At 42.3% G+C, this 144,179-nt stretch overlaps 8 protein-coding genes and 1 long non-coding RNA gene across 11 annotated transcripts in view; 3 read left to right on the forward strand and 6 right to left on the reverse strand.

The window, feature by feature from the left end:
* The first annotated feature begins 1,281 nt into the window (after window positions 1–1,281).
* On the forward strand, window positions 1,282–15,129 carry LOC311123242 (uncharacterized protein). 2 transcript variants are annotated; one of them, XM_084158156.1, is made up of 8 exons: window positions 1,291–1,780; window positions 7,370–7,572; window positions 8,250–8,354; window positions 8,436–8,528; window positions 11,406–11,516; window positions 11,661–11,784; window positions 12,345–13,319; window positions 13,466–15,129. In XM_084158156.1, exons 1-8 carry the CDS (start codon window positions 1,441–1,443, stop codon window positions 14,872–14,874), a joined length of 3,360 nt encoding a protein of 1,119 aa, XP_084014282.1. In that variant the 5' UTR covers window positions 1,291–1,440; the 3' UTR covers window positions 14,875–15,129. The 2 variants fall into 2 exon arrangements, with proteins under 2 accessions (XP_084014283.1, XP_084014282.1); XM_084158157.1 differs by lacking the exons at window positions 11,661–11,784; window positions 12,345–13,319; window positions 13,466–15,129 and having other exon boundaries at window positions 1,282–1,780; window positions 10,758–11,498.
* A 2,631-nt stretch (window positions 15,130–17,760) lies between these two features.
* Window positions 17,761–22,789, forward strand: LOC311106932 (uncharacterized protein; the record flags this gene model as incomplete). Its single annotated transcript, XM_084149328.1, has 4 exons — window positions 17,761–17,809; window positions 21,597–21,736; window positions 22,457–22,561; window positions 22,643–22,789. The coding sequence occupies 4 exons, from the start codon at window positions 17,761–17,763 to the stop codon at window positions 22,787–22,789; spliced, it is 441 nt and encodes a 146-aa protein (XP_084005454.1).
* A 3,927-nt stretch (window positions 22,790–26,716) lies between these two features.
* On the reverse strand, window positions 26,717–42,301 carry LOC311106937 (vesicle-associated membrane protein 2-like; the record flags this gene model as incomplete). The annotated part of the gene is made up of 6 exons (XM_084149338.1): window positions 26,717–26,791; window positions 26,881–26,939; window positions 34,173–34,224; window positions 36,841–36,999; window positions 38,642–38,759; window positions 42,276–42,301. The coding sequence occupies 6 exons, from the start codon at window positions 42,299–42,301 to the stop codon at window positions 26,717–26,719; spliced, it is 489 nt and encodes a 162-aa protein (XP_084005464.1).
* A 3,092-nt stretch (window positions 42,302–45,393) lies between these two features.
* Window positions 45,394–55,723, reverse strand: LOC311108821 (non-homologous end joining factor IFFO1-like; the record flags this gene model as incomplete). Its single annotated transcript, XM_084151582.1, has 9 exons — window positions 45,394–45,556; window positions 46,378–46,508; window positions 47,089–47,184; window positions 48,068–48,188; window positions 48,495–48,670; window positions 48,996–49,136; window positions 49,389–49,484; window positions 52,222–52,282; window positions 54,708–55,723. 9 exons carry the CDS (start codon window positions 55,721–55,723, stop codon window positions 45,394–45,396), a joined length of 2,001 nt encoding a protein of 666 aa, XP_084007708.1.
* A 6,244-nt stretch (window positions 55,724–61,967) lies between these two features.
* On the reverse strand, window positions 61,968–70,380 carry LOC311123259 (glyceraldehyde-3-phosphate dehydrogenase-like). The gene is made up of 11 exons (XM_084158158.1): window positions 70,355–70,380; window positions 68,984–69,083; window positions 68,654–68,763; window positions 65,182–65,272; window positions 64,736–64,851; window positions 63,726–63,807; window positions 63,271–63,422; window positions 62,956–63,034; window positions 62,617–62,700; window positions 62,175–62,272; window positions 61,968–62,068 (listed from the first exon to the last, which is right to left on the reverse strand). The coding sequence occupies exons 1-11, from the start codon at window positions 70,375–70,377 to the stop codon at window positions 61,999–62,001; spliced, it is 1,005 nt and encodes a 334-aa protein (XP_084014284.1). The 5' UTR covers window positions 70,378–70,380; the 3' UTR covers window positions 61,968–61,998.
* A 5,596-nt stretch (window positions 70,381–75,976) lies between these two features.
* LOC311125405 lies at window positions 75,977–82,325 on the reverse strand. Its single transcript, XR_014612875.1, has 2 exons — window positions 81,380–82,325; window positions 75,977–81,197 (listed from the first exon to the last, which is right to left on the reverse strand). It is a non-coding gene; the product is annotated as an uncharacterized lncRNA (long non-coding RNA).
* A 528-nt stretch (window positions 82,326–82,853) lies between these two features.
* Window positions 82,854–89,166, reverse strand: LOC311125393 (glyceraldehyde-3-phosphate dehydrogenase-like). Its single transcript, XM_084158401.1, has 12 exons — window positions 89,106–89,166; window positions 88,491–88,536; window positions 86,578–86,677; window positions 86,347–86,456; window positions 85,994–86,084; window positions 85,626–85,741; window positions 85,302–85,383; window positions 85,058–85,209; window positions 84,792–84,870; window positions 84,583–84,666; window positions 83,904–84,001; window positions 82,854–83,160 (listed from the first exon to the last, which is right to left on the reverse strand). The coding sequence occupies exons 2-12, from the start codon at window positions 88,511–88,513 to the stop codon at window positions 83,091–83,093; spliced, it is 1,005 nt and encodes a 334-aa protein (XP_084014527.1). The 5' UTR covers window positions 88,514–88,536; window positions 89,106–89,166; the 3' UTR covers window positions 82,854–83,090.
* Window positions 89,167–97,046: 7,880 nt separating this feature from the next.
* On the reverse strand, window positions 97,047–104,738 carry LOC311117551 (inhibitor of growth protein 4-like). Of its 2 annotated transcripts, none has more exons than XR_014611668.1 (8): window positions 104,657–104,713; window positions 104,106–104,177; window positions 103,779–103,945; window positions 103,287–103,401; window positions 99,396–99,507; window positions 99,041–99,185; window positions 98,508–98,914; window positions 97,047–98,348 (listed from the first exon to the last, which is right to left on the reverse strand). XR_014611668.1 is itself a non-coding variant. In XM_084157535.1 (8 exons), the coding sequence occupies exons 1-8, from the start codon at window positions 104,691–104,693 to the stop codon at window positions 98,309–98,311; spliced, it is 750 nt and encodes a 249-aa protein (XP_084013661.1). In that variant the 5' UTR covers window positions 104,694–104,738; the 3' UTR covers window positions 97,058–98,308. The 2 variants fall into 2 exon arrangements, 1 of the variants encoding a protein (XP_084013661.1); XM_084157535.1 differs by having other exon boundaries at window positions 97,058–98,348; window positions 98,508–98,569; window positions 104,657–104,738.
* A 27,914-nt stretch (window positions 104,739–132,652) lies between these two features.
* The window catches only part of LOC311106945 (uncharacterized protein), a gene marked incomplete at its 3' end in the record, with an annotated part of 15,376 nt that continues 3,849 nt past the window's right edge, over window positions 132,653–144,179 (forward strand). Inside the window, exons 1-5 of the mRNA XM_084149350.1 lie at window positions 132,653–132,743; window positions 133,925–134,149; window positions 134,264–134,404; window positions 137,169–137,494; window positions 143,119–143,367. Of these exons, the coding sequence (XP_084005476.1) occupies window positions 132,656–132,743; window positions 133,925–134,149; window positions 134,264–134,404; window positions 137,169–137,494; window positions 143,119–143,367 (1,029 nt within the window). The 5' untranslated portion in view covers window positions 132,653–132,655. The remainder of the gene's footprint in view (window positions 132,744–133,924; window positions 134,150–134,263; window positions 134,405–137,168; window positions 137,495–143,118; window positions 143,368–144,179) is intronic.

The following is a 144,179-nucleotide window of genomic DNA, read 5'->3' on the forward strand; positions in this document are numbered from 1 at the left end:
CCCTTTTAGTGTAAGAGCTTTTTAAAAAGGCCGCCTGAAATTTCTGGTTGTTTTGCAAGGCAGGGGGTTTGGACCACCTGGCGACATCACCAGATGGTATAAGTTAATAGACCAATAACAAAGAGAGTTTGCCCTGCCAATAATAGCTATATATCAGGTTACATGTCCCTCCCATTAGGCTCCTCCAATTCTACACAAGAATGGAGCTATAAACAGGGAGCACCAGTTCCAGATCGATGTGCAGTGAGGTACGAGGTAGATATGTACATGAAGGCAGGGTAAAGTGACTAGGCATCAGGATAGATGATAATACGAGTAAAATAAAGAACAGAGTAGCAGCAGCAAATTAGTGTAATGTGTGTTTGTGTGTGCATATGTAGTGTGTGAATGTGTGTGGGAGTGTCAATGTAGTGTGTATATATAGTCTAGTGAGTGTCCATAGGGTCAGTGCAAGATAGGCAGTGCAGATAGTATGGGTACCATTAATTGACTATATAGCAGTATGGCTATTTAGCAGTATTATTTACATTTACATCATTTATCAGACCCTCTTATCCAGAGCGACTTACAAATTGGAGTTATGGCTTGGGATTAGAAGTCATCTTGGATAGAAGTTGTCTTGGAGCCTGTTGGCGCCAAGAGCCGATGCTCCGGGACCATAGCCGCAGGAAGTAGTTTGGTGGTGCTGCAATTTTTTGTTGTTGCCTACACTACAGATTACTATATAGGTCTGCTAATACAGGACTAGTAAAGGCCCAGTGCACTACTGCAGCACCCTCAGCACCCCTACTTCCTGCGGCTATGTGCCGGAAGGTAGCAGAGTGAACAGTCTTTGGCATGGGTGGAGTCTGGCAATTTTTCGGGCCTCCCTCTGACACCGCCTGATATAGAGGTCCTGGATGGCAGGGAGCTCGGCCCCAGTGACGCACCTCTGTGTCAAGGTTTTCGAAAGGCACTCCTTCAGATAAGTTTTCAAAGCTTTTTTCAAAGTACATAATAAACAAAATGTAGAGCAGAAGTGTTTCTCTGTAATGTGGAATACGGAATTATGTCAGACATCACCTGTTCTATAGAATACATTTACTATGATTGATGTGCTTTTAATTTGATTGTATTGATAACATCTACTGGGCTGTTTTACAGAGAAACGGTCATCAAATGCTGTCCTTCGGCAAGTTAGTTTGAATTCCTTTCGTTCTATTTCCTAACATCTTTCGATATAGCAATATTCAGTTACGCAGGACGACTTCAAAGAAGACCACCTGGAACTCGACCATAGTTCCTTGTAGATGACGTCATGCTTGGAACTAGCCCACCACTTTGTTTGGTCGACCAAAGGTATTGAATTTAGCTCTTACCACTCATATATTAACCATGTACTATCTAACTTACTAGCTGCTGTAGGCTACTATCAACAAAACTAGATCAACATTATCGACAATGGCATTGGCAGACGATGTCGGATGGCTATGGTCCCCGGAGGAGACAAAGGCGCTGATCTCGGTATGGTCAGACGAACAGATTCTTCTGAAAATGGAGCAAACGTGTAGAAACAAACATGTTTACAGGGAAATTTCGGAGCGGCTAAATGACCTTGGTGTCAAACGGACGTGGAACCAGTGCCAAAATAAAATGAAGGCCTTGAAGTATAGATACGGACAAACACGCAGAGACCCATGCAATAGTGACCGAACGACCTGTCCATTCTTTTCTGAACTGGACGAATTTCTCGCTGCCATGCCTGATATGACGGAGTCCAAGGAAACTGGCGATGCGGAAGGTAAGCAAAGGTTAAATGTGTAGTTTTCAGTGGCACACCATCATAGCTAATTATTTTCTTGAACTATGGATAGCAATGACAAAAAAAAAATAGATACGGCTAAAATAAGGAGTAATATTATTTTATATTTCTCAAGATCTTCAAGAGTTGTATTATCGCTGTGTACGTGTCTGAATTAAAGTGTGTGAGCAATGTCACAATTTAGGCCAGTATTTCTGGCGTAATGATGATGGAACATAGCTAGTTGGTTTTTGATCGTTTTATAGCATAGAAAATACATGTCCATTGGTTAGAATGGAAATTCGTCCGCAGCCTTTCCCAACACCCCAGACGCACACGTTAAGGGTCCAACGCAGCCGTTTAAAAAAATCTAAATATCAAATCATTTCTGGGTAACCATTAAGTACCTTACCACAGATGGAACAACGAGACAGATATTTGACCAGATATGTAAATGTTGAGCATCTGCTTGGCGTTTCCACTCACTACCAAATATACTTTCTGAATGCACAGTTTTTTCCCTCAAAGTAGCTATCAGCAAGTTCAGAGCTAGTAAGGGGGGAAATATATCAAACTAAGGTGGGAGAGGGTGCTGTGGGATTATTTAAAATAACATTTGAAACCCTACCTCTTCAAAGAGTTTCGGAAGATGGGCAGGGACTCTGCTGTCCTAGCTTCAGGGGGAAGCTGGTTCCATCATTGGGGTGCCAGGACTAGGGTTTCCATTAGCCGGTAATAGCCGGCTTTTGCCCCCCATTGCAAAATAATGCATTTTAGCCAATTATTTGATTGAAATTTCATAGAATTCTACTACACTTTATGTGACTGGTGAAATTAGCAGAATCTTTTTTAATACAACAAATACTACAGGGTAGCCTACTCTGCTGACACTGACAAACAGATCAATAAAAACGACTGTCTGATCCATATTAGGCCTGTGAAAAGGCGAGAAACAAATACAATATGAGGTACATCTAACCTGGAGGTGGAAATGTATTGTCGAAAAGCAAACAAAAGTGGCACTGACCCAATGAAAAAGACGGTGAATATGCACACTCACTGAGGATATAGCCGATGTTCTCCGCTGGTACCAATAAGATAAGGCTACTTTTCAGCTCAATTAAGTTGAGGATTTTCATAACTAAAAGACAGATTGGAGTCTTTTCATTGTCATCTCTTTACAGCAATAAAAGCCATTTGTTTTCCAAAGAGTTTTTCCGCGATTGTATTTTTAAATAATGCAATATGCCTGGCTGGGTCTCTGCTTTTCACTGACAGTCACAACTCTACAATCAATTTCTGTCATTCTGAGAACAGTGGGTCGACGCCCTAATCATTTAACGCAACCAATGCATATAGGTGTGGCACATTTCTTAAATGTCCGGTAAATTAAAATGCTGCCAGTCAAATGTCCGGCGCCACATTTTCCTAACAGAAACCCTGGCCAGGACACAGCGGGAGCTGCACTCCAGTAGGGGTGGGAGGGCCAAGAGACCAGAGGTGGCTGAACGGAGTGCTCGGGTTGGGGTGTAAAGTTTGAGCATACCCTGAAGTTAGGGAGGGGCAGTTCCTCTTGCTGCTCCGTAGGCAAGTATCATGGTGTTGTAGTGGATGCGAGCGTCGTCTGGAAGCCAGTGGAGTGTGCGGAGGAGCGGGGTGACATGGGAGAACTTGGGAAGGTTAAACACCAGGCGGGCTGCAGCGTTCTGGATAAGTTGCAGGGGTTTGATGGCACAAGCGGGGAGCCCAGCCAACAGCGAGTTGCAGTAGTCCAGATGGGAGATAACAAGTGCCTGGATTAGGACCTGCATCGCTTCCTGTGTGAGGTAGGGTAGTACTCTACGGATGTTGTAGAGCATGAACCTGCAGGAGCAAGTTACTGCTTTGATGTTTGCAGAGAATGACAGGGTGTTGTCCAAGTTCTTTGCACTCTGGGAGGGGGACACTGTGGAGTTGTCAACCGTGATGGAGTGGTCTTGAAGAGGCCTTCCCCAGGAGGAAGAGCAGCTCCGTCTTGTTGAGATTGAGGTCGGTGGCCGACATCCAAGCTGAGATATCTGCCAGGCACGCAGAGATGCGTGTCGCCACCTGGGTGTCAGAAGGGGGGAAAGAAAAAAGTAGTGTCATCCGCATAGCAATGATAGGAGAGACCATGTGAGGATATGATGGAGCCGAGTGACTTGGTGTATAGAGAGAAGAGGAGAGGGCCTAGAACCAAGCCCTGGTCACCTGGTAGAAGCGGTCTGCCATATAGGATGCAATCGGAGAGTGTGCAGAGCCTGAGACGCTCAGCCCTGAGAGGGTGGAGAGGAGGATCTGGTGGTTCACAGTGTCGAAGTCAGCGGATAGATCTAGGAGGATGAGAACAGAGGAGAGAGAGTCAGCTTTGGCAGTGCGGAGAGCCTCCGTGACACAGAGCAGAGCAGTCTTGGTTGAGTGACCCGTCGCAGTATTATTCCAACCTCATAGTGTGGAAATTAAACATTAAGAACACCTGCTCTTTCCATGACATAGACTGACCAGGTGAATGCTTAATGATGTCACTTGTTTAATGCACTTTTTTTGTTTAAGCTTTGAGACAATTGAGACATGGATTGTGTATGTGGGCCATTCAGAGGGTGAATGGGCAAGACAAAAGATTTAAGTGCCATTGAACGGGGTATGCTAGTAGGTGCCAGGCACACCGGTTTGTGTCAAGAACTGCAACGCTGCTGGGTTTTTCACACTTAACCTTTTTCCTTGTGTATCAAGAATGGTCCACCAATATTAGGAAGGTGTTCCTAATGTTTGGTTTATTCAGTGTATATATACTGAACAAAAATATAAATGCAACATGCAACAATTTTACTGAGTTAGAGTTCATATAAGGAAATCAGTCGAAAAAAAAGAAATAGGCCCTAATCTATGTATTTCACATGACTGGGGATCCAGGCCCAGCCAATCAGAATGAGTTTTTCCCCACAAAAGGGCTTTATTACAGACAAAAGTACTCCTCAGTTTCATCAGCTGTCTGGGTGGCTGGTCTCAGACGATCCCGCAGGTGAAGAAGACACGGATGTGGAGGTCCTGGGCTGGCGTGGTTACACGTGGTCTGCGGTTGTGAGGCCGGTTGGAAGTACTGCCAAATTCTCTAAAATGAAGTTGGAGGTGGCTTATGGTAACATTCAATTCTCTTGCAACAGCTCTGGTGGACATTCCTGCAGTCAGCATGCCAATTGCATGCTCCCTCAAAACTTGAGACATCTGTGGCATTGTGTTTCTTTCAGCTCATGAAACATGGGACCCACACTTTACATGTTGCGTTTTATATTTTTCTTCAGTATATAAAACATAGGAAAATCAATTTTTTTGACTGCACTGGGCCTTGGCACAGGGTGCAGCGCCTCTGGATTGAGAGCAGTTGCTCAAGAACACAACAGCAGGGCCCGCTTTTTCAAAACTTCAGTTTCAGAAATCAGATTGAATTAAATGTTGGGTATTTCAAAACAGAAAATGTTGAATCTGATCCTCGGAATAGGGATTCGTATTTGATAATCCAATCTGACCTTTTATTCAGGGTTAAATGTTGTTTTTGCGTTTTGAAAAACGCAAAGGCTATGATTAGGATTGTTTTGATGCCGATAAACTTGATCCCACTGGAAGGGTGGATTCAGGATGGATTTAGAAAGTTGAAAGGCACCACAAGCATGATATTTTCAATGAAACTAAGGTGGGGAGGTTTAAAAAACTTTCTTACATCTTAAAACCAAAGCTTCATTATGTTAAATTGACTGCAGTATACAGTGCCGTTGGAAAGTATTCAGACCCTTGACTTTTTCCACATTTTGTTACGTTACAACCTTATTCTAAAATTGATTAAAAAAATTCCCTCATCAATCTACACACAATACCCCATAATGACAAAGCAAAAACAGGTTTTTAGAAAATGTTGCTAATTTATTCAAAATAAAAAACTGATATCACATTTACATAAGTATTCAGACCCTTTACTCAGTACTTTGTTGAAGCACCTTTGGCAGCGATTACAGACTAAAGTCTTCTTGGTATGACGCTACAAGCTTGGCACGCCTGTATTTGGGGAGTTTCTCCCATTCTTCTCTGCAGAGCCTCTCAAGCTCTGTCAGGTTGGATGGGGAATGTCGCTGCACAGCTATTTTCAGCTCTCTCCAGAGATGTTCGATCGGGTTCAAGTCTGGGCTCTGGTTGGGCCACTCAAGGACATTCATAGACTCATAGATTCATAGAATCCACTCCTGCGTTGTCTTGGCAGTATGCTTAGGGTCGTTGTCCTGTTGGAAGGTGAACCTTCACCCCAGTCGGAGGTCCTCAGTGCTCTGGAGCAGGTTTTCATCAAAGATCTCTCTGTACTTTGCTCCGTTCATCTTTCCCTCGATCCTGACCAAAGACTTCAATCTTGGATTCATCATACCAGAGAATCTTGTTTCTCATGGTCTGAGAGTCTTTAGGTGCCTTTTGGCAAACTCCAAGCAGGCTGTCATGTGCCTTTTACTGAGGAGTGGCTTCCGTCTGGTCACTCTACCATAAAGGCCTGATTGGTGGAGTGCTGCAGAGATGGTTGTCCTTCTGGAAGGTTCTCCCATCTCCACAGAGGAACTCTGGAGCTCTGTCAGAGTGACCATCGGTTCTTGGTCACCTCCCTGACCAAGGCCCTTCTCCCCCGATTGCTCAGTTTGGCCAGGCGGCCAGCTCTAGGAAGAGTCTTGGTGGTTCCAAACTTCTTCCATTTAAGAATAATGGAGGCCGCTGTGTTCTTGGGGACCTTCAATGTTGCAGACATTTTTTGGTACCCTTCCCCAGATATGTGCCTCGACACAATCCTGTCTCGGAGCTCTACGGACAATTCCTTCGCCTCATGGCTTGGTTTTTGCTCTGACATGCACTGTCAACTGTGGTACTTTATATAGACAGGTGTATGCCTTTCCAAATCATGTCCAATCAATATAATATACCACAGGTGGACTCCAATCAAGTTGTAGAAACATCTCAAGGGTGATCAATGGAAACAGGATGCACTTGAGCTCAATTTCGAGTCTCATAGCAAAGGGTCTGATTACTAATGTAAATCAGTTTTTTATTTGTAATAAATTTGCTAACATTTCTAAACTGTTTTCTCTTTGTTTATATTGGGTATTATGTGTAGATTGTGGAGGAGTTTTGATTTAAAAAAAATTAATCAATTTTAGAATAAGGCTGTAACGTAACAACATTTGGAAAAAGTCAAGGGGTTGGAATACTTTCCGAAGGCACTGTAGGTACAGTATGTGGTCAGTTGTTATATTGAGAAGTGTCAAATAAAGGCATGTGCTTACTTGTGAAATGCAGGCTCTAGTTTAAAAAAATCTTAGTTACCTATATTCATGTAGGCTCAAGTCTGTTTCACTATGAAAGTGTAGAAGTAGTTAGGCTACATAACATGTCCAGTAGATGGTCAATCTCTAGGCTACTGCCACCCACATTTAGCTACCCAGTAACAAAACATCACCATTACGTGTGAGATCTGATCATCTGTATACTGCAATTTCAAAAAGTGTGACCTGGAACAGAACCAAAGATTTTCTTTCCTACTAGGTCGTCCTCTTCCTCTGTCGTCTCTGCGTCTTTTGGTTCCTCCACTGCGGCTGGTGTCTGCAGCTCTGTGGCAAGTTGTTCAGCGGAGAGACACAATGGACTACGGGTTGGTGGAGGAGTTTGTAACCACTGTGTTGGAGATAATCCCTGATCTGATGAGTTACAGAGAGAAAGTCCAACTCATCATGGGGCTGCGAGCACAGGTGAGAAATTAAGAGGGGTATGATTGAGGTAGAAAGTTGGGTGACATTGTGTTGTCAAAATTCCCTACAGACTGAAATTGATGTTTGATGTTATATTTCACACACCATGATCATTGTTTCAGCCTCTACAGTAAGGGCCCCTACAACTATACCATGTTTTTGGTACTAAGTGGAGCTATGCCATATAACTGATTTACAATGGGTTTTGCAGGAGGTGGGGCAGGTTGCGCTAGTCCCACATGGCCAATCATATTAGCTGCACACTCTGATCACGCCCTCTGTTGTCAAGGTCTGGATGGATAGGTGCAGGAGAAGGACTAGTCAGATAAAGTGCATTATTTAGCCAAAAGTGAAACGTTTTATTATCAAATGACAACATTAATTGTTGCAAGACACTAAACAGAAGTTTTCTATGCCGTATTGTTTTGACGTCGAATTAGTTTATATTTAGCTCTCACGTTAGATGCCCATGATATCCAAACAGCTATGGTCTTCTCAATGCAAATAAGCGCCCTTTGGGCGTAGCCAATATGGCGAGGGAGTGACATGGCTTCCCTTAATACAGGCTTTGGCTGTACTTTATAGTAAATACCTCCTACTATAACGTTCCTATACCATACTCACTGCCAGATTGGTTTGTATCCAAAATGTTTGTGTTACCTGTTTGTTGTTGACAGCTGGTTCTGGAGTTGTGTCGCTCTGATCATTCAGCTGACCTGGAGACCATCCAGCCACACCTGAGCAAGATGAGGACCTGCATCATCACTCATAGAGAACGGGAGGTGAGTGCCACTCGGTGATCAAGACTTGTAACTCTGCTGGCTAGGTTCATTTACTAACTGTGTTATGTATACTTGCTGTAGATAGATACAGAGGTCGAGGCATCAGAGTCAAACTTCTTGGAACTTGTCCAAACTCTTCTAGATGACCCAATTGAGAGGGAACACTTCTTCCAGGTTGGTGTGAGAACAATATTTCTGCTAAACTGACATTTAAATCAAGGAGGTAAACTGAACAGCAGTGTGTGTGTGCACAATCTGGTCCTCATTCTGAATGGTGTGGCTGTTGAACAAGTTGAGGAGACTAAATAACTTGGTGGTACCTTAGATTGTAAACTGTCATGGTCAAAACATATAGATTCAATGGTTGTAAAGATGGGGAGAGGTATGTCCATAATAAAGAGATGCTCTGCTTTTTTGACACCACACTCCAAAAAGCAAGTCCTGCAGGTTCTAGTTTTGTCTTATCTTGATTACTGTCCAGTCATATGGTCAAGTGCTACAAATACATACCTAGTTAAGCTGCAGCTGGCCCAGAACAGTGGCATGTCTTGCTCTTCATTGTAATCAGAGGGCTAATATTAATAGTATGCATGCCAGTCTCTCTTGGCTAAGAGTTGAGGAGAGACTGACTGCATCACTTCTTCTTTTTATAAGAAGCATTAATGTGTTGAAAATTCCAAATAGTTTGCATAGTCATCTTACACACAGCTCTGACACAAACACAGTTACCCCACCAGACATGCCACCAGTGGTCTTTTCAAAGTCCCCAAATACAGAACAAATTCAAGAAAGCGTACAGTATTATATAGAGCCATTATTGCATGGAACTCCCTTCCATCTCATATTGCTTAAATGAACAGCAAACCTGGTTTAAAAAAAACAGATAAAGCAACACCTCACGGCACAACGCCTCTCCCCTATTTGACCTAGATATTTTGTGTGTGTACTGATATGTAGGCTATGTGTGCCATTTTTAAATATATGTAGTTCTGTCCTTGAGCTGTTCTTGTCTATTAATGTTCTGTATTATGTCATGTTTTGTGTGGACCCCAGGAAGAGTAGCTGCTGCTTTCGCAACAGCTAATGGGGATCCTAATAAAATACCAAAAATGATATTCCTTTGAAATCCTCATAACTGACACATCAGTACTACTGGACCTCAACTTGTATGCATTAGCTAATATTGAGTTGATGTATAGCTACAGTGCATTCGGAAAGTATTCAGACCCCTTGACAAAGCAAAAACAGGTTTTTAGAAAATGTTGCATATGTATAAATTACATCTGAAATATTACATTTACATAAGTATTCAGACCCTTTACTCAGTACTTTGTTGAAGCACCTTTGGCAGCGATTACAGCCTTGAGTCTTCTTGGGTATGATGCTACAAGCTTGGCACACCTGTATTTGGGAACTTTCTCCCATTCTTCTCTGCAGATCCTCTCAATCTCTTTCAGGTCTCTCCAGAGATGTTCGATCGGGTTCAACTCTGGGCTGTGGCTGGGCCACACAAGGACATTCAGAGACTTAATAATAATAATATGCCATTTAGCAGACATTTTTATCCAAAGCAACTTACAGTCACGTGTGCATACATTTTTACGTATGGGTGGTCCCGGGGATCGAACCCACTACACTGGCGTTACAATCGCTATGCTCTACCAATTGAGCTACAGAGGACTTGTCCCGAAGCCACTCCTGCGTTGTCTTTGCTGTGTGCTTAGGGTTGTTGTCCTGTTGGAAGGTGAACCTTCGCCCCAGTCTGAGGTCCTGAGCGCTCTGGAGCAGGTTTTGCCACCACCATGCTTCACCGTAGGGATGGTGCCAGGTTTCCTCCAGACATGACGCTTGACATTCAGGCCAAAGAGTTCAATCTTGGTTTCATCAGACCAGAGAATCTTGTTTCTCATGGTCTGAGGGTCCTTTAGGTGCTTTTTGGCAAACTCCAAGCGGGCCGTCTGGCCACTCTACCATAAAGGACTGATTGGTGGAGTGCTGCAGAGATGGTTGTCCTTCTGGAAGGTCCCCCATCTCCACAGAGGAACTCTGGAGCTCTGTCAGAGTGACCATCGGGTTCTTGGTCACCTCCCTGACCAAGGCCCTTCTCCCTCGATTGCTCAGTTTGGCCCGGGCGGCCAGCTCTAGGAAGAGTCTTGGTGGTTCCAGACTTCTTCCATTTATGAATGATGGAGGCCACTGTGTTCTTGGGGACCTTCAATGCAGCATCAATTTGTTGGTACCCTTCCCCAGATCTGTGTCTCGACATAGTCCTGTCTTGAAGCTCTACGGACAATTCCTTTGACCTCATGGCTTTGTTTTTTCTGACATGCACTGTCAACTGTGGGACCTTATATAGACCGGTGTGTGCCTTTCCAAATGTCCAATCAATTGAATTTACCACAGGTGGACTACAATCAAGTTGTAGAAACAGCTCAAGGATGATCAATGGAAACAGGATGCACCTGAACTCAATTTCGAGTCTCATAGCAAAGGGTCTGAATACTTCTGTAAATAAGGTATTTCTGTTTTTCCAAATTTTCCAAAAACCTGTTTTCGTTTTGTCATAATGTGGTATTGTGTGTAGATTGATGAGGAAAATGTTTTATTTAATCAATTTTAGAATAAGGCTGTAACGTAACAAAATGTGGGGAAGGGGTCTGAATACTTTCAGAATGCACTGTACTAATAAAAAAATAAAAAACATTTTTAGTAATTTAGCAGACGCTCTTATCCAGAGCGACTTACAGTTAGTGAGTGCATACATTATTTATTTTGATTTTGATTTTACTTTTTTTCATACTGGCCCCCCGTGGGAATCAAACCCACAACCCTGGCGTTGCAAACGCCATGCTCTACCAACTGAGCTACATCCCTGCCGGCCATTCCCTCCCCTACCCTGGACGACGCTGGGCCAATTGTGCGCCGCCCCATGGGTCTCCCGATCGCGGCCGGCTACGACAAAGCCACTCGGTGTCAATAGGATGCCTCACTCAATTAAGAATGCATTCATTTAATCTGTTGTACACCACTCAAATGCAATGTGTCTTCTAGGAAGTTTTTCCAGAAGAATTCGGCCCCATGTATGACACAGCACTGCAGACTCTGATGTGGGAGTTCCTCTCCAGGCTGGAGAAGCTGCTTCCAACACCAACATTTCAACAGGTAGGTGCAATTTGGGAAGAGACAATAGTGGCAGCCTTGGCCTATTTGAATTGATGTTGTCATATTGCTGAGTCTACCATAGCTTACTGTTGCGATTTGGTCAATTGGATTTGTTGCATATTTAAAAACACCTCCCCTTCTCAGACTGCATCATGGCTCAGACCTGCCCCCTCTATGCTGAAGGAGTGTGCACAGTCTGTGACTCAACCTCAGCCTTTGAAGACCCTTCTCCAGCACCACAGATGCCATGACCATTTGTTCACTAATGGTAGGCTTTTTTACAGCTCTGTTTTCATCCAGTGGAAAATAAAAGTTGTATTACATTTAAACCATGTTTGTAACCACCTGCAAGAGACTAAACAGGCCTGCTACACTGGACGTGTAACTTTTGCAGAGATTCTCCCATTGTTTGAAAGGAAACCTGGGCATAAGCAGCGAGGGCTATGGGTGAATTTACGCTCTGTTTCTATTTTCAAGATATCGATTTGGTAAAGACCTGAGGGATAGTGCTGGAAAGATTTAATCGCTCATATTTCTGAACAGAGTTATGGATGCAAGGACTGACCATCCATGATACCAACATTATAGTTTTAACCATGTTTTGAGGCTATACAGTGTTTTACAATTATGTTGTTTACAAACAATGGAGTAAAACAAGCTTATATTTAGTTCTGATGGGGTACGACAGTTGAACTAAGCTCATGGGACATTTCTGAGTTATATTCTTCAAGAATCAATGGGTATAATAAGGAATTTAAAGGTTTAAAAAAATATGTAGCATTTACGAGAAGAAAACATTTTATTGTTCTCTCTTTTCCACTGTTTCAGCTCATTCTTCTTGTGCCGATGATCGCATCCTCTCTTCACTGTCTCAAACGCTCTCAGAGAGGGTGGAAATGGACATTGATGAAGCACGCTCACATAGCCAGTCTATAGCCACATGTGCACCCAGAAATGAAAGGGACACTTTGATAGAGCAAGATAATGCAGAGAAGGAGCGGGGGATGAGTTTGGACACGGTTAAGATGGCAGTGGAAATGATAGATAGAAGGACAGAGGAATGGGGAGAGAACAACTATGAGGAGAGACTGCAACATCAGTTGGCTTATGATGTTTTACAGGTAGAGATTGTAGATGGAGAAGACATGTCCTCAACGTCATTGACAACAGCCGACAATGTCGGAGGGACCTGGTCCCCAAAGGAAACAGAAGCGCTAATCTCTGTATGGTCAAACAAACAGATTCTTCAGGAGATGGAACGAAGTTATAGAAAAAAACATGTGTATAGCGAAATTTCAAAGCAGATGAAGGACCTTGGCGTCAAAAGGACTTGGAAGCAGTGTCAAACAAAGATAAAGGACATGAAGTTCAGCTACAGACAAACACTGAGGAACCCAAGCAGTAGTGGCCGAGTGACCTGTCCATTCTTTTCTGAACTGCACACATTTCTTGCCGCCACACCTGATACAACTGATATCCAGTTTCCTGAGTCTAAGGAAACTGGCAAGGTTTCAGTTGCAGAAGTCAAGTCCTCAGATCAGGATGAAGGGCCTTCTGTGGATGTCAAGTTAGAGAATCTACATGAGGAAATGGCTTCCAGAAAAGAGACACACAAGACACTCACCGGAGAGCAAACAGAAGGGAGGAAATTGGATGAGGCTTTTCACAGCCCTCAATGTCACAGCAGAATGAAAATCAGAAGAATATCCCACCGTTGCGAACAGATGGTTGAAGACAAGTCAGATTTGGACCTTCAGCCCGTAGTGCTGTTGACACCACTTGATGAAACCCTTCTGATGACAGGTGAGTAAAACATTTGATATATTACTTAAAACAATATATTAATTTATGGATCTGTGTAGAAAATGTATTCCGAGTCTCAAGTTAGGGGTGAGTGACTGTATCCTCTGTATCCTTTAACAATGGTACTTCTCTCCTCTCAACACCAGGTGGTGCTCCTCGTCCTGTTTCCCATACCACAGGGCAGTCTTCTAAAAGAAGCAAACGTGCCAAAATATGCTCCTTATGTGGGAAGAGTTTTGTTGAAGCAAAAGATTTGACAACACACATGAGAACTCACACTGAGCAGAGCCCTCACCAGTGCACCCAGTGTGGGGAAGGCTTTGAACATCAGGACGACTTACAAAAACATCAGCAGAATGAGTGTGATGAGATGATGAACCAACAGGAGGCCAATGAACACCAGCATGGAAAGGACAGGATCTCAGGACAGTCCAGTAATGCAAGTAGTGATCCCAAAACATGCCATCTATGCCATAAGACTTTTGAATTTCAATATGTGTTGAAAGATCGTCGTATTGTATTTCACAAAGGAAAAAGCCTTTATAAGTGTCCTCTGTGTATGAAGGGTTTTGGGAAAGACAGGAGTAAAAAAAGAGGTTGTCCTTCAAGTGAAGTCTTCAAAAAAAGGAGGGAGCTAGGGTCAAATGAAAACGTTGTCAGACTGAACTCGACCCGCAACAAGTGCCCTGACATCTTCAAGTGCTCCTTTTGTGAAGAGATATTTTCTCGGTGCATGGACCTGAAGAGCCACTACAGTCGTACTCATCAATTTACGGGACCATTCCCCTGCCCTTCTTGTCAGAAGACTTTTGTTTCATTAACTGAGCTGCGCTTACATCAAAGAAATGAGTCCACGCCTTACCAATGCTCTGTGTGCCAGCGATCATTCTTATCACTCGATAAGCTGACTGTTCATGAGAGAATTCACACAGGGGAAAAACCGTACCTCTGTGTTGAGTGTGGAAAAGGTTTCCGGGATGCAAAAACCCTGGAAGAACACTCTAAGATTCATGTTGAGGGAGAACTCCACACCTGCTCCCATTGTGGGAAAAGTTTCAAGAGAAAAGAGCTATTGAAACAACACATGTTAAATCACAAAGATGCTGCTTTCGTCTGCCCAGACTGTGGTAAGAAGTTTTTTCGGTTGGTATGGTTAAGAAGGCATATGTTAATGCACACTGGCGAAAGACCATTCCTCTGTGATCTCTGCGGGAAGGGTTTCAAATCTACAGTTGAATTGAGGTTACACACCCGGACACACACTGGAGAACGGCCATTCAAGTGCCCAGAATGTGAAAGAAGTTTTAAGCAGAAGTGTCATCTGCAGATGCATCGGCGGACGCACACAGGGGAGCGGCCGTATCCATGCACCGTGTGTGATAAACGCTTTTATGTCAGCAAAGATAGAAAACGACATATGCTCATCCATACTGGAGAGAAGCCGTTCAAATGTCAAGTATGTGGCATGGCTTTCAACCGTAAAGGGCATTTGAGGGTACACCAACAAACCAAGAGGTGTTCATATAGGCACACAAGTCCCCTACATAACACATAATTATAATAATAAGTGGTTTCCTGACTGTGACAGAACTGGGCCTGTTCCTTTGATCCACACTCTTAACATGTGCATACCATCAAATAATAATATGAAGCTAAGAAAAAGCATTTGTTTACAAAGTGACAACAATATAAACAATGGAGTAGTAGCCTATGTTATTTTTTGTTACAGTTATGAATTTTGTAAAAAGAAATTAACCTAAACAAGGACTTATTATGTATGTGACTGTTATTAAATTGTATTTTAAAGTTATGGGCATAGAATCTGTTTATTTGAGTTGTTAGTTAGGTCATTCCTTTATATCTTTAGGGAAAAAATGGTTTTATTCTATCAGAAAAAGGACATGTTTGACTTTCAGAAAAACATATTGGTCAAGCTCAGGCACTTAAATGTTTAGGTGCATTTTCCAACCTGTTAGGTACATAATCCTAATAGGGTCGAACATAAAGGTGGAAATGTGGAACCTAAATTAGCCATAGCTCTGTAAGGGAGCACGATAGAGGTAGCATAATGGTGAACACTTGAACAGGATTTTAACTTCTCTATCAAACTTTTTAACATTTTGAGGAATGTGAGTGGGACATATAGAATAACAACATGGGAAAAATAGATAAAACAGTGTTATATTTATTTAGGTTTGTTCCGTTGTTTTCCCACCAAAGAAATGATGACACTTCCTGAATAGAGATAAATAGTATTGGCGTCTTTTTGTAGGCACTAACTCCGCCATGGTTCGTTGGACAAAGCCTATGGGGATATGAATGGCATCTTTGTAGAGTTTTTGGATAAACGCCGAAAATAAGGTCTGTGGTAAACACATGCTTAGGAGCTCTTATACGTTTTGTTCTATGAGATAATCTTCATCAGCTAACGTCACTTTTTGTGAATTTTGAAGCGTTTATATAATTTAAAAAAGCACAAAGGCTTTATAATTCATAAAGGTCATGTTAACTGACTGATTTTATCTCATAGAACAAAACGTGTATAAGATCTCCTGAGCCTGTGTTAACCTCAGACCTTATTATCGGCATTTATCCCAAAACTGAACAAACTAGACTCATTTCCGCTTTTTAGGACTAGAAGCTGGCGAGCCGTATTACAATAAACTAACAGGATGGAAAGTGATATTAGGGACACACAGAAAACCTTAAATAAAATAATAATCATGAATACAATAATCATGAAATAACCTTTATTGATGAGAGAGAATTTAACTAGGACTATAAAATAATGAAGACACATTTAAAATATTTTATTTTATGGGTTCTATTTCTCATGGAATGTTTTATATATTTTTTTATTTAGCAGACTCTCTTATCCAGAACGACTTACAATAGTGAGTGCATTCATTTTCAGACTTTATTATTATTGATTTCTTCTCGAAGTTGATGAATAACACTCGGGGACATGGCAAAAACGCTTACATCCACTGAAAAAAAGTGTTCAAAATGCATAACATTCCCTTTCAAGATCCATATTTTTGTGTTTTTAAGGTAGGACACATGACCTTTATATATAAAGCATTTTGGAATCGACATTTTACACTAAATAAGAAGTTATATTTCTCGGGAACAGAAAAAGCACCACATTGTAGGAATGACCCTGTTGGTTTTGGCTGCATTTCAGGGCAGCTGCATTTCAGTCATATTGCACAGATGATCAGACTTAAGTCATATTGGTTGGGTTCTTGTATTGTTCAACACCACCTCAACATACATATTTGGGGGGACCTAAATCAAATTGTAACCCCTGGAAGTGCCCTGTCGGTAATTCAGCCCTGATTACTACAAGGTTTAGATAGCTGGCAAGACTAATTTACCTAGGAATCTATAAAATGTTAGCTGACATGGGCTAATTGAGTGGCTGACAGTGACTGGCATAACAAGAGGAAAACTACTGATGCAATACAAAATTTGAAAATTGCCACCTTGTGTATTCTACTATTCTAACTACCAACAGTAAGTTGAGACTGAGTTCGTACATTTAAAAAAAATAATAACCACAAGGCCCCCTTCCCTGATGGTAAGTCTGCCACTGATAACTAAACCATAGGACAAATGGTAAGCCATATTGCGTAAACATTTTAATTAATAGGTATATTATGGAACATGAAGGCACTCTTTCAGAGAACTTTTCAAAGTACTTCAGAAATATAAAATGTAGAACAGACACATTTTATTGGTCACATACATATTTAGCAGATGTTATTGCGGGTGTAGCGAAATGCTTCTATAGAATAGATTTATTATGATGAAATTGAACTCCGTATGCAGACATTGATACCATCTTCTGGACTGTTTTACAGAGAAATTGAAATCAAACGTACTTCGTCAAATTAGTTCGTATTCCTTTCCATTTCTAACATCTTTGGCAATATTCAGATACGCAGCACGACTGCAAAGAAGACCACATGGAACTCGACCATGGTTCCTTGTAGATGACGTCACGTCTGGAAGTAGCCAGCCAAAGAGGTAGTCGTCAACTGTTTAGGCGACCAAAGCTTTTTAACTTAGCTAGGTACTACCACTAATATGAACCTTGTACTATCTAACTTACTAGCTGCTGCAAGCTATTATCAACTAAACTAGATCAACAATGTCATTGGCAGACGATGTCGGATGGACATGGTCCCCGGAGGAGACAAAGGCGCTGATCTCCGTATGGTCAGACGAGCAGATTCTTCTGAAGATGGAGCAAACGTACAGAAACAAACATGTTTACAGGGAAATTTCTGAGCGGCTAAAGGACCTTGGTGTCAAACGAACGTGGAAGCAGTGTCAAAATAAGATGAAGGCCTTGAAGTGGAGATACAGAGAAACACTGAGGAACCCAAGTAGCCGACCGTGCCCATTCTTTTCTGAACTGCACGAATTTCTCGCCGCCATGCCTGATATGCCTGAGTCCAAGGAAACTGACGATGAGGAAGATAATGGTAAGCAAATAAGGTTAAATGAATAGTGTTCAGTGTCACACTATTAATGTGAAAAGATCTGATGTGATTGGTGGAAAAAATATATATAAAAATTGTGTAAACCCAGTCACACAGATCATCATCTTCAAGTGTTTAAGGATGCGTTTAGATGGGCAGCCCAATTCTGATATTTTTTTTCACTAATTGGTCTTTTGACCAATCACATCAACTCTTCTCACAACAGATCTTTTTCAGAGCTTATCTGATTGGTTAAAAGACCAATTAGTGAAAAAAAGATCAGAATTGGGCTGCCTGTCTAAAGAATGTAACCTTGTCCCCAGGCTTAATTGCTACCACATATAGGTTCAAGAGAGAGAGAGCTGACTGGTGGACAAGATTAGTTCAAATGGAAATTCGTCCTCTGCTTTTCCCAATACCCCAGACACACACGTTGAGAGGCACAGTGTGCAGCACCCCTGGATGGAGAACTGTTGTGGGGGGGGTTAAGTGCCTTGCTCAAGAATACAACAGTGCCCAGTTTTTCAAAACAATCGGCAATCAGATTGCATTTAGGGCTGGCCAATTAGTCATCCAAAATTCCATGACTGTCACAGCCCTGATTTGATTAAATTTTAGAATTGGGTATTTCAAAACTGAAAAATAAGATTCTGATTCTCCAAATAGGGATTTCGTAATCCAGGCTGAACTTTTTAATAGGGATGAAATGTTGTTTTTGCGTTTTTCAGAACTCAAAGTAGTGAGTTGGATTGTTTTGATGCAGAAAATCTGGATAATCTTAATCCCACTGGAAGGGTGGATTCAGGATGGATTTAGAAAGTTGAAAGGCACTACAACTGAGATATTGCAATGCAACTAAGGTGGGGAGGTTTAAAAATCTTTCTTACATCTGAAAACCAAATGTTAAATTGACTGCGGTATAGGTCAGGTATTATATTGAGACGTGTCAAATGCATGTAGGCTATAATTTTTTCTCTTAGTTACCTTAATTCATGTAGTTTACTAATTTCTGTTTCACTATGACAGTGTAGAAGTAGTAAGAAACTGTCCAGTAGAAGGCAAGCTTCTAGGCTACTGTATGGAGTGAGATAGCTGCCAAAAGGTTGAACATACGTATCGTAGGACCGTACAAAAATCCATACATAAATTGTTAGGATCGTAAGAAAAGCCATGCGTGAAACATGAAACGTAAACGTTAAACTAGATCTGTAACTGTACAAACCCTATGTTACGACTATAAATGAACATTTACACGTTCAATTCTGACTTTATGGCTCCCTTTACTCGGTTACAGATCTTTTTAATACGTACAAACTTTTGTCAGTAACGTGGCATCTGCAAATTACATGAACCGAACATAGCTAGTCGAAGTTAGCTAGTCAATCAAGCAACTCTAGCCCAGACGTTAGAGCTGCTTTGCAACTTCCGGTTTCATTTCCAAAGTAAAAGTCTCTAGAGCTTGTTTTAAAACTGCATTCAATAACGACTTTATACCAGTAGATGGCTTGGGCTTTCAGCAAATGACGTGTGAGAATGATAGACACAGAAGAGCCTTGTCTAGAATAACTGCCTGAGCTGCAAAATAGAAAGTAAATATAATTTATGCTAGGCCTATTCTGCTATCTAAATATGCCATGCTGTTGTGTGTTATTTAATGGCCATATAATTGCATAATTTATTTTTATAGCCGCGTGGGGCTACTGTGGTGATCATGTAACCTAATTAATCACACTTTTTCCAGTATTTGGGAGCACGGACTATAGGCCTTATATTAGGCATTTTGACTGTTGTATTAGTGAATTCCACTCTGTATGTAGGGTTGTTATAGCCATTTGCGTTGCACAACCCCATCGCGTAGAAGCTATATTCATATCAATAAATGAGACAAAACAAAATGTTGATTAAGTCTTGGCTATAACCTGTCCTGACCTAAATAGCCAAGGGGTCCCAAATGGTCAAGACCATCTATAGCCTATTCTTATTGCCAGATCTGTTTTCCCTATCAGCCACTGCATGTTCTTCAACTATTTTGTGTAAAATGTATTTAGAGGCTATATTTAGAGGCCTGTGAGCTAGGGTCTCTTTTTAAGCGGTGCCCTATTATAAAAACAGTTATAAAACACAAATAGTTCTAAAATATTCTGCAAGACACCGCAATGCCTACAAGTTAAAGGCCTATGTTTTATTTGGATAGGCCTAAATTAAACATTTACTTATTAAAGTGATAGGCTAAAGAACTTAGATAATTTTGAATACACACATGGATTTCAATAAACAAATGGATAAGACTTCTATTCACTTCGATTTAGTTCCTATTGAAACTCACAAAATTACTGAATGGATGACATACTGACTGAACTGAATGAAGGATGAATTAAATGTTAAAATATGTTGGAATGACGAGTTGCATGCACTTAATTTGGCTAGTAGGCAAATAGGCCTACATTAGGGTATAATGACTCCAGAATGCCTCCAGAAGGGCATCTTCTGAGGCTGAGGGGTGCTTTTCCCAAGGCGCATGGTGCTGTGGTGCTGCATGGAGATCACAAGCTCTTCAACTGGGCAGCAGTGTCACGATGGAGGGAATAGCCTATAGGGAGACTACCTAAGACCACTGCAACAGAGTTATTGTAAAGTGTGGGAATAAGCTTATGCCAGATTTAGCCTACGTTTAACCTCTCCCTTATTCATTTCAAAGTCCATATGTTTATGACCCGATTCATATAAATCATGTCAAATTATTTAAAATTATTTAAAAGTCAGAAATAACATACAGAATATGCTTTGGCAAGATTGAGTGATAAAATATATATTGAAATATTCTATAAATATATATATATATTTTGAGTGGCAAAGACTCCAGTGGTCATACATACTTCATAGATTCACCAAACATATTTTATTATTCTATGTTTCATTATTCCTGGTAGATAGATACTACTGGTTACTACTGGTTATTATTCCTGGTAGATACTACTGGTTATGATTGCAGACAGAGCCCAGAGAATGGGATGGTGCAATATTAAATTAGTCAAATTTTGATAAGGTGCATGCATGGGGATGTCCACGTCACCCAGCTATATGCCCATGCTGTAGAGATACACCTAGCGGACTGAAACTTCACTGTTGTAGGCATAATACAGCTAGTGCTATCTAGACTTGCGCTGGCAAACAAATCCATTACATTAGCTACCTAAATGTGAAGTAAACTCAACTGAGGAGTAATAGAGAATGAAGACTTTTAACTTGAAAACATGCAGGATACCTCTTTCCGGTTTCCCTGACTTCTGTTTATTTTTTTATACTGTGTCATACTTCTTCGCGTAGCACTCCTCACAGGCCGTTTGGTGAGACAAAACTGCCCAAACTCTGAAAGGTATTATTGTACGTCAGAATTGCAACACAAGATTTGTTAAAGCCTAAAATGTTAGTCCGTAATCGTAACATGGTGTTTGTGTCTTCACAGATAAAATTTCACGTTTACGTTTCACGCATGGCTTTTCTTACGATCCTAACAATTTACGTATGGATTTTCTTACGATCCTAACGATACATACGTTCAACCTTTTGGCAGGTATTTCGCTCCATATTACTGCCACCGACATTTAGCTACCCAGCAACAAAACCACTTCATGACAAAACATCACCATTACGTGTAAAATCGGATAATCTGTAAATCACAATGAAGATGGCTTGAACTGTCACTAAATGTTTACTTTCCTACCAGGTCGTCCTCTTCCTCTGTCTTCTCTGCGTCTTTTGGTTCCTCCACTGCGGCTGGTGTCTACAGCTCTGTGGCAAGTTGTTCAGCGGAGAGACACAATGGACTACGGGTTGGTGGAGGAGTTTGTAACCACTGTGTTGGAGATAATCCCTGATCTGATGAGTTACAGAGAGAAAGTCCAACTCATCATGGGGCTGCGAGCACAGGTGAGAAATTAAGAGGGGTATGATTGAGGTAGAAAGTTGGGTGACATTTGTGTGCATGTAGGGCTCCCTTGTGAAAGAGACCTTGGTCTCAATGGGACTCACTGTTAAAAGAAATGTACAAATAGAAAAAATCCGACAGATTGAAAGAAAAAAAATCACGTCAAAGTCTATTGGTCGCGTATACAGTTTAGCAGATGTTATAGTGGTTGCAACGAAATGCTTATGTTACTAGCTCCTAACAATGCAGTAAAATGTCAAACAAATACACAAATAATACAAATGTAATCATGTTTAATCAGGCAATGTTTAATGTTATATTTCCCACACCATGGCACGATCATTGTTTAGTCCTCTACAGTAAGGTCCCCTAAAACTATACCATATTTTTTGTACTAAGTGGAGGTATGTCATATAGCTGATTTACAATGGGTTTTGCAGGATGTGGGGCAGGTTGCGCTAGTCCCACATAGCCAATCATTTTAGCTGCACGCTTTGATCATGCCCTCTGTCACGGTCTCTGTTTCCATGTTAGCCTAACAGCTATGGTCTTTTCATGAAAATAAGCGCCCTGTGGGCGTAGCCAATATGGCGATGGAGTGACATGGCTTACCTTGATACAGGCTTTGGCTGTACGTTATAGTAAATACCTCCTACTATTACATTCCTATACCATATTGGTTTGTATCCAAAATGTTTGTGTTACCTGTTTGTTGTTGACAGCTGGTTCTGGAGTTGTGTCGCTCTGATCATTCAGCCGACCCAGAGACCATCCAGCCACACCTGAGCAGGATGAGGACCTGCATCATCACTCATAGAGAACGGGAGGTGAGTGCCACTCGGTGATCAAGACTTGTAACTCTGCTGGCTAGGTTCATTTACTAACTGTGTTATGTATACTTGCTGTAGATAGATACAGAGGTCGAGGCATCAGAGTCAAACTTCTTGGAACTTGTCCAAACTCTTCTAGATGACCCAATTGAGAGGGAACACTTCTTCCAGGTTGGTGTGAGAACAATATTTCTGCTAAACAGACATTTAAATCTAGGAGGTTAACTGAACAGCAGTGCATGCACAATCTATTCTATTGAAATCCTTGTTACTGGCTTACTTCGTACTGCTGAACCTCAACTTGAATGCATTAGCTAATATTGAGTTGACTTGTATAGTTACTAATTATGTCAATAGGATGCCTCACACTCAATTAAGAATGCATTAATTTAATCTATACACCACTCAGATGCACTTTAATGTGTCTTCTAGGACATTTTTCCAGAAGAATTCGGCCCCATGTATGACACAGCACTGCAGACTCTGATGTGGGAGTTCCTCTCCAGGCTGGAGAAGCTGCTTCCAACACCAACATTTCAACAGGTAGGTGCAATTTGGGAAGAGACAATAGTGGCAGCCTTGGCCGATTTGAATTGATGTTCTCATATTGCTGAGTCTACCATAGCTTACTGTTGCCATTTGGTCAGTTTAATTTGTTGCATATTTAAAACCACCACTCGTTCTCAGACTGCATCATGGCTTAGACCTGCCCCCTCTATGCTGAAGGAGTGTGCACAGTATGTGACTCAACCTCAGCCTTTGAAGACCCTTCTCCAGCACCACAGATGCCATGACCATTTGTTCACTAATGGTAGGCATTTATAAGTTATACAGTGGCTTGCGAAAGTATTCACCCCCCTTGGCATTTTTCCTATTTTGTTGCTTACAACCTGGAATTAAATTAGATTTTTTGGGGGTTTGTATCATTTGTTTTACACAACATGCCTACCACTTTGAAGATGCAAAATATTTTTTATTGTGAAACAAACAAGAAATAAGACAAAGAAACAGAGAACTTGAGCATGCCTAACTATTCACCTCCCCAAAGTCAATACTTTGTAGAGCCACCTTTTGCAGCAATTACAGCTCCAAGTCTCTTGGGGTATGTCTCTATAAGCTTGGCACATCTAGCCACTGGGATTTTTGCCCATTCTTCAAGGCAAAACTGCTCCTTCAAGTTGGATGGGTTCCGCTGGTGTACAGCAATCTTTAAGTCATACCACAGATTCTTAATTGGATTGAGGTCTGTGCTTTGACTAGGCCATTCCAAGACATTTAAATGTTTCCCCTTAAACCACTCAAGTGTTGCTTTAGCAGTATGCTTAGGGTCATTGTCCTGCTGGAAGGTGAACCTCCGTCCCAGTCTCAAATCTCTGGAAGACTGAAACAGGTTTCCCTCAAGAATTTCCCTGTATTTAGCGCCATCCATCATTCCTTCAATTCTGACCAGTTTCCCAGTCCCTGCCGATGGAAAAACATCCCCTCAGCATGATGCTGCCACCACCATGCTTCACTGTGGGGATGGTGTTCTCGGGGTGATGAGAGGTGTTGGGTTTGCTCCAGACATAGCGTTTTCCTTGATGGCTAAAAAGCTCAATTCTAGTCTCAGCTGACCAGAGTACCTTCTTCCATATGTTTGGGGAGTCTCCCACATGCCTTTTGGCGAACACCAAACGTGTTTGCTTATTTTTGTCTTTAAGCAATGGCTTTTTTCTGGCCACTCTTCCGTAAAGCCCAGCTCTGTGGAGTGTACGGCTTAGTGGTCCTATGGACAGATACTCCAATCTCCGCTGTGGAGCGTTGCAGCTCCTTCAGGGTTATCTTTGGTCTCTTTGTTGCCTCTCTGATTAATGCCCTTCTTGCCTGGTCCGTGAGTTTTGGTGGGTTGCCCTCTCTTGGCAGGTTTGTTGTGGTGCCATATTCTTTCCATTTTTTAATAATGGATTTAATGGTGCTCCGTGGGATGTTAAAAGTTTCTGATATTTTTTTATAACCCAACCCTGATCTGTACTTCTCCACAACTTTGTCCCTGACCTGTTTGGAGAGCTCCTTGGTCTTCATGGTGCCGCTTGCTTGGTGGTGCCCCTTGCTTAGTGGTGTTGCAGACTCTGGGGCCTTTCAGAACAGGTGTATATATACTGAGATCATGTGACAGATCATGTGACCCTTAGATTGCACCCAGGTGGACTTTTTTTTCTTTTTCCGCAAGATCTTATTTAGGGGCTTCATAGCAAAGGGGGTGAATACATATGCACGCACCACTTTTCCATTATTTTATTTTTTTCACTTCACCAATTTGGACTATTACATGAAATCCAAATAAAAATCCATTTAAATTACAGGTTGTAATGCAACAAAATAGGAAAAAGGGGGATGAATACTTTTGCAAGGCACTGTATGCTTCAAGAATCAATGAGTATACAGTATATAATTAAAGTCCCAAAATTGATGTAGCAATCACAGGAAGACAAAATATTTGATTGTTTTCTATTTTTTCCCAATGTTTCAGCTCATTCTTCATTTGCCGATGATCGCATCCTCTCTTCACTGTCTCAAACGCTCTCAGAGAGGGTGGAAATTGACATTTATGAAGCACGCTCACATAGCCAGTCTATAGCCACATGTGCACCCAGAAATGAAAGGGACACTTTGATAGAGCAAGGTAATGCAGAGAAGGAGCGGGGGATGAGTTTGGACACGGTTAAGAAGGCAGTGGAAATGATGGATAGAAGGACAGAGGAATGGAGAGAGAACAACTATGAGGAGAGACTGCAACATCAGTTGGCTTATGATGTTTTACAGGTAGAGATTGTAGATGGAGAAGACATGTCCTCAACGTCATCGTTGACAGCAGACGAAGTCGGATGGACCTGCTGGACCCCCGAAGAGACAAAGGCGCTTATCTCTGTATGGTCAGATGAACAGATTCTTCATAAAATGGAGCAAAGTTATAGAAAAAAACATGTGTACAGAGAAATTTCTGAGTGTTTAAAGGAGCTTGGTGTCAAAAAGACGACAAAGCAGTGTCACAATAAGATGAAAGCCTTGAAGTGGAGATACAGAGAAACACTGAGGAACCCAAGTAGCCGACCGTGTCCATTCTTTTCTGAACTGCACACATTTCTTGCCGATATGCCTGAGTCCAAGGAAACTGGCAAGGTTTCAGATGGAGAAGTCATGTCTTCAGATCAGGATAAAGGGCCTTCTGTGGATGTCGAGTTAGTGCATCTAAATGAAGAAATGGTTTCTAGAAAAGTGAAAGACAAGACACTCACCGGAGATCGAACAGAAGTGAGAAAGAGGGATGAGGCTTTTTGCAGCCCTCAAAGTGACAGCAAGATGAAAATCCCCCCCAAAAAACGTTGTCGCAAACCGATGGTTGAAGACATGTCCTCAACAACATTGGCAGACGGTACACGGGCCTGGACCCTGGAGGGGACGAAAGCACTGATCTCCATATGGTCAAACAAACAGGTTCTTCAGATGATGGAGCAAAGTTACAGAAAAAAACATGCATACAGTGAAGTTTCAGAGCGGCTAAAGAACCTTGGCATCAAAAGGACGTGGAAGCAATGCCAATCAAAGATTAAGCACATGAAGCACAGCTACAGACAAGTACTGAGGAACCCAAGCAGTAGTGGCCGGGCAACCTGTCCATTCTTTTCTGAACTGCACAAATTTCTCGCCACCATGCCTGATATGCCTGAGTCCAATGAAACTGGCAAGGTTTCAGATGGAGAAGTCATGTCTTCAGATCAGGATGAAGGGCCTTCTGTGGATGTCGAGTTGGAGCATCTAAATGAGGAAATGGTTTCTAGAAAAGTGAAAGACAAGACACTCACCGGAGATCGAACAGAAGCGAGAAAGGGGGATGAAAGTATCAGCAGAAAGAAACAGGCGGTTGAAGATATGTCTGATTTGGAACTTCAGCCCGTAGTGCTGCTGACCCAACTTGACGACAACGGTTGTGTGACAGGTGAGGAAAACATTTTAATATATATATTTTTTAAACAATATATTTATGACATGTATGGAAGTTGTGTGTGTAGAATTAATTCCATGGTTTAAGTTAGGGGTATGGAAGTTCTATGTGTGTAGAAAACGTATTCTAAGGCTCAAGTTAGGGGTGAGTGACTGTATCCTCTGTATCCTTTAACAATGGTACTTCTCTCCTCTCAACACCAGGTGGTGCTCCTCGTCCTGTTTCCCATACCACAGGGCAGTCTTCTAAAATAAGCAAGCGAGCCAAAATATGCTCCTTATGTGGGAAGAGTTTTGTTGAAGCAAAAGATTTGACAACACACATGAGAACTCACACTGAGCAGAGCCCTCACCAGTGCACCCAGTGTGGGGAAGGCTTTGAACATCAGGACGACTTACAAAAACATCAGCAGAATGAGTGTGATGAGATGATGAACCAACAGGAGGCCAATGAACACCAGCATGGAAAGGACAGGATCTCAGGACAGTCCAGTAATGCAAGTAGTGATCCCAAAACATGCCATCTATGCCATAAGACTTTTGAATTTCAATATATGTTGAGAAGGCATCTTATTGTATTTCACAAAGGCAGAATACTTTTTAAGTGTCCTCTTTGTCTAAAGGGTTTTGCCTTCCTCAGTGCTTTGAAGAAACACCAGAGTAACAAAAGAGGTTGTCCTACAAGTGAAGCCGTCAAAAAAAGGAGGGAGCTATGGTCAAAAAACCCTTCTGCCCGCATACTTCCAGGACTTTCCTTAAATACAAATAATTCCAAAACATGCCCTGTATGCCATGCAACTTTTTCACAAACGTCTAGTTTGAAAAGCCACTATATTTACCATCATGACCCAGACAAAAGCCGCTTTAAGTGTCACCGATGTTTGAAGGCTTTTGTATCCCACAGTCAAATGAAGAGACACCAGCAGAGCAAAAGAGGTTGTCAGTTAGAGAGAGTTCACAAAAATAGGAGTAAGCCAGCATGGTCACTGGCTCCTCGGGAAAATAAAAATGAGATTCCTCAGCCTTCCAGTACAGCAACCCAGGAACCAACAACCTCTCAAGTTCCCACCACTACAGCACAGTCCTCTAATAAAAAGACTATTCCCAAAGCATGTCCTATATGCCATAAGACTTTTAAATTTGAAGCTACCATGGTAAGGCACATTGCTTCTCACCAAAAGGAAAGTCTCAACAAGTGCCCTGACATCTTGAAGTGCACCTTTTGTGAAGAGATCTTTTCTCAGGGCATGGACCTGAAGAGCCACTACAGTCGTACTCATCAATTTACGGGACCGTTCCCCTGCCCTTCTTGTCAGAAGACTTTTGTTTCATTAACTGAGCTGCGCTTACATCAGAGAAATGAGTCCACTCCTTACCAATGCTCTGTGTGCCAGCGATTATTCAGAACACAGTATACCCTGACTATTCACGAGCGAATTCACACAGGGGAGAAACCGTTCCTCTGCGCTGAGTGTGGGAAGGGTTTCCGGAGTGAAAAACTGCTGCAATCACACTCTAAGAGTCATGTTGAGGGAAAACCCCACTCTTGCTCCACTTGTGGGAAAAGGTTCCAGAGAAGAGAGCTATTGAAACAACACATGTTACATCACAAGGATGCTGCTTTCGTCTGCCCAGACTGTGGGAAGAAGTTTTTTCAGTTGGTATGGTTAAGAAGGCATATGTTAATGCACACTGGAGAGAGACCGTTCCTATGTGACCTCTGCGGGAAGGGTTTCAAATCTACAGCTGAATTGAGGATACACACTCGGACACACACTGGAGAACGGCCATTCAAGTGCCCAGAATGTGGCAAAGGTTGTAGGCAGAAGAGTGAGCTGCAGGAGCATCTGCGGAGGCACACAGGGGAGCGGCCGTATCCATGCACCGTGTGTGATAAATGCTTTTATGTCAGCAAAGATAGAAAACGACATATGCTCATCCATACTGGAGAGAAGCCATTCAAATGTCAAGTATGTGGCATGGCTTTCAACCGTAGAACACTTTTGAGGGTACACCAAAAAAACAAGTCATGTTTATATAGCCCCAGAAGTCCCCTACATTACACTCACCTACATTACACATCATTGTAATGTTGAGGATTTGGGATTCTTGATAAGTGTTGGGATTCGGAAAAGTACATATTACTCGTTATATTTGAGAAAAGTAATCTTGTTACGTTACATATTACTCGTTATAACTTTTTACGCCAGCCATTCAGCACCATGGAGCTCCACTAAAGGCCTACCTGTATCAAATGAGCGAAGCCCCACCGAGGCGCTATCCTAGGTGCTGAATCCTTCATTCACAATTGCCAATTGATAGCCTAATATTGTCACCCATCAGACTATTGTGATTTCAATCTGCTCTTTAGGCTACATCTATTATATGTGTGAAATTAGTTTCGATCGGCCATTAGTCAACTGTCAGGTGAAGGAAGGGCAGTGGGGGGAAAATACATCCTCCTAAAACTGCTTAGAACACAAACTCTTGTGATATCGAAATTCTAACAACGTCAGTGTGTTAAATAGACTTATTTAGGAAAAGTCACGGACTGAGGTGGTATGACTTTATTACAATGCATTTTGTGTTTTGGATTTGACATAGTTTGCATTCACGATCAGCAGTTTAATGCGCCGGTTATTTAAATTTTGATGTTGGCATTGAAGTCCTACTTGTTGTGACTTGATAGCCTGTATTTAGTGACACGTTTCGTAAAGCTGTTTGTTTATGGACAATAGGCCTAGGCGTATCGAAATATAATTTCGTTTTGATGAGACATTTATCAGACATTGCATTTATCATTTTGATTGTTTGTATGGACATTTCGTAATCACACTTTAAAATATTGTTTAGGCATATGCATCTTTGTTTATTATAAATGTGTAGGCCTATAGATTTCTCATTTTTCAAGCTTTTCTGGAACTTTGGCTACCAGCTTTGTGCCTTTTGTGCACGACTTCCAGATGCTACAGTATTTCAGGATTGATGTGTTTCTGGACGAAGAGAGCAATGCTTGCTGCCTGTGCAGAGTTTGCGTTTGACTAAAATGTTGTTCTCTTTCTTTTCGATTAACTCAAAAATAACGGGAGCATTTCCACGAGGAAAAGGTTAAGCAGGGTAACAACACAGGTGCCATGTTTTAAATGTTCGGCTTTACGATAGCCTAGGAAACGAGTTAGCCTAGCTGCAACATTAACTCGGTTAGGCTTTAAAAAATATATATATATTTAACACGCAGAGAGAGATGATTCTGAAAGTAAGACTCGTTACTTGAAAAAGTAACAAACAATATTACAATATTTGAAGACCGTAACTCGTTATATTACGCTGTTACTCATAAGTTACCCCCAACACTGGCCTTAAAGAGCATTAGCTTGATCTTTTTATAGCATTAATGTTCCGTGTCTTTATTTAAGGCAGTATTATAATTTTCCCAAGATAAATCACTCTGTGCCAGGTGTTGAAAGGGTTTCCTGACTGTGACAAAACTGGACCTGTTCCTTTATGCCACCCTCTGTAAGATGTACATACCATCAAAGAATAATAAGAAGCTAAGAAAAATAATTTGGTTATTGTAACAAAATAAAAAAAATGAATGGGTGATGTGTGTGACTCTGTGGCATCACAGTTAATTTTAAATTGGTTTTGGCTGTGTTCCAGGACACCTGCATTGTACAGATTCAGATTTAACTCATTGATTGGGTTCATGTAAAGTAACACAACTTATTGGATAATGTTAAACCACCTCTGCATTCCTTTTTTGGGTACCTAAATAAAAATGTAATAAAGGATTATGCTTCTTGTTATTGGGAGGTGGGGGAATATGATTAAATGGTTTATAAGCATAGCCTATATAAGCATAGAGCAAACAGCTATTATAAGCAAGGCTAAGGAGAAATTCAAACTACAGTAGGGTCTGAAATTACTGACACCCTTGATAAAGATGAGCAAAAATGACTATAAAATATATAATTGAAATACTGAGCTATAGTGTATGTAAAAATAATAATAATAAAAAGTCAAGGGAAATTCTATTTTATACTAATACAATTGCTCAGATGAAGAGATTTAGTTGAACAAGTATTATTTATTTTGTCAAAAAGGTAGGGGTCTAAATGATTGACACCCCTGTTTTCAATACCTTTCAATGCCTTACCTTCAACCAGATCCTTGATATCCCTCTTCTCTGCGTTTATGGACCGCCCTCTTCAATTCAAACCATAGGTTTTTAATGGGTTTCAAGTCCGATGACTGAGATGGCCATTGCAAAATGGCATTATACTTGGAAAGATGGTGTAACCTGTGGACATTGGAGGATTGAAGAAGGAATGATGGATTGGCTGCTGTGGGTGAAAGAGAAAATTAGGAATATATAGTGCCTTCGGAAAGTATTCAGACCCTATCACTTTTTCCACATTTTGTTACGTTACAGCCTTATTCTAAAATGTAATCGATTATTTTTTTCCCCTCATCAATCTACACACAATACCCCATAATAACAAAGCAAAACCAGGTTTGTAGACTAATTTATTCAACAAAATAAGCTGAAAGAATACATTTCCATAAGTATTCAGACCCTTTACTAAGTACTTTGTTGAAGCACCTTTTGGCAGCGATTACAGCATCGAGTCTTCTTGCGTATGATGCTACAAGCTTGGCACGCCTGTATTTGTGGAGTTTCCCATTCTTCTCTGCAGATCCTCTCAAGCGCTGTCAGGTTAGCTGGGGGGCGTTGCTGCACAGATATTTCAGGTCTCTCCAGAGATGTTAGATCGGGTTCAAGTCCGGGCTCTGGCTGGGCCACTCAAGGACATTCAGAGACTTGTCCCGAAGCCACTCCTGCGTTGTCTTGGCTGTGTGTTTAGGGCCGTTGTCCTGTTGGAAGGTGAACCTTCACCCCAGTCTGAGGTCCTGAGCGCTCTGGAGCAGGTTTTCATCAAGGATCTCTCTGTACTTTGCTCCATTCATCTTTGCCTCGATCCTGACTACTCTCCCAGTCCCTGCCACTTAAAAACACCCCCACAGCATAATGCTGCCACCACCATGCTTCACCGTAGGGATGGTGCCAGGTTTCCTCCAGACTTGACGATTGGCATTCAGGCCAAAGAGTTCAATCTTGGTGTCATCAAACCAGAGAATCTTGTTTCTCATGGTCTGAGAGTCTTTCGGTGCCTTTTGGCAAACTCCAAGCGAGCTGTCATGTGCCTTTTACTGAGAAGTGGCTTCCATCTGGCCACTATCATAAAGACCTGATTGGTGGAGTGCTGCAGAGATGGTTGTCCTTCTGGAACGTTCTCCCATCTCGACAGAGGCACTCTGGAGCTCTGTCAGAGTGACCATTGGGTTCTTGGTCACCTCCCTGACCAAGGCCTTTCTCCCCCAATTGCTGAGTTTGGCCGGGCGGCCAGCTCTAGGAAGAGTCTTGGTGGTTCCAAACTTATTCCATTGAAGAATTATGGAGGCCACTGTGTTCTTGGGGACCTTCAATGCTGCAGAAATGTTTTGGTATCCTTCCCCAGATCTGTGCCTCGACACAATCCTGTCCCGGAGCTCTACGGACAATTCCTTCGACCTCATGGCTTGGTTCTTGCTCTGACATGCACTGTCAACGGTGGGACTTTATATAGACAGGTGTGTGCCTTCACAAATCATGTCCAATCAATTTAATTTGGGATGATCAATGGAAACAGGTTCCACCTGAGCTAAATTTTGAGTCTCATAGCAAAGGGTCTGAATACTTATGTAAATAAGGTATTTCTGTTTTGTATCTTTTATAAATTTGCAACAATTTATAAAAACCTGTTTTCGCTTTGTCGCTATGGGGTATTGTGTGTAGATTGAGGAACAAAATCAATTTAATCAATTTTAGAATAAGACTGTAACGTATCAAAATGCGGAAAAAGTCAAGGGGTGTGAATACTTTCTGGATGCACTGTAAGTAAAAGCAGGAAATACATCACCTATGCCTTTACTGCCATTCATTCCAATTAGACTGGTTTTGGATTTCTCCCTGACCAAGATGGCTGCCATTTTGGCCCCGTTATGGAACTTTGAGGATTCATGACATACCCCTTCTAGTAATATAATGGAATCTCTATGGATAGAACCCACAATCTTATCTGCTTATTTGTGGGATTAGATGTGTGCCCCCCTTCCCCCCTTAATATATTAGAGAAGTCCATACAGTCCTTAAATGTTATAAGCCCTGTGTGATATCACATAAATTGGCCCTTGAAGGGAAAACACACAAATGGGGGGTGAAGAGAGACAAAAAGAGTTGGTGAGAGCGCCTAGAGTAGATACTTTATTGTCCATTTTACAACAGAAGTTGAATGATTTGCTGTCACAATACCCAACCTTACACACACACACACACACCCACAAGGTCCGGAGCGGCACCGCGTCAGTCACAGAGCAGCGCCGCCAGAGCAATTGTAGGGGTTAAGTGCCTTGCTCAAGGACACAACGGCAGAGAACGACCGTGAGGAAAGAAGAGGGAGAGGCACTCCGCCAATGTCTACACATGCATGGTGGTTTTCAGATGGAAGGCATTGGTAAGAAGAGAGGTGAGTAAAGGGAAGGCAGGATTCACACTCGTGGATTTGGCTCCATTTCAGTATCTTGTCTTGCGCTTGTTGTCTGTCCCTGAAGAGACCAGGTCAGTAATAGAAATACACTGCAAGGGAGAAGATGAGAAAGAAACCATGTAAATATCACAGAGTAAACGGTTGTTTCCTACTTTGGACATCAGACTACTACAGTTTACAGCAATACAAAAATAAATGTGCATGTGTTTCACAATTTAACAAAACTCAAGTGAAGCAGACTTCGTCTGTAAGTGAAAATGTATACTGAACAAAAAAATCTAACGCAACTTGAAACAATTTTAACGATTTTACTGAGTTAGAGATCATATAAGAAAATCAGTCAATTGAAATAAATAAATTAGGCCCTAATCTATGGATTTTGCGTGACTGGGCAGGGGCCCACCCACTAGGGAGCCCAGCCAATCAGAATGAGTTTTTCCCCACAAAAGGGCTTTATTACAGACAGAAATATTCCTCAGTTTCATCAGCTGTCCAGGTGGCTGGTCTCAGACAATCCCACAGGTGAAGAAGCTGAATGTGGAGGTCCTGGGCTGGCGTGGTTACACATGGTCTGAGGTTGTGAGGCCGGTTGGACGTCCTGCCAAATTCTCTAAAATGACGGAGGCGGCTTATGGTAGAGACATGAACATTAAATTCTCTGGCATCAGCTCTGGTGGACATTCCTGCAGTCAGCATGGCAATGCACGCTCCCTCAACTTGAGACATCAGTAGCGTTGTGTTGTGTGACAAAACTGCACATTTGAGTGGCCTGTTACACAGATGCACCTGTGTAATGATCATGCTGTTTAATCAGCTTCTTGATATGCCACACATGTCAGGTGGATGGATTATCTTGGCAATGGAGAACTGCTCACTAACAGGGATGTGAACAAATTAGTGCACAAAATTTGAGAGAAATAAGCTTTTTGTGTGTATGGAACATTTCTGGGAGCTTTTATTTCAACTCGTGAAACATGGGACCATCACTTTACATGTTGCGTTTTATATTTTTGTTCAGTATAGATATATATGGTACTTACTGAAGACAACTCCAACACATATGACTCCTATGATTGCCATTATGATCATCATCTGAAAAAAACAAAAAACGATATAAAACCTTCAAATAAAACACTTCTATATTGTCTCTAACACATTTGATTATGTATTATTTTGAATCTAAAATCCATTCAATGTTACTCTCTCATCATGATAGCTGTAACCTTGCTCTTTGCATATACACTACATGACCAAAAGTATGTGGAAACCTGCTCGTCGAACACAAAACCATGGGCATTAATATGGAGTTGGTCCACCCTTTGCTGCTATAACAGCCTCCACTCTTCTGGGAAGGTTTTCCACTAGATGCTGGAACATTGCTGCGGGGACTTGCTTCCATTCAGCCACAAGAGCATTAGTGATGTTGGGCACTGATGTTGGGCGATTAGGCCTGGCTCGCAGTTGGCGTTCCAATTCATCCCAAAGGTGTTCACACCGATCTCGATAAACCATTTCTGTATTCATCTCGCGTTTCTGTATGGACCAAACTGTAGCCACAAAGTTGGAAGCACAGAATTGTCTAGAATGTAATTGTATGCCGTAGCGTTAAGATTTCCCTTCACTGGAACTAAGGGGCCAAGCCCGAACCATGAAAAACAGCCCCAGACCATTATTCTTTACAGTTGGTACTATGCATTGGGGCAGGTAGCGTTCTCCTGGCATCTGCCAAACCCAGATTCGTCCGTCGGACGATTTTTACGCTCTATGCGCTTCAGCAATCAGCGGTCCCGTTCTGTGAGCTTGTGTGGCCTACTACTTCACGGCTGAGCCGTTGTTGCTCCTAGACATTTCCACTTCACAATAACAGCACTTACAGTTAACCGGGCAGCTCTAGCAGGGCAGAAATTTGACAAACTGACTTGTTGGAAAGGTGCCATCCTATGATGGTGCCACATTGAAAGTCACTGAGCTCTTCAGTAAGGCCATTCTACTGCCAATGTTTGTCTATGGAGATTGCATGGCTGTGTGCTCAATTTTATACACTTGTCAGCAATGGGTGTGGCTAAAATAGCCAAATCCACTAATTTGAAGGGGTGTCCACATACTTTTGTATATATAGTGTATATTGCTTGCTGTTGCTTCTCTCTCATCGTTATTTACAATGTACAGTAGATCAGCTACTGATCATAAACAGAGGCCAGGATTCAATCCAAGAGCAGCGCACTGGAAAGCCGACAATGCGCCTTTTTAAAGGCAATTTCCCCAATACTCGCACCCGGAAATGCATGCACATGTTGGTTTAAGCATAAATTACCTTTAAAAGTCTGATCTATAATGGACCTTGGATTGAATCCCAGCCATAGTATAAATAAATAACACTATGATACTGCTGCAGCACGTCACGTGTGGATTATATGCCAAGAGGGCATAAGCATGACTATCACACTACTTGCAAGCCAATCATCAAATCACATTTATTTCTAAAGACCTTTTTACATCAGCAATGACCTAAAAAGGTACACCTGTGTGATGTGGTTTATGCCTGTATGGCAAATAATTATTTGATTTCAGAGAGAGGTTAGCCGTGATGAATATTATATTAGAGACGGTTATGTAGAGCATAAAAGAGGAAAAAAATACAAAATCAACCGGATGACTGAGATTAGGAGAGCAACAAGAGGATCGTGAGCGAGAGAGTATGAGTGAGGAAGGGAGGAATAGAGGAAGCATTAGAGGGAGAGAGATGAGCTGTAGGGGTTACATCACGAGTCGAGCCACAGCTGAGTTTAATCCTGCATCACACTGTAATCCAGATTGGGATTTCTAACCACTCCCCCTCCTCAACGGACACACGTGATTGGACGGGCGACGGGATAGCCATCTGTGCTCAAAAGCAGAGGAGGGAGGGGGAGGGGGGGTTGGTTGAGGGTTTATAAATTCATGCTGTGAGAAAGATGGATTGAAGGATAGATGATAGAAGGATCTACATTTTGTATATAGTAAGGGCTCTATTCAATCCGTATTGCAGAAGTTCAACGTTACAGCGTAATTAAAATTTAAAGGCAATGTTCCCGTGTTAGCGGCTACATTCACGATAAGAAACATTGCCTATGTCGCCTCAACTGGAAATTACCTTTACATTTATATTGTGCAATCTGCAACCTAAGTGAGGTCACAGGAGAAAGGAGCAAACAAAGGGCTAAGATGGTAGTTGTAGGGACAAAGAGTCACAAGGACTGGCAGGATTTGCACTTTTGGGAATATTCTGTTGGTTCCATATTCTGCTGGTTCCAGGTAAACTCAGTCAAGCACAGCTAAAGTGAAGGATTTCAAATACTATATGAACCCAGGTCTGATATGTTGGAGAGAGAGTTTTCTTCTCTGTATAGGGACATAATTTGTATAAAATGTCTGAGCACTGTGGAAATACCCCAATACCTTATCATGATATACAGTTAGTTTGTGACTGCAATGGTATGGTAGCCTGCACCTAAGCATAACACCGCAAACTCGCTTTATAATTAAAGAGTGACCTATGTGAAGGTTATATTAAAAATTATGTGTGAAGAGTTGCCTGAGACCTGAAGACTTGCAACCTACTGAACTAATGCCTAGGCTTTAACTCAAAGGGCTAACACAGACCTGTGGCATGTAGGAGAACCGGGTTTGAACCCAGTCGGTCACATACATACACACACAAACACGAACCTTGAGGTTTTTCCACCAGTACTTGTTCTTCAGCTTGGCAGCACTACTCTCAAACTGTGAGGCCCCGGCTTGCAGCGCATCGGCCCTGTCATCCAGCTCCGACAGTCTCTGATCCCTCTCTAACACCTTGTCCACGTTCACACGCATGATGTCCACTACCTATAGGGGACGGAAGTGGAAAGCAGAGGACAGTCAGCATCATGCTAATTTTGCCTTACCAGACCCCAACACTGTATTCTTGTTGATGAAGAAACTTCCAGGTAACTGCCAAAATAAAGGAAACACCAACATAAAGTGTCTTAATAAGGTGTTGGGCCACCACGAGCCAGAACAGCTTCAATGCACCTTGGCATAGATTCTACAAGTGTCTGGAACTCTATTGGAGGGATGTGACACCATTCTTCCACGAGAAACTCCATAGTTTGGTGTTTTGTTGATGGTGGTGGAAAACACTATCTCAGGCACCACTCCAGAATCTCCCATAAGTGTTCAATTGAGTTGAGATCTTGTCTGAGACGGCCATGGCATATGGTTTACATCGTTTTCATGCTCATCAAACCATTCAGTGACCACTCGTGCCCTATGGGGGCATAGCCATGGTAGCCAAAATAATAGCCTACCCAACATTTTTTATACATGAGCCTAAGCACGATGGGATGTTAATTGCTTAATTAACTCAGGAACCACACCTTTGTAGAAGCACCTTCTTTCAATATGCTTTGTATCCCTCATTTACTCATGTGTTTCCATTATTTTGTCAGTTACCTGTAGAACGTCTGCAGTGGAGGCTAGCATTGCCCCTAATGGTCGGGAAATCAATTCTGACTGAGTAGAAGTCATGTGAACTTTTAACTGCCAATGTCACTGATGTACGGTAGATGGTAAGAACAGGATATAGTTGGAATTACCCAATGATCAGGTAATCAATCATGTCTGATCAGAATGGATGTTTGGAATCTCCATTGTAAATATCAATGTCACTGAGAGTTGAGGACAGAGTCCGCATTAGTTACCCAATGGTCAAGGGATCAATTGACTGAGTAGAAGTGATGTGAGCCTCCACTACAACTGTTGAGGTGGTGAGGATAGTCAGCATTGCTCAAGGAGTGAGTTATTTCAAAAGTAGTGCACGAACATTCAAAAAAACGTCCACAGGTGCAGGGTCCAAATAATGCCATTGGAAAAAGAAGAATACCCGCACAGCACACAATGGTTGAATGCTACGGTATTTCAATAGCAACGTTTTTACCTCTATGGGACCTCTCCATCCTCATTATGAGTGATTAGAACAGATGTGTAAACCTCCACTTTAAATGTTGATATGACTCACACAGAGGCCAGAGAATACATCCGGTTGTCTCTCTCTGTGATCAATGTTTAGGCCCCTGTAACCTCTCACTGACTCATCTCTCTTTTCTTAAATCATTCCTCCTTTTATTGACCACTCATCCTTCAATCACTTCCTGCCTCCCATCACCTTGCTCATCATCTCCACTTAGGACCCCATCCTCCCATCATACTTTACTTAGATTTTCAACAATAAAGAGAGTATCCTTACCACTTCATTCTTTCATCGCTACTTTCCCCTGGCTTTATCCTTTCATCCTTCCCTCTATTCATACCCTTCATTATCGTTCTATCCCACCTTCCACCCAGGCTTTATAATAGTTTACTTCACATATAACCCTTCTGTACATTCCTGACAAATAAAGGTTGTTTACATGATCGCCCAAATAAATGAATCGCACTGACATATTAAAAGAACAACACTTTAAAAATTGTACTCTTCTCTGAATCTTACCTCATCCACCTGTGCCTGTGTCTGCTGTAGTCGTCGGTTACTGGTGAGGTTGGGTGCTGGGGCCGAAGGCCCCCCCTCTCCCTCAGGGGCTCCTGGGGTTCCTGCGTCTGGGGTCGACCTGCGGAGAAAGAGAGAGAGGCATTAAGTTACTGACAACAACAACAACTGACAAAAACCCACCAAAACTGATATGACTATGGCACATTGGAACAGCAAAAGGAATTATGTTTTTTTTTGTATGTATTATTTGTGTACCTGTTTGACATTTTACTGCATTGTTAGGAGCTAATAACATAAGCATTTTGCTGCACCTGCATATAATTTTATTTTGATTTGATCTGATCTTGCTAAGCCATATAGTAAGTGGGCTATACTAGCATTGGCTCTAAGTGAAGAATAACTGAAGTGGGCCTCTTCAAACACTAACTATTAATAAGCAGTTTTTGTCAGTTGTTGTTGTATATCGGCTATGGTATAAAATATGATATGATGTTTAAACTACAAAAGCAAATCATAGGCCTGTTCTCTCATCATGTCTGAGCAAACCCTGACCAAACAACCACTCTGGTTTGATTTGGTACAGAGCTTGTAATAGACAGGCTGGATTTCCACTTGCAAAATGGAGAGAGATTAGCGGGAAAAGCCATGGAGGCTGCTCTTAACAAAGATGGATGCATTTTGTTCCAGATAAACAAGCCAGGAAAAGTGCTGTAGGCTAGTGATTGAGTAGACAACAAGAAATAACGATCAAAATTATATATTTTTTAAACACTACAACACCTAGCTTCATAAAAGCCAATATGAAGATGAGCACAATGATGAATATTGACTGAGTCATTGTGAATGAGTCATTCTACTGTTTATATGGTGAGACTGACAATATATTGAGAGACATGTAGCCTAACATTCTTTTGTAATAGGCCTACTTTCTGTGATATATTTGACCTTTGGGCAGACTATTGTAATACTAAAATAAATATATACGAGCAACTATTTCAATAGAGTTTTAGCTTAGCAGGAACCCAACCCATAATTGCATTTAGTTGACATCACCAAAACAAAACACTTGCTCTAACATCCTAAAATCATTATTTAAAACGCTGTAGGCTATATCTCGATCAGACACTATTTTAGAAATACATCGTATACATTTAGCTGAATTAAAAAACAGAATACAATTCAGTTTACTCACATGTCGATGGTTGCTGCTTTATAATAAATAATCCGCTTTCAAAGGAGAGAGGTGAGAGAGGGCTCGCGCAGTGAGAGAGAGAGGGAGAGGGAGAGAGAGAGAGAGAGAGAGAGAGAGAGAGAGACTATAGCTATGTTTGTGAAAGTAGTACTATAAACAGACAAGGGAACGATTGGTTCAATACTCCGTAGGAATCCAGCCGTCTTTTGTCACGTTGCTCCAATTTATTCCAAACTCTCTACTGAAACAACTGCAAGCCGCCGCCTGTTGAAAATGTCGATGAGCCTTTGGCGCACGACTCGCAGTCGGCAGGCATGCAGAGAGATGGCAGCAGGTTACCTGTATGTGACCGTCCCAATCGATGGTTGTAAAAAAAAGTTTTGGAGCGATATAGTCGACTATTGAAAAATATAGCCAATGGAAATGGAAGTGATCACTTGCTTGTCGCCACGAGAAACGTGCGCTTTCTTAGAATTTATCATTCCATCAGAAAAACTACAGCTGCTCTGACTTGCTTTTGTGAACCTCTAGGTAGAGCCTACTGCTTTGTTTCGTTTTTCTCAGAACAATGACGCTTGAAAGTAAACCATGTTAGCTTCTAAGAGTAAATCCACTGCAAAACAGAAATGGAGCTAGCTCAATATAAAGTGTTTGTGTGTGTCTGTGTGTGCGTGTATGAACGTGAGTGCGTCTGTGTGCGTGTTCTGGCTGCTTCGGGATTATGCATAAACAAGAAATCCAGTTTAGGCAGCAGATCATGATGAAGTTGAGGTCAGCTGCAGTGGTCACGTAGCAGAAAGGCTCTCCAGCAATGCTTTCATCTGAGTCCTCAATGACTTCAAAGTTGAGTCATTCGTTTCTTGCTTGGCTTTTAGGAAAGTCTAAATGGAAAGCGAATTAAATAATAATTAGGGAGTATGCGCCTGTTGGGGAAACATGCTTTAATAGAAATTAATACAAACAAACAAACTCCAGGGACTACAGTCTCCTTCAAGATATTTTATTCTGTACACCACTTCCATTAATACATTGATAGATTGTTTCCCTTTCTTTCCAAAAACCTAGAGGTTGTTCAGTTACACAGATACAGTGTATATACAGTCGCAGATCAAATATATTGGTCTCAAAGTCTTTGTTTGCAACCCCTTACTCATTATATTGTTCCTTTACAATGCTGCTGTTTGACAAATTCATATTGGAAAATCACCTGCATTTCAATCATGTAGAGACTGGAAATGTAATGTTTAACTCTTTGACCACATATAATCGTATTATTTCACAGCTGTTACTAATATTCATATTTCAACAGATATATTTAATTTACATTTAGATTTTTTCAAAAGTTTACTTGCTGAGCTTACATTTACATTTACACTCCTTCTGTACACAGTTGCATGAAGAGGTATGGTAGTCAATTGATCGCTATGGTGATACAAGTCTTAAGACTGCTTTTGCTGTGATGTTTGCTTCTGTACATTCTTCTGTGTTTACTGTTTTGAGGTAAAGATAAGAGAAATTACTAGGCAGACATTCATGTTTTATAATATGAAAGATATGTTTTGAATCCCCAGAGAGGTGAACAAGTAAACTCTGAAACAATTCCAGCAATTGTTATAGACAGACATACACTACATGGCCAAAAGTGCAGTATGTGGACATCTTTGTTTATTATCATAATGTGTAGGCCTATAGATTTCTCATTTTTCACGCATTTCTGGAACTTTGGCTACGAGCTTTGTGCCTTTTGTGCATGACTTCCAGATGCTACACTACATGACCAAAAGTATGTGGACACCTGCTCGTCGAGCATCTCATTCCAAAATCATGGGCATTAATATGGAGTTGGTCCCCCCTTTGCTGCTATAACAGCCTCCACTCTTCTGGGAAGGCTTTCCACTAGATGTTGGAATATTGCTGCAGGGACATGCTTTCATTCAGCCACAAGAGCATTAGTGAGATCGGGCACTGATGTTGGGCAATTAGGCCTGGCTCGCAGTCGGCATTAAACTTCATCCCAAAGGTGTTTGATGGGGTTGAGGTCAGGGCTCTGTGCAGGCCAGTCAAGTTCTTCCACACCGATCTCGACAAACCATTTCTGTATAGACCTCGCTTTGTGCACGGGGGCATTGTCATGCTGAAACAGGAAAGGACCTTCCCCAAACTGCTGCCACAAAGTTGGAATGTCATTGTATGCTGTAGCGTTAAGATTTCCCTTCACTGGAACTAAGGGACCTAGCCCGAACCATGAAAAACAGCCCCAGACCATTATTCCTCCTCCACCAAACTTTACAGTTGGCACTGCATTCAGGCAGGTAGCGTTCTCCTGGCATCCGCCAGACCCAGATTCATCCGTCGGACTGCCAGATGGTGAAGCGTGATTCATCACTCCAGAGAATGCGTTTCCACTGCTCCTGAGTCCAATGGTGGCGCGCTTTACCCCACTTCAGCCGACGCTTGGCATTGCGCATGGTGATCTTAGGCTTGTGTGTGGCTGGTCGGCCATGGAAACCCATTTCATGAAGATCCCGACTAACAAATCTTGTGCAGAAGTTGTTTCCAGAGGCAGTTTGGAACTCGGTAGTGAGTGTTGCAACCGGGGACAGACGATTTTTACGGCTGAGCCGGTGTTGATCCTAGACGTTTCCACTTCACAATAACAGCACTTACAGTTGACCGGGGCAGCTCTAGCAGGGCAGAAATGTGACGAACTGACTTGTTGGAAAGGTGGCATCCTATGACGGTGCCATGTTGAAAGTCACTGAGCTCTTCAGTATGGGCCAGTCTACTGCCAATGTATGTCCCCCCAATTTTTTTTTTAAGGGGGTGGTTGTCCACTGGCTATCCTAAGTTGAATGCACCAATTTGTAAGTCGCTCTGGATAAGAGTGTCTGCTAAATGACTTAAATGTAAATGTAAAAATGGAGATTGCATGGCTGTGTGCTTGATTTTATACATCTGTCAGCAACGGGTGTGGCTGAAATAGCAGAATCCACTAATTTGAAGGGGTGTCCACATACGTTTGTATATATAGTGTATATATGGTCTAGCCCACTGCTAAGGCACTCCCAAGAGTCAATGTGGATGTTTGTGATACACAGACAAATCTTCATATTGCCAGAAAAAGTATATAACCCATTAATTTGATTCTGTGCAAAACCGTGTATCTCAGAAACACACAATGTGTCATTTCAAACCCTGGACAAAATAATATCTACAGACAGAGGTAGCCTACATACATGCACACCAACATGTATACTAGCTTTTTGTGTATCCATAAGAACACCCAAAGACACTCTCAATACAATGGACACCTTTTCAGTCGTACTGTCTGAAATCTCTCTCTGAAATCTCTTACATGCCTTCTTGGTTTCTCTTACATGGCTTCGTCTTCACAGTGTACATTTACATGTTATTTACATTCAGTAGGGTAACAGCTAGTAAATGTGTTATATTTTAGCATTTATACAGCGTTACAATTACTGTTGAATATAGATCATTTTGTGCAACTTTATATGTGGAGATTTACAAACGGCACAATGTTGGGGGAAACGTTTTTACAATACGCTTTCTGACATCAATAAACAAAGTAGCGGCTCGATTCAATCCATAGCGCAGAAGATCTGTGTTGTGGTGTGGTTGAAATGTAAAGGTAATTTCCAATTGAGCCGACATATGCAGTGTTTACCGTGAATGCAGTCTCCGCGAATGCAGAAACATTGCCTTTAAATGTTAATCGCGCTATAACGCTGATCTTCTGTGCTACTGATTGAATCGAGCCCTAGATATGATTGTTGTTTACATTTTCTCCAACTGTAAACATTGAGCATGTTCAAGTGCAATGAAACTGTGCTACAACCACAGAACCACAGACAAAACCACAGATCTCACAAAACAAATGATTAAACACACTAGGTGGTCTGCCCGTGTTTAGATAATGAAGGTCTCATGCTACATAAAACTTGTCACAGTTTGAGTGCCCTTGATCGAGCTCCTAAAGCAGTTATTCACCTGCTAGCAGTATGTTTTATTGTCCTGAACAGGACCAATATCTACTGTACTTGTCCCTTTGTCCAAGGCCTTTAAACTCATACCTCTTGGCTCTCCATTTTGAAAAAGTGCACCAAAACGGCAGTCTGATTCACCGTTGGTTAATCAGAGAGCTTTTTTTCATTGTATTTGAAGTCAAAATGAAGTCACTGCTAGCTGATGATGTATACACTAGCATTGAGTGTGTGCTTTTTTAGGACATGTTTATGTGGGTTGCGATATCAACACTATCCAGGGGTTTATATGCAGTATGCTCCTATGTTTGCTTATAGTTTGGGATTACAGCAATGTGCATGACAGTACAAAGCTAATGGTCCCAATGGTTTACTTTTAACTCTAAACTTTGGGGAATAATTATACCAATGGCTTTTGTGAATTGTCTTTTCAAAACAACATAATATTATCCTGGGCATTTCATATAAAAAACTATCAACTATCATAATTTCATTATTGCAATTGTAATAGAAAATAAATAAATAGCAATAAAAATAAGTTATTTATTCATTTCAAAATAAAATACTGTATCTATCTGAATTTCAATGACGAATGAAAAAGTGCTGAAATAAATAAAGTGCATGAATATGTAACCAAGCAAATAAAAAAATAATAAAAAATGTTGTGAACTTTTCTGTTAATAACATGTTGTGTACATACGAATGTTGTGAACCTCTCTGTTAATAACATGTTGTGTACATACGAATGTTGTGAACCTCTCTGTTAACAACATGTTGTGTACATACGAATGTTGTGAACCTCACTGTTAATAACATGTTGTGTACATACGAATATGAAAAAATATATATGTATGCACTCACTAACTGTAAGTCGCTCTGGATAAGAGCGTCTGCTAAATGACTAAAATGTAAAATGTAAATATGAATGTTCTGAACCTCTCTGTTAATAACATGTTGTGTACATATGAATGTTGTGAGATTGATTAAAAAGGCTTTACATCCTTCGATATGTTTCTCAGAAATTGTATCCATACTTTTAAAAATGGAAAATAGATGAGAAGGATATTAACTAAGAAGAAAATAAATTTTCATAGATGGCTATCAACAGCTAGGCCCTTTCCCTTTAACAAACTGTAAATGTTCATTTTGTTTGACTGCGACAGACTACTAGATAATTACATATCCTGTGCAAATAGTTTGCTAATTGTGCATTTTTTTTGTTTGCCTTCAAAAATTCAGCTGTGGTTTCAAATCTGTAACTGCACAAAGACTGAGTGCAAATTGTTTTCGGTTGGACCTTGATACAGTACATATAGCAAGATCAATTGGCAAACTTAACAAAAATATATTTATTTTGATCGTTCATATCATATAAATAGCACAATGTTAAGAAATCCAATTGATTTCCTTGTATAAGTGCCATTTAGTTCTATCCTCAGATTAGGTGTCGTAATAACCTGAACCACAAGAGGACAGTGGTGACAATTGGCCCTGGCAAAAAATGTAAACAACAGCACTATCCAGACTATAGTACATCTACAGAGCATCATCAGTAAGGGTTAGGACTTCCTCCATGGTAAGTGAGGGATGGTACCACTATTAACCTCTGTGTCACAGTAGGGTTCATCACTTTCAGAGTCTGCGGGTGGGGACGCCTTATTCCTCTCCTTCTCGCCGTCATCAGAGTCCTCCATTGCTGCAGTAATGAGAGGGGGAGATTTCCTGAAAGGGAGACGAATAGGTGGAGTCAATACAACAGGCAATGACCTTGAGACAAGATGACTCAACGGTCCGTACTCATAGCCTGGTCCCAGATCAGTTTGTGCCGTCCTGCCAGCTCCTATGGTCATTGGTGTAATAATGACCATAAGAGATGGCAAGACGACACAAACTGATCTGGGACCAGGCTACCATACTCACAGACAGGTCAATGTAATGATAGTACAGTGTGGTACAGTGTGGCTAATGACAGCACCTGTATTCTCCATTCTCCACTGTCTACAATCTTATATGTTTATCACTTTCATTGTATGAAATGTTGTACTTATCCTTCTGGCATCATGGAATATAATATTGTGCCTCTGTCACTAGCATCTCTGTCTGCCTAGTATTTCATAGACCTACGCCCACGTCTTTCTAATATATGAAATCTATCAGTATCAGTACAGTTGGGAGAATTAAAGAGTTAACCTGTACTGTAGTGAATAAAAAAATAAAAAACACGTTTAATAGATGCATCACCAGGTGCATATTTCATACATTAAGAATTGTATTTCGTTACATGGGTTATTGTTAGATGATTACAAATGAACGGTGCTTGGCGTCACCCTGCGAGAGTATTCACAGTTACAGCATAGATCTCATACAACTTGCTATCTTTCACCTCTTTCTGGTATCTAATACCAGCCGTATCTCTAGGTATCTCTAGGGTATCTCTTTGACTGTTTGGATATCTCATACAGGTATCTTATACTGATATCTCATACCTAGGGTATCTTTTTGAGCGTTTAGAGTGTTCAGCACCATGCAGAGGTGTCTGATACCTGTCTCCACTCTGGGTGATGAGTCTCCTGCACGTCTCCATCTGCACGTCCAGGCCTCGCTTCATGGAACACATCTCCATGTACTCGTGCAGGTGTCTGTTCATGTCACTCTTAGCCGTGGCCAACTCCAACTGTGGCGACACAACGTAAGACAATCCATACTGTAAGTTTGCGCTCAGGTTTAAAGTGTCACCACAACATTCTTTGAGTAATGAGGGCTCAGGATCTTTGCAAGTGCAAAACCAAAGGCCGCAGTCATTTGCATAAATCTTGTTTTCTTTTCTGTGTTTTCTTTTTGGTTGATTGTATTTGTCCTTATCGTTGCCACAGGTAACAGAGAATTTAGCAATTTAGCGAACAAGAGGAGGACATCTGGGAAAAAAGTTTTCTTCTAAAAAAAGACCTACCTTTAATTTGTTACTTCATTTTAACTTATCATCTACACAGGAACTCATTTCAACAGTGATTCATGTAAGCATATGGAACGGCTGACTTGTTTATTTCCATAATATTTCCATAATAATCCCAGAGAAACTTCTATGTATTTATGGCTCTGTTTACAGTAGTGCTTCATCGCTCTCTGCAGGCTTATAAATAGCCTCATGCAGCAAAGTCCTTATATTGTACAAACAGCCACTGGAAAACTGGTGCTTAGAAAAGGGCTTTGTTTACGCGTGCGTGTGTACATGTGTGTGTGTGTGTGTGTCTCACCTCGATCTGGTCGATGGTCTCCTGATACTCCTTCTCTCTGGTCTGGAAGAGGGACTCTGTGTCTTGTATCACCTTCTCTATGGACTCCTCCTGCTGCTGTGTGTGTGTGTGTGTGTGTGTGTGTGTGTGTGTGTGTGTGTGTGTGTGTGTGTGTGTGTGTGTGTGTGTGTGTGTGTGTGTGTGTGTGTGTGTGTGTGTGAAAGAGAGCGAGAGAGAAAACATTGGTTTGTGCTAATTTGCCTAATATACATGAGATGAATGTATATATTCTTAAATTCCATTATTTACTAGATTTGTGTGTATTGGGTATATGTTGTGAAATTGTTAGATATTACTTGTTAGATATTACTGCACTGTCGGAGCTAGAAGCACAAGCATTTCGCTACACCCGCAATAACATCTGCTAAACACGTGTATGTGACCAATAACAATTTGATTTGATTTGATTGGACGAAATAAACTTCAATCAGTTTATGGAAATGTAATACACTGCCCATCCATTGCATAAGCACAGCTCAATTCCAAAGTGTCTCTATGGCCGAGATTATTTTTCTTTTGAGACTGTCTACAGATTTTAAAACATTGTCACTATTTTTTCAATTGTCCACTCTTGACTAACCAGATTGTTATTGTGAATGAGAATGACTAACAGTACCAGGGTAAATCAAGATAAGCGTGTGTCTGTGTGTGTGTGTGCTACCAGCTTATCTGCATTACACTGTGATCCAGGGATCAGGACATGCCAATGTCACAGTTGTACATACAATGTGTTAAGTAGGACACAGACACACAGACACGGCAGCCCAACCATAAGAATGATTGACAAGCAGGAAGTACAGTGGCTTAGGTTAAAACATGCCTTTTAACACAGTTCTGGGATCAGCTTAACCTAGCCAGCTCCTAACATTAACCATTACATTGGTAAATACAAAACTGATCTTAGATCAGCCAGTGACTAGTGGCAAGTATAGTGGCTTACCTCTCCCTGGGTCTCCACTGCTCCCAGAGTGTATCCTGGGAAATCCTCCCACAGCAGCAGAGTCTCCTCAGTCTCCTCCCAGGCCAGGCTGTCACAGTCGTCCTCAAACTCACATTCCCTCCTGCAAGACCAACAATAGTATGGCTTACTAGTTGTACATCTATTTATAGTTCACTGGCCGACTCTGGTCCACTCATGGCTTACAAGTGACAGACTTTAGTCCTGGAGATCAGCAGTGTGCAGGATTTTTATCCAGCCCAACTCTAACAGTCTTGATTCAAATAATCATGGTCTGAAATTGAGACCACAAGCTTTTGAATTAAGTGTGTTCGTACAGAGTGGCTCTCCAGGTGTGATGTTTGAGACTTTAGCAGACCTCGATTGCTGACCATATCCTAATAGTTAAGGAGCAGCCCAGAAAACTCACAACTGGTTCAGCATCCTCTGCATTTCCTCATTGATCTGATTGGCTGACGTGCTACACGACTCCTCATCCTTGCCCGCCTCGCTCTCAGAGATGCTGGTTGGTTCGTCCCCGTTAACCGATTGGGCCGCCTGCTTCCGGGGCCGGCGGGTCAGAGTGGAAGGAGGTGTGGCCATCTGCTAGATAAAGGTGTAACAACTGTGTAATAGCAGTGTAATAAAGGTGTAATTAACATGTTATTAAGGTGTAATAACACAGGTATGGCAGACGCCATCTCTAATTCCCATCCACTTTTGGCCTAGAAGATATGAGTGGACATGCCTCCACAGATTCAGTCCTGTCGTAATTATACTAATCGATGATTGCTCCAACAGATCTAGAATCAGCTTACCCTGGAAAAATCCTACACTTAACCATTATGCTAAGCTGACCTTAAATCAGTGTCTAGGGGCTACTTAACAGATAGTATAGTTAGTAGTATAGTGGCCTATGAGCGGTTCTGACCTGAAAGATCTGGATCATGTCTTCACAGTTCCTCTGCTGGGCCACGTCACACAGGCGAGCTGTGATGTCGATACGTCTACAGATGTCCATGTCCACCTTCATGGCCTTTTCCTGGATCTTACTGTCCAGATCCGACAGGTTCTGATAGACGAGAGCGAAAGAGAGGAGAGTGAGTGACACTCGCAAAAGGAAATATGTGTTCCCAAATCTTATTTGTATTTTAAAAGACATTTTCGAAGTAAACTGTACCAATACCATAAAAGTATTTTCTTCGAGATTTTGTAACTCAAAAGTGAGTAGAGCTAAATTCCTATTCCACTACTTTTGAGGTATATAAATCTCAACAGCTTGAATTTGGGGTGAGCTATCCCAACAGTGCTATGAGGCACTCACGTTGCTCATAAGACCTTTGAAGAGGACCAGCTCAGCTTTCAGCTGTTTCACCCTTAGGGCCAGCTCATCCTGACAGACCTCGCTCTCCTGGAGGTCCTGTACGTACACACACACACACACACACACACACACACACACACACACACACACACACACACACACACACAAGCACACGCACACGCACACACACACAAGGAGCCTCATTTGCATTGCATTTATGACATAACATAACTGACTATGAGTATAAGTACGCATAATAAACAAAATGGGCAGTGTATTGAATAATTAATTTATAGTTCTTTATACAGTGGGGGGGGGGAAAGTATTTAGTCAGCCACCAATTGTGCAAGTTCTCCCACTTAAAAAGATGAGAGAGGCCTGTAATTTTTCATCATAGGTACACGTCAACTATGACAGACAAAATGAAAAAAAAATTCTCCAGAAAATCACATTGTAGGATTTGTAATGAATTTATTTGCAAATTATGGTGGAAAATAAGTATTTGGTCACCTACAAACAAGCAAGATTTCTGGCTCTCACAGACCTGTAACTTCTTCTTTAAGAGGCTCCTCTGTCCTCCACTCGTTACCTGTATTAATGGCACCTGTTTGAACTTGTTATCAGTATAAAAGACACCTGTCCACAACCTCAAACAGTCACACTCCAAACTCCACTATGGCCAAGACCAAAGAGCCGTCAAAGGACACCAGAAACAAAATTGTAGACCTGCACCAGGCTGGGAAGACTGAATCTGCAATAGGTAAGCAGCTTGGTTTGAAGAAATCAACTGTGGGAGCAATTATTAGGAAATGGAAGACATACAAGACCACTGATAATCTCCCTCGATCTGGGGCTCCACGCAAGATCTCACCCCGTGGGGTCAAAATGATCACAAGAACGGTAAGCAAAAATCCCAGAACCACACGGGGGGACCTAGTGAATGACCTGCAGAGAGCTGGGACCAAAGTAACAAAGCCTACCATCAGTAACAAACTACGCCGCCAGGGACTCAAATCCTGCAGTGCCAGACGTGTCCCCCTGCTTAAGCCAGTACATGTCCAGGCCCGTCTGAAGTTTGCTAGAGTGCATTTGGATGATCCAGAAGAGGATTGGGAGAATGTCATATGGTCAGATGAAACCAAAATATAACTTTTTGGTAAAAACTCAACTCGTCGGGTTTGGAGGACAAAGAATGCTGAGTTGCATCCAAAGAACACCATACCTACTGTGAAGCATGGGGGTGGAAACATCATGCTTTGGGGCTGTTTTTCTGCAAAGGGACCAGGACGACTGATCTGTGTAAAGGAAAGAATGAATGGGGCCATGTATCGTGAGATTTTGAGTGAAAACCTCCTTCCATCAGCAAGGGCATTGAAGATGAAACGTGGCTGGGTCTTTCAGCATGACAATGATCCCAAACACACCGCCCGGGCAACGAAGGAGTGGCTTCGTAAGAAGCATTTCAAGGTCCTGGAGTGGCCTAGCCAGTCTCCAGATCTCAACCCCATAGAAAATCTTTGGAGGGAGTTGAAAGTCCGTGTTGCCCAGCGACAGCCCCAAAACATCACTGCTCTAGAGGAGATCTGCATGGAGGAATGGGCCAAAATACCAGCAACAGTGTGTGAAAACCTTGTGAAAACTTACAGAAAACGTTTGACCTGTGTCATTGCCAACAAATGGTATATAACAAAGTATTGAGGAACTTTTGTTATTGACCAAATATTTTCCACCATCATTTTCAAATAAATTCATTAAAAATCCTACAATGTGATTTTCTGGAGAAAAAAATTCTCATTTTGTCTGTCATAGTTGACGTGTACCTATGATGAAAATTACAGGCCTCTCTCATCTTTTTAAGTGGGAGAACTTGCACAATTGGTGGCTGACTAAATACTTTTTTCCCCCACTGTAGCTCAAGTTACAAAATACGCTCTCTACTACTACTTTATAATCAACCCAGCTGATCTAAAGTGGAATCATAATGTTACTGGGATGTGAAATATTAAAGGGATAATCTGCAGTTCAAACAATAACAAAACATCCACCCTCCTCATTTTTAGGTAAACAGCTTAGGGATGGGGCTGGAGAAATGTAACCACTATCAAATTCATAGACAGTGCTATGGACACAAGGACTGACCATCCATGACCTGAAAATTAGTTTTACCATGTTTTAAAGCTATACAGTGTTTGTTTACAATTACATTGTTTACAAACAATGGAGTAAAACATGCTTATATACTGAACAAAAATATAAACGCAACATGCAACAATTTCAAAGATTTTGCTGAGTTACAGTATTGATTTCATATGACTGGGCAGGGGCGCAGCCATGGGTGGGCCTGGGAGGACATATGCCCCCCACTTGGGAGCCAGGCCGACCCACTGGGGAGCCAGGCCCAGCCAATCAGAATACGTTTTTCCCCACAAAAGGGCTTTATTACAGAAATAAATACTCCTCAATTTCATCAGCTGTCTGGGTGCCTGGTCTCAGACGATCCTGCAGGTGAAGAAGTCGGATGTGGAGGTCATGGGCTGGCATCGTTACACATTTGTTCTGCCAAATTCTCTAAAATGATGTTGGAGGCGGCTTATGGTAGAGAAATGAACATTCAATTCTCTGGCAAGAGCTCTGGTGGACATTCCTGCAGTCAGTTCCGTTTATATTTTTGTTCAATGTATTTTGGGTTCTGAGGGGGTTAGACAGTTGGACTAAGCTCATGAGGCATTTATATGTTTTATTATTCAAGAATCAATGGCTATATATCAATAATTAAAAAATGTATGTAGCAATCGCAGATTGCCCTTTATCATTGACACAGCTATGGGCTTACCTCCTCCAGCTCAGTCACTTTCTCCTGGAGGTCCACTCTGACTGTGTATTCTTCCTCCCATCTATTGAACCCCCCCCCCCCCCCCACACACACACACACACACACACACATACACACACGTACACACACACACACAGTGATCATATAGATGAGAATGGAGATTGATGAGGAAGTCATCATCACAGCATCACACACCATCATCACTGTCTCTTCTCTTTTGGGAACAGTAATGACGTCAACCCCCCCACTGTTATAACGACACTACTTCCAGACAGCCAGTATCAAAGATGCAAAGACACAACTTCCAATTAGACACCCAGCAGTTCAATCCCACAATAGCCATTATTGTCTATTTAGGCTATTCTAGAACCTCAATTATTACAACCATCTGTGACTGAGTAAGATAGCTTTGTCAAAGTTAGAGACAGAAACCAGAAACCAGGCAGAGAGCCTAATACCATCTACTATAGGCTACAGTGTTGTGTTCATGCGGTTCAATAAAGTTTGATGGTGTTTGTATCCATGTTGTGCGCCTAATCTCCCTTCCTCAGCTGCGTCACGCAACAGGACACTATGCAGTATGCCTGTAGAGCACGCTGCTGCAACACTTACAGAAGGTGAAGTGGCCTAACCCAGGAGGGTGCATGTGCCATATTGCATGTTACCTATACGCACTGTTATCAGTCTGCAGTGTATACAGTAGCCTGTTGTTAATGCTATACTTGTAAGTTGTACAAGCTATTAACGGTATACACTTTATTAGTTGAAAGGAAAATGAAGTTCTATTCTATTCTATTCTATCTTCCCACAGCCCCCTGGAGACTCATTACACAAAAACCAATTGTATGATATTGTATTATTATGAGACAGTTGTTTTTAATGAGATCTAAGGCAGATGATTGGAAATGTTCCCGTGTTAAGCCATTTGACCTTCTCAATAAAAGAGAATTACAGGAGGGTGTTTCGGCTGGCAGGTCATAGAGGCTTGTAAACTGAGAGAGATGATGTTGCCTTGTTCCCATTAACATTCAGACAGTGGACTATAGGCTGTAGGAAAGGTTACTGATGTCATTTAGTGATGTCAGCGTCTTCTCACGGATGCTGCAGAGGGCGAGTGCTCGTACGGGATGGGTAGAGGGGGTGAGAGAGAGAGAGAGCGAAAGAGAACGGAAAAGAGAGTTTGTGTGTGTGAGAGAGAAATAGTGGGAGAGGGGGTGAGTGAAAAAGAGATGGAGTGATAGAGAGAGAGAGGAAGAGAAAGAGGGAACATGAAAAAGAGAGAGAATAATGTGAACAGTCTCTGGTGGCACCACTAGCGGTCACAGCTTTCAGTACAGTGCTGCATTGCAGGTGCTGAGACAAAACGCAGAGGGGCGGAGGCGAGCGAGCGAGAGCGAGAGAGAGAGCGAGAGAGAGAGAGAGAGAGAGAGAGAGAGAGAGAGAGAGAGAGAGAGAGAGAGAGAGAGAGAGAGAGAGAGAGAGAGAGAGAGAGAGAGAGAGAGAGAGAGAGAGAGAGAGAGAGAGAAAAAAAAGAAGTGTACTGCTGACTTCTCCCCAGCCTATTCGGCCCTCTCTTGATAATCCTCCTATTGGATAAGAGATTGGCCAGTGCTGTTCTTTTAAATGCTGTGATTAACTGTTTAAACTATGATCCCCTACAAGCCTATAGTGAAGCCTTGTAATGGCATATCATTTGGGAAGTACAGGGGCAATTTGAAGACAAAAAGTAGAGCAGCTAAAACACTTCAAGATTTACACAGTAACCAGAAGCCATCTTATGGATGATGATGAGGATGATGATGATGATGATGATGATGACGATGACAAAAACAACAAAACAGATGTCTCTTCATTTCAACTCAGTTCTAAGCTACATAGTACATTTGCAGCATGATCATAAGCTGGACAACTGTAAAGCCTGTAATATACAGTAGCTCTGCCTTATATTACAAGATACGCATGCAACTCATGTAGACCTTGCATGATGATGTAATGTTATTTTCTTGGGTTCTGGGGTGTAATTTGGTATGAAGAAAGCAAAAACACACAATGGCTGAATAGGCTCAAAATAGGCTACTGTTAGTTGAGATACATTGCACTCCACATTTGTAATAGGAAAACCCACTGTAAATTGATACAAATCCTAATAGACAATATCTCCAACTCAATCATTGTTCTAGTTTTCTATGACAAAACCACTTTTATATTCCAAGACTTTGTCAGAAGGACACTGAGATTGTATGGTATCTGTAACTATAAACAGGATCACTGATTAGTAGAACCGGATGTGTGATTAGAGTAGGGCTGGCACAAAAGCCTGGACACCCCTTCGCTCTCCAGGAGGAGAGTTGGCCAATCCTGGACTAGGGGTGTTGCCCTAATAATAGTGGGCTAGAGAGACAATAAATGACATCACACATCAGGCCTACAGGTGACAATAACATAGGCCCCAGGCCTTTAATTATAAAAGTTAAACAGCTAAATACCTGTGTTTATACTCATCCCTTTCTCGTTTCACCTTGCCCAATACGTTGTACAGGGCCCGTATTTCAGGGGTGATGGTGTCGATTTGAACACCTACTCCGTCCGTTTGGGCACAAGGCACACCCGTGCCCGTTACACGCGACTCTCTCCACGCGCCAAACCTGCGGTCGTGGTTGTAGGACCAAACGGTGCCAGGAAGGAACTGGGGAGGCGGGTTAGTAGACATACCAGTCCCAGAACTGACATATTTCTCGTTAATGTTGGATATAGTCTTGGAAGGATCAGTAGGGGTTAATAAAGGACTGATGGATATATGTGGAGTGAGTTGGTTGGAATTGAGGTCGGAATTCGAGTCAGTAAGAGTCAAGTTCCTAAATACTGATTTGCTGTTGGACTCAAAGGAGGGAGTTGTAGGCCTGTTGAGTGATGGAGAGAGAAGACCCCCGGGCAGGTATGCAGAGTTATTGATGTTCTGGAGTGGGATATGTCCGGGCCTAACTGCAATGGGCCCTACGAAACCAGTCTGGACTCCCATTTCCTTAGTCAATGGCTTTTTCCCGTGTCGTTCTGAATTGTCCTCATTATTCTCCAAAGCCTGCTGAAGCTGCTTCTCCAAAACTTTATTCCGACGCTCTAGTTCATGAACTTTAGCCAAAAAGCAACGGAAGCGCAAATTCAAGGTCTTGAGAACACTGATGTTGGAGCCCAAGTCGTTACGCAGGGCCATCGCTGCGGGGGGTGGTGGCGCACGGTGCATGTTGTTCTGGTGCAGATACGCGAGTCCCGAAGGTGGCAGCGCATTAAAGTCCAGGCCAGATATCCCATCTTGTCCAAACACGGTGTGCTCGCCCAAGATGAAGCCTGAGTCAGATGCACCGTATGAGTCTAGGCCTGTCATGGAAGAATTAGAATGGCTCCCCATCTGGTTATGCTGCTGTTGCTGAACCAGGAACGCGTTCTCCCCCAATAATGGATTCATGCTTGAGTATGAAAATCTGAAATGCTCAAAATCCGGCATCAAAACAGACTTCTTAATTTAGCTTGAAAGCTAACTCCTGATGAAAATAATAGCCTACTTGCTCTAAAACTATCCCTAATAGCCTTACCTTATGAAGACTTAGTCTATGCGTCCTACCAAGACAGAATAAGATACCGGTAACAACAAAAATATATATATATATTATAGCCTATAGGTAAATAGGTGCTATTAAACAAAGCCTATTCCAGGTCTTAAAATTAGACGCGTCAGTGATTGAAAAAGCCGCAGCAATCAAGCGGTGAAGGCTACACAAGTTACCAAGCTGGCCGCAGTGCAACTACTAGCTTTGGCATAGGGGATAAGTCTGCTGAGGTAGGCGTGCAGTCAAGACCATCGCCAGGCAGAAATAAACAAGCTACTGCGGGTTTTAACTACCGTCATGACTGGAGTAAACGCGCAACCGACATCCTCACTTTGCATAGGCAAGGCCTACTACTTGGCTTGAGTGAATTTCTCGACACTTTTCATTGATATCATAATGTGTGTTTAACACCAATGGCATTATTAGCTGTTAGTCTACATTTGTAACCATTATTTCAATCGAACATCGCTCACATGTTAGGAGTTTTACGGCACCCTCAGCATCACTTGTGGACGTCGGAGCCCATAATAAGATCGTCTGTTAAGGTTATCTGCTCATATTGTCTAAAAGCTATGGGCTACTGGTTTATTGGAACTTTTGGACTGTATTTTGTGCAAAAGTAGGCCTACATATAGTTGAAACATATGCTACACATGTACGTATACCCCCCAGTTATTCAATGTTAAAGTAAATAACAATTGCTCACTCACTGAATATCTAGCAATACCCTTGAAACATTCTCAGATACCACTAGTTTGAAAATAAAATAATCCCCTCTTTCCAGCTTTGGATCCTTTAAACACACTCAAAAAATGATTTTTTGTCAAATCCCTTTCATTTGAATATTTCACAGAATAGAAGGAGTGGCTTCGTAAGAAGCATTTCAAGGTCCTTATTATGAACATACACTACCAGTCAAAAGTTTGGACACACCTACTCATTCAAGGGGTTTTCTTAATTTTTTACTATGTTTTACATTGTAGAATAATAGTGAAGACATCCAAACTATGAAATAACACATATGAAATCATGTAGTAAGCAAGAAAGTGTTTTATATTTGATATTCTTCAAATAGCCACCCTTTGCCTTGATGACAGCTTTGCATTGATGACTCTTGGCATTCTCTCAACCAGCTTCATGAAGTAGTCACCTGGAACGCATTTCAATTAACAGGTGTGCCTTCTTAAAAGTTAAAGTTAAAGTTAAGTCCATATTATGGCAAGAACAGCTCAAATAAGCAAAGAGAAATAACAGTCCATCATTAGTTTAATACATGAAGGTCAGACAATGCAGATAATTTCAAGAACTTTGAAAGTTTCTTCAAGTGCAGTCGCAAAAACCATCAAGCGCTATGATGAAACTGGCTCTCATGAGGACCGCCACAGGAATGGAAGACCCAGAGTTACCTCTGCTGCAGAGGATAAGTTCATTAGAGGTAGCAGCCTCAGAAATTGCAGCCCAAATAAATGCTTCACAGAGTTCAAGTCACAGACACATCTCAACATCAACTGTTCAGAGGGGACTGTGTGAATCAGGCCTTCATGGTCGAATTGTTGCAAAGAAACCACTACTGAAGGACACCAATAATAAGAAGAGACCTGCTTGGGCCAAGAAACACGAGCAATGGACATTAGACAGGTGGAAATTTGTCCTTTGGTCTGGAGTCCAAATTTGAGATTTTCGGTTCCAACCGCTGTGTCTTTGTGAGACGAGATGTGGGTGAACGGATGATCTCCGCATGTGTAGTTCCCACCGTAAAGCATGGAGGAGGAGGTGTTGTGGTGTGGGGGTGCTTTTCTGGTGACACTGTCTGTGATTTATTTAGAATTCAAGGCACACTTAACCAGCATGGCTACCACAGCATTCTGCAGCGATAACTCCATCCCATCATTTGTTTTTCAACAGGACAATGACCCAACACACCTCCAGGCTGTGTAAGGGCTATTTTACCAAGAAGGAGAGTGATGGAGTCCTGCATTAAATGACCTGGCCTCCACAATCCCCCGACCTCAACCCAATTGAGATGGTTTGGGATGAGTCGGACGGCAGAGTGAAGGAAAAGCAGCCAGCAAGTGCTCAACATACAGTGGGGAAAAAAAGTATTTAGTCAGCCACCAATTGTGCAAGTTCTCCAACTTAAAAAGGGATTTTAATCATAGGTACACGTCAACTATGACAGACAAATTGAGATTTTTTTTTCTCCTGAAAATCACATTGTAGGATTTTTTATGAATTTATTTGCAAATTATGGTGGAAAATAAGTATTTGGTCACCTACAAACAAGCAAGATTTCTGGCTCTCACAGACCTGTAACTTCTTCTTTAAGAGGCTCCTCTGTCCTCCACTCGTTACCTGTATTAATGGCACCTGTTTGAACTTGTTATCAGTATAAAAGACACCTGTCCACAACCTCAAACAGTCACACTCCAAACTTCACTATGGCCAAGACCAAAGAGCTGTCAAAGCACACCAGAAACAAAATTGTAGACCTGCACCAGGCTGGGAAGACTGAATCTGTAATAGGTAAGCAGCTTGGTTTGAAGAAATCAACTGTGGGAGCAATTATTAGGAAATGGAAGACATACAAGACCACTGATAATCTCCCTCGATCTGGGGCTCCACGCAAGAGCTCACCCCGTGGGGTCGAAATGATCACAAGACCACAAAATCCCAGAACCACACGGGGGGACCTAGTGAATGACCTGCAGGGAGCTGGGACCAAAGTAACAAAGCCTACCATCAGTAACACACTACGCCGCCAGGGACTCAAATCCTGCAGTGCCAGACGTGTCCCCCTGCTTAAGCCAGTACATGTCCAGGCCCGTCTGAAGTTTGCTAGAGTGCATTTGGATGATCCAGAAGAGGATTGGGAGAATGTCATATGGTCAGATGAAACCAAAATATAACTTTTTGGGAAAAACTCAACTCGTCGTGTTTGGAGGATAAAGAATGCTGAGTTGCATCCAAATAACACCATACCTACTGTGAAGCATGGGGGGCTGTTTTTCTGCAAAGGGACCAGGACGACTGATCCGTGTAAAGGAAAGAATGAATGGGGCCATGTATCGTGAGATTTTGAGTGAAAACCTCCTTCCATCAGCAAGGGCATTGAAGATGAAACGTGGCTGGGTCTTTCAGCATGACAATGATCCCAAACACACCGCCCGGGCAACGAAGGAGTGGCTTCGTAAGAAGCATTTCAAGGTCCTGGAGTGGCCTAGCCAGTCTCCAGATCTCAACCCCATAGAAAATCTTTGGAGGGAGTTGAAAGTCCGTATTGCCCAGCGACAGCCCCAAAACATCACTGCTCTAGAGGAGATCTGCATGGAGGAATGGGCCAAAATACCAGCAACAGTGTGTGAAAACCTTGTGAAGACTTACAGAAAACGTTTGACCTGTGTCATTGCCAACAAAGGGTATATAACAAAGTATTGAGAAACTTTTGTTATTGACCAAATACTTATTTTCCACCATAAATTGCAAATAAATTCATTAAAAATCCTACAATGTGATTTTCTGGATTTTATTTTCTCATTTTGTCTGTCATAGTTGACGTGTACCTATGATGAAAATCACAGGCCTCTCTCATCTTTTTAAGTGGGAGAACTTGCACAATTGGTGGCTGACTAAATACTTTTTTTCCCCACTGTATGTGGGAACTCCAAGACTGTTGGAAAAGCATTCCAGGTGAAGCTGGTTGAGAGAATGCCAAGAGTGTGCAAAGCTGTCATCAAGAAAAAGGGTGGCTACTTTGAAGAATATTTGTTTACTACATGATTCCATATGTGTTATTTCATAGTTTAATGTCTTCACTATTTTTCTACATTTTACATTTACATTTTAGCCATTTAGCAGACGCTCTTATCCAGAGCGACGTACAGTTAGTGAATGCATACATTTTTCATACTGGCCCCCCGTGGGAAACGAACCCACAACCCTGGCATTGCAAGCGCCATGCTCTACCAACTAAGCTGCAGGGGACCTCTTCTACAATGTGGAAACTAGTAAAAATAAAGGAAAACCCTTGAATGAGTAGGTCTGTCGAAACTTTTGACTGGTACTGTCTATTAATTAAAGGTGCACTCATTTTCCACAGTGACAATGTCAGTCTGACTTACCTGTGTTGCCTTACCTGACAGAGGCAGTACGAGCTTGAATGGAGGAAAGTGCTTTTACCTCAACATCTTTCTCCTCAACATGCAGGGTTATGGGGGCATGAGCCATGGTTTTGTCTTTGCTTTGACTTGTGGATGTGGCATTGGTAGGAGCAACTGTAGTCGGGCTGGAAGAGGTTTTCCCAACATTATCTTCCTCCTCTATGAGACAGAGAAAGAGAGAAAAGGAGAGAGAGAGAGAGAGATGTGGCAGGGAAACCCATTTAGCCGTCAAATTTAAAGGCACAGTCTGTAACTTTGGCAACAAGACGAAGACAAAGTATTTGTTCCCACTTTCAAAGCACTTGAACCCATTCATGTAATATTTATGATTTCCCCACCTGTTAAATATGAGTTTGCGAGGTCCATTCGAACAAACCATTGGACAGACAATTGATCTTACCCAGCTCCTGGACAAGAAGGGGTTGATCTTCTTGTAGAAGGCTGCTTTTACTTTTGCTCCTCCAGAGCGAAAACAGTCGTACAACCCTCTCATTTGATTCTGGGGGATCTTTTCTTAGTGGATTTTATTGTACGCCTCCTGTTGTATCATACCTTTTTCAAGCAGGTAATCCGCTATGGGCATTACCGTGGCGACCCTCTTAATGAGTGTGCACCTGTGCTTATCCACAAACGCAGCACCTTGGATTCAGATGAGAAAATTATCTGAAAAGTAATATATTGGATGGGATTTTCTTTTCTGCAGATGTGTGCACCGGTTTTCCCTGTCTTGGTAAAAAACAACGGTACAATTACAGTGACGGTTATAAATAACCCCTATAAAGTGAAATACTTACATGAACAATAATATTATCTTTGTCTTCTTTGTTATCAAAAGTAAATGTAATTGCTCAAATATACTTCTGTATTAAAAGTAAAAATCATTTCAAATTCCTTATAATTAAGCTAACCAGATGGCACTATTTTGTTTTTTTAATTTACAGATAGCCAGGGGCACACTCCAACACTCAGACATAATTTACAAACGAAGCATGTGTTTAGTGAGTTCGCCAGATCATAGACAGTAGGGATGACCAGGGATGTTCTCTTGATAAGTGCGTGAATGGACCATTTCTGTCCTGCTAAGCATTCAAAATGTAATGAATACTTTTGGGTGTCATGGAAAAGTATGGAGTAGAAAGTACATTATTTTCTTTAGGAATGTAGTGAAGTAAAAATGGTCAAAAATATAAATAGTAAAGTACAGACACCCCAGAAAACGACTTAAGTAGTACTTTAAAGTATTTTTACTTAAAGTACACCACTGCCAAAACAATATGGAGAGTCAAGCATTTTTCTTTAGAATACAATGCACCATTTAACTTTTCTTGTCCTTGGAATCTACTTTGTTCTTCCATCCAGGGGCGCAACTTCGGTTTTAGAAATGGGGGAGAAATAAATACTATTTAAAAAAATTACCCAGTTGGATAAACACTCCAAACAGCCTACCCGACCGCTCGGAGGCGTCCACATGGTCCTAAAGCACACCGTTGCCTCATTTTGGATCACATTCCAATGATAAAACATTCCTTCAACTCTTCTCTTTTCAAGATCATTTAAGACTCAGACTTGAGTAAATGATGGGAACATTTTAGCATGCCACTCATGGTCCAAATGCTTAGTTTTACAGCCTCTGTTTGGCTTTAATGGAATGTACCATGAATGTCAAGTTTGATTCACGGAAATAAAATGTAAATGCATCTAAATTAATGTGTGGATTTGAACGATTCAAGCATTTACAAGATGTGCTCCTGAGGACTGAGACGACAAAACATTTTCACAAACAGAGGACTTTTATTGTGAATTAAGGCATGGTGCGGTGGACAGAAATATTCTGCCGGCAAAAAACAGTCTTCTGAACAGAACAGAGGTGTGACTTATTATAAAAACATTGCTATAGACTTTGCTACTGGTTCTTTCTCTGGCGGTGGACGGGTTGGATGTCCGTTCAGGAGAAGGAAGAGGTCATGGGGGTGGGGGGGGGGGGGGGGGGGGGGTGTAGGTGTGGTGTGGAAACTTTACTCTTTGAGTGCCATGTGCATACACAAGTCAATAACGCGGTTGCTATAGCCGTACTCATTGTCATACCTATGGGAGAGGGAGCAAGATGAACAAGTCTTTATAATGTATAAAAATATTCAAAATTACAACATTGATTCTGTGTGTTTTGAAGGGGGTAGGTCTAGATACATACCATGAGACCAGCTTGACAAAGTGGTCGTTGAGTGCAATGCCTGCGCCGGCGTCGAAGATTGAGGAACGTTTGTCGCCATTGAAGTCTGTGGACACCACCTGAGGAGGGGAGAGCAACAGGCTTTAGGCTCATTATGTGAAAAACTGAAATTACAATTACTCTACTGCGCCCTAGTGTTTGAGCTTAAGTATTGCATCATGACCTTGAGGCCCAGTGCATGAGAGTCTGAAAAGCTTGGGCCCTGTTCAAGTACTCTTAAAATGCATCCTTCCTTATTTCCTTCATTGTGGTAATCACATACATGACACTTTATGACATGACAGCAACACAGGACCTTGCTCACACCTATCAAATCATGTTAGATCAGTGATTTCTTCAAGTATGGAAGGAATGATGCATTTTAGAGTATTCAAGCAGGGTCTTGGGATGGGAAAATATTTACCTGGTCCTCTGTGTATCCCAGAATTCCCTTCATGGGTCCTTTGGAGGCCTCCTTGATGACTCTCTTGATCTCTTCATAAGGGGCCTGAGGCAGATAGGAGAAAACATTACATATAGAACAACAATGTAACCAAATGATTATGTATGAAGTGCCTATTGCGCGTTATGTAGACAGTAACTAAAGGAAAGGTGCAAAAACAAGGGTAGCTTGTAGGTGGGTTGGGCTGGAAGGGTGGTCAAGAGGAATTAGGTATTCGGAGTAGCTTTACCTTGTGTATCACATATTGTATTTCAATAAAATACCACAAAAAGAGCAGAGAGAGGTGACTGGGAGACTTACGGCTTTCTCAAGACGGACAGTCAGGTCAACTACGGACACGTTGGGAGTGGGGACACGGAAGGCCATGCCGGTCAACTTGCTGTGGGTCAGAACGTTCAGTTAAATCTACATTCTGGGATTTAAAAAATAAAAAAATAAAAAATAAAAGCCCTGCCACTTGTTTTGATATACAGCTGAGGGATGGGGCTAGGGAAATATAACGCTTTGGAATATTCAGATGTGCCCTTAGTGAAAAGCACTATACAAATCCCATCCATTATCACTATGGTCATAAAACCTCCATTACGAAACCAGTGGTCCTGGATTGGTTCATACCCGTTCAGCTCGGGGATAACCTTGCCCACGGCCTTGGCGGCGCCGGTGGAGGCGGGGATAATGTTCTGGCTGGCACCACGTCCATCTCTCCACAGCTTACCGGAGGGCCCGTCGACAGTCTTCTGTGTGGCTGTGACTGCATGAACTGTGCTCTGGGGGAAGAAACAAGTGATATGGATGTTAGTCTATGCAGGGTGATGTTCATTAGGCAAACTGAAGAAAACAGGAAGGTACTATCTGAACTAATAAGAAAACCTCATTTTAATTTTCTGTTGTGTGCCCTAATGAACACGAACCAGGACTTGTGCAGAGCAGCAACATGATTGTTGTTAGCATTAGCATGTACATTGACATCTCTATTAATGTTAGCATTTACATCTCCACAAGTGTTGACCCACTTCTTACCACTACATCCCAGTCCCTGTGGTAATTGTGCTGTTTGACTCCATTCTTACCATGAGACCCTCAATGATGCCGAAGTTGTCGTTGATAACCTTGGCGATGGGAGCCAGGCAGTTAGTTGTACAGGAGGCGTTGCTGTGAGGACATGACATCATTATCAATAATAATCAACATGCTCCCACTCGGAAAGACACTACTTCAACCTCAACTTCCACTGCTACCCCGACAACACATCAGCGTATCAGCACCAAGCCACTCCTTTGAACTACATTAAATCCTGTATCTCAGAAATAAAAACCTGGATGCAACACAACTTTCCCTTTCTGCTGGTGTATTCTTCCAGTCCAACCTCCAGAGTTTTGGCGACAGGGTATTCTCTAGAGCTACACCCTGGGTCTGGAACTCCTTCCCTCCACCGGTTCATCTAGTCCTGTAAAAACCTACCCATAACTCACACTCCACCGCAGTTCTTTCAAATTTCTTGTTTGTTTTGTCTTTTTGTTTCCTTTATGTCTTATTAGAAAAGCCGAATATGAGAACTATGTATTATTATTAATAATGACACCACCACAAAAGTTTAGTAATTTAACATTGTGCCACACAGCCAGAAAGTAATCATTTATAGAGCTGCACCCTGTAGTTTCATTTCAAGCAAACATGTATTTAAATCAATAGTTTTCCATGTTACCAAATCTGATTTGTTTTCTTACCTCAAGAGGAGATATGCGGCTGCCATAGAATTGTAATACAAGGTCTATGGAAATCCCTTTGAAGTAAACGATGCATGAAATGAGAGTATACAAAATGGTTGAAAACTGTTCTGTTCCAAAATCTGTCAAACACCTTCTCTAGTGATATTGTCCCGATGTTAAATTGAAGTGTGCGAGCAATTTTAGGATGTTTTTAGGCCATGTTTCATACTCACATTCTCAGTAAGACTGAGAGGTAGGGTTTTTGACCTGCTGGAACTGTGTGTGTGTGTTTCAGTGATTGTTTGTACAAGTAACATGTCACCCTGTGGCAGGACTGTTTGTACATGTCACACTGCGGGGGAGTGGCTTACCTGACAACTTTCAGGGAGTTATTGTAATGATGGTGGTTGACACCCATCACGAACATGGGGGCGTCGGCGCTGGGGGCGGAGATGATGACCCTCTTGGCACCTCCCTGCAGGTGAGCCTGTGGTGGTGGTGGGTGGGGTGAGAGGTCAAAGGGTACGTTTGTGTAATAACAAATACACAGCATCAAGGCTGCCTTGCTTGGTTCAGTCTCATAGCTGATGATATGCAAAATTGGTAGTCTGGAGGCGATTAAAACAATTTAAAAAACATTGAAATACATACAGCACTGTGCTCACTCACTGCTCACCCACAGTCTTATAGCCATGAAGTATTAAAACACATATATATATATATATATATATTTTTTTTTTTCCCCCCTCACAGAATTCAAGTATAGACCATTGTCAATATGATCTACTTCCTACTGCTAGTGAACTGAGGTACTTACAGAGGCCTTGTCGATGGTGGTGAACACACCAGTAGACTCCACAACGTAGTCAGCTCCAGCATCACCCCACTTGATCTGGGAAGGGTCCCTCCTGAAGATGGTAAAGAGATGGAGAAGTTTGGATTATAACACAAATCCAGGGTTAGAATTACAGGGGTCCTGTGCACTCCCATAACAATCTAAGGATGGAATCATTATATACACACACACTACATGACGAACATCTCATTCCAAAAGCATGGGCATTAATATAGAGTTGGTCCCCCCTTTGCTGCTATAACAGTCGCCACGCTTTTGGGAAGGCTTTCCACTAGACGTTGGAACATTGCTGAGGGAACTTGCTTCCATTCAGCCACAAGAGCATTAGTGAGGTCAGGCACTGATGTTGGGCGATTAGGCCTGGCTCGCAGTCGGTATTCCAATTCAACCCAAAGGTGTTCGATGAGGTTGAGGTCAGGGCTCTGTGCAGGCCAGTCAAGTTCTTCCACACCAATCTCGACAACCCATTTCTGTATGGACCTCGCTTTGTGCACAGGGGCATTGTCATGCTGAAACAAGAAAAAGGACCTTCCCCAAACTGTTGACAAAGTTGAAAGCACAGAATCGTGTAGAATGTAATTGTATGCTGTAGCATTAAGATTTCCCTTTACTGGAACTAGGGGGCCTAGCACAAACCATGAAAAAACAGCCACAGACCATTATTCCTACTCCACCAAACTTTACAGTTGGCACTATGCAGTCGGGCAGGTAGCATTCTCCTGGCATCCGCCAAACCCAGATTCATCCGTCGTACTGCCAGATGTTGAAGTGTGATTTATCACTCCAGAGAACGAGTTTCCGCTGCTCCAGAGTCCAATGGCGGCAAGCTTTACACCACTCCAGCTGACGCTTGGCATCGCACATGGTGATATTAGGCTTGTGTGCAGCTGCTCGGCCATGGAAACCCATTTCATGAAGCTCCCGATGAACATTTGTGCTGACGTTGCTTCCAGAGGCAGTTTGGAACTCAGTAGTGAGTGTTGCAACAGAGGACAAATGATTTTCACTCGCTACGTGTTTCAGCAGTCCCGTTCTGTGACTTGTGTGGCCTACCACTTCACAGCTGAGCCGTTGTTGCTCCTAGACGTTTCCACTTCACAATAACAGCACTTACAGTTGACTGGGGCAGTTCTAGCAGGGCAGAAGTGTGACGAACTGACTAGTTGGAAAGGTGGCATCCTATAACGGTGCCACATTGAAAGTCACAGCTCTTCAGTAAGGCCATTCTACTGCCAATGTTTGTCTATGGAGATTGCATGGCTGTGTCCTCGATTTTATACACCTGTCACCTGTGGCTGAAATAGCCGAATCCACTAATTTGAAGGGGTGTCCACATACTTTTGTATATACACAGTGCATTCGGAAAGTATTCAGACCCCTTCACCTTGTTACGTTACAGCCTTATTCTAAAATGGATTAAATTGTTTTTTTTAATCAATCTACACACAATACCCCATAATGACGAAGCAAAAATAGGTTTGTAGAAATTTTAGCAAATTTATTCAAAATAGAAAACTGAAATATCACATTTACATAAGTATTCAGACCCTTTACTCAGTACTTTGTTGAAACACCTTTGCCAGCGATTACAGCATCAACTCTTCTTGGGTATGACGCTACACACATGGCACACCTGTATTTGGGAAGTTTCTCTCATTCTTCTCTGCAGATCCTCTCAAGCTCTGTCAGGATGGGTGGGGATCGTCACTGCACAGCTATTTTCAGGTCTCTCCAGAGATGTTTGATCGGGTTCAAGTCCAAGCTCTGGATGAGCAACTCAAAGACATTGAGACTTGTCCTGAAGCCACTCCTGTGTTGTTTTGGCTGTGTGCTTAGGGTCGTTGTCCTGTTGGAAGTTGAACCATCGCCCCAGTCTGAGGTCTTGAGCAGGTTTTCATCAAGGATACTGTAGTGTATTAGGATTATGTCTTTGTTAATGTTTTTCATGTGGAATTGAAAGGATGTTTATTTTAGTTCAAAAGTAGCCATTTGTAGGGTGACGCCCCAGGGGAGACAGGTGATTGGACAGCAGAGGGAGCAACCCATATTTTTGCATTGTTTATAAGTATATGCTGGAGGCAGAGGGGGTTAGAACAGACAGATTAATTTGGGACACTGTTTCTCCAGACACTGCAGGTCTGTAAACTTATGCTGAAATCTTGTGATATAAATAAACCTTATAATCAAAGTGCAGCCTAAGCGGACTTTTTGTTTGACAGCAATAAGTACCAGCATCGACGCGACACAACAATACTTTTCTCCGTTCATCTTTCCATCGATCCTGACTAGTCTCCCAGTGCCTGCCGCTGAAAAACATCCCCACAGCATGACGCTGCCACCACCATGATTCACCGTAGGGATGGTGCCATGTTTCCTCCAGATGTAAGAGTTCAATCTTGGTTTCATCAGACCAGAGAATCTTGTTTCTGATGGTCTGTCCTTTAGGCAAACTCCAAGCGGGCTGTCATGTGCCTTTTACTGAGGAGTGGCTTCAGTCTGGCCACTCTACCATAAAGGCCTGATTGCTGGAGTGCTGCAGAGATGGTTGTTCTTCTGGAAGGTTCTCCCATCGCCACAGAGTAACTCTGGAGCCCTGTCAGAGTGACCATCGGGTTCTTGGTCACCTCCCTGACCAAGGCCCTTCTCCCCCGATTGCTTAGTTTGGACGGGCGGCCAGCTCTAGGAAGAGTCTTGGTGGTTCCAAACTTCTTCCATTTAAGAATGATGGAGACCACTGTTCTTGGGGACCTTCAATGCTGCAGAAATGTTTTGGTACCCAGATCTGTGCCTCAACACAATCCTGTCTCAGAGCTCTATGGAGAATTCCTTCGACCTCATGGCCTTGTTTTTGCACTGACATGCACTGTCAACTGTGGGATCTTATATAGACAGGTGTGTGCCTTTCCAAATCATGTCCAATCAGTGTAATTTACCACAGGTGGACTCCAAGTTGTAGAAACATCTCAAGGATGACCAATGGAAACAGGATGCACCTGAGCTCAATTTCGAGTCTCACAGCAAAGGGTCTGAATACCTATGTAAATAAGGTATTTCAGTTCTTGGATATATAAATTTGCACAAATTTCTAAAAACCTGTTTTTTCTTTGTCATTATGGGGTATTGTGTGTAGATTGATGAGGAAAACAAATGATTTAATCAATTTTAGAATAAGGCTGTAACGAAACAATGTGGAAAAAGTCAAGGGGTCTGAATACTTTCTGAATGCACTGTATAGTGTATATATGGTCTAGCCCACTGCTAAGGCACTCCCAATAGTCAATGTTTGAGATACACAGACAAATCTTCATATTGCCAGAAGAAGTGTATAACCCATCAATTTGATTCTGTGCAAAACCACGTATCTCAAAAACTGTACAAAATAAGCCAATGAATGCACCTGGAGCATTAGCAAAGGAAAAGGAAAAACACTTACTCGTGGAAAACTGTGATGTGCAGGTTGCCAATGACCAGCTTGCCATTCTCTTGTCTCACTTCACTGTGCTTCCATACACCGTGGGTGGAGTCATACTTGAACATGTAGACCTATGGAACAACAACCTTTAGGGAGGTGTTGAATGTGTCCAGTAAACTTGTGCACATGAGATCCTTCTTGAGTTTAACCGAAAGAAACCTGATCCACTCAAGGTCTGACTTCGGTAAAATATGTTTACATTTCTCCCGCTATACGTTTCAATTTCAGTAGCCTATATTTTGATTTTACATTTCGGTATATTAAGCAGTAGCCTATATAAAAAGTTCTCACCATGTAGTCCAGGTCAATGAAGGGGTCGTTGATGGCGACGACGTTGACTTCACCGCTCTTGGCAGCGGCACGGGTCACCAGGCGCCCGATACGCCCAAATCTGAGAAGAGAAATCAGAGAAAATCAGTCTTACAGTTAATTCCTATATATGCATATCCATATTACCACACTATACCAGCAGGTGGCAGCAGCCCTGTGACGCAGGCAGACACACCCACATCTAAAAATGAGTCCTGCACACAAGGGTCAATGTATGGCTCAGCAACAGAGCCAAAGTACATCAAAAAGGAGCCAAAGTACATCAAAATAACACAGGGCAAAAAACAAAGGTTTGGTAAGGTGTTCTTGTGAAAAATACCTTGTTATTAATTTCCTTTAACAAGTAATTTTGTTCTGGTCAACAAAGTTACATCATACTATACTTCAAACCGTTTTGGAACTGTGAACAGTCAGCATGATCTTTTAGTCAGTCATTAGACATAATTTCGTTTCCATACTTAGGTTGATCAGCAGGAGTGAAATATCAATTTCCAGGTCGCAGCGTTTCGTCTTTCAAGTGGGCACAGTAAAACTGTTAGGTTGATTTTGAGAAAGGGCCTATCATAACAAACTTTAATCTTCCTGCAGTTTAGTGACAGCTGACTATTGGCCAAATAAAGGTTAGCCTTGCTGTGATCTCTGAACTTTAGCTGAAAAGGCTATCGGGATATTATTAGATGGATAGAATAAAGGAACGCGACAGCTGAGGAGAGGAAAGATACAAGAGTGTTGCAAAGAGGCATTGTGACAACCAAACTATAAATAAGTAGAGAATGGTAGTGGCCAGACCATGGAGGTGTTGAACAACCATAGCAAAAACAAACAAAAGATATGCTATGGAAAATGAAAAGAAACATTTCTTCTTGGAAAAGTTCAGGTAGCCCCCTTCTCATTTCGGCCTGTTTGCTTCTATTTCGTTTCTAGTGAAAGCTGTACAACCCAGGCTTGTGAACTTGAGAGCAAGCGCCTATAGGGTATGTACAGTCCAGAAGTGCAATGCAATCCAGGGTCTATCCTGTGACCCAATCCTGTCAACAGACAGTTCTTATATTCCCTTTAAGATATATACACAATTGAAAATATTCAAATTTTCCCAGTGACAGAAGCAGACACACTCCCAACTAAAAAAGGAGTCCTACACATAATGCATGGCCCAGCATTTTGGTCAGGCTTATGAACTTGAGAGCAAACACCTATGGAATGTACAGTACAGAAGTGCAATGCAACCCAGGGTATCATCATGTCACTTGATCCTGTCAACAGCCAGTCCTTCTGTTCTTTTTAAAATAGATCATTTCAAAGATAAATATGCACACAAAAAAAGCAACTTACCCATTGATTCCAATCTTCACCATTTTGCCTGATCTGGTCTAGGTAAAAATAAAAAATAAAGTTAATTAACTTGTGTGTTACATAACCAAGCACAGTTACAGTATGAGCATGAGGCAACATTTGAATAAGCAACTAAAATCATCTATGTACATCAATACATTAAGCGTCACTGATTAACGGTCACTATATAAAGAAAGTAGCATTGATAGATACAAATCTCTTTTGTGGCATCTATAGAATCCCCCAAAATTGCACAATGCATACGACAATAGAATAATTTCAAAGAGCCCAAAAATGTTGCTCCCCTAAAATACTAAACTTTCCATGCCACGTAGGCTAATTTATTCTATCTACACAAATTGTAGCCTACGTCCATACAACTTGTAGTCATACAAGACAGCTTTTCAAAACAGCAAGGTAGGACTCCACCTGCCAAAATGCAAATTGCCACATAGAATCAACGCATAATTCTACAATTAAATGTCAAGTTGGCTACGAAGCCATAAAAAGATTAAGAAAGTTGGAAAATACCGTTTGTGAGTTGCTCTGTCCACAATGTTGGCAAGGTGCGCTCGCAATTTATGTTCCTATAGGTCCATGGACACGCCCCCACGTGAACACAACCCATGTGCACACGCCCCTTCAGAATGTCAAGTCACAGATGGATAGGGGAGCCAAGGTCGTTGTCGCAGTCGACAGGAACATAAATTACAGAACAGGAAATTAATTTGAATGACACCCCCCACTATTGATGTGATCATCTTGGCTACATTGCGTGTGGAATGAACTGGATGCATCTTGCCAAATAAGAGGAAGATGAGCAATTTCCATTTGGATTGATTTGATAGTTGGATAATAATTGTATTAACCAGCTGTTTAGCATTAACTTTAATTAAAGGCTGTAATCTTTGGGAAAAACATTGTAATAATATTTGTTCAGGGCATTGGGTGTGCTTGGCTGCAATAGAGTATGTTGCAATGAAAGACAGTTGAAAGAGCATGGAATGAAACCCAATGCTTCTTAGAGTGATAACAGTGTGTCCATCAATTGTCCTTTTGCCAAGCTAAGACCACAGCTGCACTAAGACTTATTTACAGTCAAGGGGGCTCAAATTCAGATTATTACACTTTGAGCAGTGCTTGACTTGGGAAGGAGCTCACCGGAGCTGAGTACCGGCACCTCAAATGTTCTACTGCTTGAGCTCCTGTTCCTCGTATAAAATATTAGCTCAAAAGTGTTGTGGAGCTCCTGCACCTAAATATAAACAGTACCAGAACCCAAAATGAGTACCAGAACCTATTTCAGTCCAAGCCAAACACTGACTTTGAGACATGATGGGGCATGTGATGCTCTGGTGCCCATTGCTATGTGATATCCTGCAAGAGCTCCAGAATGCCTAATGCAGCTAGATAAATTAATGTTATCTTATATTCTGAGAATTTGGATGTAAAGGGAACTAAAGTGTAGGTACTGAATGTTGGAGGTTCTTTATTACTTATCATGAACCTAGGCATCAATGTTCTCAGGGCCAAAATAAACATGGAGAGAGAGAGAGAGAGGACAGGGTAGTGTGTGAGTCCATGTAAGAAAAAAAAAGAAAAAGTAACTGAAGGTTGACATTTACAAGATCCTCTAAACCCCCCCCCCCCCCCCCCCACCCCCCTACCCTCCTCCCCTAAGAGGGGTGTGCATAGTGAGGGGATCTGTTAGTGCATAACCCAGAACTTTAGCCCAGCACCACTACAGAAGGCTACTATGCATGCAGAATTTGAGTCTAATTTATTGCCTGAGCAAGAACTACAATTAGCTACGCGAGGTGCTGACACCGAATGGCAGGCTGCGGGATCGAGGATAGCCGGCGTCACTTGGATGGTGAGTCTCTTGAGACTCTGTGCCTCATTCCCTAGTTCCTCACACGCTTCCTCCTGTTCTACTGTCCGTTAGGAATAACTGTTTAGAATTCCCCTGCTGGTGAGCTCTGACACTCTCTTCAGCTCTTTCTCAAGCTCCCCAAAACTCAGCCTTGTCTTGCTGAGGAAAATAGCAGAGCCATAAAACGGGGCATGGTGAGCTCCCCACTGTGCCCAGGCTGCTAGGCTCCTAGATATAATATTATTATTATTATGAATAATAATAATAATACATCTAACTGATACAGTGATTTTTATTACATAACGTATCTCAAAGCGCTTAAAAAGCACACAAAAAATCTAATGCAAATATACTGTAGTATTCAAAAACATATATATGAGATCAGGAAGGGAGTTGAAGCAGTTTGTCTTTGGGAGCATCTTAAGCCTGATGAGCAGAGGGAGGGAGCATCTCAGCCACCTGTAACTGTCTGTAACTTTCTGTGACCTGAGTGACCAGGCCTTCCATTAGTCAATCCCATTATAGCCTGCCCAGAAAATCTGCTCACCTCTCCCACTAGCCACAGTTTCCCGGCAGCAGGTCAGAGTCTCAACACCTGGCACAATATCCTATGAGCTGCTCTCATAAAGTTGAGTGTGTATTCAAATGTAAGTTTGGCATTGTTGTTCCTGTTCTTGGTATTGGGTTGAGTTTGTACTGCTACCTTTATGCAGTCCTTTGTTATCTTAAAGTTTGTTGCTCTATGGTGCTATTGTTAGTGTATTTATCATTCCATTCCATCTGCACTTATATTTTATACTTATTATTGCTGTTGTATTCATTACATTCATGCATGTAATCCTACTTCTGAGTCAGGGGGAGGATTTCTTATTACAGGCTTATCACCCAGCAGAGGAATCAACGGTGGATCCAGAATTGCTGCTGGAGGTTGGCCCAGGGCCAGGCAAGGATCCTGGGGCCAGGGCCGGCTGTGCCCCTCTCCCTGGAGAGGGCTTTGGCACCACTGCTGGTACAGGAAAAGACTCCACAGTAGGAATCTGCCTGGCCGCAGCGGTGGCTACTATGGGCCTGCCATGGTTCGTCCAAGTCGTAACATGTCTCAATAAAAGCCAAAGGCAAATGTTTACATAGTGATTTGGATAGGGGCAATTTGGCTGAAATCCTTCTGACATATACAGCAAAGCCTTCCAACTCCATTCCTGTAGGGTCAGCTGCTGGCTATTGCTCCAGCACCACTCTTCATACCATAACTCATGACACATCCGTTCAATCTACATTTCAATTGAGTTATTTAGCAGATGCTCTTATGCAGAGCGACTTACAGTCCCTGCATTCAACTTTTCAAGGGAAAACATTGCAAGTAGACCCTTCTTCGATAAAACATGCATTTCCGTTTTACGATACATGCCACTTTTAGGATGTTATTTCAGCTTTCAACATCAACATGTCTTGACTAGACTGAACTTGGGAGAATTTGGGGTGTTACATTTGATAAATTGATGAGTGACAATACGAAATTGGCTGCATAATCATATTGTCACTCACTGAATGGAGATGAGTTGAAATGACTAGACACACAGTAGCTTGCACAACTTTCACCCTACATTTAAAACCCTTAAGACAAGTAGAATTTCTCTATCTCTGTGTAGACCTTCTTGGTCTGTATGCTACAGATGTCTGAGTATGCAAGAAACTAATGAAATTAGTATTTTCCTCTAAATTGAGCCATCTCTTTTCTGAGCACAGACTTCACATAGGGCCTAGGCGAAGGAAAGGTCAGCCTAAAGGTCAACCATATGACAGATAACCTTCTCCATGGTATGCCATGCTACTGTATACAGTGCATCTGACCTGGGGATGGCATATATCTTTCTCTTCTTATAGTTTAAATCTGTCAAAGGGTGTGACATTTTGGCAATGAGACACCGAGATGCAGGCTGTGGGATCAAGGATAGACGTGGTGACAGTGTATTTTCCCATGGTATGTTCTGCTAAATTTGCTTTCCTAATTCCAGAGTAACTTGGTTTGATGTAAACCAGTTATATCCTCCAAAACTAGAAAATGACATTTCCTGAAGAAAATGTGTGCGCTTGCTCATCTATAGTGAGTAGCTAATTGTGAGGTAGTTTGAGTACTATAACAGCTTAAGCCCTAGAGTATGCTTTCAAGCTCTCACTGTATTTTAGTTTGAAAATTATTACGTTTCTAATTTTAAAGTCTGCATTCAGCTTTCAAAATGAATTTACAGTTTCAAAAAGTGTGAATGGTAACAAAAAGCTTTTGGCAATTAAAGTTGAGTCAGTCTGCACATTTCATTTAGTGTTTGTAGCTTAACTGGTTCAAGACCAGTGGTGAAACCAAAAGGGCCATGGTCTGGCCTCTTCATGGACTACAAGTTATATCCAATAGGAAGGGGGTTTGTTGGGTTGTTTTGGGGGGTGTCACACATAGTAAGGCCAGGGTGGCGAATGTGGGAAGAGAGAGTTCATTGACCTGGAGTAGTTTGCTCGTGAGGGAAAAGGATGCTCAGTTCGGAGTTGAGGGATAGCTAAGTTTAGAAGTTTTTCATGTACTTTTAGTGTAACCAACCCAGGGTTAGCTTTGAGTTCAGGGAATACATGATTGAAACATACCTCTCTGCAATTCCGTTCTGTCTAGAGAAGACATTACAGTATCATTGTAGCATGGAGCTTTTATGCTAATTTAAAATATAGTAAATGGTATCAAAAAGCTTTTTACGATCAATTTAAGTTGACTGTACATTTCAACGTAGGTTTGGTGTTTGTAGCTAAAACGGTTCAAGAGCAGTGGTGAATCCAAAATGGACTATTATAGCCTATGGAGCTTTTATGCAAATGTGAAATAGTTATTTAAAAAAAATTATAAATATAATATTTTAAAGATGGTTTGGTCTTTTGTGGCTTACACGCTTGAAGACTAGTTCTGGACGGCAGGTATCCTGGCAGGTAGGAGCATTGGGCCAGTAATCAAAAGGTTGCTGGATCGAATCCCAGAGCCGACAAGGTAAAAATCTGTCGTTCTGCCCCTGAGCAAGGCAGTTAACTGCTCCCCAGATGACGTGGATGTTGATTAAGGCAGCCCCACCGCACCTCTCTGATTCAGAGGGGTTGGGTTAATTGCGGAAGACACATTTCAGTTAAATGCATTCAGTTCCCCAACCAGATTTGTTGACCATGTAACCTGTGGCCAATGAAATGCATAGGAATTTATACAAATATGGTTATAGTATGAAACTTATAAACGGTATAAATATGTTTTTTCAAGGAACTTGACCAGTGTCAGTCTGGACATTTTAAAGTTGTTTTGGTGTTTGTGGCTTTCACAGTTATAGTGCTACAGGTGGTGGAAGTAAGCAAATGATAACTAGAAAAAGTACATTTCCCGAGTGGCACAGTGGTCTAAGGCACTGCATCGCAGTGCTAGCTGTGCCACTAGAGATCCTGGTTCGAATCCAGGCTCTGTTGTAGCCGGCCGCGACTAGGAGACCCATGGGGCGGCGCACAATTGGCCCAGGGTAGGGGAGGGAATGGCCGGCAAGGATGTAGCTCAGTTGGTAGAGCATGGTGTTTGCAACGCCAGGGTTGTGGGTTCGATTCCCACGGGGGGCCAGTATGAAAAAAACAAAAAATATATGTATGCACTAACTGTAAGTCGCTCTGGATAAGAGTGTCTGCTAAAATGTAAGAAAATGTGTGTGCTGGCTTGTCTTTAAGTACTTTAAATGGTAGTGACTGCAGCAGATTTATTTTTGTACAATATATACAGTTGAAGTCGGAAGTTTACATACACCTTAGCCAAATACATTTAAACTCAGTTTTTCACAATTCCTGACATTTAATCCTAGTAAAAATGCCCTGTCTTAGGTCAGTTAGGATCACCACTTTATTTTAATAATGTGAAATGTCAGAAAAATAGTAGAGAGAATAATTTATTTCAGCTTTTATTTATTTCATCACATTCCCAGTGGGTCAGAAGTTTACATACAATAAATTAGTATTTGGTAGCATTGCCTTTAAATTGTTTAACTTGGGTCAAATGCAGCAAAGCACCCCCACTGCATGATGCTGCCACCCCTGTGCTTAACGGTTGGGATGGTGTTCTTCGGCTTGCAAGTCCCCCCTTTTTCCTCCAAACATAACGATGGTCATAATGGCCAAACAGTTCTGTTTTTGTTTCATCAGAACAGAGGACATTTCTCCAAAAAGTACAATCTTTGTCCCCATGTGCAGTTGCAAACCGTAGTCTGTCTTTTTTATGGCGGTTTTGGAGCAGTGGCTTCTTCCTTGCTGAGCGGCCTTTCAGGTTATGTCGATATAGGACTCGTTTTACTGCGCCTATAGATACTTTTGTACCTGTTTCCTCCAGCATCTTTACAAGGTCCTTTGCTGTTGTTCTGGGATTGATTTGCACTTTTCGCACCAAAGTACGTTCATCTCTAGGAGACAGAACGCGTCTCCTTCCTGAGCGGTATGACAGCTACATGGTCCCATGGTGTTTATACTTGCGTACTATTGTTTGTACAGATGAACGTGGTACCTTCAGGCGTTTGAAAATTGCTCCCAAGGATGAACCAGACTTGTGGAGGTCTACACATTTTTTTCTGAGGTCCTGGCTGATTTTTTTTGATTTTCCCATGATGTCAAGCAAAGAGGCACTGAGTTTGAAGGTAGGCCTTGAGATACATCCACAGGTACACCTCCAATTGACTCAAATGATGTCAATTAGCCTATCAGAAGCTTCTAAAGCCATGACATCATTTTCTGGAATTTTCCAAGCTGTTTAAAGGCACAGTGAACTTAGTGCATGTAAACTTCTGACCCACTGGAATTGTGATACAGTGAATTATAAGTGAAATAATCTGTCTGTAAACAATTGTTGGAAAAATGTCTTGTGTCATGCACAAAGTAGATGTCCTACCCGAGTTGCCAAAACTGTAGTTTGTTAACAAGAAATGTGTTTTAATGACTCCAACCTAAGTGTATGTAAACTTCCGACTTCAACTCTATTATTGTCACCGTACTGAACTACACTGCTTGGGCTGGCCGTTTATTGGAGTCAGGGCAGAGCTCGCCCTGGTAAGTTTTACTGTCTTCCTAGGCACATGCATCCAACACCCTATTCGCTTACTCTTACTTTTACATGAAAATAACAAATTCAGACAGGTTTTGGATGAGCTAGGCAGGTATTGAACCTCTAGACATAGCAAGAGTAGACATACACATATATGCCATATACCTTCGGTTACATTACAGCCTTATTCTAAAATTACAGCTCAGGTGCATCCTGTTTTCATTGATCATCCTTGAGATGCTTCTACAACTTGATTGGAATCCACCTGTGGTAAATTCAATTTATTGGACATGATTTGGAAAGGCACACACCTGTCTATACAGTATACAGTTGACAGTGCATGTCAGAGCAAAAAACAACCCATGAGGTCGAAGGAATTGTCCGTAGAGCACAGAGTCAGGATTGTTTTGAGGCATATATCTGGGAAGAGTACCAAAACATTTATGCAGCATTGAAGGTCCTCAAGAACACAGTGGCCTCCATCATTCTTAAATGGAAAAAGTTTGGAACCACCAAGACTCTTCCTAGAGCTGGCCGCCCGGCCAAACTAAGCAATCGGGGGAGAAGGGCCTTGGTCAGGGTGGTGACCAAGAACCTGATGGTCACCCTGACAGAGCTCCAGAGTTCCTCTGTGGAGATGGGAGAGCCTTCCAGAAGGACAACCATCTCTGCAGCACGCCACCAATCAGGCTTTTATGGTAGAGTGGCCAGACGGAAGCCACTCCTCAGTAAAAGGAACATGACAGCCCGCTTGGAGTTTGCCGAAAAGCACCTAAAGGACTCTGACCATGAGAAACAAGATTCTCTGGTCTGATGGAACCAAGATTGAACTCTTTGGCCTGAATGCCAAGCGTCACGTCTGGAGGAAACCGGGCATCATCCCTACGGGGAAGCATGGTGGTGGCAGCATCATGCTGTTGGATGTTTTTCAGCAGCTGGGACTGGGAGACTAGTCAGGATCGAGGGAAAGATGAACAGAGCAAAGTACAAAGAGATCCTTGATGAAAACCTGCTCCAGAGCGCTCAGGACCTCAGACTGGGGCAAAGGTTCACCTTCCAACAGGACAACGACCCTAAGCACACAGCCAAGACAACGCTGGAGTGGCTTCGGGACAAGTCTCTGAATGTCCTTGAGTGGTCCAGCCAGAGCCCAGACTTGAACCTGATCGAACATCTCTGGAGAGACCTGAAAATAGCTGTGCGGCGACGCTCCCCATCCATCCTGACAGAGTTGAGAGGATCTGCAGAGAAGAATGGGAGAAACTCCCCAATACAGGTGTGCCAAGCTTGTAGCGTCATACCCAAGAAGACTCAATGCTGTAATCGCTGCCAAAGGTGCTTCAACAATGTACTGAGTAAAGGGTCTGAATACTTATGTAAACGTGATATTTCAGTTTTTTTTTTTTTAAACAGTTTCTGCTTTTTCATTATGGGAAAAAAACAATTTAATCCATTTTAGAATAAGGCTGTAACGTAACAAAATGAGGAAAAAGTCAAGGGGTCTCAATACTTTCCGAATGCACTGTATGTAGACATAATGTTTATGTAGGCTGTCTAGTTGGTTGCGTAACACACAGGCGAAGGAAAGGTCAGCCTTAAAATATGGCAGAAACCTTCTCAATGGTCTGCTATGCTACTGTACTGTAACCGACCCGGGATAGCCTATAGATCTCTCTTCGTATAGTTTCAAAGGGTAGGACATTAGGCAATGCGACCCTGAGAGGCAGGCTGTGGGATTGAGGATAGGAGGCAGAGACTGGGACGGAGATGTGAGACTGGAATGTGATGTGATATGTATTGGACTTTTATTGTGACCTGCATCCATACCGGCATTCTAATTGGCTCCTATATTAGAGCGAGGGCTTCTGGGTAGAAGACTGCCATGATGTAATGTGTGGAGGTGTCACCATTCTCCCTCCCCTTATTATTTATTTGATACCTGCTTGTGAGTTATGCAGAGTCTCATCATTCAAGTGTGCAGTCTAATGCATATGGCGCATTGTGTCAGCTTCTTCAACTACAAGACCTACAACCCAGTATTTCCCCATAGTATGTTTTGCAAGGTTTGTTTTGCTAATGTTATCATAGGATTCTCAGAATAACTTGGTTGATACAAACCAGTTATATACTAAATAATGTGATAAATGATACTAAGGTTATGATTAGGGTTAAGGTTAGGGTAAAGGTTAAGATTCAGGAAAGTCATTTAAAAGTTGTTAAATCACTTAAGATGTTTGAGCCTAAAACACCTGTTTATGCCTCGTAAGCGCTCCCTATTTTCTGGTCACATGTGTGTACGTGACCAATGACCCATGACTCAACATATAGTGCCACCTAATGTAGATAATGTGTTATACAACCCAAGACAGAAAAAAATATTCATTATTGGCGATCACTCAGGGTTGAGTATGTTCGTCCTCCTGGTGGGTCCTGCTTGTGGGTTTTCAGATGGCTGAAGAGGCCGATCCGGACGTCACATATTTTGGTGCAGTGTGGGCAGGGGTGACCGGTGGATGGGCCTTCTTGACGGAAAGTCTCTCCTTTAGAAGTTGCTGATTGTCCTCTGCGGCACAGCGGCGATCTTCTTCGTACCGTGTTACTCCCTCTTGGACAGTTTTCCACCATGTCGACCCATCTTTTGTAGTGTCCTCCCAGCTGGAGATGTTTTTTTGGCACTTGAGGTTAGTCTTTAGGTTTTTTTTGTACCGCTTTTTTTGTCCTCCAGGAGCCCGCTGTCCTGCGTTTAGTTGTGAATACAGGACCTGTTTCAGGAGGTCGAGAGTTGGGCATCCTGACAACATGGCCTTGTGTTGAACGGTGGTGGTGGTGATGCTTTCCTCCTCAAGGACATCGGTGTTGATGCGCCCATCTTCCTAGCTGATCCTCATGATGTTGCGGAGGCATCTTTGGTGGTGCGGCTCCAGGGCTTTAAGATGCCTGCTGTATGTGATCCATGTTTCTGACCCATACAGTAGGGTAGGGAGCACTAGTGGTTTGTAGACCAGGATTTTGGTTCTGGCCTGGATGTCGCGATCCTCTAAGACTCTTTTCCTCCGTTTTGAGAAGGCTCCACTGGCACAGCTTAGGCGGTGGTGTATTTCCGCGTCAATGTCGGCTTTGGAGGAGAAAGGCTAACAAGGTAGGGAAAGTGGTCCACATTTTCAACAGTGGCATTGTCAATGTATATTGTTGGGGCCGGTGTATTTTTGTTAGGCTGTGGTTGGAGGAGGATTTGGGTATTTCTTTTGTGTTTAGGGCCAGATCGAGAAATTTGTATGCCTTTGCAAAATGTCCAGGATGCACTGAAGGTCCTCTTGTGAGTGGGCAGTGATGGCCTTGTCATCTGCATACTGGAGCTCCACAATGGAAGTGTTGGTAATTTTGCTCTTGGCTTTGAATCTGTTCAGGTTGAAGAGTTTGCCGTCTGTTCTGTACAGGATTTGGACTCCCTAAGGCAGATTATGGCCTGTGAGGTGGAGGATGGCAGCGATGAAGATAGAAAAGCAGGGTGGGTGCAGTGATGCAGCCCTGTTTAACTCCAGTGTCCACCTTGAACGGTTCCGTTTCAGCGCCACAGTTACTGAAGCTGACATATTTTCATGCAGCAGTCGCAGTATTCTGGTGAATTTGTCAGGACAGCTGATTTTTGACACAATCAGCCAGAGGGCATTGCGGTTCACAGAGTCAAAGGCTTTTGTAAGGTCTATAAACGCCATGTACAGTGGTTACTTTTGCGGCAGGCCTTTTTCTTGCAGTTGTCATGCTGTGAAGATGATGTCCGTGGTGCCTCTAGTTGGACGAAAGCCATACTGAGATTCTGGGAGGATTTCTTTTGACGTGAAGGAGTCGGTTGTCCAGTATGCATGCAAGTGTTTTCCCTGTGGTGGACAGGAGGGAGATGCAACGATAATTCCCACAGTCTTGATTTGTACCCCTTTTTAAAAATGGTGACAATTAGTGCGTCCCAGAAAATCTATTAAACAAGCACATAAGTAGGCCAAATTGACTACAATATTAATGACTGCTTAGTCAAACAATTTATAAATTCCTGCATACACACCATGAGAGCACCCTGACATTGTGGTCGTTGGGTGCAATGCCGGCATCAGGGATTGAGCAACAGATACTGATGAATTCTGCAGACACCACCTGAGGGATGAGCGAGATGTGAAAAATGAATAATTACTCTACTACTCCCCTGTGTCTGAGCTTAGACATTGCAGTTTGTATTTGAGGCCCAGGACATGAGTAGGGAAAGCTTGAGCCTTTTTCGCTACTCTTACAAATGTATCCTTACTTCCTCCCTTTCTTGAAGTAATCCCTGATCGGACATGTGGTGAATGCAATGCAAAGGAAAGCTTGCACACACACACACCAACCCAGTTGTCATAGTGATTTCTTCAAAAAACGAATGAGTGGTAACTTCCCCAACATTACCAGGTTTTCCGATTTTAAACTTTGTGCACTGTCATCAGGCACTGTTTTTTATCCACAAGTCAGTTTGGTGGAAACACACATTTTATTTATGCGGATTTTAGAATATTTGCAGGAAATCGGTGAAAGATTTGATGGAAACCTAGCTATAGATTTACTAAATTTCCTATTGATTTACTAAATTGACACCAACCCTGACCCTAGCTGACACTAAAAAGCATAGGAAATACTGACTGGGAGATTTACTCCCCTGGCTACCTAGACTCATTACTCCAGCCAAACGCTACACCCAGACGTTTTCGCAGCAATGAGTCTGGCGCAGAGTACCTCCCGACCCTTCAAATGTGAACACATTCGGGGCTGTCCGATTGGTCCAGAACACAGGTGGGTAAAGTGGCAGTTAGAAAATGTGTCATTGTCTTTGATACTCTGGTTAGAGATGATCCAATCGCTGATTACTTTTGTACAACACCCCTCATGCTCCCCACTCACCACAAACAATGTCAGTCTCAGAATAAAGTATGTAGCAAACGACAGCCCTGTGGAGTAATTTAGTGTGGAGTCATCATGCTATACTTACGGCTTCACAAGATGGATTGTCAGGTCAATCAGACAAGGGGCACACAGAAGCCATACCGGTCAGCTTGCGGCAGGTCAAAGTTCACTTTAGATCCACACCATTACAAGAAAAATGTGGCCTAAATGTAAACATTAAAGAACCTGTTTGAACCTGTGTCCAATACCATGGTATCTTAACGCACAGCAATTGGGTGTCGACTACTTCAGACCAGCTCCATATGACTGTTTAAGAATTGGGATTCCACTAGTGAAAAGCACTATACAAACCTTATCCATCGCTCCGTTGATAAAAATCCATTAAGGAACCAGTGGTCCTGGCTGGCGCATCTCTCCAGCTTATCGGCGGGCCCGTCAGTGTTCTGCGATGGCATGAACTGTGGGGAAGGGATGTTAGTCCATGCAGTGTGGCGTTTATTAGGCACCACATGGAAGAAAACTGTTACATTAAAGTTCCATTGCAAATCGTTTCAGAACAGTTGCGTGACCGAATGAACATGTGCTCTGGAAGAATGAGATGACAGTTCAATAACAGGACTTTTATTTTGACAGAGTGCAAATTAAGCCATGGTGCGGTAAACAGAAATATTCTGCAGGCAAAAATCATACTCAGTCCTCACACTGAACAGAACAGAGGTGTGACTTAAACATGTTGCCATTGAGTTCACTACAGGTTCTCTGGCAGCAGACTGGTGGGATGTCCGTTCAGGAGAAGGAAGAGGTCATGGGACATGGGGGGTTGGAAGTGTGGTGTGGAAACTTTACTCCTTGGAGGCCATGTGCAGACACAGGTCAACAACACGGTTGCTGTAGCCGAACTCGTTGTCGTACCTATGGAAGACCGATGAGTTAGAGAATTCACAAAAACCTAAAATCACGGGAATGTTGAGGCTATACTAATTCAATGAATGTTGTGATGGAACAGAATTACAATATTGAATGTGTCCGCGTGAGTGACACCCACGTCCATGAACTGCATTCAACTATGCAGTAATTTTCAAAGGAGGCAGTCCACACCTTTGCAGTCCAGCTGGCACACTAGGCAGCACTGCATGCCACAAGTTCAAACATTGTTTCTTTTCCAACTCGTGTTGCATTTTGCCATCCCACAATTACAGGAAGTTGATTTAATAAGCCCTTTTGTGGTTGAATGTTTTTTTGTTGCCTGGTTTAGATTTACATTTAAATTTTTAGTCATTTAGCAGACGCTCTTATCCAGTTAAGTGAGTGCATACATTTTTCATACTGGCCCCCCTTGGGAATCGAACCCACAACCCTGGCGTTGGAAGCGCAACGCTCTACCAACTGAGCTACAGGAGGCTACAGATCCTGGCAAGGTATCAATTTGTGGATGGAAACTCAGACAAATCAATGGCAAGTTTCGGTGTTCCTCAAGGCTCTTTTCTTGGACCACTGTTCATTACATATACTGCCCCTTGTAATATAACAGTTGCAACATTCACTGCAATGCAAATTATGCACAGCTGTACATGTCGATGAAACGTTGAGTCGGTGGACACCTGGTGTGAGAGTACAATGTACAATGATTCATGCATAGGTTCCTGCATACATACCATGAGACCAGCTTGACAAAGTGGTCGTTAAGTGCAATGCCTGCGCCGGCGTCGAAGATTGAGGAGCGGCAGTCACCGTTGAAGTCTGTGGACACCACCTGGCGGGGGGAAGAGTAACAAGCTTTAGGGTAAACGATTAAGAGTTTAGACATTTCCACCTATGACCTTGAGGCCCAGGGCATTAAAGTAGGGAAAGGTTGACCTACGTACCAATTACTTCTTTCTCTCAAAGTGTGCACTGCATCCACTTATTTGATGCGTTCCAGAACTCGCACAACTGATTCAAATTGTCACCTAATCAAGCCCCTCTATTTAAATCCGCTGTGCTAGTTCTGGAATACGTCAAATATGTTGACTGGCTGGGGTACTCGAGGAGAGGTTTGGGAAACGCTTATCTAGACCAAGGTTCCCCCAAACTCTACTGGGTCCACGTTTTGTTTTTCGCCCTAGCACTACACAGCAGATTCAAATAATCAAAGCTTGACGAGTTGGTTACTTGAGTCAGCTGTGTTGTGCTAGGGAAAAAACAACATGCACCCAGGGGGGCCCCAGGACAGAGTTTGGGAAACCCTGATCGAGACCAATCGAATTATTTTAAATTCATGGGGAAGTAGTGTACAAGTGCACACTTCAAGAAAAGGACAGATTGGGACACAGGGTTGAGTGGGGAAATATTTACCTGGTCCTCTGTGTATCCCAGAATTCCCTTCATGGGTCCTTCAGCGGCAGCCTTGATGACCTTCTTGATCTCGTCATAAGGCGCCTAAAGCAGACGAGCGAACATGTAAAAGATCTAGATAAATGTATGACGTCGTAATTTGCCCCAAAATCCCAGTTTAACCGTTAGTATACATTAGCAAAAGTAGAAAAGGTGGTTGGGAGACTTACGGCCTTCTCAAGACGGACAGTCAGGTCTACCACGGAAACGTTGGGAGTGGGGACACGGAAGGCCATGCCGGTCAGCTTGCTGTGGGTCAGAAAGACCCACAAAAGGTTCAGGAGCCACACCATTACTAGCACAAGTGGGCCTCAAACTATTTCAAAAAACTCAACCCTAGTAAAAGGCACTAGCGCTATATATCAATCTCAGCCGGTATTACTATGGTCACAAAACCTCCATTTAAAAAAAACTATGGTACTGGATTGGTTCATACCCGTTCAGCTCGGGGATAACCTTGCCCACGGCCTTGGCGGCACCAGTGGAGGCGGGGATAATGTTCTGGCTGGCACCACGTCCATCTCTCCACAGCTTCCCGGAGGGCCCGTCAACAGTCTTCTGTGTGGCTGTGACTGCGTGAACTGTGCTCTGGGGTGGGGGGACGACGACATTAGTCCATGCAGGGTTTATGGAGAACCACCTAGATTAAAGTGCTATGGCATTCAAAAATCCCTTCTTACCATGAGACCCTCAACGATGCCAAAGTTGTCGTTGATAACCTTGGCGATGGGTGCCAGGCAGTTAGTTGTGCAGGAGGCGTTGCTGTGAGGACATAATTGTTAATAACCACAAATGTTTAGTGATTAAACATTGTGCCACAAATCCATAAAATAATCAGCTTAAATGCACACTTATTTATATTGAAATAGTATTACTCAGGACAGAGAAAGGAGTGAGAATACTGCACACAGTGCGTGTTTGTTTCAGCCATTCTTTGTACAAGTCATCTTTTGGCCACAGGGAATTACCACTGCTCCTTAAAGATAACGCAACGGGAGGCTTACCTGACGACCTTCAGGGAGTTGTCGTACTTCTCGTGGTTGACACCCATCACAAACATGGGGGCATCGGCGCTGGGGGCGGAGATTATGACCCTCTTGGCACCTCCCTGCAGGTGAGCCTGTGGTGGTGGTAGTTGGGATGAGGGAAAAGGTTAAGTTTGTGGAAAAGCAAAGCCACTGAATGAACCATGCCAGCCAACCTTGTTGCACATACAGCTAAAAAGCCCAATAAAGTCTTAATTGAAAGAAGTGAGGTCACACTGCATAACATGCCTACCAAAATTATAATGAACTCGCACCAATATCCCAAACACTAACTATATAAAAATGTGACCATGGCCTTCCTACTGCTAGTGAACTGAGGTACTTACAGAGGCCTTTTCGATGGTGGTGAACACACCAGTAGACTCCACAACGTAGTCAGCGCCAGCATCGCCCCACTTGATGGCGGTGGGGTCTCTCCTGAAGATGGTAAAGAGATTAAGTTGGGGTGACACTACAAAACTAGCATTACAATTACAGAACTAGAATGGCTCCAATTGGTGTGAAAGCCATTGGCATCATAATATAAATATTCTAGCCCACTAGAGCACTCCCGAGAGTCAGCTTCCTAGAACCAGAGAGAAATCTCCATTGAGTGCTTTTTAGTCCACCAATAAGCTTAATATGGGTGCCGAAACCATCCAAATGTGTAATTTGAATAAGTAAAGGAAAACCAACTCACTCATGGAAAACTGTGATGTGCAGGTTGCCAATGATCAACTTTCCACCCTCCTGCTTCACTTCACTGTCCTTCCAAACACCGTGGGTGGAGTCATACTTGAACATGTAGACCTATGGTACAGGGGCAGGACTTTAAAGTCAGTCAGTGATAGTACAGTAAACATGAGCAGCTAAAAGTGGTACAATTTTTTTGTTAAGTGTACTGCATTTCTTAATGCAGTATGAAGTTCACCATATAGTCCAGGTCGATGAAGGGGTCATTGATGGCGACGACCTCGACCTTCCCGCTCTTGGCGGCGGCACGGGTCACCAGACGCCCAATACGCCCAAATCTGAGATGAGAGTCTTCCAGTTAATCCCCATGTATCCAGATTACCAGACTATACCAGCATGTGGCAGGAGCCCTATACTGACATGTCTGATGACAGCTCTACAACCCTGCCAACCTTGACTGATAACAATACTTGACATTTGCAGCCCAGGGTGCTGAGGAGTATTTCTGTCTGTATTAAAGCCTTTTTGTGGGGGAAAACTCATTCTGATTGGCTGGGCCTGGCTCCCCATTGGGTGGGCTTGGCTCCCAAGTGGGTGGGCCTATGCCCTCCCCATGGCTGCGCCCCTGCCCAGTCATGTGAAATCCATAGATTAGTGCCTAATGAATTTATTTCAATTGACTGATTTCCTCATATAAACTGTAACTCAGCAAAATCTTTAAAATTGTTGCAAGTTGCATTTATATTTTTGTTCAGTATAGATTAATCCACATCTTGCCATCGAATGTGTAGGTCCAGTTTCAGCATAAATTGGATGAAACGTTCAGTGCAATCCACATGGGACTGCTCCCTTAAGTGAAATGAATGAAGTCTGATAGGACCACATTAGTCAAATACTGTGAATGCTGGAGACTTCAGTTGCAGTCAGCGGTTGAGAAAAGCCTAGGGTCGATAATATGGCAAGTCTAGACACCATAGAAATACAAAGTAAACTGGATTATAGTCTATAATAATTAAGTCTCAATTTAAAAATAAAACGTCAGTTCCTGGACAGCTGAAATAACTTCCATGTCTAACATTTGCAGCCAATTACTGCACAGATCTGTCTTGTGGTATATATTGACCAATCAAGTTCACAGAGTGGATGATAAAATCATTGTGATTGAGGATTCAGTGTCGTTCATTGTGATGATCCTTATGTTTAACTCATTTGGACTTTGTCCAGTGACGCAAGCAGACACACCCCCAACTAAAAGTGTGTCCTGTTCACAAGGGTCAATGTATTGACCAACAGAGGAGTCAAAGTGCATCAGAACTGAGTAAAAACAGGGTGAAAAACAAGTAGCCTATTTGGTAACAGTATGAGCCAGTGAACTTGGTTTTCTGGAGCAAATCCCTTGCCATCCATTCCCATTAACAAGTAATTTGTTCTAGTCAATGAAGTTAAGTCATATTCAACAAAACACCTTTTTATGAGTCTGACATTGGCTTTGGGGGAACTGTGAACAGTCAGGAGGATCTATTGCACTCAGTGTTAAGAGTTTAGTTTTCATACTGTATAAAAGTTCAATCAGCACAGCAATTTCATGACAGTGTTTCAGATTTCAAATGGGCATCGTTACAGGTTGAATTTGGGAAAGGACTTATCTCAATCTAATCTTCCTGCAGCTCAATTACTGAAGTCTATTGGTCAAATAAAGGTTAAAAGGATAAGATTGGTCAAAGAGTGCATCCAAACAATCTCTGAACTTTAGCTGACAAGGTTAGCAGGATATTATTAGATGGCTAGAATAAAGGAATGTGACAGCTGAAGAGATACAAGAGTGTTGTAGAGAGGCAGTGTGACGCCTAAACTATAAATACATAGAGAATGGACATGAGAAATGTCCAGACTAGGCTGTTGAACTAAATGTGTAGTTACAGTATGGCTTGAACTTTCCTCCAACTCGGTTCCAAAGTACACAAACTGTATCAAGGGATTTGTGCATTGCAAGCCTGGGTCTCTCCTGTGACATTTTGAACTCAGTCCTCTAGCTCTTATACATAACCCAAAGTCAACCAGTCCTAATGGTTTTAAATAAGATACTCTTCAAGATTGTCATGTCATTTATCTTTTTTTTTTTTATTTTAAGTATTGACAAAAGTAGGTTACCCATTGATCCCAATCTTCACCATTTTGCCTGATATGGTCTAGTGCTCTGAAAGTGAAAAAAATAAAAGATAAAAAGAAGTAGGAATAGAATGCACATTCAGAGTAAGCATCTATGTCAGCGTTTCCCAAACTCGTTTTTGCTCTAGCAGTACACATCCAATTCAAATGACCAACTCATCATACTTTGATTAGGCTATTTGAAATCAGCTGTGTAGTACTAGGGCAAAAACCAAGACGTGTACTACTTTGGGACCACAGGACTGAGTTTGGGAAACACTGATCTACGTATATCAATCAATCCTGATTAACAGTCACTATAGAAATATATATTATATATATTCAATGGCCATGAGAAAACCTGTGGCATCTATCAGCAGTGTTTTTTGTTAATGTACACGGTTGACCAAACAGTCGTGGAAAACTTTGAGAAAATTTACTAAATCTGCATGCACAGAGAAAACATTTTAAAACACGTAGGCTAGCCCAAAGTCAAAAGATAGCAATTCAAAACACCAGGTAAGCCTACACAGTGCGTAAATCACATACAATTAAGGCAAACTTGAAACTGTCAATTAAAATTAGTTTTTGAATGTATAAAATAAAGTTTTAAAGTACCGTTCTTTGTATAGCCTCTGTCTGTCCACTTGTTTGCAAGGGGAAGCGGGGGCGAGCAAAGGTGCGCTCTCATTATATCTTCCCATTGAGTCCGTGGACACGCCTCCGCGTGCGCACGCCCCATTCAGAATGTCAAGGTCGTAGTCGCTTGTCAATCGCAGGAAGTACAGAACAAAAAACCTACACCATTCATTTGGACGATGTGGACAGTCGTGCCTTGTACCCACCCCCCCTTATTATTGTTTTGACCAGATTGGCAGCATTGCAAATGGATGCATCTTGGCAACGAAAAAAAAGATATTCTCATTATTAGCCTAATTGGATATTTCATTCATATACCTGCTAATCAATGAAACAGGTGGGGTTAGATGGATGGATAAACTAATTTGACAATTATTAATACACATGGAAATACAGGTAGACTGTTACCATGAGCAGCACCGCAGATATTGGGTGCTTTCCTCTGCCTAGGCGTTGCTCATGCCTGCCAGATCTTACAACGCCTGGATCACAGGAGGTTGGTGGCACCTTAATTGGAGAGGACAGGCTCGTGGTAATGACTGTAGCAGAATTGGTGCAATGGTATCAAATACATCAAACAACGTTTCCATGTGTTTGATGCATTCCATTAACACCGTTCCAGCCATTATTATGAGCCGTCCTCCCCTCAGCAGCCTCCTGTGGCCTGGATAGGAATTTCATGTATCAGCTAACCACATAATAGGTTATCGCAATCTGTCAGTCTGACACAGTCGATGATGTGGCAAGCAACCATTGGTTGATGCATGCAAGGTCTGAGCAGGGGAGCGCGACCACTGAGATGAGCGAAATGCAAGTCACACACAGTATCATCCACCTGACAGGTGTGGCATATCAAGAAGCTGATGAAACAGCATGATCATTACACAGGTGCACCTTGTGCTGGGGACAATAAAAGGCCACTATAAAATGTGAAGTTTTTTCACACAAACAATGCCACAGATGTCTCAAGTTTTGAGGGAGTGTGCAATTGGCATGCTGACTGCAGGAATGTCCACCAGAGCTTTTTGCAGAGAATGTTAATTTTTCTATCATAAGCTGCCTCCAACATAGTTTTAGAGAATTTGGCAGTACGTCCAACTGGCCTCAAAGCTCAGGACCTCCACATCCGGCTTCTTTAGCTGCGGGATCGTCTGAGGCCAGCCACCCGGACAGCTGATGAAACTGTGGGCTTGCACAACTGAAGAATTTATGCACAAACTGTCAAACTTCTCAGGGAAGCTCATCTGCGTTCTCGTCGTCTTCACCAGTCTCTTGACCTGACTGCAGTTTGGCGTCGTAACCGACTTCAGTGGGAAAATGCTCACCTTCGATGGCCACTGGCACGCTGGAGAAGCATGCTCTTCATGGATGAATCCCGGTTTCAACTGTACCGGGCAGCATGCTAGCAGATACCCATAGACTTCCAGTCATTGCGCTAGCATTGGCTCACAAAACTACCTCTAACTTCCTTCATAGTGGACACAGAGACATAATGGTATCCACGAGTTCATCTGACGCTGGGGAAGTAGATAAAGTGCATCATGGCCAAAATCCTGAAGTATCCCTTCAAGGTTGCTACATTACCCCATTCCTTCAGGAGAGTGTGTCCCTATGCTTCTCTATACCCGGGCGTCATCCCACTTCTGACACCAATGTAGCGAATTCGGGGGGTAGTTTGGCAATCCTCGCTTTATGAGCTACGTCACAACTCCCACCAAGTGGATTAACCCAAATTGGCGCGATGTGTAGGGTTTCACGCTAGCGACCCGGGTTCACTTCCCTGCCCCCCTGTTTGCTACATGGTGTCAGAAGTGGGATAGCCTTACTAGCTTAAATAACAAACGGACGGAGAGGGAATTACAGTTAATGCCAACAGACGTTTTAATGTTACACTGCGGGGTATTGGGAGCTGCACAAAACAACAAACCTAGCCTGAACTACAGTAGCTAGCCATAACTCACAGTCCAGAAGGAGGTATTCCCCCAGAGAGATAATAATGAGAGAACAAAATGGGGCTCTCCCCCTAGTTATTGCCGCGTTCAAAACAACTGGGAACTCAGAACTGGGAACTCGAAAATCTGACTTCCAACATCAGTGTGTTCAAAACAACTGGAAACTCAGGAAAAAAACTAGCTCTGACTGAGAAAAAGAGTCTTGAACGGTCATCCAACTAGGAATTCCAACTCGGGAACTCTGGCCTCTTTTTAGAGCTCCGACTTTCCAACCTGAAGATCACTGACATCATGATTTGACCTCGTATTTTTCCCAGTTCCCAGTTGTTTTGAACGTGGCATATATCCCCACAGACCCCCCCCCCCCCCCCTTTCTGATTACTATGACAACCCCATAAACAATGAAAGTGTTTGGTGCTGCCAGTCCAGGGCAGGGTCTGCCCACCCTAAACCTAGCCTATATAGACATTGACAAGATTTCATAAAACATTCATATTACCATATCAAGAAAGTATACATGGTAGAGTTGTGCCTGCATTTTTGTGTCGCCTTGGCAAAATGTCACCCTCTGACATAATAAAACTATATCAATAGAGAGATAAACGCCATCCCAGGGTGCAGTGTATATGTATTCAGTAGCTTGGCAGATAATGAGGCCATATTTTTAGGTTGACCTTTACTTCGCCTATGTGACTTAACTACTGCAAGGGTTCAAATGTGGGGTGCTGGAGAGCTACCGTAGGCCTATTGCTTGTCATTTCAACTCATCTCCATTCAGTGAGTGACCATATTTGTAGAGACATTGATTTTCATTGTGCCTGCAGCCAATTACATATTGATACTCATCAATTTGTCAACTGTAACACTCCACATTGTTCAGTTCAGTCAAGACATGTTGATGTTGGAAGCTCAAATAACATCCTAAAAATGGAACGTATCAGGAACCAGAAAGGACGGTGCCAATTTTATTTGCCATGTGGATTTATCGAATGTATGTGACTTGAACGATGATACCATGATAGAGTGGTGCTGGAGCAAAGACCAGCGTTTGACCCTGAAGGAATGGAGTTGGAAGGCTTTGGTGTAATGAATACCCTAAGGCACATGTGTCAAACTCATTTCACGGAGGGCCAAGTGTCTGCAGGTTTTCGCTCCTCCCTTGTACTTGATTGATGAAATACGGTCACTAATTAGTAAGGAACTCCCCTCAATAATTTTTTATTCATGTAAACCTCAGTTCTATGCTCTAATAAAATAGATACATTTGCATGAAAATCAGAATTCCGAGGGACAGTCCAGGAATAAGAGTTTTGATTCTCCACTTGAAATACAGAACCCCCTGCAACAGGCCTCTGAATGCTTCTTGGTGTTTTTACACACTGGTGCACCCAAATAATCTCTACCCATGAATACCTTCCACATACAGGTAACTGCCAAAATAAAGGAAACACCAACATAAAGTGTCTTAATAGGCCGTTGGGTCACCACGAGCCAGAACAGCTTCAATGCGCCGTGGCAGACAATGAGGGAAAAAAAGTATTTGATCCCCTGCTGATTTTGTACGTTTGCCCACTGACAAAGAAACGATCAGTCTATAATTTTAATGGTAGGTTTATTTGAACAGTGAGAGACAGAATAACAGCAAAATCATCCAGAAAAACGCATGTCAAAAATGTTATGAATTGATTTGCATTTTAATGAGGGAAATAAGTATTTGACCCCCTCTCAATCAGAAAGATTTCTGGCTCCCAGGTGTCTTTTATACAGGTAACGAGCTGAGATTAAGAGCACTCTCTTAAAGGGAGTGCTCCTAATCTCAGTTTGTTACCTGTATAAAAGACACCTGTCCAAAATAAAAAAATAATAATATGCCATTTAGCAGACGCTTTTATCCAAAGCGACTTACAGTCATGCGTGCATACATTTTTTTTTTTTTGTGTATGGGTGGTCCCGGGGATCGAACCCACTACCTTGGCGTTACAAGCGCCGTGCTCTACCAGCTGAGCTACAGAGGACCTCCACAGGTGTCCACAGAAGCAATCAATCAATCAGATTCCAAACACTCCACCATGGCCAAGACCAAAGAGCTCTCCAAGGATGTCAGGGACAAGATTGTAGACCTACACAAGGCTGGAATGGGCCATCGCCAAGCAGCTTGGTGAGAAGGTGACAACAGTTGGTGCGATTATTCGCAAATGGAAGAAACACAAAATAATTGTCAATCTCCCTCGGCCTGGGGCTCCATGCAAGATCTCACCTCGTGGAGTTGCAATGATCATGAGAACGGTGAGGAATCAGCCCAGAACTACACGGGATGATCTTGTCAATGATCTCAAGGCAGCTGGGACCATAGTCACCAAGAAAACAATTGGTAACACACTACGCCGTGAAGGACTGAAATCCTGCAGCACCCGCAAGGTCCCCCTGCTCAAGAAAGCACATATACAGGCCCGTCTGAAGTTTGCCAATGAACATCTGAATGATTCAGAGGAGAACTGGGTGAAAGTGTTGTGGTCAGATGAGACTAAAATCGAGCTCTTTCGCATCAACTCAACTCGCCGTGTTTGTAGGAGGAGGAATGCTGCCTATGACACCAAGAACACCATCCCCACCGTCAAACATGGAGGTGGAAACATTATGCTTTGGGGGTGTTTTTCTGCTAAGGGGACAGGACAACTTCACACATCAAAGGGACGATGGACGGGGCCATGTACTGTCAAATCTTGGGTGAGAACCTCCTTCCCTCAGCCAGGGCATTGAAAATGGGTTGTGGATGGGTATTCCAGCATGACAATGACCCAAAACACACGGCCAAGGCAACAAAGGAGTGGCTCAAGAACAAGCACATTAAGGTCCTGGAGTGGCCTAGCCAGTCTCCAGACCTTAATCCCATAGAAAATCTGTGGAGGGAGCTGAAGGTTCGAGTTGCCAAACGTCAGCCTCGAAACCTTAATGACTTGGAGAAGATCTGCAAAGAGGAGTGGGACAAAATCCCTCCTGAGATATGTGCAAACCTGGTGGCCAACTACAAGAAACGTCTGGCCTCTGTGATTGCCAACAAGGGTTTTGCCACCAAGTACTAAGTCATGTTTTGCAGAGGGGTCAAATACTTATTTCCCTCATTAAAATGCTAATCGATTTAAAACATTTTTGACATGCGTTTTTCTGGATTTTGTTGTTGTTATTCTGTCTCTCACTGTTCAAATAAACCTACCATTAATCATTATAGACTGATCATGTCTTTGTCAGTGGGCAAACGAACAAAATCAGCAGAGGATCAAATACTTTTTTCCCTCACTGTAGATTCTACAAGTGTCTGGAACTATTGGAGGGATGCGACACCATTCTTCCACAAGAAATGCAATCTTTTTTTGTTGTTGTTGATGGTGGTGGAAAACGTTGCCTCAGGCGCCGTTCCAGAATCTCCTATAAGTATTCAATTGGGTTTAGATCTGGTGACTGAGACGGCCATGGCATATGGTTTACATCGTTTTCATGCTCATCAAACTACACTGCTCAAAAAAATAAAGGGAACACTAAAATAACACATCCTAGATCTGAATGAATGAAATAATCTTATTAAATACTTTTTTCTTTACATAGTTGAATGTGCTGACAACAAAATCACACAAAAATGATCAATGGAAATCCAATTTATCAACCCATGGAGGTCTGGATTTGGAGTCACCCTCAAAATTAAAGTGGAAAACCACACTGCAGGCTGATCCAACTTTGATGTAATGTCCTTAAAACAAGTCAAAATGAGGCTCAGTAGTGTGTGTGGCCTCCACGTGCCTGTATGACCTCCCTACAACGCCTGGGCATGCTCCTGATGAGGTGGCGGATGGTCTCCTGAGGGATCTCCTCCCAGACCTGGACTAAAGCATCCGCCAACTCCTGGACAGTCTGTGGTGCAACGTGGCGTTGGTGGATGGAGCGAGACATGATGTCCCAGATGTGCTCAATTGAATTCAGGTCTGGGGAACGGGCGGGCCAGTCCATAGCATCAATGCCTTCCTCTTGCAGGAACTGCTGACACACTCCAGCCACATGAGGTCTAGCATTGTCTAGCATTAGGAGGAACCCAGGGCCAACCGCACCAGCATATGGTCTCACAAGGGGTCTAAGGATCTCATCTCAGTACCTAATGGCAGTCAGGCTACCTCTGGCGAGCACATGGAGGGCTGTGCAGCCTCCCAAAGAAATGCCACCCCACACCATGACTGACCCACCGCCAAACCGGTCATGCTGGAGGATGTTGCAGGCAGCAGAACGTTCTCCATGGCGTCTCCAGACTCTGTCACGTCTGTCACATGTGCTCAGTGTGAACCTGCTTTCATCTGTGAAGAGCACATGGCGCCAGTGGCGAATTTGCCAATCTTGGTGTTCTCTGGCAAATGCCAAACGTCCTGCACGGTGTTGGGCTGTAAGCACAACCCCCACCTGTGGACGTCGGGCCCTCATACCACCCTCATGGAGTCTGTTTCTGACCGTTTGAGCAGACACATGCACATTTGTGGCCTGCTGGAGGTAATTTTGCAGGGCTCTGGCAGTGCTCCTCCTGCTCCTCCTTGCACAAAGGCAGAGGTAGCAGTCCTGCTGCTGGGTTGTTGCCCTTCTACGGCCTCCTCCACGTCTCCTGATGTACTGGCCTGTCTCCTGGTAGCGCCTCCATACTCTGGACACTACGCTGACAGACACAGCAAACCTTCTTGCCACAGCTCGCATTGATGTGCCATCCTGGATGAGCTGCACTACCTGAGCCACTTGTGTGGGTTGTAGACTCCGTCTCATGCTACCACTAGAGTGAAAGCACCGCCAGCATTCAAAAGTGACCAAAGTGGTGTGTGGTGACCACTGAGAAGTGGTCTGTGGTCACCACCTGCAAAACCAGTCCTTTATTGGGGGTGTCTTGCTAATTGCCTATAATTTCCACCTGTTGTCTAGTCCATTTGCACAACAGCATGTGAAATGTATTGTCAATCAGTGTTGCTTCCTAAGTGGACAGTTTGATTTCACAGAAGTGTGATTGACTTGGAGTTACATTGTGTTGTTTAAGTGTTCCCTTTATTTTTTTGAGCAGTGTATTCAGTGACCACTCGTGCCCTGTGGATGGGGGCATTGTCATCCTATGGGGGCATAGCCATGGTAGGTTAAATAATAGGCAACTGGGCCTGCCCAACATTTTTATACATGACCCTAAGCATGATTTTACATTTACATTTTTGTCATTTTATCCAGAGCGACTTACAGTTAGTGAGTGCATACATTTTTTATTTTTCCTACTGGCCCCCCGTGGGAATCGAACCCACAACCCTGGCGTTGCAAACACCATGCTCTACCAACTGAGCTACATCCCTGCCGGCCATTCCCTCCCCTACCCTGGACGACGCTTGGCAAATCGGATGTTAATTGCTTAGGAATTGCTCTGGACAAACACGTGTGGAAGCACCTGCTTTCAATATACTGTACTTTGTATCCCTCATTACTCGTGTTTCCTTTATTTTGGCAGTTACCTGTATATGTACATTTATGTTATATAATCAATCCATCAGTGTCATATGACAAAGGGGAGACAGTAGACACCATCTGGAATTTTGGAAAGCACAGGATATCCTATGGTCTAATAGCGCAGTGATGAGAGAAGACTGGCACCTTGTGGCCAGACTGAACACTGCACTGGAGATGTAATACTTAGCGAATGGGCCAGCAGTGTACAATGTTGGATTTATGAAGTTATTTGATGTCTACCTAAATAACAGTGTAGAAGGAAAGAACATATCAGAGTGATGAACTGTTGACTTCACATTGATATTCTGTCAATACTATCCATGCGAACAAAAATGTCCATCTTTGTCAGACATCTCATACACTAGGCTGAAAATGATTACAAGTAGGAAATAAACAGGAATACACCTACTAAGCTCATGATGTTTAAAAAACTTATAGAAATGAGAAATGTCATTTTACTCAAATTTTTGTTGTTGTTGCTTTATTCCTTAAGAATGGATAACATCAAAAACAACACCCAATGTTTTGAAGTACAGTATTCAATTACAGTCAGAATACAAAAAGTCATAGCATCAAAATACATTTTAATTAGTTTAACATTTTACCTAAATGAAATAATATTCTTGAGGCACCAGTCAAACCATACTGAGCAACGTAGCCAGTCATTCTGGATACTTGTACATGTAAATGGTTATTCAAGTTATTACAGTACTGATCAATATGGAAGGCTTCTTCATAAAGCACAGCCAGTCAAAGAAATGCCTCTTCCTAATAGAAATATACAGGGCATTGTTGAATGATTTGAGATGGGGCCTATCAAAATGTCCATATATCTGAAAATATATATTTTGAAAGCTTTACCATCTAGACTTTGTTACTCACTTCCTTTTCCAGTTCACTAATTCCAACTCTTTTGTGCAAACAACCTGCAATTCAGGTGATTTCTGTTTAAGTGAATGTGTGAGAGAAATTGTCCAGTTTGCTTCCGACCGCATTCTGAACTAGCACATCTAGATCTGTGCTTTCTCCCCGCTAGATATGCACACTCGTTTCAGTCAAATCGACAATCTAGCTAAATCAACGACTCTGCTTAATCAATCCACTTTCTTTTTTGTCCCCCAAAAGTCTGATATGGAAATAACCTGTGAGAATATAGAGAATAGTTGGAGAATAAAATAGTTGTTACATGTGATCGGTGTGATCAGGGCTGAATAGTGTTCAGTATAAAAGCATCCAGTACGAGTCGCTGTTACAGTCTGTCATGAAACAACTGAGTGGCTTCATGACAGGGTATACGTCCCTATAGTACTCTGCATAAATAAGCATTAAAGCAACCATCAAAAAGTTCAACAATAAAAAAACAATATAATAGTAATGATTGGGGAACATCAATTAGGCTAACAGCTGTAACTACACCTCCGTCAAATGTCCTTCTTTCTGTTTAACAAAGAGAGGTATACAGGATAGCAGACTGGAAGTACCATTAGACACTGAACGAAAGAACACGGACTGAAAAAGGAGACTTGGTCCAATAGGAAATGCTCATTTTGGTTTTGCGTATCAAAACAATTTGCAACAGTGTGACCTATTAAACATGACCCGCAGAGTCTATGTTATTGTTTATGGAGGGTTTCCCATGTTCCAATACAAACACTGAACCCTCCTTTGTAAACTCTACATCCCTCTAGGGTTATGATTGTTGGTTATGATTCTCTGGGTTTATTTTTTCTTCCTCTCCTGAGTACACCTTGGACAGTACCTGGGGGAAGGAAATGATAGAGAGAAAAGAGGGTGAGGGAGAGAGAGAAATAGAGAGAGAGAGGAATGTACATTCAGTGAGTTGATCTCTTCTGTTACAGGAGAAACATCCTTATTTTCTGATCCTAAATTCCAGATTTCCATCTCTTCTTTGACTTACCATTTTCCTCTGGGTTTTGTCGTCAACCCAACGCAGGCAAAGTGGAACCACTCAATGGAGCACTGCAATGAGACCAACACACACAGTACATTCTGATTAGTATTATTCCATTAGTATAGGGATTCTCTTGGTCACTAGTGGGTTTATCTTGGTCAAAATGGACCAAAAGGAACTAGCCTTTATTTAGGTTTTACCAAACATTGTGCCAAACATTCAACGCCATCTCTCATTTATAACTCAGACTTCTTCGTGAAATCACACATTCATGTCAATGTGGTATTTTATGTAGGAACATTCTAGTGTCCAGATTTCAGGTTAGGATTTGGCTCATAGTGAATAGTTGACCCAATCAGGGTTGGGGTTCATTTCAAGTCCATCATCTCAGGAAGTGATGTCATTGCTTCTCTCTATGAGGAAAAAAAAGGGAATTAGAATGTCAGTTTCCTTCCTGAATTGAAAAGGAACTGACCCCAACTCTGGACCTAGTGCTCATGTACCACTAGATTACCAATGGCAGAAAGCTGTAGACTCACGTCTGTGTTGTCACAGCCGATCATCTCTCCGTAGGACACTTGGTGACACAGGCAGTAGGTGGGCTCGTTGGGGTCCACGGGCATGTCCAGCACGTCCGAGGGGTGGACGTTCCCAAAGTTCACTGTAGGGGCTGTGAACTCAGGCCTAAGGACACAACAAGGGAGGACAATGGGAATTAATACTGAGAGGAAGAGATGTACTGTATCAGAGACTGTTGTAAGGTACAGTGAGAGAAGACCAGAACAGCACATTTCGGTTAGGTTCAGGGGGTTATTGGAGTGGAGATGAGAATTTGCAGTCTAGCTTATATCTGGTCCAAAGAATCAGCTTACAGTATGTTTTAATTGTACATACGGTTGTGTTATTTTGACTTTCTTCTGTCCGCTCTTGGGGCTGCAGTCGTCGTCTGACTTCACCTTTAACCTTGTGCGAGCCACCTTCTTCTCTTTTGGCCCCCTGAGCTCACCTGAAAAAAGACGCAAAACTCTTCAGGCTATGGACACATATGGAGCTTGCCTGGGTCGTGTTCATTAAGCACTAAACAGAAGAAAATAGACTGATATAGGGAGGGACTAATTGGACTTGTCCAATAAGAATAAGCTCATTTTTGTAAAACATTTTCCATTGCATGCCATTATGAACACGGCCCAATTCAATCAATCAATCAATTTTATTTTATATAGCCCTTCTTACATCAGCTAATATCTCGAAGTGCTGTACAGAAACCCAGCCTAAAACCCCAAACAGCTAGTAATGCAGGTGTAGAAGCACGGTGGCTAGGAAAAACTCCCTAGAAAGGCGAAAACCTAGGAAGAAACCTAGAGAGGAACCAGGCTATGAGGGGTGGCCAGTCCTCTTCTGGCTGTGCCGGGTGGAGATTATAACAGAACCATGCCAAGATGTTCAAAAATGTTCATAAGTGACAAGCATGGTCAAATAATAATCAGGAATAAATCTCAGTTGGCTTTTCATAGCCGATCATTAAGAGTTTGAAAACAGCAGGTCTGGGACAGGTAGGGGTTCCATAACCGCAGGCAGAACAGTTTAAACTGGAATAGCAGCAAGGCCAGGCGGACTGGGGACAGCAAGGAGTCACCACGGCCGGTAGTCCCGACGTATGGTCCTAGGGCTCAGGTCTCTCAGTTGGCTTTTCATAGCCGATCATTAAGAGTTGAAAACAGCAGGTCTGGGACAGGTAGGGGTTTCGTAGCCGCAGGCAGAACAGTTGAAACTGGAATAGCAGCAAGGCCAGGCGGACTGGGGACAGCAAGGTGTCATCATGCCCGGTAGTCCTGACGTATGGTCCTAGGGCTCAGGTTCTCAGAGAGAAAGAGAGAACGAGAGAATTAGAGAGAGCATACTTAAATTCACACAGGACACTGGATAAGACAGGAGAAGTACTCCAGGTATAACCAACTAACCCCAGCCCCCCGACACATAAACTACTGCAGCATAAATACTGGAGGCTGAGACAGGAGCGGTCCGGAGACACTGTGGCCCCATCCGAAGAAACCCCCGGACAGGGCCAAACAGGAAGGATATAACCCCACCCACTCCGCCAAAGCACAGCCCCCGCACCACTAGAGGGATATCCCCAACCACCAACTTACAATCCTGAGACAAGGCCGAGTATAGCCCACAGAGGTCTCCACCACAGCACAAACCAAGGGGGGGGCGCCAACCCAGACAGGAAGATCACGTCAGTAACTCAACCCACTCAAGTGACGCACCCCTCCCAGGGACGGCATGAAAGAGCACCAGCAAGCCAGTGACTCAGCCCCTGCAACAGGGTTAGAGGCAGAGAACCCCAGCGGAGAGGGGAACCGGCCTGGCAGAGACAGCAAGGGCTGTTCGTTGCTCCAGCCTTTCCGTTCACCTTCACACTCCTGGGCCAGACTACACTCAATCATATGACCTACTGAAGAGATAAGTCTTCAGTAAAGACTTAAAGGTTGAGACTGAGTCTGCGTCTCTCACATGGGTAGGCAGACTGTTCCATAAAAATGGAGATCTATAGGAGAAAGCCCTGCCTCCCGCTGTTTGCTTAGAAATTCTAGGGACAATTAGGAGGCCTGCGTCTTGTGACCGTAGCGTACGTATTGGTATGTACGGCAGGACCAACTCGGAAAGATAGGTAGGAGCAAGCCCATGTAACGCTTTATAGGTTAACAGTAAAACCTTGAAATCAGCCCTTGCCTTAACAGGAAGCCAGTGTAGGGAAGCTAGCACTGGAGTAATATGATCAAATTTCTTGGTTCTAGTCAGGATTCTAGCAGCCGTATTTAGCACTAACTGAAGTTTATTTAGTGCTTTATCCGGGTAGCCGGAAAATAGAGCATTGCAGTAGTCTAACCTAGAAGTAACAAATGCATGGATTAATTTTTCTGCATCATTTTTGGACAGAAAATTTCTGATTTTTGCAATGTTACGTAGATGGAAAAAAGCTGTCCTTGAAACAGTCTTGATATGTTCGTCAAAAGAGAGATCAGGGTCAAGAGTAACGCCTAGGTCCTTCACAGTTTTATTTGAGACGACTTTACAACCATCAAGATGAATTGTCAGATTTAACAGAAGATCTCTTTGTTTCTTGGGACCTAGAACAAGCATCTCTGTTTTGTCAGAGTTTAAAAGTAAAAAGTTTTCAGCCATCCACTTCCTTATGTCTGAAACACAGGCTTCTAGCGAGGGCAATTTTGGGGCTTCACCATGCTTCATTGAAATGTACAGCTGTGTGTCATCCGCATAGCAGTGAAAGTTAACATTATGTTTTCGAATAACATCCCCAAGAGGTAAAATATATAGTGAAAACAATAGTGGTCCTAAAACGGAACCTTGAGGAACACCGAAATGTACAGTTGATTTGTCGGAGGACAGACCATTCACAGAGACAAACTGATATCTTTCCGACAGGTAGGATCTAAACCAGGCCAGAACTTGTCCGTGTAGACCAATTTGGGTTTCCAGTCTCTCCAAAAGAATGTGGTGATCGATGGTGTCAAAGGCAGCACTAAGGTCTAGTAGCACGAGGACAGATGCAGAGCCTCGGTCTGACGCCATTAAAAGGTCATTTACCACCTTCACAAGTGCAGTCTCAGTGCTATGATGGGGTCTAAAACCAGACTGAAGCATTTCGTATACATTGTTTGTCTTCAGAAAGGCAGTGAGTTGCTGCGCAACAGCTTTTTCTAAAATTTTTGAGAGGAATGGAAGATTCGATATAGGCCGATAGTTTTTTATATTTTCCGGGTCAAGGTTTGGCTTTTTCAAGAGAGGCTTTATCACTGCCACTTTTAGTGAGTTTGGTACACATCCGGTGGATAGAGAGCTGTTTATTATGTTCAACATAGGAGGGCCAAGCACAGGAAGCAGCTCCTTCAGCAGTTTAGTAGGAATAGGATCCAGTATGCAGCTTGAAGGTTTAGAGGCCATGATTATTTTCATCATTGTGTCAAGAGATATAGTACTAAAACACTTAAGTGTCTCTCCCGATCCCAGGCCCTCGCAGAGCTGTGCAGATCCAGGACAGCTAAGCCCTGGAGGAATACGCAGATTCAAAGAGGAGTCCGTAATTTGCTTTCTAATGGTCATGATCTTTTCCTCAAAGAAGTTCATGAATTTATCACTGCTGAAGTGAAAGCCATCCTCTCTTGGGGAATGCTGCTTTTTAGTTAGCTTTGCAACAGTATCAAAAAGAAATTTTGGATTGTTCTTATTTTCCTCGATTAAGTTGGAAAAGTAGGATGATCGAGCAGCAGTGAGGGCTCTTCGGTACTGCACGGTACTGTCTTTCCAAGCTAGTCGGAAGACTTCCAGTTTGGTGTGGCGCCATTTCCGTTCCAATTTCCTGGAAGCTTGCTTCAAAGCTCGGGTATTTTCTGTATACCAGGGAGCTAGTTTCTTATGACAAATGTTTTTCGTTTTTAGGGGTGCAACTGCATCTAGGGTATTGCGCAAGGTTAAATTGAGTTCCTCAGTTAAGTGGTTAACTGATTTTTGTCCTCTGACGTCCTTGGGTAGGCAGAAGGAGTCTGGAAGGGCATCAATGAATTTTTGTGTTGTCTGAGAATTTATAGCACGACTTTTGATGCTCCTTGGTTGGGGTCTGAGCAGATTATTTGTTGCGATTCACAGCTATCTATAGGCTTAAATGTTGTTGTTTGTGTGAGACAACACTAAAAAGTCACATGTGGGTTAAAGCTACAGAACCAAATTAAAATGAGCACAAAGTGTCCGAACAGAACTTACTCTTGTTTCCCTTGCTGGAGGTCGAATCATAATCGGTGCTCTCAATCTTTTTCTCCTTCAGGTCTGCCTCGAAGCGGGCCAGGTCTGTGTCCAGCCTGCGGATGTGTTTGTCCACCTGAGGGGTCACAATGAATAACAGAACACTGACTGAAACATCACATAGAAATTACTCAACATCACAGCTTTTCTAGGCTAACTAATCACAGTGGAAGAAAAAAAGTGTGTCCACTGCTGCTCAACATCAAAATGTGTACTATTCAACATTTCCAGCTGCATCAAACATGCTAATTGAGAATATAACATATCTTTAACTATGTAAGGTTTACCTGCAACCTGAGGTACAAACAACAAATTATTCTACAGTGCATGTTCACAGGCAGGCAAGGGTAACCCTCTCTCCAAAGACAACCTTTCCTTTCCTCACTACTAGTATGGACCCCAAGCAGCACTCCTATTCTCAATCTACTGTAACCATCCTAAAGTTTTACTCACCATCTCATAGGTCTGCATGGCCAGCTGTACCTTGTCATCTCCAAACTCTTTACACTTGCCATATGACTGCTGGATCTGCCGGAGCAGGGAGAGCTTCTGCTCAGAGGAGAGGGTGTGTGCATTTGACGTGTACTCACGAGCCAAAGAGTCTATCTGCCCTTTCAGATCTGAGAGAAAGAGAGATGAATTGATTTATAGTAAGTTGTGGTTACAACCATCACATGGGCTACATGCACACTGACTTTTGACACTCTGGATAAGTGTTTGCTATTTACCTGTTGTGATAACAACAACAATGATAATATCAGATCTGTGTGAGAGTCTCACCCTCAGTCCGTGTGTCCAGGTCTCTCATAAGAGTGAAATTCCTCTGTAGCTCAAATGGCAGGTTTTCTATACCTAGAAAAACATGGTGTTGTACAGTACACTAAGTTATATATCGGTTTCAATTCAAATACAGCAGTATCATCAGTGGGCTGCAACATAGCTAGCTTATTATGTGTGTTAGGTAACGTTACTAAAATGATCAATGCTGGCCTATAAATATGTATAGTAGTAAACGTAGGTATACCACTGAATAGAACCCTACAATACAACAAAGTAATTTAGAATCTATTAATAATGGTACATTTGTGCACTGTTTTGCTAGCTAGATTAGCAAGCGAGCTAGCTTTATCGTGTGCTCTTTGTCCCTCGCTCTGGACTTTTCATGGGAATAACGTTAGCTGAAACAGTAACTGGGCTTCTCGTCTCCTCAAGCTCAGGTGCTGGTACTGGGAGTAGCTATGCGTGCATGTAAAACAAATACACACAACACATATTACACAATCTTTAGTAGGATGATAAATTATTTCATGAATATAAGAAAACTATCTTACTGTCAAGGTAGTGTTCCAAGTACATTCCTGCTGCCATCTTGAAAATAATAAATAAAGGGTCTTCTTCTTCTTCTTAGATGAGGTTTAACGGCGGTTGGCATCCAATTTGTTGCATTACCGCCACCTACTAGACTGGAGTCCCTTATATTTTGCTTGAAAAATAAAATAAAGAAATACCCTACCATCTAACACTACACTCACAAATTCAAAAATATTATTAATAATTAACACCACCCTACTCCACTATTTAAATATATTTATTCCTACCTCATGCCCTCAACCTGAAATGATCGGACATCACCACTTAACACTACCTGTAACTCTTCTGATGTCAAGTCTCGCACACCCAAATACCTCTCTGCAGCTGCCACCACAACCTCAATTTTCTTCGACTTATGTTCCATCTCTGCAGTACAATTAATAACCATTGCTATAAATGCTAAAAATCAAATCTTACTGAAACATATATCACTTGTCGGCCTATCCCTCTGTACTGGTACATATCTACTACTCTCACCACTCCTCCCCCTTGACCCATCTTCCTCTACTTTCTTAATTGCCTCAGCATATGACAACTTCTTCACTACTCTTACCCTGGAAACCTCAACCTGCCTCTCTGATCCCCAGCCCCATGGGCACCCCTACAATACATGCCACTACTTTCCCCAATGCTACACATTCCTTTGTCTCATGCCCTTCTGCACACTTCTCACACCTTGGAACCTCCCTCCTACACACTGCTGCCACATGCCCATAAGTTTGAAACCTGTTACATCGTAATGTATTCGGCACATAAGCTCGTACAGGATAACTTACAGTGGGTAAAAAAAGTATTTAGTCAGCCACCAATTGTGCAAGTTCTCCCACTTAAAAAGATGAGAGAGGCCTGTAATTTTCATCATAGGTACACGTCAACTATGACAGACAAAATGAGATTTTTTTTCTCCAGAAAATCACATTGTAGGATTTTTAATGATTTTATTTGCTCATTATGGTGGAAAATAAGTATTTGGTCAATAACAAAAGTTTTTCAATACATTGTTATATACCCTTTGTTGGCAATGACACAGGTCAAACGTTTTCTGTAAGTCTTCACAAGGTTTTCACACACTGTTGCTGGTATTTTGGCCCATTCCTCCATGCAGATCTCCTCTAGAGCAGTGATGTTTTGGGGCTGTCGCTGGGCAACACGGACTTTCAACTCCCTCCAAAGATTTTCTATGGGGTTGAGATCTGGAGACTGGCTAGGCCACTCCAGGACCTTGAAATGCTTCTTACGAAGCCACTCCTTCGTTGCCCGGGCGGTGTGTTTGGGATCATTATCATGCTGAAAGACCCAGCCACGTTTCATCTTCAATGCCCTTGCTGATGGAAGGAGGTTTTCACTCAAAATATCACGATACATGGCCCCATTCATTCTTTCCTTTACACGGATCAGTCGTCCTGGTCCCTTTGCAGAAAAACAGCCCCAAAGCATGATGTTTCCACCCACATGCTTCACAGTAGGTATGGTGTTCTTTGGATGCAACTCAGCATTCTTTGTCCTCCAAACACGACGAGTTGAGTTTTTACCAAAAAGTTATATTTTGGTTTCATCTGACCATATGACATTCTCCCAATCCTCTTCTGGATAATCCAAATGCACTCTATCAAACTTCAGAAGGGCCTGGACATGTACTGGCTTAAGCAGGGGGACACGTCTGGCACTGCAGGATTTGAGTCCCTGGCAGCGTAGTGTGTTACTGATGGTAGGCTTTGTTACTTTGGTCCCAGCTCTCTGCAGGTCATTCACTAGGTCCCCCCGTGTGGTTCTGGGATTTTTGCTCACCGTTCTTGTGATCATTTTGACCCCACGGGGTAAGATCTTGCGTGGAGCCCCAGATCGAGGGAGATTATCAGTGGTCTTGTATGTCTTCCATTTCCTAATAATTGCTCCCATAGTTGATTTCTTCAAACCAAGCTGCTTACCTATTGCAGATTCAGTCTTCCCAGCCTGGTGCAGGTCTACAATTTTGTTTCTGGTGTCCTTTGACAGCTCTTTGGTCTTGGCCATAGTGGAGTTTGGAGTGTGACTGTTTGAGGTTGTGGACAGGTGTCTTTTATACTGATAACAAGTTCAAACAGGTGCCATTAATACAGGTAACGAGTGGAGGACAGAGGAGCCTCTTAAAGAAGAAGTTACAGGTCTGTGAGAGCCAGAAATCTTGCTTGTTTGTAGGTGACCAAATACTTATTTTCCACCATAATTTGCAAATAAATTCATAAAAAATCCTACAATGTGATTTTCTGGAAATTGTTTCTCAATTTGTCTGTCATAGTTGACGTGTACCTATGATGAAAATTACAGGCCTCTCTCATCTTTTTAAGTGGGAGAACTTGCACAATTGGTGGCTGACTAAATACTTTTCCCCCCCACTGTATATGTCCTAACTTCACTTTGTCAGGCAAAGACTCAACTTTAAAACTCAAAAGAACAGACAATGACTCTTCTGTTTCCCCACTCTCGCCACCCTGTTTGCGTCGCACCAAACGATGAGCATCACAAACACCGGGAATCTTCCCCTTCAGTTAGTCAACTTTTACATTTACTGCTACCCCAGTAATCACTCCTTTCAATGGCGCCCTTTTCTTGATAGCGAAAACAATTCATACTTTTTTCCCCCATTTGTTTAACTCTGAGCGCCTTCTCCCTCTGACCAACAGAAACACAAACAATTATCACTAGACCACTTCTGGTTACCCTCACCGATTCCACTATACCCAACTCTTTTCCCACCCATCCTGAAACCACAAATGGATCAGCCAAAAGGCAAGGGTCCACTTTTTCCAAAAACCTCACTCCTACTGTCCCAGACTCATCTTTATCCTGACCCTCGGTGCTAGCCACACCTACCACCTCCGATACTTCACCCTCATTCACTTCCATTTCTCCTCCTGTCTTCAGCTCACTTTGCTTACATTTCCTACCATTCTTCTTTAACAAACCTTCTCCCTTTTTCCCACCATTTTTTACAGACTCAAGCTCACAGTCTTCCTTGCTCTCTCTTAGACCTCCTCTGCCTCTCTTTTCCCCTCCATTTCTCCTCTGTCATCCAAGTACACGTCTCCTTATGAGAATACTGCAATTCTCCTGACATACATCTGTTTCTTGCTTTCTCATTTTCGAGGCTCTCCGGGTGGAAGCAAAACCTCTCCTCCAGACAGGAAATCATCTACTTCTTCTTCTTCATTGGGGTTTTCCGGTGGACTACATCCAAAAAGTTTTATTGCCTCCACCAACTGTGAGGGATGAAAATAAAGGATCCCAAAAAACGAACAAATAATTATGGAAACAAATACTCATTAACTACCCAAATTCACTCATCAAAACGCTCCCTACTCGATCTGTTAAAAACAGTCTCTATACAGAATCGGGATCCTGGGATGGCATCATCTTCCATCGCCAGTAACCATTGTAAATATTCCACTGTGAAGTCCTGCCACAGCCACAATGATGTCCAGTTTTTTTGATTTCCTTGCTACTTGAGCCACAGTTGCAATAAACGCCATTAAATCCACTTTCTTTACATACAGCATGTCTGGTTCTCTTGGTTGGCAAATATGCCTCTTCACTATGGGCTGTGGTCCATCCACTACCATTTCTTCAACATCACTTGTTCTCTCAATTATTTTGATTGCTTCCGCATAAGAGATCCGATGGACCGCCTAACTTTTGCCACCTCAACCTCCTTCACCCTTACAGGGCATTCCACACACTCTGGGTCATGATCCCCACCACAATTGCCACATGGCCGCTCTTCACTCTGATCTTCTGTATACTCCATCCGTCTGCACAAACTTTAAACATGGCCAAATCCTTTTTTTTTACACCGTGGTACACCGTAGTTTTTTGGGGACAAAAGCCCTTACTGCAACCTCATATACCCCAGCTTTACACAGTGGTGGAAAAAGTAGTGAATTGCCATACTTGAGTAAAAGTAAAGATATCTTAATAGAAAATGACTCAAGTCAAAGTGAAAGTCACCCAGTAAAATACTACTTGAGTAAAATCTAAAAGTATCTTTTTTTAAATGTACTTAAGTACAGTGGTGAAAAAAGTACTCAATTGTCATACTTAAGTAAAAGTAAATGCTATACATCAAATTCCTTATTTTAAGCAAACGAGACTGCACTATAAATATATATATATATATAAAGGACAGACGGGCACACTCCAACACAGACATCATTTACAAACGCAGTATTTGTGTTTAGTGAGTCCGCCAGATCAGAGGCAGTAGGGATGACAACGCGTTCTAGTGATAGGTGCGTGAATTGGACCATATTGCTGTCCTGCCTCAGCATTCGAAATGTAACAAGTACTTTTGGGTGTCAGGGAAAATGTGTGGGAGTAAAAAGTACATATTTTCTTCAGGAATGTAGTGGAGTAAAAGTAGGCAAAAATATAAATAGTGAAGTAAAGTACAGATACCCCCAAACTACTTAAGTAGTACTTTAAAGTACTTTTACTTTAAGTACTTTACATCACTGGCTTTACATGCGTAGGGAGGTGCTCGCCATAAAAAAACAATAGAACCGACAAACTTTCTTCCATCCATCCTGCAGGTCAAGCGACGAGCACTAACCACACCTGGTATTCTCGTCGCAAGGTTTTCCTCCTTAACTTTCATCGACACCCAGAGATGACTCCCTCAACAGGTGCCCTACTCCGCAGTTCAAATCACGATACTTCGGGTTGCTTGATTCTTGTGAGGCCCATTGCCCTCTTCCTCTGTTCCACACAATTAATCAGGACAAGCCCACTCCTGGTCACTCTGATTACATTTTTTCCAAAATACAATTCATCCTCTTCGAGACCCCAAACGGATCTCCCAGATAAACATCCTCATCTAAAAATCACATCCCAACAACAAACAAATGCTTGTCCGATATATAATCATAATAATAATATGCCATTTAGCAGGCGCTTTTATCCAAAGCGACTTACAGTCATGTGTGCATACATTTTTACATATGGGTGGTCCCGAGGATCGAACCCACTACCCTGGCGTTACAAGCGCCATGCTCTACCAATTGAGCTACACTTATCATCTTCCCCTTCAATTATCAACACTTCTTCTTTTTCATTCCATTCTTCAACACTACTGTTGTCCATTCTTCTTCTTCTTCTCCAACTCCACTCCACGCGCTTCTCGTTTCAAACTCGGCATTCACTTCTGACATTGATTCCCAACCCAAGTCCCTGAAATCGTCTTCTTCTTTGGTATTGTGGCAGTCTGAAAACAAATGTTATAGGTAAATGCCGACTGTATTGGCTGTGTATCAACTTACTATTCTGTAGTATGAATTAATTACACTTACTCCCTGAAATCTTCTTCTTCTGTGGATTTTATATGGCGGTTGGCAACCAACTTCAAAGGGGCAATCAGCGTGAATGCTTCATGAGCTTAGTTCAACTGTCGTACCCCATCAGAACCTAAAATATAAGCTTGGTTTACACCATTGTTAGTAATCAAAGTACATGTTTACAAACACTATATAGCCTCAAAATATGGTTAAAACTATCATTTTGATATCATGGATAGTCAGTCCTTGCATCCATAGCTCTGTCCATGAATTTGAGAGTGGTTCCATTTCTCTAGATCTATCCGTCAGCTTTTTACCGAAACAGGGACGGTGAGTTTGCTTTGTTATTGTTTCAACTGCTGATAGCCCCTTTAAGGTGCAGTATGGCCAGCAACTCCATTGTGTATACAGATAAATTATCCGTTGCTCTTTTTGTCAGTGCCCCCTTCAACACTAAAAACTGCACCTGTCCTCCCTGTTTTAGGGTCCTTTGATTCATCAGTGAATATATTCAAAAAAGCATAGTACTGTGTTCTTAAATGTTCACTTACAATATTTACTGGATTTACTCCTTCCTCACCAGCTCTTACCCTCTCAAGCAACCCTAGGTATATCAATGGCTGAGGGAGCAACCAAGGTGGGATAGCAGGAAGAACCACAGAAGGGCTGAACTAATTTTTACATTTTTTAGTCATTTAGCAGACGCTCTTATCCAGAGCAACTTACAGTTAGTGAGTGCATACATTTTCATACTGGCCCCCCGTGGGAAACGAACCCACAACCCTGGCGTTGCAAGCGCCATGCTCTACCAACTGAGCTACAGGGGACTAAACAGTCCTTCCCAAACAGTCCCATCTCTCGCCATGCGGTTACCTATCCACCCAAAACTTGTATTCAGACTTAATTCATGCTCCCAGCAGTCTAGGAGTACCTTTTTTGTAAGATGTGTAACCTTATGTCTTTGAAGATTTACCCAATATGTCATGGTTGGTTGTCTTCTCAACTTTAACAGCATCTCTCCCAACTCTACCTGCAGTGCTGCCACCAGGGAGGTCCTGACTACTCCATAACATATTCTTAGGGCCTGGATTACATCTAGCTTTTTTTTTATTTGTAATGTCTGAGCTGCTGATCCATACGCTACACTACCATAGTCCAGTGATCAGACAGGAAATGAAGTCTGGGGGGGGGGGGGGGGGGGGGTGACCCAGTAAGGGACATCCTTTTTCTTTTTGCGCAACAAATTACGTTTTTTATACATTTAATACATAATAAAGATTTTCTATTGCATTTTGGTTATTTCAACTTTTAAAAAAATAACTTTTCTGTGGGCCTATTTTTTCCTTTCAGTAGGTTATGTTACAAACAAGATGAAATATGCATTAGCCTAATGTATTCAACAGCTGGCAGGCAACCAGATGGAGTGAATGAAATAATTTGGCCAGAGGATGCAGACAAGACACCATTCATTAATTTATTAAATATTCATTTATTTATTATTTGTGGCACTTCAAAATTACAAAACGATTCTCTGAGTGCATGTCATCAATAGGTGGCAGTGTAATGTATTCTATCGCCATCATTATTCACTGTCAATAAAGAACCTGTCGAAATGGAAATAGTTTCCCCTACCACTGATCCAGAATCAGAAATGTTTCAGTCCCCTAATGATTCTGATTGGGGATAGGGTAGCCTAAACGTATTCTAACTTGAAGTCACAAGCACTGAGTGAGTAGCAGCACAGGTGAGATGCAAGGAATGACCAACCTATCAGGACAAAAGCACTCAACCCACCAGAGACACATCACTAAGAGAGACAAACGTGAACATGAAGAGGGGTTGACAAACTAACAGGCGGAGGAGTGAGGAACACAGACATGTGCACTGCATGACATGCAGACGAGTGTGAAAGGCTCTTAATTATAGAGAACAAACATGCAGGCACTCATACACACAAATACACTCTCTCTCTCTCTCGCTCTCCCTCTTTTTCTCTCTCTGGGCGCCCACTGCCACTCGTCATCCTCATCAGTTGTGCCTCAGTGTGTCAAGCAGGCCGCCCACTTGTTCGCGGAGGTTAAACTAGATTAGCTCTTTATCTCACTTCCTCTCGCAGACGTCTTATGTCTCACTGTCCAAGCTGGTTCCGAAATATGCTGTTATTTTGTCATGAAGAAAAACATGACCGGTGCTAAAGCCACAACCCTGAATTTTAGTGTCAGCAAACTGCACTCCCTGACACTTGATTTGCTAAACGGAGGAATAGGGCTGGAGAAATGTAAGCACTCTGAAATTCATAGATGAAGCTATATGGATTGAATCTGTATTTTTTGCTCCAGAAATTATTTTAAAAAATAAGAAAAAAATAAGCTATGCTGCCAGATAGGGGTGGTGGCAGGTAGCCTGGCGGTTAGAGCATTGGGCCAGTAACCAAAAGGTCACTGGTTTGAATACCTGAACTAACAAGGTGAAAAATCAGTTGATGTGCCATTGAGAAAGACACTTAACCCTACCTTAGTACTATGGCTGACCCTGTAAAACAACACATTTCACTGTGCATGACAATAAAAATTTTTTTTTTTTTGCCAATTAATAATTTTGTTATTGCCACATAGATTTTTTGTTGTTGATATTTTTTGTGGTTTGGCTGCTCTATCTAACCCTGTGGTCATATCAACACTGCAGCTGTGTTCTTCCCATAATTTGCGTGACAAGTTTTGGTACAGGGCTTCTTGACACACAAGTAGACCCTAAATAGTATGCTAAAATCTGTTATATTTACTGCTGTTCAATCGTCATTTCAATTAATGATACACTTCAAATTAGTGGATTCAGCTATTTCAGCCACACCAATTGCTGACAGGTGTATATAATCGAGCACACAGCCATGCAATCTCTATAGACAAACATTTGCAGTAGAATGGCCTTACTGAAGAGCTCAGTGACCTTCAACGTGGCACCGTCATAGGATGCCATTTTTCCAACAAGTCAGTTCGTCAAATTTCTGCCCTGCTAGAGCTGCCCCGGTCAACTGTAAGTGCTGTTATTGTGAAGTGGAAATGTCTAGGAGCAACAACGGCTCTGCCACTAAGTGGTAGGCCACACAAGCTCACAGAAAGGGACCACCAAGTGCTGAAGCCTGTAGCGGTTACAAGTCGTCTGTCCCCGTTTGCAACACTCACTACCAAGTTCCAAACTGCCTCTGGAAGCAACCTCAGCACAATAACTGTTTGTCGGGAACTTCATGAAATGGGTTTCCATGGACGAGCAGCCACGCACAAGTCTAAGACCACCATGCGCAATGCCAAGCATTTGCTGGAGTGGTGTAAAGCTCGCTGCTATTGGACTCTGGAGCAGTGGAAACAAGTTTTCTGGAGTGATGAATCATGCTTCACCATATGGACAAATCTGGGTTTGGCGAATGCCAGGAGAACGCTACCTGTCTGAATGCATAGTGCCAACTGTAAAGTTTGGTGGAGGAGGAATAATGGTCTGGGGTAGGGCTGTGGTGGTCATGAAATTTTGTCAGCCCATTATTGTCTCACGGTAATTGACCGTTAATTAACATAAACAAGTTTAGCATCTCCAGGCTCCATCCATACAAGCTTCTGATGCTTTGGAACATCTACATTTAAAATCAATTGAATATACACCATCACAAAAAATGCATTATTTATTTTAGGCAGGTCTAAAGAAACATTTGGATATGAAGAAAATGTATTTCAGAAGATCAGAATATGAGTTGACCTACTGTATGTTACCTTGTTAATTTAGCAGACAATATATGTTTATAAGTACCGTGCCATTATTTTATATTATATGATTTTATAGTAAGAATAATATAATTGAATTTAGTTGAATAAAATATTATGGATTTTTTTCCCATTCCGAAACGAGTGCGCGCATATGAAGTGGCCATGTTGAGCATAAAATGGATCATGTCCTATACGCTACATTTAGAGTTATTTGGCAACTTTAGTTATGAATGATACAAACCTTAGAATGGCTTAGAAATCAAAAGATATATGGGCTGTGTGATGCAACTATAGGCTATTGATGATTTGAAAATGTCGCAAAAAAAGCTTGCGCTCTGTTCCTTGCCTCAGGCTGCACACGCTGTGTTCTCATCAAGTGATCATATTTTCACCCATCAGACTATTCTCAATGGAATCTCGTCTTTACTACTATGGAAAATGTGTTTCAATTTAGAATGGCCCAATTTAGAATGGGGCAAGACAAAAAAAAAGACATGTCATCCGTGCACTGGAATAGCTAATGGAGGCCACTATTACTAGGCTATTCAAAAACAAATGTACTATAATTTTGGGCTAAATCTGAATTTGTTTAATTTAGGCTACACCAATTGTGTACCAAAGATATCTTAAATCAGTATATATTGTTCATGTTTTTCTGCCATGTGTAATATGCGGTAGGCTATGTATTGTATAAAGGCACAATCATTATTTTATTTTTATTTTTTAATCGGCCATGGGCTCATTCATATATAGGCCTATGCTTATGCATACATAAGCTCTAATATACATATGGGTGTTTTGAATTAATCATCATCTTAGAATGCCCTGACCATTTCATTGTGTTAGGCTTTGAAACAACATCCACAATAACCATGTTTTCCACTCAGTTTCAACCTATTGTTGAACATCTTTCTTCAAATTAATCAATCACAATGAGGTGAGTTTTAAAAGCACATACTGTTTTGATGATAAGTGTTTGATGTGATTTTCCATTGCATTTGCATCGATGTCAGAGTGGTTAGAGGGACAATAGAGCCCTGAGTACCAGGCCATTTGTGACCTGATGAGATCATCAGGTCTTTAGCGAGTTGGGTACTATTAATGGATGTCCAGAGTGCATAAAAGGAGATTACCATAACTCCACTGTCACATAGAATTTGACTGCGGTCATGACTCATGACTGCTGGTGTGGTGGTAATATGGTCACTGCAACAACCCTAGTCTGGGGCTGATTTTCATGGTGCGGGCTAGGCACCTTAGTTCCAGTGAAGGGACATTTTAACGCTACAGCATACAATGACATTGTGTGGCTCAGTTGGTAGAGCATGGCACTTGCAATGCCAGGGTTGTGGGTTTGATTCCCACGGGGGACCAGTACGAGAAAATTTATGAACTCACTACTGTATGTTGCTCTGGATAAGAGCCTCTGCTAAAAAATATATATAAAATATAGATGACTCTGTGCTTGTAACAGTTTGGGGAAGACCCTTTCCTGTTTAAGCATGACATTGCCCCTGTGCACAAAGCGAGGTCCATACAGAAAATGGTTTGTCGTGATCGGTGTGGAAGAACTTGACTGGCCTGCACAGAACCCTGACCTCAACCCCAACCCCATCGAACACCTTTGGGATGAATTGGAACATCAACTGCGAGCCAGGCCCAATTGCCCAACATCAGTGCCTGACCTTACTAATGCTCTTGTGGCTGAATGGAAGCAAGTCCCTGCAGCAATGTTCCAACATCTAGTGGAAATAGAAGCAAAGGGGGGACCAACTCCATGATTTTGGAATGAGATGTTTGACGAGAAGGTGTCCACATACTTTTGGTCATGTAGTGTATACTGTATACTGATTCTTAAACATTATAACTTATAAATGCCTCATGAGCTTGGTAAGTACAACTGTCTAACCCCATCGTAACCCAAAATATTATGATTTTACGCCGTTGTTTATGTTTTGTTGTCATTTGAGCCCATAGATTCAGGTTGCTGTCAATCCTTAAACAGGTTCAGTAAAGGCTGAGTTGAATAGTACATTTATATAACATTCACTCAGGGGCGGACATAGTAATATGAAGCCCTAGGCAGAGACCATTTCAGGCGTTTCTAAGCAGTGTCCTTCAAAAACATTGACATAACCAACACTCTGAGATGGTGAATGCGCTACGTCCTTAAATGATCCGCCAATGATATGATGCCCACCAGCCCCACCTGCCATCTCTACAATAGATTAAGAGCAGAACCCAATACAGCACACCTAACTGCTTATCAGTCCCAGCACAAATAATCAGAGCTGCAGACCTCAGAACCATCTGAGAGAGAAACGTTTGTACCTAGTTTGTGTTCCTCTACGTCGTCTCTCTCCTCAGCCTTGAACACGACAATCCCGTAACTGACCAGGATGAAGACCTACCCTCAGGAGACCCAAATGCCTTTGGAATGTGGTTTTCGAGGCATTTTCAGTTACTATAGTATTGTATTTCCTACCAGAATAACATGACCTTAGCCCAAAAGTTAAACTATATACCAACTTATGCATTTATAGGGGCATTGTTGCAGTTTTACATGTTATACAGTAACAGTCTTTTACTTCTTCCTTGTTGGGGAAAGAGAGAGTGATTTTTATTTTCAATTGGGAGCATTATTTAGTATGAATAACAGCGAAGGGTTACAATTGACAATTTCTTATTTAGAATCAGCAAACAACACAATACAACATCTTAAATACACATTTTCTAATAAACAATCCTAGTGCTGACGATAAGGTGGATGCTTGCAGTGGAGGTATGATACAGTCAGACAACAAAGTCACAATAAGCAGACTAAAGTGGCAGTGCGCATTGCTCACTGGTTTCAAAATGTTGCAAAGCTGAGAAACCAGTTTAAACCAGATGGTTGCTAGCTCCATCTCAGGGTAGCAAAATACTGACATCTCCATGAGAGGCAGTTAACCCAATATGCTTAACCAAATGGGTTGAGTCAGTTTATGTGTCCTAATGAAACCACAGTCGTCTATATCAGTCGCCATGAGTGACGGCATCTGCCGAGCCAATAAGCCGGTGAGTAAATAAAACCCTGCTGAATTGCTCCTATTCCACCTAAAGAATCGATCGTCGCCAAGGGCAACAAACCGGTACAGGTGGGGGCCCCAAATGGTGCTCTCTGTTTGGATTAGTGGGCTGTCAACAGCGGCAAGGCCACCACATTCATTCTAGATGTGCACTGTTCCATGGGGCTTGTATTCAACACAACACCTGAAGTGTCACTACGGCTATTACACTGTCTGTGGCAGTTGTGCGAATGACTCTTTAGAGCTATTATTCTTATAGTGAAATGTATAGTACCGTATGCTTTGAGCGATCATGCATACGGTTGATTTCTGATGGGCTGATGCTATGTGAAAAATGTATTTATTTTTGTTGATGCATCAGGGCAGCTCGAACAACCAGATGGTGAAACAAGGGTAAGAAAAATTGATTTGGCGATTTCGAATAGTATTTGAACCCAGGTCTGGGAAGAACATGACTGTGTGTGAGAGAAATAAGAATAATGTAAATAATTCTGAAACCGCAAACATATGGTCATTGAGGGAAATGGAACAATCATAATTTCGCTACCACCATCTACCAACGCCAGATTAATTAAGTTAGTTTTGGACCTCAGAGAGGCTTGGAAGGCCATGCATGACAAACTTACGCAAATTTAAACCACCACTAACCCTAAACTCAACCAATTGTAATTCCTTGCCTAAACTTAACCAATCACATTATTTGCACTGAATTTAACCAATCACATTCATTTCTGTCATCGAGGAAGAGACGCCCTTATAACAAAGCTCCAATCTACAATACATTGGAGAGACATAATGTGTTTTTTAATGATGATGCGTAGTGGGAGGATTAAGAAAGTGTTCCTAAAGCTTTACTTTTGACCAGGGCCCATAGGGAATTGGATTGCCATTTGGGACGCAGCCTCAGAGTCTCTGAGTTCTCTTCCCTGGGAGAGAGCAGCAGAGATCAGATGCTTTACCTTCGGCTGTGTGGAGGTGAAGTGAGCCTATTGATTAAAGCTGAAGTCGCGAGTGTGGGACTGTTCATTATTTGTTTTTGCTGTAAGCTTTAGAACCTGATAAGCCTTTTGTGGGCTTTATATCAGTATGTGTGTGGGCAGCTTGGTCTCAGACTAGACGTAAATCCGGGACACTCAAATGAGTATGACATGTTATGTTTGGTACGGTTAATAATAATAATAATAATATGCCATTTAGCAGACGCTTTTATCCAAAGCGACTTACAGTCATGCGTGCATACATTTTTTTTTGTGTATGGGTGGTCCCGGGGATCGAACCCACTACCTTGGCGTTACAAGCGCCATGCTCTACCAGCTGAGCTACAGAGGACCACATAAGACAAATGGTTACTTAAGGCAAAAAATAAATTAGGGTGGTTGGTGGTTGCGAGTTTGAATCTCATCACAGACAACTTTAGCATTTTAGCTAATTATCAACTTTTCAACAATTTACTAATTTTTAGCTACTTTTTAGCATCTACTTAGCATGTTAGCTAACCCTTCCCCTAACCCTAACCCTTTTAGCTAACCCTTCCCCTAACCGTAACCTTAACCCTAACCTTAACCCCTAGCCTAGCTAACGTTAGCCACCTAGCTAGAACTCTCTCTCGCTCTCAACTATAGTTCAGGCACCAGTGAGGTCAAAGTGAATATCTAAGTAGTGTCCTTCCATGAGACTCAGCATGTGATAGACCAACTCATTGCCAAGAATAGGATTATCCATCAGCCCCTTCTCTTGGCATGTCTCTTTGTGATCACCTCTCTATGACCCTTAACCTGCTTCAGTGATGAAGTAATGAGTACACACACATGTGATGCATGCATGTGCATAGATAAATATGCAGACATGATGTGCATGGACAAATATGCAGACACATATGGACACACACGGACACACAAGTACAAACCAAATACATGGAATGACCCATAGCCAGCCAGCTAGCAACCAGCGAGCCAGCCAGCCAGCCAGCCACACAAACGCACACACACACACACACACATACACACAGAGCCATACATAGAAACATGGCTGTATGTTTTTTTCTGTATGCAGACCCACGAGCATCCCTCCCTGCCTCTGTCTCCCTTTCCCCCTTCCTCCTCTGTCACCCCTCCTCCTCCCTCCCTCCTCCTCCCTCCCCCTCCCTCCTAGAATACTAATTTGTGCATCTCAGCCTCACCCCTCCTTAACATGACTCAAAGCGTTCCCCCCTTCACTCCTTCCTCCTCAGCTCCCCCTCTCTTTCTCTCCATCTGTCTCTCTCTCTCTCATCTCATCTCTCTCTCATCTGTGTAAGATGAATATGTTAAATAAATAATTTCACTCTTTCTCCCCTTATTCAGCCAATACTTACCCATACGTTAATATTCTAGTTATTCTAGTCTATTCCATATTAACCAACAGATATTTGCCTATTTTAAACACATGTTTTATGACATTCAACACAACCGAATTCTACGGCCAATACTGTCAAAGCATTGAGCTCCATAGGGGAAAAGCCAGTATTCAATGTGTGAGATTTGACTCTGAGCATAAAAGCAGTCACTGAGGGAGTAGGAGAGAGTCAGAGAGCTTAAGCACCCTTCCATTGTCCTCCTGCCTCGCCTCCTCACAATTGAATCACTGTCTGTGTTTATATGTATATTGTGTGAGTAAGATGAAGAGAGACAGAAGGAAGGAGGGGCAGAAGGAGAGGAAAAGAGCTGTACTGCATTGTCAGAGAGAGAGAAAGAGGGAGAGGTAGGGGATTAGAGACATACTAGACACATTTATCACACCATCAGAAGATGCAGAGCATATTTCCAGTTCATAGAATAGGTCAATATTTCTGCTAAATTAGTTATACTTGAATAATTTGCAGAGTTGGGATATTAATGACAATGAAGTAGCTAATACTTGCTTGTCATTATTTCAATGATGTCAGGTCTTTCCTTCCATCCTCCCTTGCTCTCAGACACGTTGACTTACTGACTGACTAACTGGGATGCTCCAGTATCGCAACACTGCACTCTAGCTGTGTCTCTGTGTGTGTGCCAGTGTGTTTGACGAAGGTAAGGAGAGGGAGAGAGGGATTGCACGAGAGAAAGGCAGAGCAGAGAGAGAGAGAGAGAGAGAGAGTGAGAGAGAGAGAGAGAGAGAGAGAGAGAGACGTGCACACACGCACACACACACACATACCGAACGAGACGCGAGGAGAGAAGAGGAGTGGAGAGAATGCCTGGTGAAAGGGTGGCGCTTCCTCGCTTGCTGCTTCCAGGGCCTCTGTGAGAGAGATACCATGGGCTGCATCGGCTCCCGGACCATCAGTAAGCAGACCCCATCTTTTTCCCCTTCTGCTTTTTCCCCAGTGACGAGAGAGATGGAGGAGGGTGGGAGTGGGGGAGGGGGACTTTGGGGGGGACTCTGAATTTCTCATCTGAAGCCGTAAGTACGTTTCTATGGAGACGTGTTGGTTAATGGGGCTCGGCAGCGTACGACTGAGGCTAGACAGACAGGAGATGTTTTTCTTTTGCATGGTGAATGCTGGGAATAGGGAGAACAGAGGAAGTGACAGAGGATGTGAAGGCAGGACGTGAGGCGATTTGTAGTGGACTGGAATACGGGCTGACTCGGTTGACATTTCAAATGCATATGCCTGATGGGCTGTACGACCATGTGCGCATGGCGATAGGTGCATGTGTGTGTGTGTGTGTGAGAGAGAGAGAGAGAGAGATACAGAGGGTTCTGAGGAGATAGAGAGACTGAAATATGACGTAGAGGTTGTTTACAATGATCTCAGGGGAGACAGATGAAAGGAGAGAAAGTCAGAGAGGGGAGAGAGAGAGAGGGGGGGGGGGAGAAACAAAGAAAGGAATGATGTGAAATCCTGTTAGCAGTGTCTCTGCATGGTATACTGTTGCACATATAAATAATGATGGAGAGAAAAAAGCCAAAGAGCGAAGCAGAGAGAAAGAGAGCAGATCTCAGAATTTCTTTATGGATGAAGGGATCGGAGGGAGGGAGAGATGGATGGATGAAGGGAGAGATGGATGGATGAAGGGAGAGATGGATGGATGAAGGGAGAGATGGATGGATGAAGGGATGGTCATGAGGAAATGGACTGTTAGTTTGACTGTGTGAGTGTGTGTGTGTGTGTGTGTGTGCACTCCCTCTTGTTTAACCGCCCTCCTGCCTTGACTTAGAGCTAAGGTAACCGCTTGCTGTGTCTGAGAAAATCGTAAATGCTCCCCTCTCCTCCGTTGGAGTGCGTCATGCCGGCGGGTAATCAATTGAAGCATGCGTGCAGCAGTGCATTTCAGGTTAGAAGGTATAAAATGGAGACACACACACAAACTCGGCTGGACTATGACCCGCATTGGATGAGTCATAACCGATCGCGACTAACCCAGGTGTGAGCCTGGATGCGCTGCACATGTAGGTCAATTGAGCAAAGTCAACGCTGCCAGTGGTTAATACAGCCGGCGTAACTACATTGAGGTGTATGGCTCAAAGGAGCCTCAGTGCTAATGGTATCATGGAGCGTACTGTAGACTGGTCTGTGGAACTCGTACGGTCCACACGGCTGTGACATAGGCAGTGGATGATTTCATTGAAATCGATCCGGCTCCCATGGGATTGGATATTATGTGGTGTGTTATACTGTAGATAGTGTAACGGAGATTAATTGAAGCGTGGTGTGTCGTTTGTTTGGAGCATACATAATGGAGAGTGATTGCCCTCTTTTATTAAACACTTCATCAAGCCTTGTCAGTACCTTTATGAAAACAAATGTGGAGGCTCCCGGTCAGAGATGAATTAAATAAATAAATGGATGGCAGAAAATTTGACCTTTGATTGTCATTGAGCTTGTAGATGTGTAGCATGTGTTTTGAGCGTGGTAATGAAAGCCAGCCTGGCGTTTTAGAGACAAATTAGTGTGTGAAATGTGTGAGTGTCTGAAAACAAGCTAGGGAAGGTGTTAGTGTGGATGTAGCATTTGGAGCAGTAAAAAACACTAGAGTTTTCCCTCTAACTGGGTCTCTACACTCTACAATATGTTTTAATACAAAAGTCAATGTAAAGTCACTACAAACAAAGACAAAATCACTCAAGATTGATGAAGAAGTAGTTTCACAATCTCTCTCTCTCTCTCTCTCTCTCTCTCTCTCTCTGTCATGGTTTGACTCTGCAGAATAAACACATGGGTTCCAGCAAAATGCTGTAAAATGTGTATTATAGAATAATACTTTAATACTATTATAGTGATACTAATAATACTAACTGCCAACCAGCTTTGTCTAATAACAAGACATGGGCATGTTAGTGCATCTTATCACATTCAATGGGCCATTTTAAATCATGTGTGAACTGAGGTTGATTTCTTGTGAGAAACAACAACAGCCCATTGCTGAGCGCGCATTGTTATAATAAGCATATATTGCTATATATAGCATCTGATATGGAGTGAGGTTGATGGATGCGAGTGGAGAGGAGACGCTTAAAGTAAATATGGGTCAACAGCACATCCCTACACAGTGTTTAGCTCCTCTGGGAAACATTCAGAGGAACCATGTTTCCCAGAGTAACCACACAATGCCAACAAGACAGCATGATCTGATTCTACTGTATTCTACTGTTTTGCCAGATGTATTCTTCCGGTGAATTGTGTAGAGTGCCTGACCTAGTTATTGTATTCCATTATGTTCACAATGGATGGTGTTTATGATGAATGGTTACCCGACTGTATTTATTCCAAGACTCCTTTATTTTATGGCAGGCGAAACAGAGCTCTACAACCGTGTTTATTCAATATTGTCTTGGTTTGTTCTGTGGTTGTATTCAAGGAAAATGTGCATATCACTTATCATACTTATCATAATGCTTCGTAACAGGCCTTATGAGGCAGATTATGCTGATGTTATTCGATTATCGTTCAATTGTACAATAGATAAACTATGAACGAAAATGCTGTTAATTAAATAAATGTATCCATGGCTTTTGAGAGATTCTAAATTTCACCTAAACTTAAAAGGAATTGGTCAGTGGAAGTGAAAGTAATAAGAAATACAGCTGAGAAATTGAGGAATACCATTCATTCCATGTAGTGTTTTTCTGTGTGTAACCATGACATGTTTCCTGTGACCTTTTCCAAATATCCCTTCAACCGTCACATATCTGTGATTTACTTAATTTGTCTTTCATGGGTGGTGAGACATTTAGCAAGCCTCAGTGGCAATGGCAATATTGGACGTTGATGTCATGTTTTCTCCTCACTCTTCAAAAACAGTCCAATTACTGAAAGCCAATGGATGTAGGCAATTTTTATTTTTGTTGTTTGTTGTAACCCTTTTAACACCGTAATGGTTCATTACAGTAAATAAAATAATGAGTTGAGACCTGGATTTAAGGGTGAAATCATGTATTGGAAATATTGATGAATTAGTTGAAACTCTATGATGCACTGCATAGTTCAATATACAACATACACTATGTATAAAACTGAGTTACTGTATATTTTGAAGTACCATATCAGGTCTGTATGTTTCCAAGAAGGATTTCTAAAAATAAATAATGAAAGTAGGCCTAATGTAATGCTAAAATGGGAAATAGCTGAATTAGCTAAGCCTACTCATAGTACCATTAAGTTCAATTAACTCCAATAAAGAGGTTTTGTGTATTTATATTACTATAATGTAAATTATACAGTGTGAAACTGAACTACTAGTAAATAGACCAACTGGAACATGGAAATGATCATGTCATGACATGAGCGTGAATATATCAGGAGAGAAGCAAAGCACTGCTCTGAAAGGGTCTGTTTATGTTTATTTTTCTGTATACTGAAAGTATTTATGTTTTTGTATACTGAAAGTGTTTATGTTTCTGTATACTGAAAGTATTTATGTTTTTGTATACTGAAAGTATTTATGTTTCTGTATACTGAAGGTGTTTATGTTTCTGTATACTGAAAGTATTTATGTTTTTGTATACTGAAAGTATTTATGTTTCTGTAAACTGAAAGTATTTATGTTTCTGTATACTGAAGGTGTTTGTGTTTCTGTATACTGAAAGTATTTATGTTTCTGTATACTGAAAGTATTTATGTTTCAAATCTGTACTGAAAGTGTGTGTTCATGTGATTGGTGAAACTGCCACTTTCTTACATAGGCCTCCTTCAATTTCCCATAAACAAACACACTACTCATTTACATTTACATTTTTGTCATTTAGCAGACGCTCTTATCCAGAGCGACTTACAGGAGCAATTAGGGTTAAGTGCCTTGCTCAAGGGCACATCGACAGATTTTTCACCTAGTCGGCTCGGGGATTAGAACCAGCGACCTTTCGGTTACTGGCACAACGCTCTTAACCACTAAGCTACCTGCCGCCCTACTCAAAGAGCACAGTTAGAAAGATATTGCATTTAGAAGCAAACCGGATGGACATCATGAAAATAATCGGAGAGGTTGAGAGTAGAAGAAGTTCAGGAGCAAAAAAAAAATATATAAAAAAAAATAAAAATAAAATATATATATATATATATATATATATAGAATTATTGTAAAATTAACTCTGTCCATAAGGTGTAGATAGTAAGTATAGACCGGAAGTAGAGGCCTGGGCGTTGTTGTTCACTAATTTACTCCAAGTAGGGAAAGGATGGTGGGGTTGAAAAGTAATAAAGGGGAATATATATATAAAAAAATTAAAAAAACATGGGGGATTGGAAGTGATGCAGACAATTACATTGATAGAAGATACAATCTATCTGCAATATTAAGCTGATCCATCCCCCCCCCCCCCCCCCCCTAAAAAAAAAGAAAAGAAAATATGTATACTAAAAAAATATTAAATATTAAATAAATGAATAAAAAAAACAATAAAAAAAAAAAAAAACGCACTACTCAACAGTGTGCTGAAGCCTTGACCTGCCAGAGTCCTGCTGTAGCTTGTTGTGCACTATTTAGCACCGCTCATCTTGTTTGTTGTTCTGTTCTATTGAGTGTCTTTGAGATATTGCATTACACAGGAATGCCCCCCAATATTGATTTCATTAATAGTGCTGACAGACTGACTGACGGATGCTCGGTACTGAGCGGAGCACACTCGCTGCGTCTCACACACCGCACGGCTGATGACGTCAGTTGACTGACGACTCGCAAAGTGACGGACATGGGGCCAAGGTGACTAGTCGATGGAGTTTGCTTGACAGGTGGTCATGGTTGAGCTGCTACTGACCTTTAGTGTGGAATACTGCTAGTGAGCATAGGTAAAGAGGGGAGAGAGAGGGGCTCAGAGAGAGAAGAGAATGGGAGGAAGGAATTTGGAAGAGTGAGAAGACTAAAGGAGGAATGGAGAAAAGAAGACAGAGAAGCATGGGTTGTGCTATAGCTGGGCATCAATGGCTTAGGGTGGCTAAGTGTTAACTTAATCTCTGAGACATATCATTTTAATTAGTAGCATGCTGTTTTGGTATTTATTTATTTTTTATTTTATTTTACCTTTATTTAACTAGGCAAGTCAGTTAAAAACAAATTCTTACTTACAATGACGGCCTACACCAGCCAAACCCGGACGACGCTGTGCGCCGCCCTATGGGACTCCTAATCACGGCTGGTTGTGATACAGCCTGGAATCGAACCAGGGGGTCTGTAGTGACGCCCCAAGCACTGAGATGCAGTGGCTTAGACCGCTGCGCCACTCGGGAGCTCACGGTAGCTTTATATCCAGTGATTTTTCTACCATTAATAGTTTAGAATAGTTATCGAACTCTTTGTTTAACCAGTAGTTACCCACTAGGAACACACTGGTTGAATCAACATTGTTTTCACGTAATTTCAATGAAAATACATTGAACCAACGTGGAATAGACGTTGAATTGACGCCTGTGCCCAGTGGGTATGCATTTAGGATCCCATGCTTTTGTAAATTAGGTTGACAGTATTTGTGGTATCTCAACAGTTTTTTTTAATCAAAACAATGTAGCGGTTCTGTGCACAAATACAGTCCCCTCATATAAGCTACGAAATCAATTCCCCTAGGTTGTCACTTTGGTTTCAAGCCCTGGTCTTACCGTGGCCATACCTTACCGTGATAATAGCTGCAAATGTGCTCAGAATAATATTTTTTTCAGTACCTTGTCCCACTAGAACGGCCTTCGGCACCGGTACTGGAGCTGAGGTGAGTCAGACTTTGGCCTTCACCCTGAATCAGTGTCAGGGCGCACGTCACCCACCGTGTGTCACCACCAAGACGCCCCACTCGGCCCCAAGCGATCGTAAAAGACAGATGATGATGGTCCCTAACATTTCAAACCACGAGATCTGTCAGGAGCGATCGCGGCAGTGTCCGACGATGCTCCCTTCCCCCGCTTATTGCTTTGACGGCCCTCGCGACTTCTGACTTCCGCTCGGTTGGTCACAGTAGGCTAAAGCCCCTTAAGGAACTCGCTCGGTGCAGCGCGAGTGGCGAGCCCCTGCTATTTCGCCCACTGTGTGAACATAGACCTACCCTTCCCCAGCCCACACAATTGGTCGGAACAAGGCTTTTCCCCCACCTTTGTAATTGTACAATTGTATCATAAGACTCCTGTGATGGTTGAGGCCTTACCTCTCCTCTTAAAAGGTTCAATATCTGACTCCGATGTTTTTGTTCATCAATGAATGCGGGGAAAGAAAATTCTCTACAACGAGACAATTTCTACAGCAAAGTGGAGGCTTAGTTCTCCATAAGGTCAAGAGGTATGTCTGTCTAGTTTACTCCAAGCTGTTAGATGACAGTGATGCCTATGAAGATTGAAGACCTCTTGACAGTCCAGGGAGACAAGTGTGGGGTTAAGATGAGTGTGTTTGGGCCTGTTTTCTATTTGCATGTTTTACAGGTGGATGGACCTTACACATGAGGTGTGGCATTTTAAAAAAATAAGTCTAATCAACTGTGGACACAATTCACAATTCGGTGTTAAAATAATCTATGTGAAGATTCTTTTAACACCAACAATAAAACATTCACCACCTTCTCATTCCATTGGTTAAGATGCAGGCCTGATAACCTACCATAAAACTGAATTGATACCATTAAAATATTGATCTACTGGAACGCCCCACCCTCCTCCTCGTAGTTTTGTCCCTTTTTTTGTTTGTTTTCTTCTCTGCCCCATCTCGGTATACCCTCGTAATTTTTTTCTCTCCCATGTCCTCTTTCTTTTTTTCTTCGAGCGCTACTACCTGTTCCCCACCCTCATTTTCCTCGGTTATCTTGGAGTTCCATCAGCTGTAGAGGTCTCTGGTGTGTGAGTGTCTGATGGAGGAAAATGGCCTCCAGGTTCCCCTGGGTGTCAACTCAGCTGTAGTTAAAGAGAGAAGTGTTTCAATTCAGATTGTAGAACTCAATTAGACTTTATTTTATGTTGGATCTATTTCTTTCCGTTTTATTTGCTTGTTTAAAGGACACTTTCAAGTGTTAAAAGTGTTCACATTTAGATGGGGCTCTTAGATAGTCATGAAGATGTGTTTCAATTCAGAACTCCCCTTTTATGATGGATACTGTTCCTTTATGTTTGTTGCCCTTTTAAAGGACACTTTAACTGGTAAAATATTAAAGTGATATGTTAGGATATAAAACATTACAGGCAAGTGTTTTAAGGATTTAGAATTAAAATAATGACTTTTTTCACCTTATTTCTGTGTGGAGAAGAGGGCACACAATGCAGTGTCAATTTACAGTATGTGCCAATATAATATTACTTTACTATATTTTCTGTATTTTGGGTATAATAAACAATATGCCTTACTAATAGTTTAATAATAATGAAAACATAACATATTAGCATTTATTATGTATTTCAATGCATGATTTAGTAGGCCTACTATCAATGCATCCTAATGATCATGCAGTTGAAATAGGCCATACAAAGCTGTCATTCAATGCCTTTTTGAACATAATCAGTAGAGGAATCTAAAGATCTTGGCCCATAATGACACATACTAGTTTTTTCTAATGTGCTAACATTTGGCGCAAACAATAGTACAATGTTAGTGCTTTGTGTGAATGTCAGCATAAATGTTCGAGAGTGCTGTCAGCTCTACTCAATAAAGGTTGCATGAGGTTGGCTTCATGTTTTTCTATCTGTTTTTCTATCTGTCTAGCAGCGGATGCTGTTCCTGTACGGAAAGATGAGGAACAGGTATGGATGACATTTCAATGTACATTTTATCCCCCTGAAGTGAAATATAATTTGTCTGGATTTTATACCATTCCAGCTCTACCCTCGAGTAAATTTCTTATTTATGTCCAATGGATCCTTGAGCCAAGATGGCCATTGAGGAAAAGGTTTCTCATATCTAGTAGTGAAACTGAGCTTGACTCGCTCACACTGCTTCCTATACTGAGAGTGCCATGATACAATGTTGCTCAGAGATGGTCTGTATTGAATTTCTCACAAAGGCCACTGGAGCAGGTCTCGAGAGCCCAAACCATTACTGTACTATATGTAATCTCCCACTCCAGGGACATAGCATATGATCCATCTTACTCCTTTACCACTGTTGCTGTTTTGTTTTTCTCTCTTTAAAGAGGCTACAAGGCTGAATTGCAATACACAATGGGGTATTTTCAAACAGCACAAAGACCCTACACAATGACAACCAACAAGACCACCACAGATGTTTAAGCATATTCTACTACACTTAATATGCTCTTTGAAAATTTGAATTTTATGGGACCCCCATCCACATCTCTGTTAGATGTCTGACAAGCAACTTTTTTTTACACCATACATTTCTGGATATGATGGATGGATATGGATTGGCCAGGGGCCACCTATTTTTATGAAATCTGTCAACACAGCAGTGGCAGCTGAGCTGAGGTAGATGCAGCCAGCAGCCTCGTAACACACAAGATTAGAGAGACAGTACGCACTCCTCTGGACTGGCCAGAGCTTGATGGCAACAACAAGACCACTGATGTCTGATTGGCCGATTGAGACAAAAGTGTTCCCAGAAATCACTAGGCCTGTTGCTAGGAAGAAGAAGTTCCAAGGACACTGCTGCTCTTCCTCTCCCTTCCTGTTAATGCACATTTTAACCATGATAAATCATTTCTAGTGATGCCCCCACACCGCAAGCCCTCATAAATAAAGAGGAAGCACGGACCACAGTCACTTTTTTCGGTGAATAATTCAACATTTTGTGGGATTCTTTTTATCCATCCCAACTAAAGCAGAAATCCTCTGGGCTGCTAGCTTGGACTTCATGGGGCTTGCTTAATCACTCTGACAACTCATGAGGTGATTTGTAAGAAAGTATTACTATTCAAGATTCACTTGCCGTTGCAATACATATTCCTATAGAGACAAACAAGAAACGGCAATATAGTGGAGGCTGTTTGACGTCGACATTTCAGGCCTTCCTCAAGACCAGTCTCCATAATATACACTACCGTTCAAAAGTTTGGGGTCACTTAGAAATGTCCTTGTTTTCGAAAGAAAAAAGCAATTTAATTTTAAAATAACATCAAATTGATCAGAAATACAGTGTAGACATTGTTAATGTTGTAAATGGCTATTGTAGCTGGGAACGGCTGATTTTTAATGGAATTTCTACATAGGCGTACAGAGGCCCATTATCAGCAACCATCAGTCCTGTGTTCCAATGGCACGTTGTGTTTGCTAATCCAAGTTTATCATTTTAAAAGGCTAATTGATCATTAGAAAACCCTTTTTCAATTATGTTAGCACAGCTGAAAACTGTTGTGCTGATTGAAGAAGCAATAAAACTGGCCTTTACAAGTTGAGTATCTGGAGCATCAGCAATTGTGGGTTCGATTACAGGATCAAAATGGCCAGAAACAAATAACTTTCTTCTGAAACTCATCAGTCTATTCTTGTTCTGAGAAATGAAGGCTATTCCATGCGAGAAATTGCCAAGAAACTGAGTGGGAGGCCCTGGTGCACAACTGAGCAAGAGGACAAATACATTAGAGTGTCTAGTTTGAGAAACAGACGCCTCACAGGTCCTAAACTGGCAGCTTCATTAAATAGTACCCGCAAAACACCAGTCTCAACGTCAACAGTGAAGAGGCGACTCTGGGATGCTGACCTAAGGAAGAGTTGCAAAGAAAAAGTCCAGTGTCTTTTGCCCATCTTAATCTTTTCTTTTTATTGGCCAGTCTGAGATATGGCTTTTTCTTTGAAACTCTGCCTAGAAGGTCAGCATCCCGGAGTCGCCTCTTCACTGTTGACGTTGATTCTCAGAACAAGAATAGACTGATGAGTTTCAGAAGAAAGTTATTTGTTTCTGGCCATTTTGATCCTGTAATCGAACCCACAATTGCTGATGCTCCAGACACTCAACAAGTCTCAAGAAGGACAGTTTTATTGCTTCTTTAATCAGCACAACAGTTTTCAGCTGTGCTAACATAATTGCAAAAGGGTTTTCTAATGATCAATTAGCCTTTTAAAATGATAACACAATGTGCCATTGGAACACAGGACTGATGGTTGCTGATAATGGGCCTCTGTACGCCTATGTAGATATTCCATAAAAAACCAGCCGTTTCCAGCTACAATAGTCATTTACAACATTAACAATCTCTACACTGTGTATCTGATCAATTTGATGTTATTTTAATGGACAAAAAAATAGCTTTTCTTTAGAAAACAAGGACATTTTGAACGTAGTGTGTATTCCTAACAACAAGTTACACCAGGCCCCTGTAAATGTTTCTGTAAACTTCAAATCTAGTCTGTTCAACTAGGTTGAACTGAGCAATACTCATTATATCCAACAAGACATCTACCCCTTGATGCAATGCTTGGACATCACATCCTTGACAGCTGTGTGTGATGCAGACAGAAGCTGCAGTACTCAACATCTTCCAAGGCCAGCCTCGTTCTTTCTGACAAAATGCAATGGCCAATGGGCATTCTCCAGTTGGGCCACTTAACTGCCCACAGAAGTTGCAGTTGCCCCTGGCAAATAGGTCAGAGTTGACCTCAAGCCTTTCCTTGTTATCACAACACTGGAGTATGATAGGCCTGATGATGGGTCAGATTCTACAATTTTATGACTAGTGTATACTCCCAGTCGGTATTAGATAGAACATCGCAGCCCCGCCCACCTTGTGGGAAAACAACCCTTGGTTACCTTGGTTACCCCATTGGCTCACAGCAAAAACTTGACCTTTTCTAACACAGTTTTCTTGTTGTCTGCTTGTTTTAGCCAATTACAAAACTACATTTAAGAAAAGTACAACATGTCTAATGAAATGTTTTCGACACACATAGCTACGTGTAGCCTACTTGGACACCAGGTCACCAAAATGTCCCACTCTCCCACTCCAAATAGCCTGAAGCCACAGGGCTCTTCTCGCAGGCTCTATTTCCCTGTTGGAGCATGTTGGTCAGGATTTTTGACCGGGTTACATGTACATTGAACAACACGCTAGCTTTTCTGCATGTTTTGTTATTTCTGTATAAGTTGGCTCTTTTACAATGGGGGTCAATGGAAAATAATGTTTGTTTTCCCCAATTTGTGGGTGTGGTCAAGGGGAATTTGTTCTTATGAAGTGAATATCGACTCAGAGTATTGTAGGAGAATGACCTCACACGGGGCACCATTTTATGTAGGGAATTTTCCTCACAAGGGGCACCATTTATGTAATGTATTGTCCTATTTATAAGGATGTGTTATAATACTATAAGATATTATTCAATTATGAATAATGAGTTGTATCCTATTATTGTTAGGGAAGCACTACAAACACTAACACTGACATCACTGGCAATAAAACTGTATTTTGTCTCTTTTGGTTTCCAAAGCGTATGGTCAAGCTGATATGAGAGAATCTATTCCCTCACAGACAGTGAATTCTCATCTCTATTCTATCCTCAATTGATCGGTATTTCAATCCTCCCCGCCCGCCTCGTCCAAATCTCTCTTGCACTTTTTGCATTCCACCTTCTTTACTCAGACGCTTTCTCTTCCTCCCTCCACCCAAATCTTTACTTCTTTACTACGACTGATTTCGTCCTGTGTATCTTTTACACACCTTATTTGTCAGTTTTGTTGTTGTTGTTGTTGTTGTTGTTGTTGTATGTGTTCTTCTTTTAATGCTATCCCCTCTCTGTTGCATTCCCTTTCCCGGCTCCTCTACAAACATACCTATATCTCTCCTGGCTTTCTTCCTCTCCCTTCCTCTCTCTCTTAGCACGGGCGTGCTGAGTTTTCCTGGGAAGGAATCAATGTAAGTCCTGTGCTAATCTCTTCCTCTTCTTCCTCCGTCCCACCGCGTGGTTTGGCTCTCTCTGTCTGTAGATAAGCCAACGTTTTTGTCCTTCAGTCTCTCCCCATCCCATCTCCCTCCCTCCCTCTCTCTATCTTAGCGCTGCTGCTAATCTACTGTACTGCCTGTGTTACATAGTATCTCAGGCTGGCAGATAACAAGCTGTAATAACCTTACCTTATCTACAGTAGCTAATGCTAGCTGCTAGCATGATGCTCCTTTATGTATCAATCATATGAATCACAGGTCCTACAGGTACAGTACACTGACTGCACAGTGAACTACTACACTACTGTGTTGACTATCACTGGTTTGACCAAAGTACTGATATCATTTGTGATGTGTTGGATAATGTAATGTATCTTTTGCTTAATATATTGGTAGTTGTATTTGATCATTTGTTAAGTAGGATTTTCCCCTATTTTATTTATTTTATTTTATCGCATATCTAATCCTCAACCAACCATATTGTTTTACCCCTTCACAACAATTGGCCATTCGTCTCCCTTTTCCCCTCCACAATTATTTATTTATTTATTTCCTCCGCTCGTCCCTTTCTACAGCTCTCTATGGAGGACACTTCCTCCATCCTGCCTCATCTGAAGAGGAACTCCAACGCTTACGGGATCGGTGCTCTGGCTAAGTCCTCACTGACAGGTGTGTCAGGTGTGTGTCTGTCCTGATAGATGGTAAACCAGCCCCATGTTGGCTCCAGACAGGAAGAGGAGATGGAGTCAACATGGTCACCCCTGTGGGTGCCCTTTCTGTTTCACTCCCTGCATCCCCATTGATACCTAATGCACACATCAATGGCTGCTTATAGGCAATTGATGGAATCCAATCAGATTTGTGAAAATACAAGTTTTAAAGTAAGTGCAGAAACCACAATGCAACTCCACAGGCGTGTTGGGAAATGTAGTGTTTTGTAGTGTGGTATTTGTGGTGGTGGTGTGTGTTTATTGTGGTGGCAAGGCAGTTTTATGGCTCTGTGCTTGTCTGTGCTCAGAGCCATAAAACTGTATTGTGGTCGTGTCTGGTGCAGTCGAAGTATATTTTATTGATAACGTGTTTGTGTTTAATAAAGACCCCAAATCCACTTTCCTTACTCTCAAAATAACTTTGCATAACACTGAATACAAATCTACAATTACTATTATTTTATGAATTATATTTGCATTTTTATGAGAACTACAATATTTTTTAACTCCACTTTAAATATATCAACAAGGCTTCAACCCAGCGTATCTGCTGTTGCCAAATGGATTCAGTTCACACTCAATTGATTTAATTCGATTTTTATTGCTAGCCCAACACTGATTGAATACATCCTTCCTTATCGTCAGATATTTGCATTTTGATTAAGGCCTTTTCAGAATTATGTTTACAGCAAAGATAACTTTTTTTTCACATTTGAATTACAAACAAATGCTTACAGTCTAATGAATCTCATCTTCTTGATTAATTTGATGAGCTCAATGAGTTCTGTATTTCACCCTTGTTGCTCACCACAGACGACTGAGAGATTGATGAAGTCAACAAGCCTTGACAAATAAATAGACAGCTTCTAATAATGCAGCAAGCCCCATCTACACTCACTTCAATCTCCAACCACCCAGAGCTGCTGAGAGACATGCATGAGAGAGGAAGAAGCCATTTTGTACCGAATTCATATTCGGCTACAGCACCATTGCCTCCCAGAAAGAACACACAACCCATTAAGGATTTTCCACAGTTCCCAGCCCATTTCACTTCCTGAGCCCAAATCCGTTGTGGGAGGTTCCATATTCACAAATTGAATGTGTTGTGAAACAGTGTCCTTATACTTATTCTTTATTTAGGCGTGTCCCGTTCCATGAAGGATAAAGTAACTAAGCCCACTGCCATGGCCTCAGGCAAAGTGGCTCACATGATCGAATGGCAGAGCTGGAACACACCATCCAATGGGACTGAAGGGAATGTGGTCGCCAAAATCCCAACCTCGCAACGCGAGAAGGAGAGGCGGATGGAGAGCGAAATGTACAGTGAACTCAGTGAAGGAGAAAAGGAGGCCCGCTTCACTGCAGGTAAGAGTGAACATAAGAACCAATTAAAATTAAACAAATCAACACGTCAATAAATTTGATTTGGAACCATGTATTTTACATTGTTTACAAAGTCTCTCCCCTTGTTTCTCCCAGGATTAATGGCACAATTTGCCTTATCGGAGGCTACTTTGCTGGGCTGGAGATCTATGGAGGAAGACAGCCTTTGTGCTGGCTCCAAACATGGCAGTGTGGCACACCTCAGTGAGACCAACCAGGAGAGCATCACCAGCAGAGGTACAGGACTACAAACATGGCCGCAACACACTACAGATAGGGCAGCCATTTTATTAGACCTTTTGTTTTTAAAGTGCAAACTAAATCTCAATGAACAACACTCACTGAATCTGTTCATCCAATGCCATAGTGCTTTATTGTGAAATTTAGAAGGATGTACAGGTAACATTTAATAGCATATAGCATTTAAAGCTGAGATATGAGATAGGCACAACAGCCCCACTGGCCACCCCAGGTGCATTTGTTATTGTTTTTTCTTGTTGTTGAGGAAATGAGCATCCAGCATCGTGGTAAAAATAAATCGTGGTACATACTCTGCTGTTCTATCGTGCGTGCAATGGTGAGCAATGATGTCTGAAAGGAAGAAACTGTGTTCATTGTTTGAAGTAACATCTTTGTTGTTGTAATATCGCAAATGGACATAGCAATTTCACTGCTATGGATTCCAGGTTTAATGAATGAATAAAAACAATAATGTATACTAAATTAAGCATATACTTTTCCACAACAATTTTAGTACCAAATGCAAAACCACATAATTTAGCTCTTATTTAGTTGTGAAGAGGGATCATAATTGACTTGTGAGCTCCACATCAACTCTGTATTGGACTGTGCTCCTCCATATTTTACTGTAGAAGGCTTCCAGCCATTTTGATTGAGCTTGTTTACTCCGGTTTGATTGATGTCATTTCCACTCCATTTGACAGGCCGGCTAGAGGTGCATCAGGGCTTTATGAAGAAATGTTGCGGAGAAACTCAAAATGGCAGCTGTGGTCCTGGGGTGTTTGGTTAGCTAGTGTTGTGTTGTAGCAGAAAACCCTGGGGGAGCTTGTAGGTTAACACAAGGACTTAGCCTGGCTCTCATTAACAGCACCATATGGGCCTATTCTCTGCTATTATCAACCCAGAGACCAATTAAAATCTGCTTATTATAGGCATTATAATAACCAAGGCATGGTTTGCTCATCGTCAAGCGAGCTTTAATTTGATCCTTTAGATACGTTGAGCTTTAAATAAGTTGCCAGTGTATTTCTTGTCGAAATGGTGATACTGCTGTAAATATCTTCTGATATCTGGTGATACCGCTGCTTTAAGGGCCTTTGACCCCAACTAATGTAAACCATTGTTATGGAAACTAAAGGTCACATTTACCTATATCCACTGCCGTTGCTGTAAATGAGAATGTGTTCTCAGTCAACTTACCTGGTAAAATAAGGGTAAAATAAAATGAATACAAATTCTATGATACATAAAAAGTATTTGCTTGTGTACAAAACAAAACACCTTCCTAATATTGAGTTGCACACCCTTTTGCCCTCAGAACAGCCTCAATTCGTCGGGGCATGGACCCATGTTTACTCCAACGCTTCCCACAGTTGTGTCAAGTTGGCTGGATGTCCTTTGGGTGGTGGACCATTCTTGATACACACAGGAAACTGTTGAGCGTGAAAAACCAGCAGCGTTGGAGTTCTTGACATACTCGAACCGGTGCACCTGGCACCAACTAAAATACCCTGTTCAAAGGCACTGAAATATTTTGTCTTGCCCATTCACCCTCTGAATGGCACACATACACAATCCATGTCTCAATTGGCTTAAAAATCCTTCTTTAACCTGTCTCCTTCCCTTCATCTACACTGATTGAAGTGGATTTAACAAGTGACATCAATAAGGGATCATAGCTTTCACCTGGATTCACCTGGTCAGTTGTCGTGACGTGACTTTCATTAATATGATAACTGTTATTTATCGAATCAACTAACTATGTTTAATTGTTAGTCGATGAAATTAATCATGTAACAATTAACTCATTAGGATTTGGGTCACCATGGAATAAGTTGTTTATAGAGTTACCATCTCCCGAATTAAACTCTAAAAGGTCTTTACCTATCAATATGTATAAAACAGTCAACGTATCAATCATTACCTCTTATCAGTCGTCATTCTGAACGGTCGCAGAATTCTTGGATCTGCAAGAAGCCCAGCTTTACTTATGATTCAGCACTACACAAATAGGCTTAATTATTTATTTACTAGCTCACTAAATAATAACACAGAATACATACACTTAATACACGAGAAAAAGTCCCTAGCGTACTAACAGCATGACTGCTTGGTTATCAAAAGAGGGAGGGGTAAGGAAGAGAGAGGGAAGGGGAGAGACAAAGAGAGAGTCAACTTATCGTTGATACATTTGGAAGCTACCCTCAAAGTAATCATAATACTTTGCTCACGAACCACCGCCCGTTTGGGTAAGAAGTCATGAATGTATTTACGTGTAGATATCTTTGTTCGTTATACCATCTTTAATGACATCACAAAATAATAAACAATGTGACATGATTATTCTTTAGATCCCCACTGACCATTCCAAACATTCGGATGTTAGAAATATTGTTCCAGTGTTTCCTTTTTGGACAATATAGTTTTGGCGGCAAAGGTCTTCTGGAGACAAAGGGACATTCCAATCAATACTGGAGAGCAAGAAAGAGATTCCCCTCCTGCCTAATTTACGACCGAGTATTAAGGTGTCAAAACCGGCCCAGCCCCCCTTCCCCTCTTCTGTGGGTCAGAGGGTCTGGTTGTTGTCAGCCATTTGCCAAGCTGATCTGAGGCCTTTGATCCTCACCCAGGAGAGTCATGACACAGTCTATGTCATGGAAAGAGCAGGTGGTCTTAACGTTTTGTACACTCAGTGTATATCTTGTATGTAATCCAAAATGTAAACATATACTTCTCCCTTCATCCCTCCCTAACACAACAGACCAGGCAATGCATCACTCCTCAGCTGACGTGTGGCCCAACACCTACGTCGCCCAGGGCCTCTACTGCCTCTCCTCCTCTGACGCCTGGGAGCCAATTAGCAACGATCCCTCGGGCGTGGCCTCGCCGGCCACCTACATCATGGCAGGTGGGGGAGGAGGGACACCCGGTGAGGGCTACGGTGAGATGGACAACGGTGGCGTCTACATCCAGCAGCAGCAGCCCCAACAGCTCACGCTGCAGCAGCAGAGCCAGTTGCAGATCCAGCAGTTGCAGCAGATCCAGCTGTACCAGCACCAGCAGCTAATGCTCTACCAACAGCAACAGGTGAGACAGACTGGACTGGACTGGACTGCCTCATAGATCACTGTCACCTGGTGGAGTTAGTGTTTCAATAACAACATGGAACTGTCTAACTGACAACCATTGTAAGACAGCAGTATGCTAGCAGTTTGCTGAGACACTAGTGTTATTAGCTGTTGCGATTTTAGCATGTAAATCTTGGTGGGGCAAACTCAAAAAATATTATTTATTTAATTTAACTAGGCAAGTCAGTTAAGAACAAATTCTTATTTACAATGATTGCCTACACCGGACGACGCTAGACCAGTTGTGCACCACCCTATGGGACTCACAATCACGGCAGGATGTGATACACACAGCCTGGAATCGAACCAGGGTCTGTAGTGACGCTTCTAGCACTGAGATGCTGTGCCTTAGACCACTGCGCCACTTATAATTAAATGCATTCTAGAAAAAGCCACTACACAACACAACACAACACTAAACAATACATGAATTGGACTATAACGGTGCCCACAAACTGGCCTACATAAGTCCCTACAGCAGTCCCAACACCTTACCACCACTACACATGGCTATCAGCGGAGTCATGTCTGGCAGTGAAACGGTTCATTCAGCCTCATTTACTGCCTTTAAAAAAACATAGCTGATATGGCTGACTTGCTTGCTTAAACAAATGTGGTTTCTACTGACATTTGAGACGTACAAACTATGGCATAAGGGGACAACGAGCGGATGAGAGGCAATCCGTAATTTAGATTAAGACAATAATGAGCGAGCTAGGACGGACGTAGTCAATATAATAATTTGTTCAGCACTTTTAAAATGTACAGCGACAGAATTCAGAATATGGGCCGTTCTTACAATATTCTCCCTGTACACCAAGTCAGAACCATAGGATAAAGGGGACATATAAGCAGACAATGAAAGCTCTTACAATATTTGATTATGACGTTTCTCTAAAACAGGCTATAGGCTACATGTGCACGACCAAGTCAGAACAGTTGGCTAAATTATGAGGGGAAAAGGGATCAAATTATTAGGGTGAGGCACATAGGCTACTAACAGCTTACTACAAAACATTAACTTAGTATTACTTTCTTAGCTACAGTATACAGTGGCTTGCGAAAGTATTCACCCCCCTAGGCATTTTTCCTATTTTGTTGCCTTACAACCTGGAATTAAAATTGATTTTTTGGGGGATGGTATCATTTGATTTATAGAACATACCCTACCACTTTGAAGATGCAAAATATTTGTTATTGTGAAACAAACAAGAAATAAGACAAAAAAACAGAAAACTTGAGCGTGCCTAACTGTTCACCCCCCCAAAGTCAATACTTTATAGAGCCACCTTTTGCAGCAATTACAGCTGCAAGTCTCTTGGGGTACAGTGGGGAAAACAAGTATTTAGTCAGCCACCAATTGTGCAAGTTCTCCCACTTAAAAAGATGAGAGAGGCCTGTAATTTTCATCATAGGTACACGTCAACTATGACAGACAAATTGAGAGAAAGAAATCCAGAAAATCACATTGTAGGATTTTTAATGAATTTATTTGCAAATTATGGTGGAAAATAAGTATTTGGTCACCTACAAACAAGGAAGATTTCTGGCTCTCACAGACCTGTAACTTCTTCTTTAAGAGGCTCCTCTGTCCTCCACTCGTTACCTGTATTAATGGCACCTGTTTGAACTTGTTATCAGTATAAAAGACACCTGTCCACAACCTCAAACAGTCACACTACAAACTCCACTATGGCCAAGACCAAAGAGCTGTCAAAGGACACCAGAAACAAAATTGTAGACCTGCACCAGGCTGGGAAGACTGAATCTGCAATTGGTAAGCAGCTTGGTTTGAAGAAATCAACTGTGGGAGCAATTATTAGGAAATGGAAGACATACAAGACCACTGATGATCTCCCTCGATCTGGGGCGCCACGCAAGATCTCACCCCGTGGGGTCAAAATGATCACAAGAACGGTGAGCAAAAATCCCAGAACCACACGGGGGGACCTAGTGAATGACCTGCAGAGAGCTGGGACCAAAGTAACAAAGCCTACCATCAGTAACACACTACGCCGCCAGGGACTCAAATCCTGCAGTGCCAGACGTGTCCCCCTGCTTAAGCCAGTACATGTCCAGGCCCGTCTGAAGTTTGCTAGAGTGCATTTGGTTGATCCAGAAGAGGATTGGGAGAATGTCATATGGTGGAAACATCATGCTTTGGGGCTGTTTTTCTGCAAAGGGACCAGGACGACTGATCCGTGTAAAGGAAAGAATGAATGGGGCCATGTATCGTGAGATTTTGAGTGAAAACCTCCTTCCATCAGCAAGGGCATTGAAGATGAAACGTGGCTGGGTCTTTCAGCATGACAATGATCCCAAACACACCGCCCGGGCAACGAAGGAGTGGCTTCGTAAGAAGCATTTCAAGGTCCTGGAGTGGCCTAGCCAGTCTCCAGATCTCAACCCCATAGAAAATCTTTGGAGGGAGTTGAAAGTCCGTGTTGCCCAGCGACAGCCCCAAAACATCACTGCTCTAGAGGAGACCTGCATGGAGGAATGGGCCAAAATACCAGCAACAGTGTGTGAAAACCTTGTGAAGACTTACAGAAAACGTTTGACCTGTGTCATTGCCAACAAAGGGTATATAACAAAGTATTGAGAAACTTTTGTTATTGACCAAATACTTATTTTCCACCATAATTTGCAAATAAATTCATAAAAAATCCTACAATGGGATTTTCTGGATAAATTTTTCTCATTTTGTCTGTCATAGTTGACGTGTACCTATGATGAAAATTACAGGCCTCTCTCATCTTTTTAAGTGGAAGAACTTGCACAATTGGTGGCTGACTAAATACTTTTTTTCCCCACTGTATGTCTCTATAAGCATTGCACATCTAGCCACTGGGAGGTTTTCCCATTCTTCAAGGCAAAACTGCTCCAGCTCCTTCAAGTTGGATGGGTTCCACTGGTGTACAGCAATCTTTAAATCATACCACAGATTCTCAATTGGATTGAGGTCTGGGCTTTGACTAGGCCATTCCAATACATTTAAATGTTTCCACTTAAACCACTCAAGTGTTGCTTTAGCAGTATGTTTAGGGTCATTGTCCTGCTGGAAGGTGAACCTCCGTCCCAGTCTTAAATCTCTGGAAGACTGAAACAGGTTTCCCTCAAGAATTTCCCTGTATTTAGCGCCATCCATCATTCCTTCAATTCTGACCAGTTTCCCAGTCCCTGCCGATGAAAAACATCCCACCAGCATGATGCTGCCACCACCATGCTTCACTGTGGGGATGGTGTTCTCGGGGTGATGAGAGGTGTTGGGTTTGCGCCAGACATAGCGTTTTCCTTGATGGCCAAAAAGCTCAATTTTAGTCTCATCTGTCCAGATTACCTTCTTCCATATGTTTGGGGAGTCTCCCACATGCCTTTTGGCGAACACCAAACGTGTTTGCTTATTTTTGTCTTTAAGCAATGGCTTTTTTCTGGCCACTCTTCCGTAAAGCCCAGCTCTGTGGAGTGTACGGCGTAAAGTGGTCCTATCGACAGATACTCCAATCTCCGCTGTGGAGCTTTGCAGCTCCTTCAGGCTTATCTTTGGTCTCATTGTTGCCTCTCTGATTAATGCCGTCCTTGCCTGGTCCGTGAGTTTTCGTGGGCGGCCCTCTCTTGGCAGGTTTGTTGTGGTTCCATATTCTTTCCATTTTTTAAATAATGGATTTAATGGTGCTCCGTGGGATGTTCACAGTTTCTGATATTTTTTATAACCCAACCCTGATCTGTACTTCTCCACAACTTTGTCCCTGACCTGTTTGGAGAGCTCCTTGATCTTCATGGTGCCGCTTGCTTGGTTATGCCCCTTGCTTAGTGGTGTTGCAGACTCTGGGGCCTTTCAGAACAGGTGTATATATACTGAGATCATGTGACAGATCATGTGACACTTAGATTGCACACAGGTGGACTTTATTTAACTAATTATGTGACTTCTGAAGGTAACTGGTTGCACCAGATCTTATTTAGGGGCTTCATAGCAAAGGGGATGAATACATAACCCTTTTCCGTTATTTATTTTTTAGAATTTTTTGAAACAAGTAATTTTTTTCATTTCACTTCACCAATTTGGACTATTTTGTGTATGTCCATTACATGAAATCCAAATAAAAATCCATTTAAATTACAGGTTGTAATGCAACAAAATAGGAAAAATGCCAAGGGGGGTGAATACTTTTGCAAGACACTGTGCATATCTCCCTGGCATATTACATAATTTATGCAGCAGCATACAATACATTTTTGGAGGCACCTTGTTATGCTGTGCTCACTTGAACAGGAAGTGTTTTCAAAGTCTGGCATTTTCTGGATTTGTGGTGTTTTCCAGACAACTGGGAACTCTGAAAAAATAACAAGGTTGAATCATGACGTTAGTGATCTTCAGGTCGGAGCTCTAGAAAGAGGCCAGAGTTCCCGACTTGGAATTCCAAGTTCGATGACCGTTCAAAACGTATTTACCCAGTCGTAGCTTGTTTTTTTCAGAGTTCCCAGTTGTCTTGAACTCACTGAAGTCTAAGATTTCCCAGTTCTGAGTTTCCAGTTGTTTTGAATGCGGAAGAAGTCATGCTGGATTGACAGCATGGCCAATGTTGAATGTTTATCATTTTAAGCTTGGAAAAGAGACCCTTAAACCCAGACTTGGACCACACATCCACTCCACTGAATAGCAGGCTAGTGAATGCTTTGCAATGCTTGCAGTTAGCCACTGATTCCTTCCAAACCATTGTTGAATTTGCGATTTCCAACTTGTTGTGTAATGTTTGTGTCCAATGGCCGATGAGCACCGATACATTTTATCTATAATTTCTCTTCATAATTTCTCTTCATATGACAAGGATTGAAAAGGATTTGCCAGTAGATTGTTGACTCGATTCATGATGATGATTGCTAGCTTGCTAGCTAAGATTTTCAAAGTATGATGTTGACATGATCAGTCCAATCAAAGCTACGGTAGATATAACGGGATTTGACATCATTTTATCTGTGGCCTTACTTGGATGGGCACTTCTAATGCAACTCTATGGCAGCACCCAAGGGGCTTGAATTTTCGAGCTCTCCCTGTAGATTTGGTGGTGACATAGTGTCCCCATGAGTGACAGAACACTGAGCCAATCACGGCGCAACTAGAGAACATTACCAACCCCTATGCTCCGTATTTTCCGCTGGCTGCCATACCACCACAGAAAGCACTGAGCTAGGCTGAAACACCTGCATTTTGGAGCTGCCTTACTCAAGAAAGCAAAAAAGAGACCATGTTTATATGCAGCTTTATTAACTCAATGATTAATGCCAAAGTAACATACAAAACAGGCAACAACAACAACAAAAAAGCCCCACCTGCCCTGAATGATGGGTCACCACTGGTTATTAGTAAAACATTTATCCAAATTTGTATCCTTCTTACTGGTAATGTAATGCTACCAAGGCTAGTCCTACTAATTAAATACAGAAATACTTGTTGCCAAGAGCAACAGATGACTCATTCCTCCCACTAGCCATGAGCTATCGGGTCATGGGTAGGTTTCTTGATTATCTTTTTTTTTTTGTCATGAAAAAATGTTAATGAACTGTGTTCCCTATCTACAGGCAATGGAACACAGGCTACACAGTGCAAACCACTCCCTCCAAGCCACGCCCAACAGCACTATCCACAGTCTGGGCCTGCCTACTCACCCTCGCCTGGCTGACCTATGGGGCTCTGCGCAGGTGGAGATTGTTGGACAGATGAGCGGGCCAATGGCTGACATGGTTAGTGGTGTGGTTGAGACCTTGGGGGAGGAGCCAGAGGAGGAGAGCGATTGCATTCCAGAGCAACAGGAAGAGGAGGAGACTAAGGTGAGCCATGAGGTTGAAGAAAAATGTGTTGATTTTCAGACTAGCGTTTTGTATTGTTTTAGATATCATCCATATTGGGCCTCCCGAGTGGCGCAGTGGTGTAAGGCACTGCATCACCGTGTTTGAGGCATCACTACAGACCCGAGTTCGATCTCAGGCTGTGTCACAATTGGCCCAGCGTCATCCAGGTTAGGGGAGGGTTTGGCCGGGGGGGGGGCTTTACTTGGCTCATTGTGCTCTGGCGACTCCTTGTGGCGGGCCGGGTGCCTGCAGGCTGACTTCGGTCATCAGTTGAACGTGTTTCCTCTGACACATCAGTGCAGCTGGCTTCCAGGTTAAGCGGGCGGGTGTTAAGAAGCGCGGTTAGGCGGGTCATGTTTCAGAGGACGCATGAATCAACCTTCACCTCTCCCGAGCACGTTGGGGCGTTGCAGCGATGAGACAAGATTGCCATTGGGGAGAAAAAGGGGGTCAAATTCACCCAAAAAAAAGATATAATACACATTGATGCCTAATGGTACTAAGCAGATTGAGCCAAACTGATATTGTCACTCTCAACAGCAGGCCCTACAAGTAGGCATGATTAAAGTAGGAAGAAATTGTTGAAAAAAGGTGTGAGTGTGCTACATTACTATTATAAAATATTGAATTACTTTGACATATTTAATTATGTTATATTACTCTAAATTCCCTATGGTGGACATAACATGTTACTACATTACACAGACGTTTTCACTACACAAGAATTCCAGGAAATACACATCCTTTTTATCTCAGTTTGGTGATGTTAGTTTTAAAGTTTATAGTCATCA

This window comes from Coregonus lavaretus (assembly GCF_964263955.1).
Source record: "Coregonus lavaretus genome assembly, chromosome: 3".
NCBI classification, from domain to species: Eukaryota; Metazoa; Chordata; class Actinopteri; order Salmoniformes; family Salmonidae; genus Coregonus; species Coregonus lavaretus.

Excerpts from the sequence above, each read along its gene's own strand:
- LOC311123242 (XM_084158156.1), top strand. The coding sequence starts at position 1,441 with ATGGCATTGGCAGACGATGTCGGATGGCTATGGTCCCCGGAGGAGACA. Across the intron at positions 7,573-8,249 it reads TCATGGGGCTGCGAGCACAG|CTGGTTCTGGAGTTGTGTCG; the intron begins GTGAGAAATTAA and ends TGTTGTTGACAG. Across the intron at positions 13,320-13,465 it reads TGAAACCCTTCTGATGACAG|GTGGTGCTCCTCGTCCTGTT; the intron begins GTGAGTAAAACA and ends TCTCAACACCAG.
- LOC311123259 (XM_084158158.1), bottom strand. The coding sequence starts at position 70,377 with ATGGTGAAGATTGGAATCAATGG. Across the intron at positions 68,764-68,983 it reads TCATTGACCTGGACTACATG|GTCTACATGTTCAAGTATGA; the intron begins GTGAGAACTTTT and ends GTTGTTCCATAG. Across the intron at positions 64,852-65,181 it reads CCACCATCGACAAGGCCTCT|GCTCACCTGCAGGGAGGTGC; the intron begins GTAAGTACCTCA and ends CCACCACCACAG.
- LOC311125393 (XM_084158401.1), bottom strand. The coding sequence starts at position 88,513 with ATGGTGAAGATTGGGATCAATGG. Across the intron at positions 86,678-88,490 it reads GTGAAGATTGGGATCAATGG|ATTTGGGCGTATTGGGCGTC; the intron begins GTAACCTACTTT and ends CTCTCATCTCAG. Across the intron at positions 85,742-85,993 it reads CCACCATCGAAAAGGCCTCT|GCTCACCTGCAGGGAGGTGC; the intron begins GTAAGTACCTCA and ends CCACCACCACAG.
- LOC311117551 (XM_084157535.1), bottom strand. The coding sequence starts at position 104,693 with ATGGCAGCAGGAATGTACTTGGAACACTACCTTGACA. Across the intron at positions 103,946-104,105 it reads CCTGGACACACGGACTGAGG|ATCTGAAAGGGCAGATAGAC; the intron begins GTGAGACTCTCA and ends TCTTTCTCTCAG. Across the intron at positions 103,402-103,778 it reads CCATGCAGACCTATGAGATG|GTGGACAAACACATCCGCAG; the intron begins GTGAGTAAAACT and ends GTGACCCCTCAG.